At 45.0% G+C, this 121896-nt stretch overlaps 1 protein-coding gene across 3 annotated transcripts; it reads left to right on the plus strand.

Annotated features, from left to right (window-relative positions):
• Positions 1-14144: 14144 nt before the first annotated feature.
• Positions 14145-119312, plus strand: LOC120371825 (H(+)/Cl(-) exchange transporter 5). 3 transcript variants are annotated; one of them, XM_039488121.1, is made up of 13 exons: positions 14145-14272; positions 69567-69719; positions 97520-97671; positions 100016-100115; positions 101626-101813; positions 102860-102982; positions 103544-103750; positions 105782-105862; positions 107381-107923; positions 110669-110855; positions 114294-114692; positions 117135-117351; positions 118090-119312. In XM_039488121.1, the coding sequence occupies exons 1-13, from the start codon at positions 14242-14244 to the stop codon at positions 118178-118180; spliced, it is 2472 nt and encodes an 823-aa protein (XP_039344055.1). In that variant the 5' UTR covers positions 14145-14241; the 3' UTR covers positions 118181-119312. The 3 variants fall into 3 exon arrangements, with proteins under 3 accessions (XP_039344055.1, XP_039344056.1, XP_039344057.1); XM_039488122.1 differs by lacking the exon at positions 14145-14272 and adding an exon at positions 14620-14777; XM_039488123.1 differs by lacking the exons at positions 14145-14272; positions 69567-69719 and adding an exon at positions 87035-87183.
• The last annotated feature ends 2584 nt before the right edge of the window (positions 119313-121896 follow it).

The raw sequence follows: 121896 nt of genomic DNA on the forward strand, positions 1-121896 counted from the left end.
AGGGGAGAGTTAAGGGCCCAGGGCCATATTATATGATTAAGAAGGATCTGCTATATAGAGTAGTCCGCATCCAAGAGCAAGTCATAGAACAATTCTTGGTCCCCCGGAAGCATCAGAGAGCGGTAATGGATCTGGCCCACAGTCATCTGTTCGGGGCCCATCTAGGGGTAGATAAGACCCTCGATCGGATTCTACAGAGGTTTTTTTGGCCTGGCATTTATGCGGCCATCCGGCGATATTGTACCTCCTGTCCGGAATGCCAAATACATGGGCCCCAACCATACTTAAGGGCCCCTCTGGTACCTCTGCTAATTATTGAGGTTCCGTTTGAGCAAATAGCCATGGACATAGTAGGGCCATTGGAGAAGTCAGCCTGGGGCCATCAGTACATCCAGGTAGTACTAGATTATGCCACCCGATACCCCGAGGCCATTCCCCTACGGAATACCATGTCCAAGACCATAGCCAAAGAATTAGTCCAGATTTTTTCCAGAGTAGGAATACCTAAGGAGATCCTGACGGACCAAGGGACCCCCTTTGTGTCTAAACTGATGAAGGACTTATGTACCATGCTACACATACGGACCCTTAGAACATCGGTCTACCATCCCCAGACCGATGGCCTCGTCGAACGTTTTAATAGGACATTGAAAAACATGTTACGGAAGGTGATTAGTCGTGACAGGAAAGACTGGGACGCCCTGCTGCCTTATGTACTGTTTGCCGTACGGGAAGTTCCTCAGGCTTCCACTGGATTCTCCCCCTTCGAGCTGTTATATGGTCGCCACCCCAGGGGTATACTGGACCTGGCTAAAGAAGACTGGGAAGAACAGCCGAACCCGGGGAGAAATGTTGTGGAACATGTGCTGCAGATGAAAGACCGAATAGCCCGAGTCACCCCCCTTGTGCGCGAACACATGGAGAAGGCCCAAGGGGCACAACAGATGTACTACAATCGTCAAGCGATGACCCGGCAGTTCCAGGTAGGGGACCGGGTGATGGTGCTCATACCCACAGCGGAGAGCAAGCTCCTGGCCAGGTGGCAGGGGCCATATGAGGTAATAGAAGCTATAGGAGAAGTCGACTATAAGGTCCGGCAGCCAGGTCGCAGGAAGCTGGAGCAGATCTACCATATAAATCTGCTGAAACCTTGGCAGGATAGAGAAGCTCCGGTGGTTGCGCTGGGGGCACCATCCCCTAAAGGCAATCAGCCCAACCTGATGGGAATATCCCCGGAGTTGACTCCGGAACAACGATCAGAAGTGATCAGCCTGATTAAACGCAACCAGGATGTATTCTCGGAAAAGCCAGGCAGGACTACTGAGGTTCACCATCACATCTTCACAGAGCCTGGAGTGAAGGTGAACGTCAAGCCATACCGGATCCCGGAGGCCAAGAGAGAGGAGATTAGGAAAGAGGTCAGGAAGATGCTGGCCTTAGGAGTCATCAAAGAATCTCATAGTCAATGGTCCAGTCCCGTGGTTTTAGTGCCTAAGCCGGATGGCAGTATGAGGTTCTGCAATGACTTCCACAAGCTGAATGAGGTGTCCCAATTTGATGCATACCCTATACCCAGGATAGACAAACTGATTGACAGACTGGGAAAGGCACGGTTTATGTCTACCTTTGACCTTACTAAGGGCTATTGGCAGATCCCCCTGGCCAAGGCCGACAAGGAGAAGATGGCCTTTGCAACTCCAGAAGGATTATATCAGTACACTGTTCTCCCCTTTGGGTTGCATGGGGCCCCTGCTACTTTCCAACAGCTAATGGACAAACTGTTACGACCCCATGGAAAGTACGTGGCTGCCTATCTCGATGACGTCATCATATATAGCCCCGACTGGGAGATGCACATGGAGAAGGTAGAAACAGTCCTGGACACCTTGAGGAAGGCAGGACTGACTGCAAATCCCTCAAAATGTTCAATTGGGTTAGCTGAGGCCAAGTACCTTGGGTATATAGTGGGGAGGGGCGTGGTGAAGCCCCAGCTCAACAAGTTAGAAGCTATACAGAAGTGGCCCCGACCACTCAGGAAAAAACAGGTCAGAGCATTCCTGGGACTAGTGGGTTACTATAGACGGTTCATTCCCCACTTCGCCACCAGGGCATGCCCATTAATGGACCTAACCAAAGCTCAGGGCCCAGACATAGTAAAATGGTCTGCTGCAGCCGAAGCCACTTTTGCGGATCTGAGGACGGCCCTCTGCACAGACCCCGTACTAGTAGCCCCAGACTGGGGGAAGGAGTTTATCCTACAAACGGACACCTCTGAAGTAGGGCTGGGGGCGGTGCTTTCACAAATGGTCGGAGATGACGAACACCCTGTCCTCTTCCTCAGTAGGAAGCTCCTACGTAGGGAATGGAAATACGCCATAGTGAAGAAGGAATGCCTGGCAGTAAAATGGGCCATAGAAAGCCTCCGCTACTATCTACTTGGACGGAGGTTTACCCTGGTCATGGACCATGCCCCTTTGCAGTGGATGCACCAAAACCAGGACAAAAATGCGAGAGTAACAAGATGGTTTCTGTCGCTTCAACCCTTCCACTTCACAGTACGACATAGGTCTGGAACCCAACATGGCAATGCAGATGGCCTGTCGAGGGTGCACTGCTTTCCGACCCAAGTAGCCCAACCCCGTAGTGTTGAGCGGGGGTGGGGGGGAGGATATGTGGCAAACCCAGGACAAATAGCTACCAAGGGAGGGGTAGTAATTAGTCCCAGAGGGGTTAAAAGGCCTCTCCCTATCCATTGAGGAGAGATAGCCATGGAGAAATTAGGTTCAGCTGGAATAGGGGTTACCAGGGAACTAATTACGATCAGCTGGCCCCAATTGCTGGAGACCTTTTTAAACCCTCCCTGGCAGGGAAGCAGGGGAGGGAGAGAGAGAAGCTGAGAAGCTGCCAGCGAGTAGGTGCAGCAAGACTCTGAACTCTTCCAGTAAGGAAGACTGTACTCTGTCCCCAGAAGGGGAGAAAAAACAGCAAGGGACTGACTGAGAAAAGGATCAGCCAGACCCTGCGTGGCCGGGAAGGTCCTTGCTTTGCCCAAGCCTGTGTCTCCAAGGCAAAAAGGGACTGAGTCAGCTGAGGAGAAGCGGGTACTTTGCCACACCAGCCAGCTGCAGTAATTCCAGCTCCCCCCCACCATGCACACAGACCACAATTGCATGACAAATATTGACACTGATCACTGTCCATTTCCATGCTTTTCCTCTGGGTGCCTATTGTTCCTGAAAAGCAAATGGCGAAGAGCTGCCCCCTGTTTACGGGTGAACAGTATTAATGCTCATGCACACTGCCGGTTGTTTGCTTCAGATGCGCTGACCACTGCCCCAACAGCTTTTGGGAGTGGATGCCTATCACAGTGTGGCCTTGCCCTTTAAGGAAAGTTGGGCTTATCCTCACCTGTGCCTAGGTATCTGCCTCCCAGGTGATGGGTTTGGGTTTGGGATTGGGCTGGGGGTTGGGTCAGGTGACCAGCCATCATGTGATGGTAGCCCCAGGGTGGGGCTTCCTATATGAGGAGAAGAAAAGGGGAGATCCGGCGCTAGGGAAGGTCTAGCTCGAGAGTCTTGTGGTGGAGCTGGTAGAATGCATCTGCTTAGATCTGAGCGTGAGATGGGACCCGATTCAAGGGTAAAGAGGGGAGAGACCTAGAGGAGATGCAAGTTCAGATTATCCCAGGGCAGAAGCTCTTCTTACCACCCAGAGGGAAAGGCTAGGCTGGAGCTGCCTGGAGGGAGGGGTTGGAGGAAACCCCTTGAGAGGACATTAGGAGCCAGCGGAGTGTGTGATAGACTGGTGAGCCTGGAGAAGAAGGCTGAGCATGTCTATTGAGTTAAACTTTTTGCATGTTAGTAAATCAGTCCCCAGAAGGGGAGAATAATGACAAAGTACCAGCTGTGGTGGTTTTGTTTGGCTGTGACAGTGAGGAAACTGAGGCAGCAGCAGGGTGTGGCCTCTGATGAGGTAAAGCCTTGTCACTCTGCCACTTGTGAATGTGTTGTTCAGGGCGTTGGTGAACCAAAGCTAATTTTGTTTGCTATGGAGTTGGGTGGAGGCCAGGACTGACCTCTGACACATTGCCTTTCGCTGGAGATCAGGAATGTTCTGGTGGTGATATGATCTTGAGCTAGGAAACTCTGGCTCCTGTAACATTCTCCACTGGCATGTCCATGCTGGCTGCAATGATGCCTTCAATATTCTAGGAAGATCCTCTCCATGTTCCTGATGAAGACTTCAGAACCATCAAATAGAAATGTCTCCCAAACAATTGCAGGAAACCCAGTGCATGCTGTGCCATTGAGGATGTCTATTCTAGGCAGACTCCAGAGGAGCTGGATGGATTCAGCAGACCTGCCAGATCTCAGAAGTGAATGCTGGGTGTGGGCTGTCAGCAACAGAGCTGTGCAGACAAAGGTATTTCTGGTTCGTGGAGGATTTCAATATTTTGACATTGATTTCAGAACAAATTCAAAGTTTTCCACCAGAGGGACAGCCCACGGGCCCCAGACTCAGTGACAGTCTGCATGGTGGAGCTTCCCTGGGGTCCTCAGCCCATTTCTGGAGGAATGTTGTCAAAATCGAACCCTCCCTGCAGAATCTTTCAATTTCAACAAAACATTTCATTGGAATTTTTCCAACCAATTCTGGGAGGCAGCGTTGCTCACTGCACCCTCCAAGGTAATGGCAACCCTCGCCTCCCCCCTCAGTAGCTGCTGGGGCAAGAGATGAAAGACCTCTCAAAAGGCAACTTTATTTTAGCATTGCATTTTAAGGGTGGGGCCTGATATGAGGGGCATGGGAGACAATGGGAGTTGAGGGTGCTCACCGCATGGCAGGATCAGGCCCTTAGAAGAGAGGGCTGGCATGTTGATACAGGCTGCATGGTTCCATCTTACACCTCATTTCTCCCCAGTGATATCCCTACTCCCTCTTTTACTGCAACAGGACATTACTAGGTCTATTTCCTCCTTCTCCAATGGTGAAGCTGGTGAAAGCTGATTGGCTGACTCACTTGCCAGTGCAATGGATAAAGCTCCCTGCGGAGGCCGAACTTCAATCTCTTTCTTCAGGGATGGGTTTATTTCTCAGACACCACAATGGCTCCTTTCCCCTGACCCAGAGGCTCCTGCAGGCCTCTGTCAATGGGGCTGCTTTTTGGCCTTTCATCTAAGAATCAGGGCCTAGGTCCTCAAAGGTATTTAGGTGCTTCACTCCCATTGAAATCAAAGGCATTGGCTGATCCCTGGCCTCCCAGGTGGAACTAGGCTCTTAAAGGGCCAGTGGCCCTGTGACAAGAAGCTTGTTAAAGTTAGTTTGGGGGAGAGAATGGATCTGAAAAGTAACACCCCTGCTGCCCACTGTCCAGATCCCTCACCCCAGTGACAGCTCGCCAATCATTTCTGTGCAGCAAAAGTGAGTTTTGAAGGGAGGATGTTGACACTGAGTCCCTTAAGCTCGTGGTTCATAAGTGGGCTGGGATCCAAGCTATTATTCAGGCCAGAACTAACCAAGCAGCTTCTGAGGATCACATTGTTATGAAGTAATCCAGTTCTGCCCCCGGTGCCTGGGAGAAGTCACCTGCTTCTCTGTAATGAGTGTCAGTGGCATCAGGGCTGCACTGCGGGAAGTTACAAAACAGGATCTCAGCGGAAGTCTTTGCAGCGTGTCTCACTTCTCTTGCATGTTCCTCCCACAAAGCGCCTGGAATTTCCACTGAGGGGAGACAACAACTAGGGTAAATAAAGAAACTGAATGGGCCTGCGGGTCACTTGGTTACTGAAATAGAAATCAGAGCAGAAGAGACCCACTGCTTCTCACCAGGGCTTGATTGTTTGGGCCAAATTTGTCCTGGGTGTGAATTCCTTGGTGTTCTTTGTCCCCCACAGATCCTGGGATGCCAGTCTCTCCTGCAGCCAAGCTGCATGCACCACATCTTGAGAGGGGCTTTAAGCCATCTTTCTGTGCTCTTGAGCCTTTGGTCCTGCAGGGCAAGACAGAGGGTGACTCTAACTCGTGCCAGCTGCCAACAGCCTGGCGGGACCATGATGGCAGGTGGGAATAGGTAGGGTGGCCCATTTAACCCAGTATCCTGTCTCTGACAGTGGCCAACACTGGAAGTTTTAGTGGAAGGTGTAAGAATACTATAATAGGTAGATATGGGATAATCTGCCTCTGCATTAGGTCTCTTCCTAATCTCTGATTGTCAGAGGTTGGTTGAAGCCCCGCATCATGAGGTTTAGTATCCCTTCCAAAATTGTTGTTGGCAAGAACTATTATAATTTTGGATATTGTATGTGCATAAGTGTTCAATTCCATCTTGAATTTTGCCAGGTGTTTTGCCTCGACAATTTCCTGTGGCCATAATCTCCAGAGTCGAATTAAATGTTGTGTGAAAAAGTAGTGCTCTGCTCACAAGTCCAAGCTCTCAGCAAATTCCAGAAAAGCTGCAGGTTTCTGCTAAAATCAATGGCAGTCAAATAGCTCACAAATATTTAAATAGCCATAATTAGGTTTCAGGGTTAACACTCTACTCCAGTGATTGGGGCAGTTTACATCTCTGAGCTATTGTTTCCGGCAGGGTTGCAGGGAGGTTAGTTGTCAGTCCCTCTAGATCAGGAATTAGCCCTAATGAGTTGAAGACAGGGATTTCCTAGGCAGAAGAATGGCCCTTTTGTGACAGTACAAGGTTACAGGCACAGTCCATGTTAGCCTCCTCACTCAGCATTCCTCATACCCCCCAGGTCCCTAGCTGAGTACCTGTGCAACTTGACAGGAATTCCTGGCTAGCACAAAACTGGGGCTGCTAGGATAGATGGCATGGAAACCAACTGTGCACGGGGCCTGGGAAGGGCTATGGAACCTTTCTAGGGTTGCCACCTTTCTAATTGCTGGTAACTGGACTCCTAAGGCCCTGCCCCTCCTCCGCTTCTTCCCCCGAGGCCCCACCCCTACTCTGCCTCTTCCCCCAAGGTGCCATCCCCTGTCACTCGCTCCTTTCCCCCCTTCCTCCCATCACTTGCTGGATCAACTCAAGGAGCCTGCCTGCAGGTAGGAGGCAGCACTGGCTAGGTAGGGGTGGCGCGGGTTAATGACCTGGTGCCTCCCCCCACCCCGTGGTAACCAGACTTTTGGTTTGGGTGCCATTTAGCATTGCCAGGTCCCCTTTTCAACCGGACTTTCTGGTAAAAAAAAAACAGGCACCTGGCAACCCTATGGCACCTGGACACAGAAGCCAAAAACCAGACTGTCCATGCAACCCTAAATCTTTCACCCTTAGGGCACCAACTCAAACCCAGCTCAGTTTAGTAGGCCCAGTTTTTACCAGCTGACTGCCTGTCAGTCTCTGTGAAATGAGTGGGGTGCGTGTGCATGTCTGTCTATTTCCTGGTGGACAGGTGTCCCCATTACAAACATCACCATTCCAGCTGACTGTCGCTGATAGCAGCACACAGGCCAATGGCTGAATGGGTTATGGTGACTACTGAGTCCTCTCTCCCTCTTAAGCGTGGTCCGTCCAGCTCAGGGCTGAGCATGCCTTGCTGTTGTCTAGGGGGTAGCTGTTGTGGAGATGACTCACCCCCATCAGTCTGCTAGAGCTATCAGTCCAGCATCTCTTGCCCACACAGATTCACTGACAATTAATCAGTTTTGCAGGAATGATTGAGTCAGTACGTAGCAGCTGTCTGGGGGGAATGCACATCAGAAGTAGAACCAGCTCAACAGAGAGAGATCAGAACAGGGGGTTGTACAGTCTGCTACATAATTATATGGCAGCCTGAGATCATGCAGGGGGGAATGCAAGTAATGTTCACTGGAAACCAGCAAGCTGGTATCAGGCTGGCTGTTTCTAAGAGTGTTCTGGGGTGGAAGTGAAGAACAGGTGGTGTTTATTTCCTGACACTCACCATTCACCACTCCTCCCCATTCAGGGGGATCCAGCTAGGGAATGAACTTCCAGAGGAGAGGAGGCAAATCCAGATTGTGACTATATTTAGTAAATGAGGCAAAACTCTCCTCTTTGAAAAGGCCTTTATATCATATAACACTTCCAGCACTGACACCCCCATCTGCCCCTAAATCCCAACCGCCTAAACCCTAGCCTGAGCAGAGTTTTGACCATGAAAAGGGAACAGAGCCAGAGACTCCATGAAATCCACTAGGGACTTACTGCTATTTATCATATGTGAAAGGTGCTCAGATGCTATGGTAATGAGCAGTAGGTTAAGACCCTTACATTCTGAATCTTGGGGCTTTTCAAAGGCACATAGCATTGGAGCAGAAACAGTTGCACCAGCACATCATTCTCTCTCAGGAGCAATTATGCTATTGAGGTGACCTGGGGGAGCAATGAGGGTCTCCAAAAAAAACTGCAGCAAGCTGGGTCTGATTGCACAGAGAGAAAAGAAAGCAGGTGCCCTGACCCAATTCTACCCCTGTCAACACACACAACCACAGCACCATGCACACACAAGTTATCCCTGTAGGGAGCAACACAGCTTTAAGAGAAAAAGACCTGACATTTTTCTGGTTCATGCTAGGGATGTAAATACCGTTTAAAAAGTTAACCGTTCAAACGATTAACAAATATTTTGTTTAAACAGTTAACAGGCTGGGGCTGATCCGGCCAGGTGGCACAGCTGGGGCTGCTCTGACCTGTGTGGGGCTGGCTGGCCAGCCCAGAAGTTAACAGTTAAGGTGGTTTAACTGGTTAACATTTTACATCCCTAGTTCATGCTTCATCAACTGACTGAATTCCAATTGCTGATTTTTATTATGACTGATGCTGTAAGAGGCAGAACCCAGCTGGATTTTCAGTCCCCAGGAAGAGTAAGAAAAAACACTTTGACTTGTAAACAGAGCTGATTTCCTCTGGAATCACTGAGGGGGGAGGATAAAGACAGAGCCCCTTGATGACCTATATACAGAGTCACTTTTTTGACTGTCCTTTACCACTGCTGCTTAGTTATATAACATGCTGCGACCTCTGCAGCTGGTAGGCAGCCAGAGTTTAAAGGTATTTTCCTCTGATCTCTCTCTGGGGACAAGCTGTAAGTTCAGACAAGTGCTTGCTCCAATAAAAGGGAAACTGTCCAAGCCTCAACTGCAGCAAACCAGATCTTGTGTTGAAAGCCATGTTGCTAACGAGACAGGCCCAGAGAGAGGTTTGTATCTGTTTCAGAGTTGTAGCCATGTTAGTCTGTATCAGCAAAAACAATGAAGAGTCCTTGTGGCACCTTAGAGACTAACATTTATTTGGGCATAAGCTTTTGTGGGCTAAAACCCACTTCATCAGATGCATAGAGTGGAAAGTACAGGAGCAGGTATAAATATATGATAAGATGTGATTTGCCTTAGCTGTGTTACAGCTGCCCTCTAGTGTCAGGCAAATATATTTGGGTTAGTGCCGCCTTCTCCTGCCAGGAGATCTGGAGGATGAGCTATGCTGGTTGGGAACTCCTACATATGCGCTTCCCATCATGCCCACAATAAAAGTCTGCTGGAGCCCAAAAAGCTTGGCAGCAAGAAGCATCTGAACTGTATTATGATGGTTATTTACTCTTTGTATTGCTGTTGCGCCTACAGACCTCAGTCAGCTAATGGAGCCCCGTTGCGCTAGGTGCTGTACACACATCATATAACAGACAACAGTTACTGCCCCATGTCTTGAATACATTTGTATTACAGTAGCCGTTAGAGGCCCAATGGTCTGGGTGCTGCATATACACATAGCGAGACAGTGTACAGTCTACATCAATGGCTGTCAACCTTTCCAGACAACTGTACCCCTTTCAAGAGTCTGATTTGTCTTGCGTACCCCCACGTTTCACCTCATTTAAAAATGACTTGCTTTCAAAATCAGACACAAAAATGCAAAAGTGTCACAGCACGCAGTTACTGAGAAATTGCTGACTTTCTTATTTTTACCATATAATTATAAAATAAATTGATTGGAATATTAATGTTGTACTTACATTTCAGTGTATAGTATATAGAGCAGTATAAACAAGTCATTGTATGTATGAAATTTTAGTTTGTGTTGACTTCACTAATGCTTTTTATGTAGCCTGTTGTAAAACTAGATAATATCTAAATGAGTTGATGTACCCCCTGGAAGACCTTTGCATAGCCCCAGGGGTATGTGTACCTCTGGTTGAGAACCACTGGTCTGTACAGAACGAAGGAGGGGAGGGGAAACAGGAGGGATGACTTGCCCAAACAGATTAATGGTAGCAGCCAGCAGGACTAGCACCTAGATCAGTAGGTCTCAGGCGAATGCCCCAGATACTAGACAACAAGTCTGCAGACTGACAGGTTTAAAAGTCAGTGGCTCAGATCCTTGGCTACAGCTGAGTGGCTCATAGCTCAGCTCAGAACAGGTATGTGCTCAGGTGGCCTTTGCCTTCCTCTCTCCAGAATCCATTCTGTACCGCTCTATTTCCTAGTGTAACTTAGTGCAGCCCTCAGGCTGCTCTGTCATGCCAGTTTCCAAAGGCCTCAAGCGGCTGATACAGCCCTTGGAGATCAGCATCCCAGCCATGCCCCTGACACAGACCAAGAGAGGAGTGGCATAGGAAGTGCAGTGCCAGCTCTACATCATAGAAGATCCCTCTACACCGGGGTGATCTCCCATCGGCAGCTCTGCCAGGGGTCTGCCACAGTGGGGAGTGTTAAACAGCTGCTCCCCAGCTGGGAGCTCTGGGTCAACATCATTAACTATTTCATGGCTGACCATTTTAGCAGACCCATCCAAATAATGTGCCAGCCTGATTAATCCCAAGCACCCCTTCCATGCCTTCCTAGGAGCCACAAGCCCCAGCTGCTCCCCACCCAAAATGTGGGGATAATATACAAATACAGGGGGATTTCATAGCAATCAAACTAACACAGGAGCTACCATGCTGCTTATGGTTTCATTGCCCTGTCTATACAAACCTTCACTGGCTTCTGTGAAGCTCCTGTTGGATTTCCAGTCTGTTGTGCTAGAGAAATCACAGGCCTTGCTACAGAATTTAGATCCAGCTTGCCACACAATCCACAAGGCCCTGGATCTATGGGTCCTGCAGAAAGCACCTGGGACGGCTACTACTTCATGGCATTCCAGTCACTGAGACTAACAATAATTATAAGGAAAAGAACACCAGCAACACAGAAGGGAAGAGGATATTTGAGAAAGTCATGGAGGCCGGAGAATGCACTGTGATGCTTGGAAACCCACCTCCCCAGCCACCGACCTGGAGAAGCTGAGGAACTGGAGAGAAATCCACCTGCTTCGGCTGCGTCCAGTATGAAGTCCTATAACTGCAGCTCATTCAACTCATTCAAATGAGGCCCATGTAGAACAGGCAGCTGGGAGCTTCCATTCAGTTCCCGTTGGAAAGAGGAACTGGCCATCACAGTTGATCATGTTTCATCATCACAACCACAAAAAATGTCAAAGCTATTCAACCAAGTGTGGAGTCTCCCTCTAGTGGCTAAATGCTACTATGAAAATTACAGTACAGTCCTGCTCCAGAGTGTGTGTGTGTGTGTGTGTGTGTAAACTTTAATACATGACACCCAAATTTCTGACAGTCTGGTCCTATGAAAGCTGAAGTTAATTACATATTAGACTCTGCATAACCCTCTTTGTTGCCTTTACCTCACTGTACTGGTAACTATCCGTTTCATACAATAGCCTCTGTACTTTCAGTGTCAGTGAGTTAAAGAGAAAATCTGTGTAACTTGTATGTGCTGCAACATTATTGAATAACAAACACATCTATTCAAGTCAGGGTCCTAGTTTTAAAGTCTTCTATTGTCAGACACCCCTATATCTCCTAGCAGCTAGTTACAAGAAGAAACATGCACTAATTTGCAGCACTTAACGGGTTTATTTTATACCCTAGACTTACTATAAAGCATCTGACTGATTGCTCTGAGTTGCCTGCTTATTCTCAGACAGTATAGTAATTCTGGACCAAATTCACATTCAGTGATGTTAGGAGTCCTAAAAACCTGACCCAGAAGATTATTATATTTCCCTCCTCTTTTCTTTACAATATTTTTTTCTTTGATCCTCTCTCCTGCCTCCCAATGTGCTCATAAAACGGAGAAAAAGCATTTGAAAGAAACAGATATGCTACAGGTAGGCTCTTTGCAAGTCACCATGCACAGCTCTGGCAGTTTCCATCCATTCTGTTCTGCAGCCATCCTCTGCTATTCCAGTCTGGGGTTTCCCCCAACACTGTTCTCCTGATACCCCCTCAAACTCAGCCTGTAGTCCATCCTGCTATCCAGCCCTGAGCTTCCCCCTGACCCACAGCTCTGCCAATTCACCTCAATCCTGACCTGATGCACCTCCTGCTATTCCAAGATCATGTTTGGTCTTCCAGAACAAATCTTCAAAAGGCAACACCTGATGCAGAGTGCACAATGGCTGATCACTCTGTGAACAATCCCTGTACTTGAAGTATTTAACATTTGACAAATGCTTTAGGATCTCAGAAATATGAAAGGTAATTCTGTTCTATTCTATGGAACAAACAAGACCATTTGGAACCTTTTAATGTATATAACAGTATTTTGCTCTTCTCTAGCATCTTTCCTACAGGCATTTCAAAACACTTTAAATGCATTAATGAATTTATTCTCCCTCCCTCTTGGGTATTATAATTCCCATTTATCAGACTGGGAAACTGAGGCACAGAGTGGCTACCCACATTCTTATAGTAAGCCAGAGGCAGAGTTAAGCATGGAACCCAGCTCTCATGACTCCTAGGCCTGTGTCTTAAACAAAAGATCATCCTTCCATTTACATTTTCTGGCCCAAACTAAGCAGTGTGATCTAGTGAATAAGGCACTAGACGGGTGGATGCAAGTAGAGCCTGACAAAATTTTTGCACCATAACTTTTCTCCAGTGAAAAAAGCAGATTTGGTGCAAATGTAGCAAATTTGGGTCAGTTTCACCAAATAGTTTAATTTAAAAATTAAAAAAAGCTTCTAACACAAATCAGTGTTTCATTTTGACACTTTCAAAATGAAATGTTTTGATTTTTTGATTTGAGATTACTTTTTGTTGCAAAATTTCCATTACTTTTATTCTTTGTAATATGAAAACACGCTCAAAATGGAAATGAAATGTTTTCTTTGACCCCCCAATTTTTTGGAATTGCTAGTAAACTGAAAAATCTATTTGCCCAGCTGTAGTCAGGGCACCTAAGCATGCAGGCCAGAGCCATAAGTTGCTTCTAGCTGGGCAAAGGAAGCCCAGATAGAGGGTCCACATGGAAGGCATAGGATGGGAACTGTGAGACTATGTGCAAACTTTTATTATTATAGCGATACCTAGAGGCCTCAGCTGAAATCAGGGCCTCATTGTGCTGGGTGCTTTGCACACAGGTAGTACTAGACAGTCCCTGCCCCAAAGAGCTTGCTACCAGGGACAGTACCCTCTGCAGTGGGGCTTAGGTCAGCCTAACTACTGTTGCATGGAGTATGACATTTTTCACAGCCTTGAGTGATGTAGCTAAGTTGATATAAGTTTTAGGTGTAGACCAGGCCTGAGTTATCAGTGCATCATTTTTGTACTACACTGTAGTTGCCTGACAAGTTGTGACAGGTGTTGGTCTGGCACACCTGCTCACTGTGTAATAAGCATGCACAGCAGTGCACCAAGCATGCAAAGGAGGATGAGTGGCAGTGAATCTCAGAGGCCCTGGTGAGTAGTTATTGCAATGCCAGAGCACTCTGAGTGCTGTAAAGAAAATCTGAGAGAGTTCAGGTGTCTGGGAAGAAGCTCTGGAGACAGTGGAATTTCTCTGGAAACTGGGGTGAATGCATAGGTGCTGGAACTAGGGGTGCTGGGGGTACTGCCACACCCTCTGCTTGAAGTAGTTTCCCTTATATACAGGGTTTATAGTTTAGTTCGGTGGCTCTCAGCACCCTCACTATACAAATTGTTACAGCAGTCCTGAGTGTATGATCTCTAACTCTGGCAGAGTGACTGATTTTTAACCATTCCAGGGTAGGGTGAGGCTGGGGCTATGTGGACAGGTGGGACAGCGGGTGAGATGTAGTGTCTCATTTAACCTGGAGATGGACCTATGCTACATCAGCAGAATGCAGATGTTGGGTGTGTGTGGGAGGGTGTGGGTGTGTCTGGATTTAGCTCTTTATAAAGCTAGAATCCAGCTGTGAAACTTGGGTGAGGTCTGGCTTCCACCCCTTCTGCCCTGTGCTAGGCCTGATCCCTGATGAAAGACAGTTGGGGCCCTGGTAGCTCAGGTAAGCTGCTCTCCCACCATTTCACTTTATTTACATGGATGGTATGTTTGGGGGGCACCCTGAGCCCGGGGATCAGTACAATTATTCCCCCTTTGTCTGTGTCCATAACACCCCCAAACCCTTTGCCCCATGCTTGAGGAGAGGATGGGATGGGGATCAGACAGCTGACCTCTCTGCTATACACCGGGCAGGCTGCTCAAGGTGCCTAAGCACGGCGCCGCGCCTGCCAGCACCAAAGATGGCGGCACAGCGGCTTCACGGGGCGCGCTGCTGCTGCGCCAGCGCCCTTCCCTTCCCACCCGGGAGCTGGCGGTAGCGCGCAGGCTTCCTGAGAAGGGAAGGTGGGTGGTAGCGCCCGGGATGGGGGCGGCTGCGACGGTCACTTGAGCCGCTTCCCACCCCCGCCGCGAATGGAGTCTCCCTCCCTCAGGTGCAGCGCTGCGGGGAGCCAGGCGGCCCTCTGAGACGCGCCCACCCGGGAGCGGGGCCGCTGGTCCCCCGAGAGGTGAGCGCCCCGCTGCTCCCGGCCTCCGAGCAGCCCCGGGGGAGACCCCAACCGGCCGCTGGCCCCGGCAGGGTGCTGGGCATTGCAGGGAGGGGCCCGGGGCAGGAGTGAATGTGTGTGTGTGGGGGGAGCCGGAGGGCCCCCCCGGGGCAGGAGTCAGTGGGGGGGGAGCCGGAGGCCCCCCCCGGGGCAGGAGTGTGTGTGGGGGGGGAGCCGGAGGCCCCCCCCGGGGCAGGAGTGTGTGTGTGGGGGGAGCCGGAGGGCCCCCCGGGGCAGGCGTGTGTGTGTGGGGGGGGGGAGCCGGAGGGCCCCCCGGGGCAGGCGTGTGTGTGTGTGTGTGGGGGGAGCCGGAGGGCCCCCCCGGGGCAGGAGTGTGTGTGTGTGGGGGGAAGCCGGAGGGCCCCCCCGCGGCAGGGGAGTGTGTGTGTGGGGGGAGCCGGAGGGCCCCCCCGGGGCAGGAGTCATTTGGGGGGGGAGCCGGAGGGCCCCCCGGGGCAGGAGTGTGTGTGTGTGTGGGGGGAGCCGGAGGGCCCCCCCGGGGCAGGAGTGTGTGTGTGGGGGGGGAGCCGGAGGGCCCCCCCGGGGCAGGAGTGTGTGTGTGTGTGTGGGGGAGCCGGAGGCCCCAGGGCAGGAGTCAGTGGGGAGCCGGAGGCCCCAGGGCAGGAGTCAGTGGGGAGTGTGTGTGTGGGGAGCCGGAGGCCCCAGGGCAGGAGTGTGTGTGTGTGGGGAGCGGAGGCCCCAGGGCAGGAGTGTGTGTGTGGGGGGAGCCGGAGGCCCCAGGGCGGGTGTGTGTGTGTGGGGGGAGCCGGAGGGCCCCCCCGGGGCAGGCGTGTGTGTGTGTGGGGGGGGAGCCGGAGGGCCCCCCCGGGGCAGGCGTGTGTGTGTGTGTGGGGGGAGCCGGAGGGCCCCTCCGGGGCAGGAGTGTGAGTGTGTGTGTGGGGGGAGCCGGAGGGCCCCTCCGGGGCAGGAGTGTGTGTGTGGGGGGAGCCGGAGGCCCCCCCCGGGGCAGGAGTGTGTGTGTGTGGGGGGGAAGCCGGAGGGCCCCCCCGGGGCAGGAGTGTGTGTGTGGGGGGAGCGGAGGCCCCGGGCAGGCGTGTGTGTGTGTGGGGGGGGAGCCGGAGGGCCCCCCCGGGGCAGGAGTGTGTGTGTGTGTGTGGGGGGAGCCGGAGGCCCCCCCCGGGGCAGGAGTGTGTGTGTGGGGAAGCGGAGGCCCCAGGGCAGGAGTGTGTGTGTGTGGGAAGCCGGAGGGCCCCGAGGCAGGAGTGTGTGTGTGGGGAAGCCGGAGGCCCCGGGCAGAGTGTGTGTGTGTGGGGGGGGAAGCCGGAGGGCCCCCCCGGGGCAGGAGTGTGTGTGTGTGTGGGGAAGCCGGAGGGCCCCCCCGGGGCAGGAGTGTGTGTGTGTGTGTGTGGGGAGCCGGAGGGCCCCCCGGGGCAGGAGTGTGTGTGTGTGTGTGGGGGGGGAACCGGAGGGCCCCCCGGGGCAGGAGTGTGTGTGTGGGGGGAGCCGGAGGACCCCCCCGGGGCAGGCGTGTGTGTGTGTGTGGGGGGGGGGGGCAGGGGCGGCTCTACAAATTTGGCCGCCCCAAGCAATCATGCCTGGGAGGCGCCCCCGAGCCGCGGGAGCAGCGGACCTGCCGCGGGCATGACTGCGGAGGGTCCGCTGTGTGGCGGCTCAGCTGGACCTCCCGCAGCTGCGGACGGTGTGCTGGTCCGGCTCGGTTGAGCTGCCGCCGCCACGCCGGGGGGAGGCCCCGCCGAGCCGCGGGACCAGCGGGTGTGTGTCATGCCTGCGGCAGGTCTGGTCGTCCCGGGGCTCCGGTGGACCTCCCGCAGGCATGACTGCGGCAGGTCCACCGCCCAGCCTGCCGCCCCTGGGAAAGGGCCGCCCCAGGCGGGTGCTTGCCCCGCTGGGCTCTAGAGCCACCCCTGGTGGGGGGGAAGCCGGAGGGCCCCCCGGGGCAGGAGTGTGTGTGTGGGTGGGGGACGCCGGAGGGCCCCCCCGGGGCAGGTGTGTGTGTGTGTGGGGGGGAGCCGGAGGGCCCCCCGGGGCAGGAGTGTGTGTGTGGGGGCGGGGGGGGGGAAGCCGGAGGGCCCCCCCGGGCCGGAGTGGGTGTGTGGGGCGGGAGGAAGCGGAGGCCCCCGGCAGGAGTGTGTGTGTGGGGGCAGGGAGCCGGAGGCCCCGGGCAGGGAGGTGTGTGTGTGTGGGGGGGGGAGCCGGAGGGCCCCCCGGGGCAGGAGTGTGTGTGTGTGTGTGGGGGAGCCAGAGGGCCCCAGGGAGTGTGTGTGTGTGGGGCGGGGAAGCGGAGGCCCCCCCGGGCAGGAGTGTGTGTGTGTGTGTGTGGGGGGAAAGCCGGAGGGCCCCCCCGGGCAGGAGTGAGTGTGTGTGTGTGTGTGGGGAAGCCGGAGGGCCCCCCGGGGCAGGAGTGTGTGTGTGTGTGGGGGGGGAAGCCAGAGGGCCCCCCGGGGCAGGAGTGTGTGTGTGTGTGTGGGGGGGAACTTCGGTGCTGCTTTGCACAGGGGCTTGGCTTAGGCTGCTGCAGGTGGGGTGCCTGAGGCAAAACCAGCAGTTCCCATACAGTGGACCATGGACACTGGTGCTCTGCAGAGCCTTTTGTGGTGGCCTGTGGAAAATTGTCTTGTCACATGGTGCTGGCTATTCATTAAAGGGTGTTAACTAAACAGCTATGGATGCATCACTCTCCTAATGTTCTTTTCCAATGTAAGCAGCCATTGTAGTTGCCACAGTGTTGTTATGGGATCACATACGGGCAAGTAGATTGTTTTGCAGACCACCTACCTGTTTGTTCATGATCATATTGGCAACCCCCTTAAAGTCCCTATCACTGAAAAGCTTGGGGACCTGCCTGTCTTATACATACTTCAAAGTCCTCTTAAAAATATAAGACCTGCAGCAGCTTTCTGGTTTGTCTGGATGTAGGAAACATTTTGCATTTACAGTTCAGACTCCATATAGTGTGTCAGACAAGGTGTGGCTCTTGTGTGAATTCTTACAGGAACCGGGTAACTGCTTCTAGGATGGAAAGTTTTAGCTGTAAATGAGACCATGGAGTCTTGTGATAGGTTCCCAAGTTCCTTGGTCAGGTGTTGAGCAAAGCAGCAAAAAGGTCATTTAAGAAACCTTTTTTCATTTGTCTCAAAGTGTAATATAGTATCCTTCATTTAACACATACCTAGACCTATACCTTAGGGTTATTTACTGCCTGCTCCCATCCCTGTAATAACTGTGTGCTTGCCACATGAAACTGATCAGCAGTAGTGAACATCCTTGTGGAATTCATGGAGACTCTGTCTTACAGTCTTCTCAGGACACAGAAAGCTCAGCTTTTGGTGGGCTGTATTTAAAAAAAAATAAATAAAAGGTAGGGCAGGGAGTCAGTTATGAATATCGTTCTGGTGGAGAGCTTTACCAACTAGAAAACACTGCAAAACCTTCCTAAAGGTAGTCACTCATTTAATCTCCCTTGGAAGCTCTTTTCACATCTGAATTCCTTCAGCTGAGTGCTTTGTCCGTAGCTGCCTCAAGATGCCTTCAAGGCTTTGTGGTCTGCAATGGTCTGGCTCATATACAGAGGGTCCCAATACGTTAATTTCTTTGAAGGTTACCACTGAGGCTGTAGAGGCTGGGTGGGAGCCCCATGGAGGCACTGAGGCACAGGCTTGATGTGTTTACAGCCTAAATCGGGGTGGACAAACTATGGCCCGCAGGCTGAATCCGGCCCGCCAGCTGTCTTAATCCAGCCGTTGAGCTCCCACTGGGGAGCAGGGTTTGGGGCTTGCCTTGCTCCAGCATTCTAGCTGGGGAGCAGTGTCGGGGGCTGCTCCACATCGCTCCCGGAAGCAGTGGCATGTCCCCCCTCCAGCTCCTACATGTAGGGGCAGCCATGGGGCTCTGCACGCTGTCCCTGTCCCAAGCGCTGCCCCCGCAGCTCCCACTGGCCAGGAACTATGGCCAATGGGAGCTGCAGGGGCGGCGCCTGCGAACAGGGCAGCGTGCAGCAGAGCAGCCTGGCCATGCCTCCGCGTAGGATCTGGAGTGAGGAACATACTGCTGCTTCCAGGAGCCACTTGAGGTAAGCGCTGCCTGGAGCCTGCACCCCTGAGCCGCACCCTGGTGCCAGGGGTGGCTCTACATATTCAGCCGCCCCAAGCAGTCATGCGCAGGAGACGTCCCAGAGCCCCGGGAGCAGCGGACCTCCCGCGGGCATGACTGAGGAGGGTCCACTGGTCGCGTGGCTCGGCTGGACCTCCCTCAGCTGCGGACGGTTGGCTGGTCCGGCGGCTCCAGTGGAGCTTCCGCAGTCATGCCTGCGGGAGGTCCAGCCGAGCCATGGGACCAGCGAACCGTCCGCAGTCGTGCCTGCGGGAGGTCCACTGGAGCCGCGGGAGGAGCGCCCCCTCCGCAGTCATGCCTGCGGCAGGTCCGGTCGTCCCGGGGTTCCGGTGGACCTCCCGCAGGCATGACTGCGGCAGGTCCACCGGCCCAGCCTGCCGCCCCTGCCGGCAAATGCCGCCCCACGCGATGCGCTGGGGTCTGGAGCCGGCCCTGCCTGGTGCCCAACACCCCTGCCCCAGCCCTGATCCCTCTCCTGCCTTCTGAACCCCTCGGTCCCAGCCCAGAGCACCCTCCTGCACCCTAAGCCCCTCATCCTCAGCCCCACCCCAGAGCCCGCACCCCGAGCTGCAGTCCTCACCACCTCCTAGCTCTCCACCCCCGTGCCCCAGCCTGAATTCCCCTCCCACATCCTGAACTCCTCATTTCTGGCCCCAGCCAGAGCCCTCACCCCTTCCTGCACCTCAACCTCAATTCTGTGAGCATTCATGGCTCGCCATACAATTTCTATACCCAGATGCGGCCCTCGGGCCAAAAAGTTTGCACACTCCTGGCCTAAATCCTGGAGGAGGCTCACAGCTGCAATTTGCACCAGCATGAGCCTTCATGCTGTTTTCATGTTCAGGTTCAGATGTGATGAATTGCAATAATTCAGTTTAGAGAGGACAAATACATACATAGCTGTGACCAGTTCCTCATCTGGAAGGAAAGGGCAGAGTTTGCCAGCAAAATAAAAGACTTTTTAGTCACTTAAGTTGGACAATCTGGCAGCATATGTAAAAGTAGAACTCTAAACCACCAATGTGCTTCAGCAAGTCTTTGGTAATCAATAGCTGCAGCTCTGAAAACTCAGGGGTTCAACATCTAGTAATGATGCTTGCATTTGGAAGTGCTGTGAACTGGTATTTGCAAGTTGTACTACTGATGTTGCATCAAAGCATCGTGGTTTGCTAAATCCAAGTGCAAGCATCACTACTACCAAGTGCAAGCATCACCAAGGGACCGCTCTTATAGCCCCTGGCAAATATTTCATGGAATTTAAGGCGAGTTGTACTTTAAGCACTGTGGTATTGGATCCTGAGTGAGTTTGAAGTACAGTGTGTTGAGATTCAGTTAGCATTTATTGAGAGCTAAATGTGTAGCCACATTTTTTGTTCTTGTTTTGACAAGGTAGATTTGCTTGTATGGTAAGCAGAGGTTACAAGTTTACACTGAATGTAAATTAGTTTATAAATATAATAATATGCAGTGGTGTGGAACAATAGCTTGTTAAACAATGTAATGAATTTGTAACTTAGACACGTTACATTTATCTATGCATCTTTAACTTAAGAAAAATAAAACAACCAGTAACAGAGGCAGTAGTAGAGAAGACTACCATATTCCTGGTGCTTTGAACAATGATAGCAATATAGCAAGAGATCCTTTGTCTTGCAAACATGACCTGGGTTTTGTATGAAACATTGGAAACAGCAAAAAGAACGAGGAGTTCTTGTGGCATCTTAAAGACTAACACATTTATTTGGGCATAAGCTTTCGTGGGCTAAAACCCACTTCATCGGATGAATGCAGTGGAAAATACAGTAGGAAGATATACCGGGCCTCTGATACCAAGGTTTATATCTCAGGGCCTCCTCTTACTACACTAAAAGGTACTGGACACCAGATATCAGAACATTTGCATACTTGTACACTCCACACAGATAACAGGGAACAAGCTGACCCATCCCAATGTCAGGGCCAAAAGGGTAATATGATGGATAGAGTTGTTTTGTTCAAACCAACATGTACAAAGTGAGAGGCGGCCCCTTACTATGTAGAGGGGTTGTACCTCAATACGTCAGGAGTGATGTGTAACTTGTTTGTACCTCTGTATAAGAATGCACCCCTGAGTGGATGTCTTTGCCCAGCCAAGGGTGCAGTGGAAAGTCCTAACACTGACTGAGCTGAGTCCATTGCCAGGGGGCACATATTTGTAGTATGTCCTGTAGAGTAAAGTCTAGAGGGAACTATCATTGTGCTTCGTTTGACAATAAACCTGGCCGAAGTGCCTTCGTACCTTACTAGAGTGTGTGGTCATTGGGGGTTCTCTCAGGGTCTGCTGTGTAAGCTATCTGCATAGAGCTGAGACAGCACACACAGGAAGCACACGCACGCAGCCGATTGATATCAACATTGAACAGAGCACCACACCGGTAGCGTCTGACAACAATATATACACAGAGAACATGGAAAAAATGGGTGTTGCCATACCAGCTATAATGAGACTAATCAATTAAGGTGGGCTATTATCAGCAGGAGGGAAAAAAACTTTTTTGTAGTGATCATCAGGATGGCCCATTTCCAACAGTTAACAGTTTGTTAGTCACACCTTCTTGTCAATTGATTAGTCTAATTATAGCTGGTATGGCAACACCCATTTTTTTTCATGTTCTGTGTATATATATCTTCCTACTGTATTTTCCACTGCATGCATCCGATGAAGTGGGTTTTAGCCCACAAAAGCTTATGCCAGATTAACACGGCTACCACTCTGAAATTGGAAACAGCCTTTCAATTGATGTTTCTTTTTAAAGCAGCCCTGATTTCCTTATTTTTCTGCACCCTGAAGAGTGTGTAAGTCTTCTGTAGAGGTGGCATTAGCAGAGGAAACTGAAGTGACTTAAGTAAGGGATATCATAAAGACTTTTAGGTTTGTGTATGGCTGGCTGCAGAATGTACTCTTATTGCTATGAAAATGCAGTTTGAGCTGCTAAACCCTTCATGGGTTTACAAATGAGTTTCTAGGTCGCGCTTTTCCTTTGCTGTTAAATATTTCACCATTTGCCTCTTCAGGCTGTGGGATGACAGATTGTAGCAAGAAAGGATTTAAAACTTCCTCCTTTTAGCTTCTTGCCTAAGCATTGGCATCACAATAAGTGGTGTGAAAATTGAATACTTCCCTTCCTTCACCCCCAGACAAGTACTTAAAGTTATTGTAGAACTTTAGGTAGTGAAGCTGTTTCTAAGCCAGGCTTTATTCAGGGAACAAGGGCAATTAAAGACTTCAGCCTACATAACAGGGTGAAGACGTAAGGTTAAACTAAACAGTAATATGTTGACTCATCAGTTAAAGTTTTGACAGAGCTTCCCTTTAAAGATTTTTTTAAACACATACACGCCTCTTTGGGACAGGTCACTTTCTTTATACAAGTTCTCACATTCAGTCTTTTCCCAGAGGAAATTTTGTTAAAAGTTGGTCAATCAGATAAGGAGTCTGTTATGGGACTTTGAATAAGTACGTGCTGTGTCCTGAAAGTTTAAAAATCTCTTGTCCTCTGATAATTCAGACTGCTTGATATCAACACTTGCTTTATGCACTTTACCACAATGGGAACTAACAAACAGGATATTTTTTGCCCTGTTGGAATACAAACAGTTTTAATTTATTACAAGTTGACTTTTCTATAGTCTCCACATTTTAAATTTCAATTGGAAGCCTGGCAAATATCACCCTCTCTGCTCCACTTAGGGCTTCTCTACATAGTGGGGGAGTGCATGCTATGGAGTATGATTTCTAAAACACACTAACCTTTTTACATGGACCAATGAATAGACCTTTCTGGTGTGCATTACAGGTTCCCTAGTGCACTTTCACATAGTGCTTTTTGAAACAGTGCTATGTGAAAGTGTGCTCTGGAACCTTTAATGCACACCAGAAAGGTCTATGTGGACCAATTAATAGGTAACACATCAGTATGCTTTAGAAATCACACCCTTGTAGTGCATACCCCCCCCCCCGAGAAATTACCCCATTGTGTAGCTGAACCCTTAATCTCCGCTTTAAGTGTCAGTACCTCTACATGATAAAATAGTTTTCAAAATATAAACTGATCATTAGGTTTGGACTATAACCCTGACAGTGACTTTTTCCCCCCCCATCTCCCAGTGAATATACACTGATTATTCTTGCTTATTTTTCCTAAAATAAAATCAATCACCTCCAGAACTGTGGTTTCAGTGTAAGAATCTTCACTGCCCTACATGGGGGAAAAATGATGGCCAAAGAGCTTAAGGGAAAAACATAGAATTCCCTGAGTACCAGGACAAGCAGTACCACCACTCTCTGTGTTATCTCTCCTGCCCCACATTGTGAATCATGTCTGACTTGGAGGGGCCATATGTGGGGATGACCTTACATTGTTGGTAACAAATTGTGATGTAGAGTCTTGGCCTAAGGCTGATTCCTGAATGTTATCAAGTCATTCACAAAGGCTATCAACCATCCTTTAAAAGGTAATGATTTTCACTTATTGACTTGGGTTGTATTTCATGTAGTGACCTAGAGGTGAAAGACTTTGTGTCCCATAACCAGGGCTTCTGTTTTTCAGGATATATTTAATTTTGTGGGGCAAAGGTGGTTATTTTTACCAATTTTTGAGTTCTAGGTAGATGTCCAAAACTTGGTGGGGGTTTTTTTGGTGTGGTTTTTTTGGGAGCTTTCTCTTTGTATATACAGTAATGAGTAATTGCTTTAATTTGCCTGAGTGCTCTCTAATGTAGTTCTGTTTCACCAGCAGGGTCTGTGTGGAACAGTTAATATGCAAAATGTTGGTGCACTTCAGAAATCACACCCATTAGTGCGCATTACTATCGGTGTAGACAAGCCCTTAGATACAAGTAACCATTTCTGATGTTTTTCCTGGTGTTTACTGGATAAACGTCAATTTCATTTTTTGTATTGTGGGTCTTTTATTGGTGTTTTTGGTTTTAACCAATAAGCAAATGCCTTACCCGAAACCCATCCCGGAAGCCTTTCAGTTCCCCTTGTTCTCTTTTAAGGAAGTTCACTTTTATTTTTATGCTACAGTGATAGCATAAGAGTGAAGGGGAACCTGAAGCAAATGAAGTGTGGTAAATGCCCCTTTTTACACATTAACCTCTCTTCAGTGTAAATGTTCCAGGTGAACACTGGCTGTCAGACTAGAAAACTTGGAGTAACAATTAGATCAAACAGCCCCCTGTGATGTGGACTTTCAGAGTAAACATTTACATCTGATCCTGCATTACAAATCAGTGTCAGAGTGCATCTCAGCAGCAGAGAAGAACATTCTGTTCTCAGTTTCTCTGATCCTGATGGATGTGCAATAATGGTAGTACTGGTGGTCTTGTAAGATCAGCTGTCTGAAGAGAAAATCCCTCTGAAAAGGGCGCATGTAGGTAGTAGCTAGGTTGAAAGATGTTGGTTTACTTAGCAGTATTTGGGGGGTATGAGTGAGTAAGGTTCACCCATCAAGCTTTGGATATTGTGGCTGTCTCGTTAAAGGCTATAAAACTTCTTACATGGCACACTGACTAATCTCAAAGCACATAATTCAAATCTCTGTGCAAGCACTCAGGGACAAAATTCAAATGTCATGGGACCAAGTACCAAAAAATCAGGGATAATCTCTTGAGTGGGGAGTGGGGACGCTCTGAAAGCCCTTAAGTGTGCATATTTGAGGAGGTCGTTTTAAAAGGAAGTGAAACTGATACTGTAAAATCTGACATTTTATGCTGTTGAAGTTCCTATCTTTAAAACTTTCCTTAACGTGATGCTGACCCAAGAATTTTTGTTGCAAGATCGGGGACTTTCCTGACCTCTTTTTAGCGAACAGTAAATTACAATTGTAACTTAATATGTGAAGTAGAAAATCAGATTTCTTGGATTTTATCAGGACTGTTGCTATATCAAATGAATAAAGCATTTCACCTAGTATTCTAATGCAAAATATGATCACCAGGCTGTGCTTCAAAGTTGTAATGTAGGTAGCACTTACAATACAGTTTGTCTACTTTTTTGTATAGCGCCCAATGTCCAAGGAAAAGCGGGGAATAGATATCAACAAAGAATCCTAATGTACCCATGTGGTGATGCACTATTTTGGACCCAGAAAACTCTCTTTTATGAGGGCTACAAAGAAATTGGCCCATCTGTGAATACCAGGCCACGTTTCAAGTTACACAATTTTCCACTGAGTTTTCTCTTTGTAGTTGACTTGTGTTTCTGTATGCAACTTATTGTCTGTAACATCATCATATATCTTCACCTACATATGGAAGAAATATAAACAGAGATTTCAATGTTTTCCTGAGTCTGCGCACAGTGCTGGTACTGCTACTGCTGCTCATAGCTTTGCCAAGTAGAGTGAAATTAACAAAACTCTGATCTATTTTACTGTTACTTCTCAGAACCTTTTTGGCAGCAGTGGAACATCCAGCTGATTCTGGTTCTCCTTGAGAAACCTCTGAGCAACAGCATCAGAAGGAGTGGAAGGAGGACCCAAAAACAGACTGGGATGGGGTAGCGTAGCAGAGACCTCTTTTCCTCCCGCTTTCATCCCTGCAGCAGCCATTCTTTGCAGATGAGATGGCTTTATCTGTAACTGGCCCATGCCTGGAACTTTCACCTGAAAATTATTAGAATCACCACAAATCTCACCACCTTTTGAAATATAAACTGTATTTCTTTGACTGTACCTTCACAAAATAGCAAAATAGACTGACCTGGGAGTAGAGGATGAAGAGTAGACTGATCCTTTTGTTTACTGATGGAATGTGTAAATGCATTTAGATGAGAGTGGTAGCAATTCGTGGCGAGGACCTTCCCTTCAAAGCAGGTAGGGGCTCTTGCTGGGGTGAAAGAGGCAGAAAGCTTTTTCTCATTTTCAGCATTGAAAGAGGGGTGAAGCTTCAGGTTGGTAAAATGTCTACTAGCTAGATTCTACTACTGGTGGAGCTCCCAAGCAGATCTAGGGTTCTCTCCGGTAGAATTCCCAGCAGCTGATGGCAAGGAGCCTGTACCTCGTTGTAGCATGCCCTCTCCCTAGTCTTCTGTATCTGCATTTGGGCTAATAAGTCCTTTCTCTAGGAAGCACCTGGCAAATTTTTCAAGCCCTGGTTATAACGTCCTGCACTACTGCCTGGTAGGTTGGGCATAAGATTACTATGCTTCCTGTGGCCACTTACTTTTAGTGCTCACTTCACTAAGTTAAAATTTACATATCTTTTGTTTGTAAATAAGTGTAATGAATACTCTTATTGCTTGAGCAATAGTTGAGTTACGAAAATAATCACCATATCATAGCCACCACATCACACTCGTGATGAATTGCTTATCCACCATGACCCTAAGTTCACTTCAGAATCTCAGCTTTCCAAAATACTCTCCACTAAGCGTGAACTACGTTCTTGGCTTCTAGCTGTACAGTGTACATCTGGATGTGTTAAAACATGGTGTTAAGAAGAGTCCAGTTTTCCAAGCAATTTTGACTGCTCTGTAGAACTGTATTACTTACAAACTTCACCAGCAATGATTTTGTAGTTTTTTTCCCCCCAGATAATTGATAGAGCTGGAATAGCATTGAACCAAGAACAGTTCTCTGGGCAGTTTTAATTAAAAAAAAAAAAAAAAAAAAAGCTTATTGGATGATGTAATTGTAAACGAGGAATTTTTTCCCCTGTGCCAGTGAGTGGTGTGCTTATTTCCTATAACAAAAAGTAGTGGAATAAAAAAAGTTAGTAAACCACCATTGTCTCTCCATTACCAAACTTAATTTCTATTGTCTCATATTGGAAGTACTACTTGTAGCAAGTTATTGGGAGATTGTACTTCACGGACATTTCAAAGGCATTAACTATCTGGGGAAACTCCTCCATCTCAGCAAATTGATGTGCCTTCACCATCCCTTGTACCCCTCAAGTCTCTTGTCATCTCTTCCCAATCACCCCAACATCCCCTCCTCCCCGTTTCTCTGTTCCCACCCTAGATTTTCCTGCTTTCTATTAGTGAAGGTCTTTCTCTGTCGCAACACTACTCTTGTTTGCCAGGCCTCTCCTGACCCCTGGGTATGTCTCCGTTCCTAACCCCTGATCCAGGTGTTGGGAGGAAACAAGCAATTCCTCTTTTCCTTGTGCGTCCGGAGAGAAGCTGCCGTTCTCTCTTATTCTGACTCTCTTGCTGTCTGAGTCTAGGGGCATGCATAGCAAGACACAGTTCCTCCTTCAAAAAGTTTATAATATACAATGTGTGTGTGACAGGTTTGGGCCCTTTGGGCTGTCACCTGATGTGCTGGGATGCCACTGACTCAGCCTATTCTGCCAGTTTGGATCCCCTTTACCTGGCCTTGCTGGGTTAGGCTCACAAGCCTCTTCCAGCCAAACACAAGGGTAGGGCCACACCCAGCTGCACAGAGAGACAGAGATCCGCTCTGGAAAGATTCAACCGTAGGGGCTTTCCCCAACACTCTCGTGAGGTACAAACCCAAAGGTTTTATGAAATTCGCTGTCTCCCTCAATGTGGAGGGAGATGTGCACAACTTCTTACCTCTCCCCCCTCCCCCCAGTCAGAAATTACATAAACTGGGTTATATTGTAAACAAGAAATAAGTTTATTAACAACAAAGGTGAATTTTAAGTAAATATAAGAAATGACATGACATAAAGCAGATTACTGACCAAATAAAGCAAAATACGCAAGCTAAGCTGAATATATTTAAGAAACAGGTTACAAGATGTAAATTCTCACCCTAAATGTTATTTTTAGGCAGGATGCAAAGTTACTGTGGTTCCGAGTTCCAGTTATATTCCTTTTCAGACTGGACCCCTGTCTCAATCTGGACCCCTTCCCTTCCTCCCGCTCCCTCGCCTTCCCTTTGGGTGCCTCTAGCAGTCTTTCTTCTTGGGTAGACAGGCCATGGAGAGGAGGAGTCCCGTTTGCTTTCCTCCCAACCCTTAAATAGGATTTACATAAAGTGGGAATCCTTTGTTTCCCAAACTTTACCCCCCTTCCCTTCCCGTGGTATTTTACAAGTCCCAGGTAATATTTAGTATCAGGTGACAAGACCACCTGACACTGTAGTATTACAGTGTCCATGAGACAGGGTTTGGCTACACTTGCAGCTGTACAGCGCTGAGAGTTAAAGCTGTCTTTGTACAGCTGTGTAGGGAAAGCGCTGCAGTGTGGCCACATTTGCAGCATTTGCAGTGGTGTTGGGAGTGGTGCATTATGGGCAGCTATCCCACAGAGCACCTCTTCCCATTCTGGTGCTGTTGGTTGTGGGAAGGGGGCGGAGGGTGCGGGTCATTCTGGTTCCTGTCCCAATGCCCTGTGATGTATCGCTTCACATCCCAGCAATCCCTGTGTTTCCGTCCACATTTGGCGCCATCTTTCCACAGTTTCTGTGCAGCGCGATTCTGTGTTCCGTTTCGGTCTGTGGGAAATGGAGCCCGAACTGCTGAGGAGTATGCTGACGAGTCTCGCCAGCACATCACTTTTGGCAGTTGAGCTATTCCTTAAGATCCAAAGTGACAGTGAGGAGTCCAACAATGATAGCGAGTCGCGTAATGCGTACGACACGAAATTGCTTGTGGCATTCACAGACATGTTCAGCACCGTGGAACTCCGCTTTTGGGCTTGGGAAACCAGCACTGAGTGGTGGGATCACATCGTCATGGAAGTCTGGGATGACGAGCAGTGGCTGCAGAACTTTTGGATGAGAAAGGCCACTTTCATGGGACTGTGTGAGGAGCTTGCCCCCACCCTGTGGCGCAAGGACACGAGATTGAGAGCTGCCCTGCCAGTGGAGAAGCGGGTGGCTATTGCAATCTGGAAGCTGGCAAATCCAGACAGCTACTGATCGGTCGCGAACCAGTTTGGAGTGGGAAAGTCAACCGTTGGAATCGTGTTGATGCAAGTTTGCAGGGCCATTAATCGCATCCTGCTAAGAAGAACCATGACTCTGGGGAACGTGCAGGACATTGTAGATGGCTTTGCACAAATGGGTTTTCCTAACTGTGGAGGGGCGATAGATGGGATGCATATTCCTATTCTGGCACCACCCCACCTAACATCGTTAATTGGAAGTACGTTAATCGGAAGGGGTATTTCTCTATGGTTCTCCAGGCGCTTGTGGATCACCGTACGCGTTTCATTGACACTAACACAGGCTGGCCTGGAAAGGTGTATGATGCATGCATCTTTCAGAACACTGGCCTGTTCAGGAAGCTGCAGGCCGGGTCTTTTTTCCCAGAGCAGAAGATCACAGTAGGGGATGTCGAAATGCCCATTGTGATCCTTGGAGACCCCGCTTACCCGTTAATGCCGTGGCTCATGAAACTGTACACAGGTAGCCTTGACAGCAGCAAGAAATGGTTCAACTACAGGCTGAGCCGGTGCCGAATGACCATGGAGTGTGCTTTTGGCCGTTTAAAGGGGCGCTGACTATCTCTGTATGGGAGGCTGGACTTGGGGGAAAGCAGCATCCCCGTGGTTATATCCGCGTGCTGTACCTCCCATAATATTTGTGAAGGGAAGGGTGAAAGATTCAGTCAGGCATGGACCTCTGAGGTTCAACACCTGGAGGCTGAATTTGCACAGCCAGAGAGCAGGGCTGCTAGAGAGGCCCAGCACAGAGCTGCAAGGATTAGGGATTCCTTGAGGGAGGAATTTGAGGCTGAAAACCAATAGTAATGTTTGGTGCCTTGCACGGGAGTGAAGTGCAGTGGTTACAATGTTAATAGGAATCTGTGTTTGCTAAGCTGATTTGCGGTGCCTGTTTCTTTCCTGGGCTAAGGTATCTTTAACTTTATGCAATAATAAAGACTGTTTTCAAAGCCAAAAATTCATTTATTGAAAAGAAAATTACTTTATTGAAAGACACAACTTTTTTGGAATCTGAAAGGGCAAGGGGGTGAGGTGGGGAACTGTACAATCACAGATTTGCATATGTCTTGTCTGGAGTGCTGTGCAATGACTGCTGCACTTCAGGATGGCTATGCTGCATGGTGATGAGGGTTGAGTGCAGAGGGTAAAGGTCGTAGTTCTCAGGACTGGTTGGTGAACATACAGGTGTTGGAGGCAGCTGGTGGCAGTAAGAACCCGGATGTTGGGGAAGAGAGTTTGGAGCTGACATGGGGGCACAAGGGAAAGAGCTTTGGACAAGGGGTGCACTCCAGGATGCTTACCAGCCGCTCCGTGCTTTGCTTCCTGTGCGCTGTGTTTTCCTTGTGGATCCTGCTTTCCCTCTCCCTCCAGTCCTGCACTTTTTGATTCTCTGTGAGAGATTGGTGCATCGCTTCGTGCAGCATGTCGTCTTTGCTTTTTCGCGGTTTCTTCCGGAGGTTTTGTAGTCTCTCAGCCGGTGATAACACGGACAGCCGAGATCTCGAGGTTGCATCTGTAAAGGCAAAATGCAACACTTAACATAGGCAGCATTGTTTATACCAGACAGAGTAATTCCCCCGCACTTAAGGAGGGCACATTAACAGTTTTCACAATAGCATGATTTTCCCATCCCAAAGAGAGCGCACATAATGCACAGGAGCCCTGAAATGGTGAGTAAGGGGGACTGATTGTTTCAGGGCTGTACTGTCCTCTGGGTTTCTGAGCCTTGGGGAGAGCAAAGAGCTGCAGGGGGCACCTATACTGAACACTATCCCAATATTTTCCACAGGAGTATATCTTGCAAGATATCTCACTGCTGCGGGTCACCTGGGAAGCATGGGAAGGTCTTCTACTGCAATGCGGCTTCTGCCCTGGCCCCTATGCAGCTTGCCTGTGTGCAGCAATGGTCCCCCCACCCCTTGCGGCACAGTGATGCGGACACGTTAGCCTGACTGGGACAAGGACCACAGTGGCTCTCCCAGTAAACCTGCGCAAGCGCATTGCCCACACTCTGGATGAGACTTTCGAAGAGATTACAGAGGCTGATTACCGCGACGTGATAGACCACATCAATGCGCTATTCCGCATCTAGGCATGCAGCCCTAACCCTCCCTCCTCTCCCGAAAAATTTCCATCCTGAAAATAAAAGCCCCTTACCGGGAACCCACTCCTCTGTTTGTCCTCCACCAAGTACCGGCTGCTGCGACTGGCTACCTTCCTCCTGGCTTAAGAGCTCCTGGCTGCATGCCTCCAGGGACTCCGGGGTGTCTCCCCCCATCCCAGTGCCCTCACTCTCACTTTCCTCCTCCTCCTCCCCCCCTGCTCTGAAGTGTCCACGGTGGTCCTCGGAGTGGAGGTGGGGTCACCCCCAAGTATCGCGTCCAGCTCTTTGTAGAAACGGCAGGTTGTGGGGCAGCACTGGAGTGGCGGTTTCCCTCGCGGGCTTTGCAGTAGGCACTCCGCAGCTCCTTCACTTTAACCCTGCACTACAGCACGTCTCGGTCATGGCCCCTTTCCAGCATGGCCCTTGATACCTGCCCAAAGGTATCATAATTCCTACGGCTAGAGCGCAACTGGGACTGCACAGCTTCCTCCCCCCCAAACACTAATGAGGTCCAGCAACTCGCCATTGCTCCATGCTGGGGCTCGTTTGCCACGTGGAGGCATGGTCACCTGGAAAGATTCACTGATTGCACTCCACACCTGGCTGAGCAAACAGGAAGGGGATTTTTAAAATTCCCGGGGAATTTAAAGGGCCGGTCTGACGGTTGGTCACCTGAGGCCAGGGCAGTAGAGTTCGAACTGATGAGCAGAGTTGCTAGAACAGGCTGTAGTGAGTCAGTGTGGCTCCCCTCCTGCCCAGCAGAGGGAGTGCCCCGGCAGACACCCATGTGGGCAGAGCCACTGCCGCCTGTTCCCGCACCCCGGAAGTCAAGGGGCGGGACAGGAAGTATAAAAGCCGGCTGCCAGAGCTCAGTCAGGGCCCAGCCGCCGCAGGGAGCAGGCGTGCCGCCGGGAGCTCGCGACCGGGAACCCTCCAGGACTTGAGGCAGTTGCCCTGACTGGCTGGAGCTTCCCTGTGCCCGCTATGAGGAGGAGCCGCTGGAGCCCCCCCCCCCCCGCACCCGTTACTGGGAGGAGCCGTTGGAACTCCCCCGTGCCCGCTACGAGGAGGGAGCCGTCAAAGCCTCCCCGTCCCTGCTGTTATCCGGAGGAGCCGCCCGAGCACGCCTGGCTGGACTTCCCCGAGGAGCTGCTGGACCTGCCGCCAAGCCCGGGTCGAGAGGAGCCCATGCTCGTTGACTGGCCTGGAACCGGTGCCACGGATGAGGTAGGCCCTGAGGGGGAAAGTGGAAGTAGCCCGGGGGTAGCTGACCCCAGTCAGGCTACAGACACATACAAGCCTATGTCAGTGTGTTGCGGTCAGGACCCCACTGACCTGCAGCGGTGATAGCCGCTGTTAGGGCCCCGGGCTGGGACGCAGTGGAGTGGGTGGGCCTGCGTCCCCCCTGCCACCCCACTCACGGGTGGCAGTCTCCCCCTCACCCAATGCTCAGGTGTAAGGACCTGGGCCTATATACTGTGTGCTGCTCAGCCCCTGCACAAAGGGGCCTGAGCTCCCTGTACTGTTTGTTGCTCAGCCCCTGCACTAGAGGGCCTGAGCTTTCCTGAACTCTTTGTGGCTGCTCATCCCCCTGCACCAGAGGGCCTGAGCCTCCTTGAACTGTTGAACTGAGGATGTGTAGTGAGCCGGTGTGGCTCCCCTCCTGCCCAGGAGGGTAGAGCCCCGGCGCGAACCTCTTACACAAGCATTCTGGGATACCTCCGAATACTTCTGGAGGCCAGTAACAGCGCTTTTGGTGGCCACACTGGCGGGGCAGTGCTGCATCAGCAGCGCTATAGTCTTTTTATTCCTCTTGTCAAGGTGGAGCACAACCAGCGCTGTAGCCAGGGAGATACAGCGCTGTATGTGCCTTGCCAGTGTGGACGGTGAGTGAGTTGCAGCGCTGTAAAGCCACCACCAGCGCTGCAACTCTCAAGTGTAGCCAAGCCCACAGTGGCAGTATGGAGGTCTGCAGGAAGGCCAAGCCTTTTCACGGTCCATTGTCCTCACTGATGGGTCATCAGCCCTGTCTAGCTCTTTCATTGTTGTACCTGAAGTGTTAGCAGTGGGGCGTCACCCGAAGTAGCATAGTTGAAATACAGATACATAATTCATATTCCTAACTTCAGATACAGAAATGATACAGGCATACAAATTAATCACATTCAGTAAATTATAACCTTTTCAATGATATTTTACAAGACCTATCTTGCATAAAGTACATCTGTTATGTCATTAATATCATAAGCATATTTTAATAAAGAATATGGAGTGAAACATCACAATGTGCCATATTAAGGCTGTAAGACAGGGATACAATTAATATGCATAGCTTAATATATATATACATCCCATATACCCAGTTGCCCCACTACCTAGCCATTACTATCTGGGCAGCTTCTTGTGGGTGTCTTGGAAGGAGTCTTGAAGGAAATGGGTAAAGTAAATTCTAACTTTTCATTTAAAAATCCATCTTTGCTATGTTCTCTCATTATGCTGTTCTTTGTATGTATTCAGTCTGGAATGCAAGAAAAAGGTTTATAGCAGTTGATGTTACCATCAGGCTGGTTTTAAAACTAATCCAGCTGGTTTCCTTCTCCCTCAAAACACCAATAAACCAGGTGCCAGACTACAGCAGAAGCCAAACTTTTTAGCTCCGGCTAGGAGTCTTGCTTATTCCCATACATCATATGCCAAACCACCGACTCTCCTTAATACCTCTTTGTAATCTCCTATTTTGCATTCAGCAGTGTCCGAGATGTGGGTCAATGTATGGGAGGCCTGGCAGAGACAGCAAGAATTTATATTTGCAAGGTCAGAGTGGCAGTACCTTGGATTAAGTAGTAACAGGCCATTGGTAGAGTAGAAGGTGACACATTTGGGGACAGACTTATCAACTGTTGGTAGTTAGATTTCATTGTCTAATGGCAAGTCTTGGAATGGGATACACAATGTGTATAATTATTTTGCACCATGCTCTTAATTATTCACCTTTGAAATGTTAATTGGCGGGCCTTTCATAGTGCAGAGTGGATTCATAGTTGGGGTGGGAGCAGCATGCGGAGTCCCATTACCCCTGCGTCCCCCCGCGCCCCGGAGCTGGACCTGCTGCTGGCTGCTTCTGAGGAGCAGCGCGGTGTCGGAACACGAAGGAACTAGCCTGTCTTAACCATGCAGCACCACCGATGGCACTTTTAATGACCCAGTCAGCAGTGCTGACCAGAGCCGCTGCAACCCAGTGTCTTCCATTCCGCGACCCAGTACTTCATGGAGTTTTTTCAATTTCTCAAACATAGTTTGGAAGGTGATCAAAGACAAAACAGATGAGGCAGTTTCTAAAAAGACCACTGTGAGCAGGGGAGGCTCTAGCTTTTTTGCTACCTCAAGCATGGCAAAAGCAGGCTGCCTTCGGCAGCTTGCCTGCGGGAGGTCCCCGGTCCCGCGGCCTTCGGTGGCATGCCTGCAGGAGGTCCGCCGGTCCCGCGGCTTCAGCATACCCGCTGCCGAATTGCTGCCGAATCCGTGGGACCAGCGGACCTCCCGCAGGCATGCCGCCGAAGGCAGCCTGACTGCTGCCCTTGCAGGGACCGGCAGAGCGCCCCCCTCAACTTGCCGCCCCAGGCACTCTCTTGGAGCACTGGTGCCTGGAGCTGCCACTGCCTGTGAGTATACTACTTGATACAAACTAATCACAATTAGGTAAACTTGGGCATTTGGCATGTAATGGGGGAGGGAGGGATAGCTCAGTGGTGGCACTGGCCTGCTAAACCCAGGGTTGTGAGTTCAATCCTTGAGGGGGCAATTTAGGGATCTGGGGCAAAATCAGTACTTGGTCCTGCTAGTGAAGGCAGGGGGCTGGACTCGATGACCCTTCGGGGTCCCTTCCAGTTCTAGGAGACGGGTATATCTCCATTATATTAAAAAAAAAAATACAGGGAATTGGAAATCTTGTAATCTGTTTTACTGGAATATATTATGGGCCCATTATTGTCACAGTGTGGAAGTTTGTACAGTTCTTCAACAGTTCTGTAGGCAAACCTCTTACAAGTGTCAAACAGAACTAAAACAAATTAAGATCTTAAGCATTAATACTTCTCAGTGCTTGCTGTAGCGAGGTGGGCAGTACCTAGCCACCATCAGTCATCACAAGTAACGTCAGATTTTCTTTGAAATATATCTGGTTTGATTTTGAACACCTGGTTGTTTGTGACATTGGGGTGCGTGCATAGCTTCTTGCCCCCAAGCCTTAAACCTTCAAGGATCCATATCAGTGGTGGGCAACCTGTGGCCCGTGGGCCGCATGCAGCCCATCGGGGTAATCTGATTGCAGGATGCGAGAGATTTTGCTTACGTTGACTGTCCGCAGGCACGGCCCCCCACAGCTCCCAGTGGCCACGGTTCACCATTCCCGGCCAATGGGAGCAGCGGGAAGCGGCGGTCAGCATGTCCCTGTGGTCAATGTCAGCAAAATGTCTCATGGCCCGCAATCAAATTATCTGTTGGGCCGTATGTGGGCCACAAGTTGCCCACCACTGCTCCATATAGCAGCCTCTGGCCTTCTGACCAAGGACTGGATGCCTCTGTAATTGGCTTTAGGAAGGGAGGTGTGCTAAAGAGCAAGATGAAGCAATGCCTTCCTTTCTTCCCCAAGCACTTCTGCTTTTAATACTTTGTATCCTTGTTCTATAGAGCTTGCTTTGTCTGTGCCAGAAGTCCAGTTTTAAAAGCCAATTGACTGGATTTAATTCACTTGCATAAAAGTGCCTCAGTATTTCCGTTGCAGTCAAAAGAAGGGCGCCACCGATTGCACCAGATACTACAAATGGCTTCCATTGCTGGGGTACATCCCCACTGCAGTGGGGAGCGAGCCTCCCAGCCTGGGTAGCAGACTCATGCTATCTTAGCTTGAGCTAGTGGGCTAAAAATAATCATGTGGATGTCGCCATTCGGGCAGCAGCTGGGGCTCTGAAGTCTACCTGACTCTGAGTCTCCATCAGAGCTGCAATGTCCACACTGCTATTTTTAGCTAGCTAGCTGGAGCCCTGCTTGTGCAGGTCTATGTACCTGGATTGAGACACTCACTCCCTGCTGCAGTGTAGACATACCCATACATACCTATATCTACATCTGGCTGGTTGGAAATAGGCAACTTCCTGTATTGCTATATTTGAAGGGTTTTATTCAATCTGTGTTCCTTGTATCAAGTCCTTACTACAGCCATGTTCTCAGTCCAGTTTTCCCTTTATTGGTTTCTTAAGTTTTAGTAGCAAGCTCTTTAAGAGAAATAAGCATAGTAAATGAACCACATACCGTGCTCAGGACTTACCCATTTTTTTGCACCATAGGACTAAGTCTTTTCTGGATTAATGCAGCGCTTTGGGCAGTTTCAGGCAGCCTAGAACTGCATCCAGAAATTCCTGTTTACAGTAGATTTCAGAAGAGGTGAGAATATTGGTGGGGTCAGTAGATCAATAGGCTTTTCTGTGACAGAAAAGGGTGTGTGTGTGGTGTTGGTGAAGGGAAAATCCTTTGCTATTTTTTATTTTATTTATTTTTATTTTTTAAACAGCATTATGGTCTGTATGGTGCTTCATAGTAAAAAAATGACTGGTTCCCCCCCCCCCCAAAAAAAGCCTGCATTTAAGCTGGATATAATTCAGTAAGGAATAACAGATAAGGATTACCATAGTGCAGCAGTGAAACACTATGAAATGTGATTTATACTGAATATGCATCTTATTGATCCCCTTTTAAGATTTGGAATTACTTTTAATACAATGGAACCACATTTATCCAGTCTAATTGGGACTGAGGTCAAATCAAATGATTAAAAATTTGGATAATCTGGAGAATGGCCACAGCAGTCTAGATTGGTTATGCTTTCTCTGCTGTGCCAAGCTTTAAGCCTGTCTACAGGTACTAGTTGAGAAATCTCATAGGATTTTCTTGTTACCGCTCCTAGACTGTACCAAAGATTTTTTTTGCAAAAATCTTGCATATTGCACATATTTACCACCAGTATCAAATTATTTGTCTTAACCCACATTGTGTGTAGTAAGAGACACAAAGTTACCAGCAAATCCATAACAGAGGGGCACTTCCAAGCATGATTAGACCCACTAAATAGACATCCTCTGCATCGATTGCAGCAGCATCAGTCTCCCAGTAGTGAAGACAAGCCCTTAGTCTCTTGCTGCACTATACCCCTGAACCTTCCTCACTGCTCCCTTCCCATAGCATGCCCTTCCAGTTGTGGTCTGCTGAGCCACTGTCCTCTTCTCATTCAAATTCCTCTTAGAACTCTCTTCTTGTCCTGTAAGTGAGGGGGGCACAGATGAAACAGACATGCTTCCTGAGGGCACCCAGGGTTATGAAGCACCATGCTACTCCCTGCCCTTATCATGAGGCATCCTTGTTTGTGCTTGCTGGGGTCACCTCTCCAACTCCAGTGGCTACGGGCAATGCAAGCCTGCCCCTCCAGACCTCACAGGCCCTGCTGTCATTCTGCGGGTGAACGATAGGCACACTCCAACCCTCAAGCCTTCCTTGCATCTGCCTGGAGTGCCCAACCCCTGTGCCACTTTACAGCTACAGTATACGCGGAGTCTCTGCTTTCAAAGAAGCGGAATACCCCAGTTGACCATTTTCATCTCAGATCACCGCTTTGCCGAACTCATAGTGCTTAGATTGGTTTATTGTGAAATCAGAGATAAGTTTATTTAACAAATCACAGCGATTCAAGTAGCAGCAAGTACATGTATTGGAAACAAATGATTTACATATAAAATAAAATCATAATGTGCATTCTAGAGCCTACACTAATAAACAAGATACTCTCATGACTAATACTCTCAAAATCTCTGCAGCACTTTACAGCCAGGCAGGTTGTGACCCTTCTTTCATGAGACAAGCATGCTGTTACTTTGCCTCCTAGGTGAAGGATTCAGTCTCTTTGCGCTCCAAGATCTGTCAGACCATTTTGCAATTTCTCAATACACACCTGGCTCAGTATCAAATAGACATACAGTGTGAGGTGTACAATACACCATACCCAAATGGACAGACAAGGAGATAGCTATCCATTATCTTCTGCTTGAAAGGAACATCTCTGAGGAATGTCACCTCCTGGTGACCTGTCCTAACTCCAAGATCTTAAGAGCATAATTTTCAGTATAGACACAGAACTCCTTAAATATTGTCTATATAGACATTTCACAATGATTATGGTTACCAGTGGGCTACTGGCTGTTAGCAGAGACCTCATCTGCCATCCTTTGAACTATTATGCAGCTTTCCAACCCAGGGGATTCCTGTACGACCCTATGCATCCCCTGTGCCCTTCAGTGGGTATCAAGGCGTCCCTGGGTCACAGTCTAGACATGTGAAGCCAAGTGAATGACTCAAAAGGCATACAGTGAGCACAGCATGACAGACTGCAGTGCAGGTTTCTATAGACTTATGGAGGTGCATAATTGGATGTGTGTGAAGAAGAGAGCTTGGCAGGCGGATAAAACAGGCACATCAAAGTAACCTGAAAAGTATAATTGGTACAAGTGAATGAAGAGAGGATATCATCTATGTACTAGAATACAGAAAGTCGATCTCAGACACATGGCCTGGGATAACAGGTGGTGGAGACTGTGTGCTTTTAGGGTGTAAGATCTTGCTTAAATGGAAAGATGTGGACTGGTCAGTTTGCAGAATTTAAAACTCTGTTACCCATACAGCACATTTTGTTTCAATCAGTTGTCTCATTATTCTTAATGTCGTTTGCCTACAAAGTGTTCTTTCCCATAAAATATGCTCTGGTGAGGGCTGGGGACCTCTGGTTGCATGGGCAACCCCTAATATCTGTGAGCAAGAACAGCGTTTGTGGTGTGCCCTGGAAGTGTGCAGTGATATGTAACTAACCTATTTGTGAGGAGGCAGTGCAGATCTGAATGTGTTACTTTTCTCCCACAAATTATCTTCTACCATGAAATCTGCTGGTTTGCTGAAGGTGTGACTGATCTGATGCATTTCTGTGTGTCTTTAGCAAATCAAGTAGTCCCAAAGGGATGTCAGAGTGAGGAAAATATTTTAATTAAGGCTGTTGTTTAATTGCAGTTAACTCAAGTGATTAACTAAAAAAAAAAAATCACAATTTTAAAAAGTACCATGATTAATCGCACTGTTAAAGAATAGAATACCAATTGACATTTATTAAATATTTTTGGATGGTTTTTCTACATTTTTCAAATATATCTATTTCAGTTACATCCCAGAATACAAAGTGTACAGTGCTCACTTTATATTTTTAGTACAAATATTTGCACCGTAAAAATAAGAGTATTTTTCAATTCACCTCATACAAGTACTGTCCTGCAATCTCTTTATCATGAAAGTGCAATTTACAAATGTAGATTTTTTTTTTACATAGTTGCACTCAAAACAAAACAATGTAAAACTTCAGAGCCTACAAGTCCACTCAATCCTACTTCTTGTTCAGTCAGTCGCTAAGAGAAACAAGTTTGTTTACATTGATCGGAGATAATGCTGCATGCTTCTTATTTACAATGTCACCTGAAAGTGAGAACAGGTGTTCGCATGACACTGTTGTAGCTGTTGTCGCAAGATATTTACGTGCCAGATGCATTAAAGATTCATATTCTTCATGCTTCAGTCATCGTTCCAGAGGACATGCTTCCATGCTGATGACGCTCATAAAAATAATAATGCGTTAATTAAACTTGTGACTGAATTCCCTGGGGGAGAATTGTATGTCTCCTGCTCTGTTACACCCTCATTCTGCCATATATTTCATGTTATAGCAGTCTTGGAGGATGATCCAGCATATGTTGTTTGTTTTAAGAACACTTTCACTGCAGATTTCACAAAATACAAAGAAGATACCAATGTGAGATTTCTAAAGATAGCTACAGCACTCGACCCAAGATTTCAAAATCTAAAGTGCCTTCTAAAATCTGAGCGGGACAAGGTGTAGAGCATGCTTTCAGAAGTCTTGAAAGAGCAACACTCCGAAGCGGAAACTGCAGAATACTAACCACCACCTTCTGCAGGTAGCATCTGATTCAGATTATGAAAATGAACATGCATTGGTCTGCACTGCTTTGGATGGTTATTGAGTAGAACCATCATCAGCATGGACGCATGTCCTCTGGAATGGTGGTTGAAGCCTCAAGGGACATCATGTAAATATCTTGTGGTTCCAGCTACAATAGTGCTATGCAAATGCCTGTGTCATTTCAGGTGACATTGTAAACAAGAAGCTGGCAACATTATCTTCTGCAACTATAAACAAACCTGTTTGTCTGAGCCATTGGCTGAACAAGAAGTAGGACTGATTTGATTTGTAGGCTCTAAAGTTTGACACTGTAGAAAACATCCAAAAATATTTAAATAAATTGTATTCTATTATTGTTTAAGAGCGCGATTAATCAAAATTAACTTTTTTAATCGCTTGACAGCCCTAATTTTAATGTTTTTTGCAAAGAACACTCCCAAGGCCTGGTTAGTTTAGCAGCATTCAGTAAAAGTCTGTACTTAATTCTCATTTCCACTTGGCAGTTCTCCTTAAAATAGTTAGCCATCCCATCCCTATGAGAGAAATTCTATTAATACTCACTGGTTCTTGCCAACCATCTGGAAATCTCCCCCTACAACCATATTTCTAGTTGCAAAGGAAAACATGGGAATTTGGCACCCAGTTCCCATTGACAATTCCATGAGAATTGGATGCCTAATTTCCCTTTGTGCCTTTGAAAATATCCCTCTTAAATTCTCTCCTAGCCCATATTGCATCAACAAGTGCTTGCTGACTGCCAGCCAAAGGGCATGTTTACAGTCTTCTAAGGGTTAAAAGACCTAATTGAGCCTGCTGTATATGTTGTCTGTGATCATTATGAATTTCAAAATATGCTGGTCATGTGAAGAATCCAGAGAGGATAATCTTAATGGTTATTTTACTGAAGCAGATAGTTCACCGAGAGCCAGATACATGCATAAAATGTTTTGCCTCCAAGCTGATATTTTGTACAAAATTAAGACCAGGTGGTATTTTATGGTACTGACCTAAACTTCTAAGATGTTCATGGAAGTCCTGGCAACTCTCAACTCCAGCATGCCAAGTGTACCTGCCCCTTTCCACTGCCAACAGAATAATTTAATGCAACAAACTTTAAATGTAGCATTTAAGATTTCTAATTATGCAATCTTAAGCCAGGGAATGCAAAAGTTAAGGTTCCTACAGCAGTTAACTCTGCCTCGTTGCACTTCCAGTATATTTTGTGGTATACTTCTTTACTAACAGGAGTACAGTCAGAATCACATCTAAACAGAGAAATATACACGTGCAACACATCCGAGTTATCATGGTTGTAGCAGCTTTGCATTTCTTGACTTTAAAACTATGATTCCATAGTCAAAATTGATTTCCTTGATTTTTGAAGAGGGAAAAATATCATCTCTTAGGCTTGCAATTTATCCTTCCTCTTTGGGGCACAGACCCTATCATATAACTGTTTACAGTGTATGGTACAATGGAGCTCCATCCCAATCCTGATTGCAGTTCATGGAAGATGCTGTAAAACAAATACTTAAGTAGTAATCTTCAACCTTTGCTGTTCCTAGTGGTTGGCTGGAAACAGTTCTCTGCATGATTGAATTTGCAAAGCAGCAGCATGTCATTTTACATTGCAGTGATGTATTTTGGAAATGGGAAACCCTCGATAACTAGAATTCCAAGGTTCTTTAAATTTAACAAGTGTGTGGTTTTTTTAAAAGTTTATTTAAACATACATAGTGAGCCTTGATACTTGAAACTCGAAGCTTAGATTTCAACAGAGCTAATAAAAATACTTAAAGGGCATTTTCATACCGCAGTAATTCTGAAAAAAATAACTTGTATGGAAAGCGTACTTGGCCAGTATTATTGTTTTTTCTTCCTTTTTGCTGCTTGAAGACTGTTCAGTTTTAAGAGCGTCCTCTCCTGCATCCCTAGATTCTTTCTGCTTATAGCAAAGCCATCATCACCTTGTTTATAATCTCAGTATGCTGCATCAGATAGTATTGTGATGAACCCCTGCTGGGACATCAGAGTTGAATGTATCAAGTGAAACTGGGTTGTAGGGGAGGGAGTAAGCTTTGATTTAAAAACGCACATTGCTATGATTAGTGAACCTGGTAATGGTTTTATGGTCAAATTGAATATCTTTGAGCAATTAAATGAAACAGGAACATTTTTATTCTCGTTGATTTATTTCATAGTGACTCATCTGTTTCATGCAATACACAGGAGTGACACGTTAATTTCAGTTCAGGCCAAATTGACTGCAGAGTTGCAAACTCCTGAAATTTAGTTGTCATAGAAACACAGATATAACTACAGTGTCATTGTTGTGGACCTGTGATACTTTCACTACTATGTGCCATTCTAATAAAGGGAGAAAGCAGCCTATGTACTTCCAATAAATATTATCTTGGTCTGTAGGGGTCTCTTGGTTCCTAGGACTCTTCTACTAGGGCATTTAAGTAATGCATCCACTAGTGCAATTTCAGTTGAGAGCTACTTTAATAAACTTTGCCTTCAGAAGTAGAAAGAGGCAATTTGAGACCTTCTTCCAAGACCTTGATGTTGTGAAGATGAATAATTTTGTCTCTGATCTTTTCTTAGTACATTAATGCTGATGCAATTATTTTAATGGAAAATGACTACTTTTTTTCTGGCATGTGAACTGGAGAGGAATAAACAGTCTTCAGAAATTTATTACTCCTTTTGCAATAGGAATTAAATGAACAGCAGGTTAAAGTCAAGGAAGTAAGTTCTCATCTTCCCTGGAAACTTGATAAATAAGAAACTACTAATCTTCATGTAATTGTAGAGTTTTGAGACATCATCGGCAAAGTTGTTAGCTTTCTTCTGCATGTGAATCTTACAAATAGTTGTTGTGACTGTCAGGAGTGACTTCCATGATTGCCATCACTGCCTACATGGGGGAGAGAAGCTATTGGTTGTGTCTTTTTAGAATGGAAACTTCATTACAAACAAGAGGATTTAGCCAGAAAAATATAAAAACTAATCTGAAATACATTTTTACAAGCCTTGATAAAGTGTTTGGCCACCAGATACTCAATTAGAATCATTTTTGGAATTGTCCAGCAAACTGGATTTTTTTTTTTTTTTGCAAGTCGTTAGCAGCTTAGAAAGTGGGTTTGAAGTGGGAGTAAAAGCATTTAGACATGGGAGACAGATATTGTCAGTGTAGCAATGTAGATGCAGGGCCAGGAAAGAGCATAGTGGGATGCTGCCCCAGACTGGTTGCTCTTTTTTTATTTGGCACACTTATTCAGTGTTTCAACCATACACATTTTCTAGCTCCAGCCGCCTACTTCTTGGCATAGTTTAAAATATATAAAACTATCGTTCTCCTAAGTGACCAGAATCTATTATGTGACTTAGCTTTGTGGACAGGGCACAAGGTAATCAATGCCTTCCTTCCAAAAATGCCCACAAAACTAAGTAGCATAAGAGATTCTGGTCTCCCAAAATTGGCTAATTCACTCCAGATCACATGCCAGATCTTTTAAGGTCTTCAGTGTATGTTGCATGTGGGAGAAGTACTTTCAGTTTGGGTGATGGGTGGAACGAAGCTATATGGGAGGGTCTGCCTGTGGTTACCTCTGGACTGTCTTGGGGGACATTGTCTTTCAGTCCCTTCTTTCAGTGTATTTTTCAGCCTGTTGAGGAATGCCAGCCACATCCTATCAGTCTGTGTTGGTGACATTCAGTTCATGGAAAATAATCTGTTTAATTTTTTGCAGTGACGCAGTTTGTGCAGCGTAGGCGCCTGCCCTTCACTAAAGACAAAAAGTTGATGTCTTCAAATGGAGAGTGTGATAATACAAGTAACAGCTCTGAAAAACACTTGAGAAATCTCATTGATTTCTGTTGTGTTTGACTGAAGAGGAGGAGGAGCCAGTTCATCAGTCCACATTGGTAGAACCAGGTCACAAGAATTATATTTTGGTTGCCTGGGGCTATTGGACAAGAGACTCTCCACTAGGTGGTGAGAAATGCTCCAGGTCAGGGGTTCCCAAATGTGGTTCATGGCTTGTTCAGGGTAAGCCCTTGGTGGGCTGTGGGACCCTTTGTTTACCTGAATGTCCACAGGTACAGCTGCTCGCAGCTCCCAGTGGCTGTGGTTCACCGTTCCCAGCCAACGGGAGCCTCGGGAAATGGTGCAGGCCAGGCCACCGCTTCCCGCAGCTCCCATTGGCCAAGAACGGTGAACCGTGGCCACTGTGAGCAGCTGTACCTTTGGACGCTCAGGTAAACAAAGCGTCTCGCGGCCCACCAGAGGCTTATCCTGAACAAGCCGCGAACCAGGTTTGGACCCCCCTGCTCCAGGTGAATGTGTTTGAACCTGGAAGTTCAGTATTAAATCAATACTATTGCGGCCAAATGAATCCCAGGTGTGACTGACAATGTCACCTAGCAACTCTGTTCTACCTTGTTAGGTATGAGGCCTAAAATAAGTTACATTGGATCTTTTTTTATTGTTTAGACTAGTAAAGGCTGGCGTTTTTAAACTCTCATAGGTCCTTGTCACTTGGTCTTTAATGTCAATGATTTACTTGGGTTGGTGTAATAAAACTTAGACACACCAAAAGCACATTGGCAACTTGTCAGGAAACTGATGTTGGATCTAATCTGCATATGCATCTGCTAAATACAAGTGAATCTTGCCAACTGATGTTGGGTATTAATGCAAAGAAAGTGAATCTGCAGGAAAAAAACTTTGTGGTACATTTGAAATTTTAGGTGTAGAAAATATTTAATGTTCAGAGACAAACTTAAACTCACAGTGGACATTTCACAATTAAACTCCCTTTACCTTTTCTCCACCTTTCCCATTGACCTTAGCTATTGCAAGAGGTCTGATTCGTACGTCTACATTATGAGCTGTAATACTTGATCAGACCTGGGTTGCAGTGCCTGTGCTCTCAAACAATCCCATAATGGTTTGCAAACTACTTATGTATGGCAGCCTTGCAACACGCTAGTCTTGTAGCTAACTTTGATGTGTGAGCAAAATATTATTTCTTTCATCATTGTGGTGAGCACATTTTGTGCCTAAACTGGCCAATGTTCATGATTTTAGAAGGCTGTTGACTAGTCTGATAAATATGGAGGGCAGCAGCCAGCTACAACACAGAACAATGCACAGTGTTGCAGGTAGAAGAAATTTTAGCTGGATCACTAGGACAAAATCTTCTAGCACGGGAACTTTGTTGTCTGTGGAGAGCAAACAGGACCTCTCCTTTTAAACTTCATAAAATGGGAGAGGGAAGTATTTAAATTGGTTCTAAGATACAGTCATTTCCAGTTATCCAGGGTTCTCAATTACAGTATTAGCAAAGAATGGTCATTGTTTACACAATACTTGCTAACGAAACAAAAGGTCCATTGATCATAGTTCTGCCTGGAAATAAGGGGAGTTACAAAAGAAAATTAAACATGAAGGGGAAAAAAAGGAATGATGTGTTTTGTAGAGTAGACTCTTGCATAATATTAAATATTTACTTCATCTTAAAACTTCTTAGTATCTAAATATTAAATCCAGCAAACTTTCTGTGACATACTAGAGGAAATGTGGGTCAGGATTCAAATCAGGGGTAGGGAAAGCAGTTGTAATCTACCAAGCGCTGCCCATAAACCAAACGTTAGTGATTTTGAAATGGCCCTCTCTGTAGATTCTGCAGACTGTCGCAATATGGTCATCTCTTTTTTCTTATTTGGTATGTGCTTCAGGCAGTGATATCGGCTAACTGTTGTGCCTCTGTCTTGTGTGTTTTGATCAGCAGTGAAATAGTTAATGACATTTGCAAGTAAATCATTAGGCTTCAGAATTAACAGCCAAATGAGATGATCAGGAGCGTTTTCCATCTTTGTACTCTCTTGTAGGCTGGATGGGTATGGAGTTGAATATCAGTTTGCAATCTGTTCCTAATTTGAAGGTTCTCTTCACAGCCATGGATTTGTCTAGTTCTTGGTTGTATTGTAGCTCCACTTAAAACTCAAATTACAGCATGACCAAAAACTGTAGTCTAGATGAATCCCATAAGAGTTGTGGATTTAACTTTTTTTTTATAGTGACTGCTCAGATTCTAGAGTTCATGATGGTGACACCCCTCCCCCCCCTCCCCCCCCGCAAATACAAACCAAACAGCAACAAAAAACCCTGTTCAGAGCCAGCAGAAACCAGTATAATTTGACCCCTGATCAGGCTAAGTCAGGAAGCAAATACAGTCTTCTGTTTAAGACAGTCTGATGTTGTGTCTGCTGTAGCCAGGACACTTTCTTCTGTGTGGATATAAAGCAAAAAATGATCAACTCTTAGTCCTCAGAGATTCAGTAGAGTAGGTTTTCTGCCTTTCTGAAATAAGAGTTCCAGAACTTGCCGGGCAGGTAGGTGAACCAGAAAGCTTCCTTGATTTTTAATTGGCTAGAAAAGTCTGTTTCCAAGTCCCAGTCAGTGTACAGGAAGCAGCCTAAGAAAATCATCTACAATATCCCATCTTTCTCACAGGTTATTAAACATGAGAGAGAGTGGATATTGAGGAAAAAATGAAAGCATTGTGAAATGTTCCTAAGTACAGTAAAAACGTCAGGCTCTGTCTGAACTAGTACCCTGAATCAATGTTGTCATGGCTATTTCTGCAGTTCATTTTATTAGCCAGACTAGGAATTCATAGTACAAGTTCTGTTGTTTGTTCATCTTCTTGAGTGTGGTGGGTTTTTTTGTTTTTTGTTGTTGTTGTTTTTTTTTTTAGGGGGTACTTAAGTATCTCCCCCTCTAGACAAGGAGGAAAGAGTGATTTGGAGGAGAAAACATAATCTAGAGCCTGTAATTTCTAACTTCAGTTAACAATAGTGCATACACAATCTCTTTCAAACAAAAAGATTAAACTCAAAATATGGGCAGCTAAATCTAGCCATTTGAAAATTGGGCCACTTTTATTTAAAGGGGCTCAGCACTCAGCCTCTCAGGGGTGCTCTGCACCTCTACAAAGTAGAACATTTTTATATGGATGCTTAGCTTTAAGATCCAAAGAGTAAAAACTTTGAATTAAATTTCCAACAGATACACAAATTGGATATGTACACAGATTGTAAGTAAAGTGGGTATAAATGTACAGCGCAGAAAAGGATTGCTATGAATGTTGGTAGTTCACAGCTCTCAATTTGATGTTTTGTGTGTTTGCATTTCAGTATATAGCTGTAAGAACCTTGGCTTTTTAACTTGTAAGAATTGGAACTATTGGCATAGTAGTTAGAAAGATGCCTTCAATTTGAACTCTAGTCAGTGGTGCGGGGGAGGGGGAAGAGTTGGCATTTTAGGGACTGGGGTTTGGCTACACTTGCAGGTGTGCAGCGCTGGGAGTTACAGCTGTCTTCGAACAGCTGTGTAGGGAAAGCGCTGCAGTGTGGCCACACTTGCAGCATTTGCAGCGGTGTTGGGAGTGGTGCATTATGGGCAGCTATCCCAGCATTCAAGTGGCTGCAACATACTTTTCAAAAGAGGGGGGTGGGGTGGAGTGTGACAGGGAGCGTGGGGGGGAGAGAGAGTGGATTTTTGGAGCTGATGCTATGTGTCAGCTCCCTGCCTTGCAAGTTCCGATCCCTTCCTTTCTTTTAAGTTTGCCCAAGACAATATCAGTGCAACCCTCACCTCCTCGTTCATGCTCCCTGCCTTGCAAATTCTGACCACTTCCCCGACCCCTCATTCACTCTTAGGCCTGGTCTACACTACACCAGGAAGCCATTTAATTCGAACTAGAGGCTCTTAGTTCGACTTGGTACCCACCACCCAGGTGGGAGGTAACTAAAATTCGCTGCAGCTGCGAGCTAGGCTTGGTGGGTGGATGCTAAGACAGCAGTCCGAGCTTGGATTCTCTGGCCAGCCACACAGGAAATGACCCGCAAATTTGAATTCATTTTCCTGTCTCGGGCGAGCCCGCAGCACCTGCAACGATGCAGAGCTCTCCAGCAGAGGAGTCCGCAATCCCAGAATAGAAAGAGGTCCCCAGCATGGCAGGATCTGATCGCTGTGTAAGACAAAGGATACAGAAAGTGAAGGACCTAAGACAAGGGTATCAAAAAGTCAGAGCGCAAACGGACGCCCGGAGCCAGCCCCAGACATGCCGCTTCTACGAGGCACTGCATGCCATTCTAGGTGGGTCTGACAGTTCCTCCCCCCCTGTTCGCCGATGGGGAAGATGAGGAAGGGTCTTTCTGACAGCCAGGATCTCTTCATCACCCTCACAGAGATGAATCAGGGAAGGATCAGGCGTAAGTAAACATTTATTTTTTATAACATTGTTATAGAAAAAATAGAAACAGTATTTACAAAATTCTAAATATTAAACTATAATATATATTAAATTATATGAAGAGAAGGTCCACACAAATGGACTTTAAGAAATTCTAAATATTTACAAATTAAAACATTCTAAATATTAAACTATAATATATATTAAACTATATAAAGAGAAGGTCCACACAAATGGGGATAGAAAAATAGTCCTCTAGCGACATTTCTACGAAGGTGTCATTCAGTTGAAGCAGACTCTTCCACGCCAGGACATCCGAGTATAGAGTGGAACCATCGCCTCTACTAGCATTGCTGCATATGGTCCTGGTCTGTGCAGTGCGTCCCGTGACATGCGGTCTTTCTGGGCGTGATCTCGGTCTGCAAATACTGCATCTAAGTAGGGCAATTAGTGTAGTGTTACTATTGTTAATGGTTTACAATTAGGTTGCATAACAATGAACAGCCACGTGCGAGTCCACAGAGAACAAGCATGCATTGATCGAAGGCTTATCCTTTCTGCTTTGCACATTGCCTTTAGCAGGAGAGCACAGCTAACCAGTAACTGATAAGCAGTATGTACTGTAAGGCTTACCAGGACTTTGTGCAAGAGGGATGCAGCTATCTTTCAGTGCAATGGACTAGTTCTGAGATCTCCTGAGACTTGGTTCCTCTTTGGTCTTGTTAACTGAAACTGACTAGACTGTGTTTACTGTTGGCAAACATGTATGTGTTCAAGGAAATCACCTACTTTTTCACATCACACAGCTTCAGAGGCTGGCTCGGATTAGACGCCGAAGAAAAGACAAGGGACGACATGTTCCAGGAACTGATGGCCAGCTGCAGAGCAGAGACCGTCGAGGGAGAGCCTGGGTCAGCAGCATCGCACACACCTGGTGTAGATGTTCTGCAAGACCGCAGTCAGGAGGAGAGGCAGTGCATCTGCAACCGCCTCACCCAAAGTGACAAGACGGAAAATTTGTACAAGCTCTTTCTTTACAGCATCAATGTATTACATTATTAAAAGCGGTTTGGTGTTACTGACTGTTTCACACACGCTCTGGTGTCAGAAGACTTTCTGTTGTTCTGTGGGGAATTGTAATGTCACTGCATAGCCCACAGTGCCATGCTACAGACTTGGCTGCAGGGTCAACTGCAGGGCACACACAGACTGCAGTCACTAGGCACCAGGGACAGTCAGACCTCATCCAGGGGCAGATATTCCTGCAAACCCACCCATCAGTGCACACCTTAACCAGCACAGAATGCAAGATTTATTATTAATTACTAAAACATGTCCTTAGAACTTGGTTTATGATCAGGCTCTCTTAAAATCAAGTGGACAGTCACAGGTTACCCTGCTCTGCGAGGAAACCTCTTCAAAGCCTCCCTGATGCATATCGCTTCCGCTGGGATATTCTAACAGCAGCCAGGCGATTTGCCTCAACCTCCCAAGCGGCCAAAAGGTCTGCCCCCTTGCTCACAGAGATTGTGGGATGTCCGAGCGAGTCAAGTAAGGTCCCATCTCCCCCTGAGACGGAAGCACACTCCACCACCATTCTGCGATCACTGTAGGCATCTGCACATCCCCAACCGTTATTTTGTGGTCCGGGAAGAAAGTGCCTGCCTGGAGCGCCTAAACAGACCAGAGTTCCTGAACACATGGTCCACCACAGCTTGCAGCACCATTGAAAAGTAGCCCTTTCGGTTAATGTACTACTGGCCTGGTGGGCTGGTGCCAGGATAGGGAGTAGCTGTCTGGCGTGGCAAGTTTCCAGGGCTATGGCCACTCGCTTCTGCACAGTCACTGTGTCATCCCAGACCTGCAGCACTATGCGGTCCCACCAGTCTGTGCTTGTTTCCCGGCCCAGAATCGCTGTTCCACACCATGAACTTGACCCATTGCCACCATGATCTCCACTGCCCCAGCATCTGACTGTGGAAGAGGTGGACGATAATGTGCGAGGAGTTGACAACGCCATAAGTGCAGGATGATGATCGCAGCGGGCTCCATGCTGCGCTGTGCTGCGGCGCCACGCCTGTAACCACCAGAGAGAAGCGCGCAAGATTTCCAGCATGCATTGGGGGAATCCACAATCAAATGCACCGCTTCCAAAGTCGGGCTGGCCGTGAATGTGGACAATCCACAAATTCGACTTAAGTAGATTCGAAATAGTCCTGTAGTGTAGACAAGCCCTTAAATGCAAATAGCCTGCAGACCAGATAAGCAGCTGCTCTGACAGACTCCCTTCCCCACCCCCATGCCGTGCTGTTTCTCTCCTCAAGCAAACACTAGGCTGTGGACATTCATCCCCCTGCCTGCCTCATTCACAGCAAACAGGAGCTGTGTTTGTTTTTTAGATAAGGGGCTCCTGGAGCCCCGAGTTCACAACAAAACAAAGAGAGGCATCATAACAAAACAAAGAGTTATTTAGTTAAAAGCATTATGGGAAAATTCCGGAGGTCAGTTACAGCGTAGTAAGATTAATCACTGGGCTTGGCTACACTTGCAAGTTTCAGCGCTGGTGGAGGCTTTCCAGCGCTGCAATTATTCTCCGTCCACACTTGCAAGGCACATCCAGCGCTGCAATTCCCTGGCTGCAGCGCTGGCTGTGCACCTGTTCGGGATGGGGTATAAGGAATGCAGCGCTGGTGATCCACCGCTGCTCATCAGGTGTGGACACACACCAGCGCTTTAATTGGCCTCCAGGGAATAAGGAGATATCCCAGAATTCCTGTTCAGCCACTCTGCTCATCAGTTTGCACTCTACTGCTCTGGCCTCAGGTGACCCGCCCTTTAAATGCCCTGGGAATTTTAAAAATCCCCTTCCTGTTTGCTGCAGCCAGGTGTGGAGTGCAATCAGTTAATCTTTCCAGGTGACCATGCCTCCACGCGGCAAACGAGCCCCAGCATGGAGCAATGGCGAGTTGCTGGACCTCATTAGTGTTTGGGGGGAGGAAGCTGTGCAGTCCCAGCTGCGCTCCAGCCGTAGGAATTATGATACCTTTGGGCAGGTATCAAGGTCCATGCTGGATAGGGGCCATGATCGGGACGCGCTGCAATGCAGGGTTAAAGTAAAGGAGCTGCGGAGTGCCTATTACAAAGCCCGCGAGGGAAACCACCGGTCCGGCGCTGCCCCCCACGACCTGCCATTTTTACAGGGAGATAGACGTGATACTTGGGGGTGACCCCACTGCCAATCCTAGGACCACGATGGACACTTCTGAGCAGGGTGGGGACAGGAGGAGGAGGAGGCGCGGCGGGGGGGCAGGAAACCGCGAGTGAAGCTACTGGGATGGGGGAAGACACCCCAGAGTCCCAGGAGGCATGCAGCCAGGAGCTCTTCTCAAGCCAGGAGGAAGGAAGGCAATCGCAGCACCCAGCAGTTGCTGAAGGACAAGCAGAGGAGCGAGTTACCGGTAAGCGGCTTTTATTTTCAGGGTGGAAATGTTTCGGGAGAGGAGGGGGGGTTAGGGCTGCATGCATGCATGCCTAGATGTGGAATAGCCCATTGATGTGGTCTATCACATCACGGTAATCGTCTGCAGTAATCTCAAAAGTTTCAGCCAGAGCGTGGGCAATGTGCCTGCGCAGGTTTATAGGGAGAGCCACTGTGGTCCTTGTCCCAGTCAGGCTAACGCGTCCGCGCCACTGTGCCGCAAGGGGTGGGGGGACCATTGCTGCACACAGGCAAGCTGCATAGGGGCCAGGACGGAATCCGCATTGCTGTAGAAGACCTTCCCGCTCTTCCCTGGTGACCCACATCAGGGAGATATCTTTCAGGAGTAACTCCTGTGGAAAATGTTGGGAGACTGTTTAGTGCAGATCCCCCATGCAGCTGTTTGCTGTCCCCAACGCACAGAAACCCCTGCACAGCCCTGAAGCACCCAGTACCCCTTACTCACCATTTCGTGGCTGCTGTTGTGTTGTGTGTGCTCTTATTTGTTATGTGAAAAATATGCTAAAGTGAAGACTGTAAACTCCTTCAGTGTGTGGGAATTACTGTTTGGATGAGATAATGAACAATGCTACCCTGTTAACTGTTGCAATTTTTGCCTTCCAAAAGTGACCTTGACTGCTGGACTGCCGATCTCCACCACAGCACAGAGACTACAGAATCTGAGGGAAAAGCCACGAAAAACCAAGGAAGACATGCTGAAAACAGTTATTGATCACTCTGCTAGAGAGAGTAAACACCTGCAGGAGTGGAGAGAAAGGGAAAGCAGGATCCGCCAGAGACATTGGCGGAGAAACGCTGTGGCAAAGAGGAAAAGCACAGACCAGCTGCTAGGCATCCTGGCTCGCCAAGCGGACTCTCTCCAGGCACTCGTAGCCATGCAGGCAGAGCAGTCCCGTGCTGCCCCACAGTCCCCCCGCCATCCCAAATTTTATTCTCTTCTGCCCCAATGTCCGCTCCAAACCCCCTTCCCCAGCATCCAGGTTCTTACCACCACCAGCTGCCTCCAACACCTGTACTTATCCTCTGCACTCAACCCCCATCACCATGCAGTATATGCACCCTGAACTGCAGCAGCCATTGCACAGCACTGCAGACAGGACATATGCAAACTTGTGACTGTACAGTTCACCCACCCACCCCCCTACCCTAAGTTCCTGAAATGTTGTGTGTCTGTCAATGAAGTATTTTTCTTTTCAATAAAATAAATCTTGGCTTTGAAAACAGTCTCTATTATTGCAGATAGTGAAAGATACCTTATCCCAGTAAAGAAACAGTCACTGGAAATCATGTTAGGGATAATAGAATCCTAACACTGTAACCACTGCACTTCACTCCCCTGCAAGGCAGCAAACATTACCGTTGGCTTTCAGCCTCAAATTCTTCCCTCAAGGCATCCTTAATCCTTGTAGCCCTGTGCTGGGCCTCTCTAGTAGCCCTGCTCTCTGGCTGTGCAAATTCAGCCTCCAGGACTTGAACCTCGGTGGTCCATGCCTGACTGAATCTTTCACCCTTCCCTTCACAAATATTATGGAGGGTACAGCATGCGGATATAACCGCGGGGATGCTGCTTTCCCCCAAGTCTAGCTTCCCATACAGAGATCTCCAGCGCCCTTTTTAACGCCCAAAAGCACACTCCACAGTCATTCGGCACCGGCTCAGCCTGTAGTTGAACCGGTCCTTGCTCCTGTCAAGCTTCCCTGTATAGGGTTTCATGAGCCAAGGCAGTAACGGGTAAGCGGGGTCTCCAAGGATCACAATGGGCATTTCAACGTCCCCTACTGTGATCTTCCTGTCTGGGAAAAAAGTCCCTGCCTGCATCTTCCTGAACAGGCCACTGTTCCGAAAGATGCGTGCATCATGCACCTTTCCAGGCCAGCCTGTGTAAATGTCAATGAAACGCCCACGGTGATCCACAAGTGCCTGGAGAACCATAGAGAAATACCCCTTCCGATTAACGTACTTCCAATTAACGATGCTAGGTGGGGGGGTGCCAGAATAGGAATATGCGTCCCATCTATCGCCCCTCCACAGTTAGGGAAAACCATTTGTGCAAAGCCATCCACAATGTCCTGCACGTTCCCCAGAGTCACGGTCCTTCTTAGCAGGATGCGATTAATTGCCCTGCAAACTTGCATCAACATGATTCCAACGGTCGACTTTCCCACTCCAAACTGGTTCCCGACCGACCGGTAGCTGTCTGGATTTGCCAGCTTCCAGATTGCAATAGCCACCTGCTTTTCCACTGTCAGGGCAGCTCTCAATCTTGTGTCCTTGCGCCACAGGGTGGGGGCGAGCTCAGCACACAGTCCCATGAAAGTGGCTTTTCTCATACGAAAGTTCTGCAGCCACTGCTCGTCATCCCAGACTTCCATGACGATGTGATCCCACCACTCAGTGCTTGTTTCCCGAGCCCAAAAGCGGCGTTCAACGGTGCTGAGCATTTCCGTGAATGCCACAAGCACTGTAGTGTCACACGCGGCAGGCGACTCGATATCATCGGACTCCTCGCTGTCACTTTGGAGCTGAAGGAATAGCTCAACTGCCAAACGTGTTGTGCTGACGACACTCATCATCACAGTCCTCAGCAGCTCGGGCTCCATTTCCCACAGAAATCGCGATTCACAGACAGAGAGTAAAAAACAGCAAGCGACTCACAATGGCGCCAAATGTGGTCGGAAAAACTGTGAATGCTGGGATACGAAGCAATGCACCACGGGGCATTGGGACAGGAAGCGGAATGACCCGCACCCTTCCGTCCCCTTCCCACAACCCACAGCGCAAAAATGGGACGAGGTGCTCTGTGGGATAGCTGCCCACAATGCACCTCTCAATACAGTGCTGCAAATGCTGCAAGTGTGGCCACACTGCAGCGCTGGCCCTGCACAGCTGGACGACCAGCGCTGCAAACTACCAGCACTGCAACTTGCAAGTGTAGCCAAGCCCACTGTTTACACTGGCACTCCAGCGCTGCAGCACCAGCGCTGCAGTCGTTATTCCTCAGGCAGACGTGGAGTACAGCCAGCGCTGTAGCCAGGGAGATACAGCGCTGTATGTGCCTTGCAAGTGTGGACGGTGAGTGAGTTGCTGCGCTGTAAAGCCACCACCAGCGCTGCAGCTCTCCAGTATAGCCAAGCCCTATGTCTTTCCTTGAATATCCCTATCGGTTTTTGTGCTTAAAAAAACCAAACCACTACTTGCAGTGTGTTTTCCCCTGTGCATGTATGAAAGGCCCAGCTAGAGCTCACCTCTGCAAGAAAATTCGATCCTGTTAGATTACAACACAGCCATGAGAAATCACCTTAACTAACATGATGTTAAACATGACATTGCAGCCAGTGAAAATTGGGACCATTGTTTAACAATTTGCCAATAGAGTTGACCCATATTCAGGTCACATGTTAAATGATGTAACTGACTAGTTGGCAGCCGGTATCAAGTGGAGTGCCCCAAGGGTCGGTGCTGGGGCCGGTTTTGTTCAATATCTTCATTAACGATCTGGAGGATGGTGTGGACTGCACCCTTAGCAAGGTTGCAGATGATACTAAACTGGGAGGAGTGGTTGATACGCTGGAGGGTAGGGATAGGATACAGAGGGACCTAGACAAATTAGAGGATTGGGCCAAAAGAAATATGATGAGGTTCAACAAGGACAAGTGCAGAGTCCTGCACTTAGGACGGAAGAATCCCATGCACTGCTACAGACTAGGGACCGAATGGCTGGGCAGCAGTTCTGCAGAAAAGGACCTAGGGGTTACGGTGGATGAAAAGCTGAATATGAGTCAACAGTGTGCCCTTGTTGCCAAGAAGGCTAATGGTATTTTAGGTTGTATAAGTAGGGGCATTTCCAGCAGATCGAGGGATGTGATCATTCCCCTCTATTCAGCGCTGGTGAGGCCTCATTTGGAGTACTGTGTCCCGTATTGGGCCCCACACTACAAGAAGGATGTGAATAAATTGGAGAGAGTCCAGCGGAGGGCAACAAAAATGATTAGGGGGCTGGAGCACATGACTTATGAGGAGAGGCTGAGGGAACTGAGATTGTTTAGCCTGCAGAAGAGAAGAATGAGGGGGGATTTGATAGCTGCTTTCAACTACCTGAAAGGGGGTTCCAAAGAAGATGGATCTAGACTGTTCTCAGTGGTAGAAGATGACAGAACAAGGAGTAATGGTCTCAAGTTGCAGAGGGGGAGGTTTAGGTTGGACATTAGGAAAAACTTTTTCACTAGTAGGGTGGTGAAGAACTGGAATGGGTTACCTAGGGAGGTGGTGGAATCTCCTTCCTTAGAGGTTTTTAAGGTCAGGCTTGACAAAGCCCTGGCTGGGATGATTTAGTTGGGTTTGGTTCTGCTTTGAGCAGGGGGTTGGACTAGATGACCTCCTGAGGTCCCTTCCAACCCTGAGATTCTATGACTAGGCACAGCGTAAATAAGATGGATGGCGGTGAGGAGGAAAGATGAGTTTTCTAATCTCCTAATCTCAGGTGTACTAATGGTTTTAATCTGAAGAATAATAGGTACATTTTTGACAAAATGTGACTAAATTGAATGTTCCTTTAAGCCATTCACTTCTAAAGGGGCAGGCTCAGATCCTTAATGAGGTCAGAAGCTCAATGACTTTGGCTTAATTTCTGTGTCTAGAGACTACTGGTAGATATTGCAAAATGTCATTGCTTGTCAGAATTATTACTGTTAGGTTCTAACCACAAGCAAGGCTCTATCCCAGTGTAGAACTCCTCTCCCGTTCCTGGAGGGGGAGTGCAGCTATAGCAAACGAGTTTGGAAAGCACTCTGATTTAACATGGACTACCTGAATTGGTGAAACAATTCATTTTAGTGTGGTCAGGATGATCTCTTTAATACCAGTGCATAGTTTAAGAGCAACTCATCCTTGGCACTTTTGTGTGAAGCAATAAGCGTCATTCCCATTTTACCCATGGAGAAACTGAGATGGAGAAATTACGAATTGCCCAAAGCCACAAAAGGAGTCATTTTCACAGCTAGGAATAGAACTCTAGCGTTCTGGCTCCTAGTCCCAAATTCTCTACGCTCTGCTGACAGTGCTGCCTTAATTTTCCTAATCTCTCTGTTCTACTGTAGATCCTGAATGAGGTAACGGCACATTTCACACAATGGCCAATGTCTTTGCTTTCATTACAACTTTAATGTAGGAGTATGCAAGAGAGAATAGTAACAAGTTTTTTGAAATGCCTCTTTCATAGAAGCAACTCTAGTCCCTGGTGATACATTTTTCTGAAAACTCTGATCCTGCTAAAATCCATAGGGCTCCAGGTGAATCTTGAGTTGCATTTAACTGTGGTCAGTGGGTAAAGGATCTCCATAAGATAACCACCTCTTGATGTATTTGTAGGGGAACCACCAAGCTCTGATATTTATTTGTCCTTTTCCCCTCATTCTTCCATCAGAACAACCCTTTCTGTTCTCTCTGCTGTCATTTGTTTTCTTTAAGCACTTGGAAAATGAATTCCCACTTGATTTTTGTTTAAATGTGCTCATACCTGGGGATTAAAAGCAGCCCATGTCAAGTAGTTGTGGTTGGGAAAACTGCCAGAACTTTTCTTAAAGGCATTGGATAGCTTACTAAACTGATAGTCTTATCATTGAGGCAAAAACTCCAGCTGACTATTCAGATGCATTGTTGGGAAACTGGTTGTGTGTGTGGTCCACATATCATCTATATCTATATATATATATCTATACATATAATCCAGTAATGTGGTGTGTATTGGGTTGGGGATGTCAGTTTTTGAGAGAGGTGCAGTGGAGCAACTCCCGCACTTCTTAGAGTCCTCAGATTTCCTCAACCCACTCTAAGTAATTGTTTTTGGCCTGTGTACAAGACTGCAACTTTTTTTTCCCCATCAGTGTCTGATTGCCTAGAAATGTGAGGCCCTGGTCTAGGCACTATGCTAATAGAAATAATAAGTAAGTGTCTATATAGATGTAAAAATGATCAGTCAGCAGCTTTTGATACTACTGACTTGTAAGGTTTAGTGACATAATTGCATCCTTAATGTGGATGTAGTTGCTGTGGAGTGGCGCTATTCTTTATGAGAAGCAGATTTGGGGCAACTGCACTTCTTCTTTTCTCCTTCTCCCTGTGTCCTCCAGACTAGAGTGCTCTCCTGCAAAGTAGCTTAAGGTCTATTTTGGCCCTTCAATGCATCTTCTAATTACCCTCTTTTAGTCATTGAACAATATGGGCGACATGAGTCGTGGAAATTCCTGGCAGGGCAGTTAGATTTTGGATTCTACCTTACTCTCCGCCCCCCCGTGTGTGTTTATTCTGTACTGCACCTGGAGAATTGGTATGGTGTCTTTTTAAATTAAAATAATAAAAAAGACACCAAGATATGTTGCAGCTAAAGATCCAGTCTTCTGTCATATTTAATGAGTAACAAATACCTAATAAAACAAAGGGGATTTATTGAAAAATATAAATCATAGGCAGAAGCCAAGCATTGTTAAACACGAATGAGGATGAAAACAGCTCTCATGGTGATGGTTGCTTCTGCTCAAGTTTGTTGCTACTGGGGCTGAATGGCACAAGGCTGTGAGAAGCAATGATGAATTATTCAAGAGGAGCTGAAACTAGGATGCAAATAGAGAAATCACTGTCCATCACATGTGCAGTAGAATTTGTCCTACTTATTAATGTCCCTGGGATGGCACACATGCTTAAGTATCCCATTATTATATACTACAAAATTAAAAGGTTGCACATTAGGTTAGCCACATAGAGGTAAAGCTGTCTCAAATGCTGTAGAACCATGGGGCTCAGCAGTTGTGCATACACATGTATCACTTTGTGGCATTGATCAGGAAAGCACAGAGGTGTGTGTTGTCTTGATGGAACAAAGCCACATCTCACAACATGTCCTGGGGTATTCGAGTGTAATTACTCTTAATCTTTGCAGTGTGACCCGTGCATATGTTTTAAAGTGCCACAGTTTGTAATGACTTGCACTGAACCTGTTCAAGTGCAAAACAAAATTGGTTGAACTTTTTACCTTCATTTTGGTTACACAACTGATACTTGCCTTTTTTAACTATGTCTCCACTATCTGTCTGTCCACTCTAGGCAGCCCCAAGGGTTGCTAAATCAGCTGCCTTGTGGAAAGTGCAGGACAATGCTTGAAGCCACTTGGAGATGTAGATTGGTGGCCTCACATTTCAGACTTGACTTACCACCATTTGGAGCACTGTCAGTCAGGTTTTCATAGTATCTGAGCCCAGGCTGAGAGCTTCCTTTTCCCCCATGGACAGAGCTCAATCAGGAGAGGCCACCAAACTCCATTTCGCTCGTCTGAATTTGAAAGTAAGCAACCTTAATTTCCCAATGGAAAGAAGGGATGTGATGGACAGACTTGTTACACTAATAGATGAAGGGGTGGTTCTGCTTTCCAGAACAGGAAAATCTGGGTGGCTAATGGGTGGCAGGTTAAATGCCCTTTGTAGCTATGAACTTAAAATACAATAGAAGAGAAACATGTATGGTGCCAGTGTTGAACAAACCACTAAACCTCCATGGTCAATTGGTTTATTCTTAAAGAAACTGAATCAATTGCAACACATTTTATGTATTAAAGGGACAATTTTGTTTTAAAAATCACTTCAGATTTTTTTGCCCATACTGTACTATAATTAGAAGTAACATTTCTCTTTTCAGTTTCTTTCTGTGGAGCAACCTTCCCTGTTTCCTCTGTATAGTCAATTTCCTCTGTGTGCAGAGTAGTGGTGGGGAGGGGAGAAAAACTCTTTCAGCACGGGATAATGGGATTATAAAACCACGAAGGTCTAAAATTTGAAATGACTTTAACTTGTATTTTGTCAACTTGAAATCTAGCCAGTTTCAGAGTCCCTTTAAGAATGTTTCATACTATGTTGTCCCTCTAGTATACAGTATCTTCATGTTTTTGCTACACCAGAAGATATTTGTAGTACACCACCTCAGTCAAGAGGAGCTGTACTATGTGTGAGGGTGGTAGATAAGCTTCACAAAGAATAGTCTTATTTCTGGGAAATTCTGGGGTCTGTCCTGTCACAAGAATTTGCTGTGTGATCTGTTCTACTTTTCTAATGATCAGAGTAGTAGCAAAAGAGAGCACTTGTCTCAGTCCTAAGGCTAAGAGGCTTTTGTTTGACTTGGCAGTGATACAGTGCATAAAGCCCTTTAGTCTGAATCTTGCTATAAAACTAGTCTGGTAGTGTTTGTGTGCTGCAGGGTGTAACCCACATTATTTTAAGACACTCAACTAGATCAGTATCTTGGAATTATATTTGTACTCTGCTTTAATAATATCAATTAAGTTACAGTGAGGCACTGTTCTCCGGTTACTGCTTGCTGCAACCTGTATGCACAGGGTTTAATTGATTAGTGCTTTGGGAAGAGTTAACTATATATCAAGGAAAGGCATTATGAAGTAGTTTAGGAGCAATTTAGGATGCTCTAAGAATTTTTTTAAAAGCTGTGACTGAATTTGAAGAAATCCATCTTTTTCCTGTTGTCATTCCCCTCGGCACTGTTGCCAATATACATAGAACAGCGTCATCCAATTGAGAACCAGGGAGTGAATCTGACTATAAACAGAAAGGACCTGATCCAGCGCCCACTTATGCCAGCTCCCATTGAGTTATATAGGCTTTGGATTGGCCCCAATACAAGTGACTAGTCTAGTTTTGGAGCATGAGCTTTCGTGGGTGAATACCCACTTCGTCGGATGCATCCAGACTAACACAGCTACCCCTCTGATACTAGTCTAGTTTTGTTTCCCAAACTGAGCCAAGGGCAGAATGCATCATAAACAGTGACAACTATGTAGCGCTACCAGGTTGCTGTGATCACAGGTATGGTTAATTTATTTTAATGTTTTTTATATACCTTTAATTTTGTTGTGGGTCATTGCTGCTTTGTCAAAATTCATTTTTTAAATCAAAGGCAATATCTAAATTAAGGTTGTATATAAGGATCTGTAAAAGCAGCAAAGAATCCTGTGGCACCTTATAGACTAACAGACGTTTTGCAGCATGAGCTTTCGTGGGTGAATGCCCACTTCTTCGGATGCAAGTGGTGGAAATTTCCTGGGGCAGGTATATATAAGCAAGCAAGAAGCAAGCTAGAGATAACGAGGTTAGATCAATCAGGGAGGATGAGGCCCTGTTCTAGCAGTTGAAGTGTGAAAACCAAGGGAGGAGAAACTGGTTCTGTAATTGGCAAGCCATTCACAGTCTTTGTTTAGTCCTGAGCTGATGGTGTCAAATTTGCAGATGAACTGGAGCTCAGCAGTTTCTCTTTGAAGTCTGGTCCTAAAGTTTTTTTGCTGTAGGATGGCCACCTTAAGATCTGCTATTGTGTGGCCAGGGAGGTTGAAGTGTTCTCCTACAGGTTTTTGTATATTGCCATTCCTAATGTCTGATTTGTGTCCATTTATCCTTTTCCTTAGAGACTGTCCAGTTTGGCCGATGTACATAGCAGAGGGGCATTGCTGGCATATGATGGCATATATTACATTGGTGGAAGTGCAGGTGAATGAACCGGTGATGTTGTGGCTGATCTGGTTAGGTCCTGTGATGGTGTCGCTGGTGTAGATATGTGGGCAGAGTTGGCATCGAGGTTTGTTGCATGGATTGGTTCCTGAGCTAGAGTTACTATGGTGCAGTGTGCAGTTGCTGGTGAGAATATGCTTCAGGTTGGCAGGTTGTCTGTGGGCGAGGACTGGCCTGCCACCCAAGGCCTGTGAAAGTGTGGGATCATTGTCCAGGATGGGTTGTAGATCCCTGATGATGCATTGTAGGGGTTTTAGCTGGGGACTGTATGTGATGGCCAGTGGAGTCCTGTTGGTTTCTTTCTTGGGTTTGTCTTCCAGTAGGAGGCTTCTGGGTACACGTCTGGCTCTGTTGATCTGTTTCCTTATTTCCTCGTGTGGGTACTGTAGTCTTGAGAATGCTTGGTGGAGATTTTGTAGGTGTTGGTCTCTGTCTGCGGGGTTAGAGCAGATACGGTTGTACCTCAGTGCTTGGCTGTAGACAATGGATCTTGTGGTGTGTCCGGGATGGAAGCTGGAGGCATGAAGGTAGGCATAGCGGTCGGTAGGATCTGAAACTCTAACGTGTGTGGTTTCCTCCTGTTATACAAGAGAGTCCAAAATAACTTATTTTGATGAACTAGCTTATTCTTTGGGGTCCTTTTGTAAGGAGTAAGTTTTCAGCTCTGAAAATAAAAATTTTATGTTTGAAACCACAGCACAAGTGTAAGTAGCAATGTGAATGTGTTGCTATAAATCTTTGCTCTGTTGGCTTCAGGCCAGGTACTGTAAGTATTGGCACAACAATCCAATGATTGTATTGTAAATTTTTCTAACTATTTGCAGTTAGAACAGATTTCTGTGCTGTTGATATTTTTCCTTCTTAGTGTTTGCATAGGGTTTCAAAGTAATTCTAACTATTTGTGGTGTGAGCTTTGAGATGAGGGAGCAAGAGAAGAATACAGGATTCAGGGATGAGCCAAACTGGGGGGGAATCAAGAATTGCTTCTCAGGTGCTCTGATGGTTGGTTTGGAAACTTGCATTTGAATTGTCTTGGACTGTAAGAAAAGTACTCTCTCTCTAATTATCTGGATTTTCAAGTGAAGAGAACCACGAGTGGTAAACTGTCACTCCTTTCCTCACCAGAAGAATGTCTCATGAAAGCAGCTGATCAGGATTAGAATTGTTCAGTTCTCTTGAAAGACTTATTTCTTCTCTGGTATAATTTCTGTGTACTAGCTCTGGAGCCAAAGCCAAACCTTCTATCAGATGGACAAAATGTGTTTGGGAGCTGCATTTGAAATGTTTGTAGTCAACAGAGCTGTTTCAACATACTCCTTTGTTTAGAGCATTGGCCCTTTAAGATTGGCTTTGCAGAAGTGGATTGACTGGTGTGAGCTTGAATTGGCAGCTACTTCCTTCACTCCTACCAAACAGCTCTGTTGGGATTTGGGTAAAGAAAGAAAAGGAGTAGCAGCCCTCAGAATGAGGTGGCAGTTAGAGTAAAACAGTTGAGTAGGGATGGGAAACAAATTTATTTTAGCACTTGGCACATGACTAAGTATGAAATGGGAAGGAGAAAGAGACTGGGAGCCCTGGGAATTGTTTTCTGACTTAAAAGTACTCAAAGGGGCCTGGTTAACATCATGATGGAGACACAAAAGGACTAGAACATCATTCTGGAAATGCAAATTCCTATTGGGCAGTACTCAGTCTAGCTTTGTTATTAGGGTTCCTATCTTCTGAGTCACTTCCAGCCACCAGAAGGGCGGATCTGCTGGGGTTTTTAATCCAGTGCTTCAGCACTGTGGCTGACTGATATGGAGAAAATGGCATCTTGTGGCTGAAAGAGGTGGAAGAGGCTGATTGGAGAGTCTTTAGGAAGATGGCTTCCCCCTGGCTAGGCCAGCAATCTCTTGGTATGTATGCCCACCATGGGGCATGAGGGAAAGTCAAGTTGTATCTCTTCCAGTGATTTTCTACCTTATGCCATAAAGGAGCTGTGGGGTGTATGGATTTGTGGAGGGGGGAAGGAAGAGCTGCTCTCATTCATGTATGGTCACAAGGTCATTATGTAGGGACGAAGCATGTGGCACACTTCTTTTGTGCACAGGAGGATCCAGGAGTCTTAGTTTAGAAACTTAGGGTATGTCTACACTGCAATTAAAAACGTACAGCTGGCCCCTGCCATCTGACTCAGGCTAAGAGGCTGTTTAATTGTTGTGTAGAAGTTCAGGTTCGGGCTTCAGCCTGAGCTCTAGGGCCCTGTGAGGGGAGAGAGTCCCAGAGCTTGGACTGCAGCGCAAGCCCAAATATCTACACCATAATTAAACAGCCCCTTAGCCCAAGCCTGCGTCAGTTGGCACGGGTCAGCTGCAGGTGTCTCTTGCAGTGTAGACATAGCCTTACTGCTCACCTGCTGAGGGACTAGTCTCTCAAAATAAGGCAAAAAACAAGCATGGTTGTTAGTTTCAACAACCTACTGCTGTATTTTCTGTAACCGGGGACTTCAAGATTCATCCCTGAAAGAAGCATTCAGTTGTATTTTATAGTAAATATTAAGTCAGCCGCTTGCTTCCATACAGCATGCACAGTGGCTGTTGCGCAGCATTTATTATTGGACTATCAGGAAGTTTTCTTATGCAGTGTCAGTGAATGGGAGCAATTCAGCTAGGAGCCACATGTACACATCTAAAGACAGGAAAGTTCATATCCAAGTCTCTTTATAGCATAAGTTCAATACCCATTCAAAAGGTACGAGTAAGTTCTTGTGGATGAAGGGATTGATGTTCGGCAGCTAAAATTCTAAATAACAAGAATGATAGAAAAGAGGAGCAATCCATAGGCTGCAGCCATTGGTTGAAAGATCAGTACCAGTCCACTCAAAGCTATTCTCAGAGCTATCAGAAGAACAAGGAGTGTACTTTTTCTAGTGTAATATTCTGGGAGGTATATTTAATTAGCAGAAATTACCCGGTATGAATTTCAGACAGAATTGTTGAACAATAGCAATTTTGGTTTATGTGGTGGAACATAGAAACATACATGTCTGCTCTTGGAGGCATCTGGCCTTTTGATTTCATCCTGAGACACAGGGCGAGTTGCTTTGTGTTCGGGAAGCACAAGGCTTTCAGTAAACATTGAGATTACATTTGATGGCTAGAAACTTGGGATAGAGTCACAGAAGTATAGGACTAGATGGGACCTCAGTAGGTCTTTTAGTCCAGTCCCCTGCACTCAAGGCAGGACTATGTAATAACTAGACCATTCCTGAAAGGTGTTTGCCTAAACTGTTCTTAAAATCCTCCAGTGACAGAGGGCACAACCTCTCTAGGCAATTTGTTTGAGTGCTTAACCACCTTGAAAGTTAGGACGTTTTTCTTACTGTCCAACTTAAACCTCCCTTGCTTCAGTTTAAGCCCAATGCTTCTTGCCCCATTCTCAAAGGTTAAGGAGAACAATTTTTCACCCTTCTCCTTGTAACAAACAACTCTTTATGTACTTGAAAACTGTTATCATGTCCCCCCCAAGTCTTCTCTTCTCCAGACTAAACAAACCCAGTTTTTTCAAACTCCCCTCATAGGGCATGTTTTCTAGACTGTTAATCATTTCTGTTGCTTCCTCTGGACTTTCTCCACATCTTTTCTAAAATGTGACACCCAGAGTTGGACACGCTACTCCCGTTCAGGCCTTAGCAGTGCATCTCGTGTCTTGCTTACAACACTCCTGCTAATGCATCCCCGAATAATGATTGCTTTTTTTGCAACAATGTGACGCTGTTGATTCATACAGTATTTAGCTTGTGATCTACTATAACCCCCAGATTACTTTCCGCAGTACTTCCTACACAGTCATTTCCCATTTTGTATGTGTGCAATTTATTGTTCTTTCCTAAGTGGAGTACTTTGCATTTGTCCTTATTGAATTTCACCTATTTACATCAGACCGTTTCTCCAGTTTGTCCAGATCATTTTGAATTTTAATCCTATCCTATAAAGCACTTGCAACTCCTTCCAGCTTGGTATTCTCTGCAAACTTAAGTGTATTTTTTTATGCCATTGTCTAAATCATTGATGAAGATATTGAACAGAACTGGACCCAGGGCTGATCCCTGCAGGACCCCTCTCAATATTCCCTTCCAGCTTGATTGTGAACCACTGATAACTACGTTCTGAGAACAGTTTTCCAACCATTTGGGATACTCATTTTTCATACTTATAAGACACTTAATAACAGAAGTTAAAAATAATACTTCTCCAAAAAACATATGTACAAGTAATGAAAATTTCATTAAATGGGGACCTGGATAGTTAGGAGAATGAGTCTTTGACCTCAAGGTTATTAGTCTGTCTCCCAGGGTGGTTGTGACAGTCATTTCTCTAACAGCTGTGAGATGCCTGTTTGAAGCAAGTTGATATTTCGTAGTCCACTTCATGGTGGCTAGATAGCCACATAATACAACCATCATTAGAGTTGTCCCCTTGCCAGCAGGCTTATTGGAGACCTATTCAGACTGCAATGTTCTCCCCCCAGAGGTGGTTCCTGCAGATGAATCTCACTAGCAGAGATTAATGTGTCGGGACATCTACACTCCAGTCTGTGCTGTTCCTTTTCTTTAAATACATTGGACTTCAGCTTTCAGAGGGCTATTAGTCCAGCATGAAATTCATGTATTTTTTTAAAATAAAGTTTGTCGCATTTATATCCTCCTAATTGAGGCTCTTGATGTCTTGTGTCTAAGAGGTAAGGGGCATACATATAGGGATAGCTTTGCTTATCACTTGTATGCAGCCTCTACTGGCTTGAAACATGTCAGCTCTTAAAGAACAACAGTGCGGATCAGTTTCGGTCAGGAAATAGAGTTCCATATCTGGTGGAAATCAGAAATACTTTTTGGATATATTAAGTAAACACTGTGCCACAAGAGGATTCCACTTGATTAACATTAGACTTTATTTTACTGTCTTGTAAATCTTTTGGCCAAAGAGAACACACAACGGGTCACAAATACTCAACAAGTCACTTTCAGTTACATGGATAAAATAAAACTTATAGCCAACCTCCTCTATGCATGTTATATAAAATACTGGAAGTTGTTCCATCTGTGGGCGTTCAGAGGGCTATGAATATAAAGGCACTCTGTGCATTAGGTTAGGGTTAGAGTACAGCTGCTTACTGGCTGTACTGAACATTGTGTTCAACTAAAGCGAATGTACCCATAGCATTTTCTTTTCTCTTGCACTCTGCATCAGTTTAATGTGTTTAAAGTTTAAACACAGTTTAAAGGCTAACCAGTGTACTGTGGTTTTAGGGGTATTTTTCTGAGAGAAGTTGTTTGTCATCTTATTTTGCAATGCCAGGATTGTTTTCCTTAGCAGTAGGAAATGCTTTTGCAGAGCATAATTCATGCTGTTTGGAAGTGCTGTTTTTCCTAAAACAAGGCTGAGCTGCATATCTGGTCATATGGCAGACAGGCCGCCGGGACAGGCGAACTCAGCAAAGGGTGCAGTAGTGCCATTCTGCCAGCATTCGCAAGGGGAATCGCCTTCTAGCATGTACTTCTTTGTGCCATTTCTGCTGGGCTTACAACACCTTTATGCAGTTGGAGCAGCATGAAGGATTCACAGTGGAAGAAAGAATCCAGTGTTGTAAATCCAAACACTTGAGAGAAGAAAAGCCCAACGTCTGTTTTTCGTGTTAGAGCGGCTAATGAGCAACATGTTACATTATTCTTCTTTTGCAAAAAGATTACTATCTAGGGAGGTGAAGACAGGAAAATTACTGGCAAATGAATTTCTTTGCTGTCTTCCCTGTCTGGAAACACCACAGGCTAAGGAACCTGCTATCTTTCACCCGCTGATAACAGTAGTGGTTTAACTCCTCTTTGCTTGGGAATGTTCAGCCACCATGTGCAGCTTCTGAGTTACAGTTCAAATGTTCCTTGTCACCCTAGCCAGAACTTTGAAAATGAAATACACTATGTATTAACTTCTGCTACTGAGCTGTCTGAGTCAGGTGAAGTGAAGGGTTTAGGATTCTGTAAATGATTATGGGCAATACAGAAATTCTAGAGCTAGTTCAAAGACGTTTGGCTGTTTGAAAAAAAAAAAGTTTTTTTTCCGTATACCAGCTCTGTAGCCTGGATTAAAAACCTTTCTGACATGACTGCTTGCCAGGCTTTTAAAAATCCTTCTCTGGTCTGTTGTGTACTTCATGCATTGCCTTTTAAATCCCTCTACATGACTGTATGTGGGTTTTAACCCCACCTACTTCAAGATTTGAACTCATTTTAGGGGAATTTAATATTGAATTTTGATGTTATGTAGCGCACTGGGTGGCTGTAGTTTCTTGAGTTAGGTGCATGTTCATAATACACCTCTATCTTGATATCAGGGGCGGCTCTACGTATTTTGCCGCCCCAAGCACGGCAGGCAGGCAGGCTCCCTTTGGCGGCTTGCCTGCGGGAGGTCCCCGGTCCCGCGGATTTGGCGGCACGCCTGCGGGAGGTCCGCCAAAGCCGTGGGACTAATGGACCCTCCGCAGGCATGCCACCGAAGGCAACCTGCCTGCTGCCCTCGCGGCGACCAGCAGAGCGTCCTCCGTGGCTTGCCGCCCCAGGCACGCGCTTGGCGTGCTGGTGCCTGGAGCTGCCCCTGCTTGATATAATGCTGTCCTTGGGAGCCAAAACATCTTACCGTGTTATAGGTGAAACCATGTTATACTGAACTTGCTTTGATCCACCAGACAGCCCCACCCCCCCGGAGCACTGCTTTACCACGTTATATCCAAATTTGTGTTATATCGGGTGGCGTTATATCCAGGTAGCGGTGTATCTTAATTTCTGTTGTTGAAGCTGGTTCCCTCTGAGTTTGGGGCGGGGGGTGTGGTTTTCAAAATCCATTTTAAAAACATGAGCATTTTAGTATTATACTTTCATGGCATCTCTACAAGTAACCAGGGTGGATTAAAATCAGTTGTTAATTTAAATCAATCTTGTTTTGCATTTGTGCTATGTTCTTGTTTTTCTAAAGAGGCTTAGTCTTTGTTTGGTTAAAACATGTTGACATGTAAGCGAATATAGCCTTTACACTAAATTTGGTTCTTTGCTAACTAGGAGTGTACATTATATCTGTGCACATTTATTTAAAGCTATATAATAGTTTAACATACATTTATTCAGATTCTTAATTTGTTCATTTTTTGGTTATGAAAACGAATGACGTATCACAACATTACTAAATGATTATTTTTTTTTTTACTCATCATTCCTCATGCTATGTTTGGATGGTAACTGAAATTCAATTCAAAATGCGCAGTAACATTTTCAAATTTGTTTTTAATAGCTAAAATAAAACTACTTCAAATGTACTGGGTACATAAACTTATTTCTATCAACATGTTTTGTATATAAAATCGATTTATTAAACAGAAATATTAACGGTTAGTGAATTGAACTGATTGTTTACGGTCACTGAGTCCTTTAAAATTTTAGAATGAGTAGGTCTCATCCACTCACATCTCATTTTTCTTTGTAGAGTGGAAAAGGAAAACAAGCTTTCCTGCTTTTTCAGCTCCCAATCTGTTTCTCAATTTTGAGACCCAGTCATTGAACTGAACTAGTCAAACTAAGATGAAGAAAGTATTGTCTCTGCACCTGCACAAAGGACTATTGTTGTCAAAAGTTGGTTTAGCACTGTACAAAACTCTGGTTCGTAGCCAGTGACTTCCACCAGTTCAATGGTTTGACTTTCTTTTGAACTTTGGCAGCAGACTTGTAGTGCTTGAATATTGCTTTTAATTTAATTTAATAGATGATAGTAAGTTTTAGCTTTAATAGGTGGTTATAATTTCAAATTTAATATTAAATACATTCATTTGTAAAGAGTTTTAAAAACTGGATTTAAATAAATCACTGATTTTTTATGCGCCCTGCAGGTAACTCTTTGAAATGCTGTCGTCTTATTTCATGTAACTAAATCACTGTTTCTGGCCCATGTGATAGCATGAAATATATCACAGGAACAACAGCTTGTAAATGTGGAAAATCCAGTCAGATCCCTGGGCTAGAACAAGCAGCTGTCATACTTCATGTAGGTTTGCCATATTGAAAAAATAAATCCCTTCCGGTATGTAGGATACCAGGTCTACTATTTTATTCCATTCAGCTAGTCAGACTGGATTAGCACATAGCCAGACATCCACTACTGTGGAACGTAGGTGTACACGTTGGTGTCTTCAACCTTATACTATGAAACTATCTTTGTTTTCCCTTCCATTCTAGGTTCAGCGGCTGTAGCCATGAATAATAAAGGCTTTCGACGAGGGAGTTTCCAGAGCAGCACCAGTGATGAAGACATGGTGGAGATAGCAGGAGGAGCTCTGGATTTCTCCATCACAGATGATGATCCCCCGCTGGATAGAGAGATGTTGGGAGGTAATGCTCATGTTGCCATCTCCATTAAATTCCTCATCACTAAAATCTTTATGTAGATTTCAGGTTAATGTGTACTACTTCGTGTGACTGTAGCAAGAGCCAGTTTCTCAATGGAGTGGCCAGGTTGTGGTGTAAGAGCTGTATGCTTTGCTATGTCACTCCTATTGTGACCTCAACACAATTCTCTACACTGCACTATTTTCACCAGGGTGGCTTTCTGTACAGGCTGCTGTAGTACCATATAGCAGCCAAGTGTGCACTCACCTGCTTCCATTGGCTTCTGTCACTATAAGTAAACAGTGATTGAATTAGGACTTGGGTGCAGCACAAAGTAGCTGAGTGTTTCTTTAAAAGAGAAGGTAAGATAGACTACAGAAGGTAGATTAGTGACTATTTGTAGGAGAGAAGCCAGGGCGCCTCCCCATCACAGTAAACTATCTAATCCTGGCTGTACACTTTTAGTGAATTGTCATACAGGGAAAGTATTTTCTCTTCTCAATATATTTTTTCTGTTTGTGTGATCTTTTAGTATATACAACAAATTAGCCTGCACTCTTTTTCTGTGTCTTCAAGGACTTGTTTTTCCTCCCCACAGTCCTTTCTAGGCACTTCACATATCACCGGGGGCAAGCAAGCAAATAATAAGTGTCTTGAGGCAGCCTGGTGTATCAGTAAAAGCAAACATGATCCCTGGGACAGTTATGGCCCAGAAGCTCTCTTACTCATAATTGTTCCTCATCCATCCAAAGATCTTAGCTGCCCTTCTTTATAAGGCAGCTATTATGTGAGGTGCTCTTCAATCTCAGCAAAGCCATCTGCTCTGGTTTACTGTTTTTTAGATGTTGAAAATTGGGAAGTTCCCCTCTGTCTTGTTCAACTGATAAGTACAACGTACCTTTCACCCAGGGTGAAGTGACTCATTGAAACAGTAGTCTGCATTGCTACAGTGCAGCCACTTCAGTAAAGCAAAGAGATAAAGGTGTTTTGAGGTTCATCAATTTATCGAATGCAGAATAAAGAACAGGGAGGAGAGGGACCCTGTCTATAGAGGACTCGTTAGAGAGAGCACTTAGAATACTCTTGGGACCTCATACCAAAAAGATGTGCACAAATTGGTGGGGATTTAGAAAAGAGCCACAAAAATGATAGTGGACAAAGAGACTTGAAAGATCTCATTCTATTTATCTTGGCTGATCAAAAGCTAAAGGAAATGGGGTATAATGGTCTAAAGTATTTAAGGGGCAAAATGGCAGGGAGGGACAGAAATTGTTCAGGATAGTTGACTGGGATGTAAGTAAGAGTAAGGAGACTGAGCCAACGAAAATTTAAGTTCTTCAGAAAATATCTGAACAGGGAAATCTATTAGCTTGTGCCATCCCCGTTGCTGATGTCTTTTAAAACTGGGCTGAAGAAAGGACTCGAATACAACCGTAGGAACCATACTGATACTTACTAGAGGGGTTGTCTAGATCAGTGACTTCCAAACTTTTCCAGCCACATCTTCCTTTTTAGACTATCAATGTTTTCCATTATTCCCTCCCATGGGAACCCAAGAATTGCCATACTAGATTAGATCCAGGGACTGTCAAGCCAATACCTTATCTCCAACATTGGTCAGCATCAGATGTTTCAGAGTGAAGGTTTAAAAATCCCACAGTAGGCAGATGTGGCATAATCTGCCCTATGAAGATTTAAATATCATCCCTAATAGAGTTAAACTCTGAAGCATGAGATGTTACATTCCTTCCAAAACTTGTATTATCTATAACTCTGGATACTCTTGTTTTCCATATAAATATTCAGTCCATCTTTTAATCATAGAATCTCAGGGTTGGAAGGGACCTCAGGAGGTCATCTAGTCCAACCCCCAAAATTCTTTGTCTCTAACATACAGTGGCAATGAGTTCCACAGTCCATGTATCGTGTGAAAAAGTATTCCATTTTGTTTGGAATTTCCCATCTTTAGTTTCATTGAATGCCCCCTTCGTTTTTGTTGCAAGACTGGAAAAATAGAAAGTGTCTGATGCACCACCTCTGTACCATCCATTATTTCATTTACGTTTATCATGGCCCCTCTAATCTCCTTACTAAGGTAAATAATGCCAATTTCTTTCAAGCACTCTTCATATCAATATTTCAGTGTCTCTAATCATTCTTGTCACTTCTCTGAATCTTTCCTAATTCTGCCATATCCTTGGAGTGATCAGAATAGAATTCCAGTAGAAGGTGTAGTATTGATTTATGTGATGGCATTATATTTTCCATATTTTCAATCTTCTGTAATCCTCAATCTCCAATTCCTTACCCCACAAATAATTACTTAGCTCTTATATAGCACTCTTCATCAGTAGATCTCAAAGTGTTTTACAAAGGAGGTCAATATTGTTAAACTCATTTTATAGATGGGGAAACTGAGGCACAAAGGGCAAGTGACTTACCCAAGGTCACTCAGTAGATGCATGGCAGAGTAAGGAATAGAACCCGGGTCTCATGAGACCCAGTCCAGTGCTGTATTCACTATGGCACACTGCTTACAATTACTAGACAAGATTTTTTGTTCTGCATATTGCTAACATACACAAAAATGTTCATTTGTGTACATTTTCATTCAAAAGGTACTTCAGTTTTTATTAAGCGTAATAACTTTTTGTATTCTTGTTAATAAGATGCATGAGTCTGAGGAGTTGCAAATCAGTTGTAAATGCACCATGAATGTTGTCAGACACAAGTAGCTAGTTCTCAACATTCTGCGGTGGTGGTGCTTGGTTTTTAATGGCAGCAATTCTTAAAACACTGAAAACAGGAAGCAAACAGAAGTATTACTCTTTGGGCCTATGAAAAAAGTGATGGAGATTCACATTTCTCTGAGTACCAAAACTGATTAATGTCTTCCCTTTCAAACTGTACCTCCAATGAGTCCTTGCAAGACAAGTCAATCAATACAGCGTGCACATCTGGTGGCGCTGTGGCTCAACAAAGGGGTTTCAAATCAATCTCCCTCCAGTTTGCCTCATCCTCAAGGAAGAATTCTTTTGGTTTTGATCTAAAGTTGGATCATGCAGGGCCTGTATTCAGATGAGTGGAGCAGTTTACAACTCCTGGAGCAGTGGTGTCATGCTATCTACAGATTCAGGCAAGCATTACTACATTGTGTTAACCTTGAAAACATGAGTAGATCGTTATCTCCACAACCCTGTGCGGGGGAGGAAGGAGGGTGTCTGCAACCCTTCTGAAATGTGTTTGCAGTGTCCCAACCCCTCACGAGGGCCACCTCCCCCACTTCGGGAATCGTTGATCTAGGGTCCCCAGCCAGGTCTGGTGCCCACAGTTCAAGAAGGAGATTGATAAATTGGGTGACTTGACCAGTCTATCAGTTTCTACATGGGGAACAAATATTTAATAGTGGGCTCTTCAGTCTAACAGAAAGGTCTAACATGATCCAATGTCTGGAAGTTGAAGCTAGGCAAATTCAGACTGGAAATAAGGCACATTTTTAACAGTGAGAATAATTAACCATCAGAACAGTTCATCAAGGGTCGTGGTGGATTTTTCTACCAGTGGTGATTTTTAAATCGATATTGGATGTTTCTAAAAGATCTGCTCTAGGAATTATTTTGGGGAGGTTTTATGGTGTGTGTAATACAGGAGGTCAGACTAGATAATCACAGTGGTCCCTTCTGGTCTTAGAAACTGTAAATCTGTGAACTAGGCCTCATGTCTTTTGTGCTATTCGTGAATCCATGACTATGTCTATATTATGAGGACTATAATAGCATACTTACGTTGGCATAGCTCCATAGTGTAGACACAACCTACCAACAGAGAGGTTTTTTCTGTTGGTGTTGGAACACCCCCTCCCCAAATGAAGGCTGAGGGCTTCTGTCAACATAGCTGTGTCTACATGGGGGATTTTGTTGGCATAGCTGTGGGTCAGGGATGTGGGGTTTTTTCCCACACCCTTTTTCTGATGTAGCTATGCCAATATAACTTTTTCTATGTAGATCAGGCCTAACTTGTAGTTCAGAACCATCTGTCTAATGTTATTGTCCTTCAAGGTGGACATGCACACTTATCATTCAGCATAGACTTCATCTCACCCACTGGTGTAGAACTATAATATCTCACTATATAGTAACTTTGTCTTTTATTTTTGAGAATCAGACTATCAGACATGTCAGTTTTCAAAAGCATCAAAAATGATGTGGAATAAAAACTCAGGCTATCAAATTTGCTTTAAGGAGTATACTAGATGCACTTTTGGTAACATACAGAATTTTAAAATATAAAATCTTCTACTGAGGTTGGCGGTGGCTTTATAGGTACCTTTAACTGATTACTAACATTTACAAACCAGCATGATTTGCCAATGGACTTGTAAACACTGCTTCTTTCCTATATCTTGGTGCTGTTCCATCTATGTCTATACTTGGATTTCAGCAGATTTGAAAAATGAGTAACTCTTTTTTAACTACCTCTTGCAGAGCTAATTTAGTGTGTCTCAATGGGCTAATTATATTCTGTCCAGTTGGGTCCAATTCAGAAAAAGGAAGGTAGAGGGAATACAAATATTGTAATGCTTGAGATACATTAGTATTCTGAGCAGCTTTTTTCCCCCTTGTTTTCCTGCACGCTGATGGAGATGGTCAGCAGTAACTCTGTTGTTTTTTCCACTTAAAGGAGTTGGCTTGTACACAAACCACGACTGGGTGGAAAACCACACGAGATCCATAGATGGTTAATGGAAACACTTTAAAGAGGGTGTCACTGAGACGTGTATTTGCTTAGAGCTTGGGATTAACTTTAAAATGTCCTTTAATGTTCCCAAAATGTTTTTCTTAGCGAGCCTTTTCTTTTCCTTCCATGTATCCCAGATTGAGCAGTATCTGGTGTTTTCTCTGTGTGCTGGTACTTTCCTCAACTCATTTTGCCCATTGTGCATCTCCCATATAGCAATGTACGGCAACACAGGGGGAAGTGGATAAACGTTGTTTTCTTCTTCGATCTCTTAATTAAAAAAAACAAAAAAACCGCCAGTCCATGGAGCAGCTGTCTGGGTACACAAACAGCAGTATGGCCAAACTTCTTTGGATTTTTCTTGGCTAATGTCCCTTCTAGAGCTGGGCAGGAAACCACATTAAAGTACACGATGGAACTTTTAATGCAAGGAAAAATGGTCCACGTGGACGCTTAGTGCATGGCAGGCTAATGTGAGGTGGATTTAAATCCCGTCCTGTTGCAAACTAAAAGTTGTTTTTGTGTAGACAGGCCCAAAGGGTGTGGTGAGAAATCTTATGATATTTCGATAATGTACATAAAAATAAGCTTTATAGTAGATACAGAAAACCTGTTTAGTAACAGGGCCATCTTCAGGCAGCAGCAGAAATACCTCACCTTGTTCTGCTTTTTGTTACATCTGTCAGATAATCTAGATCTTGATTTCCTCACTCTTCCCACTGAAAGAAACCCACTGTCGGGCACTTCTTCCCTATTAAATAAATGAGCATTTTTTAATTCATGGAATCCAGTCTGCACTGACCCCATGTTTGATGGTAGACAAGTTCTTCAGCATGATAAAATTGTAGTGTTGTGAACTTACCATTTTATTGAGAATCTTATAATAGGAAGAACATGAGAGCTGCCATATTGGACCAGATCACACATTCTTGCCCAGTATCCTGTCTGCATCAGTGGCTGGTACCAGAGCTTCATGGGGAATGTACTGAATAGGGCACCTCTACAACGATCCACCCATGTCTTCCCTTCCCAGCTTCTGATAGAGAGGTTTAGGGTCTCCTCATGTGTGGGGTTGCGACCCTGACCATCTTGGCCAATAGCCATTGCTGGATCTATCCTCCATGAACTTCTGTAGTTCTTTTTTGAACCCAGTTATACTTTTGGCCTTCACAAAATCCCCTGGCAATGAATTCCACAGGTTAGTTGTGCATAGTGTGAAAATTTTCTTCATCTTGTTTGTAATAAATCTGCTGCCTGTTGATTTCATTCATAGACTCATAGAATATCAGGGTTGGAAGGGACCTCAGGAGGTCATCTAGTCCAACCCCCTGCTCAAAGCAGGACCAATTCCCATTGAGTGACCCCTGGTTTTTGTATTGTGTGAAAGGGTAAATAGCACTTTTTTCCGCACCATTCATTGTTCTAGACCTCTCACATCTTCCGTTAATCAACTGTTTTCAGATGAACAGCCCTAATCTTTTTAGTTTCTCCTCCCTTGATAGTCCTTGTTGTCCTTCTCTGAACCTTTTCTATTTCTTCTACATTTTTTTTTTCAAGCTGGAGCGACCAGATCTGGCCACAGTATTCAAGATGTGAGTGTACCATGGATTTATGTAATGGTATTACAATATTTTCTGTCTTAATTTCTCTCCCTTTCCTAATAGTTCCTAACATACTGTTAGTCTTTTTGAATGCTGCGACCCATTGAGCAGTTGTTTTCAAAGAACTATCTGTGGTGACTCCAAGATCTTTCTTGGGTGTTTACTGCTCATTTAACCCCACGGTGTATGTATAGTTGGAATTATCTTTTCCAGTGTGCGTTTCTTTGCACTTATCAGTGTTGAATTTCATATGCCAGTTTTGTTGCTCATTGAGGAGGAGTTGTAGCCATGGCAGTCCCAGGATATTAGAGACAAGGTGAGTGTGAAGTAATATCTTTGATTGAACCACCACCTGTTGGTGAGAGAGACAAGCTTTCGAGCTACTCGGAGCTCTTCTCGAGGTCTGGGAAAGGTACTCAGAGTGTTGCAGCTAAATACAAGAATGAACAGATAGTTTAGCATAAGTAGTTAGAAATTATTCTAAGGGACCATTCAAGGTGAAATGGCCAGTTAACACACCCCTAGTCATAGGACAAAAAAAAGCGGGGGAGAGCTAGTGGGTTACAGATTGTTATAATAACCCATACATCCAGTGTCTTTATTAAGACCATGATTTTAGTGTCTAACAAAGTTATAGCCTTGTCTCATTTTTTTGCCCAGTCACATGGTTCTGTGAGATCCCTTTGTAGCTCCTCGAGTCTGCTTTGGACTTAACTGTCTTTAATTTTGTATTGTCTGCAAACTCTGCCACTTCACTGTTCACGCCTCTCTTTTCCAGATCACTAATAATGAAGTTGAATAGTACAGATCCCTGGGGGGCTTTGCTGTTCATCTCTCTCCATTGTGAAAACTGATAATTTATTCCTACCCTTTGTTTTCTATCTTTCAGTCGGTTACTGATCCATGAGGGGACCTTCCCTCTTATCCCAGGGCTACGTAATTTTCTTAAGAGCTTTTGATGAGGGACCTTGTCAAAGGCTTTCTGAAAATTCAAGTGCACTATATTGACTGGATCACCCTCATCTACATGCTTATTGACTCCCTCAACGAATTGTAATAGATTGATGAGGTATGACTTCCCTTTACAAAAGCTATGTTGACTCTTCCTGGATATACTATGTTTACCTTGGTGTCTGATAATTCTGTTCTTTACTATAGTTTCTACCAGTTTGCCTGGTACTGAAGTTAGGCTTATCGGCCTGTAATTTCCAGGATCAGCTGTGGAGCCCTTTTTAAAAATCGGCATTACATTACTAGATGACTGGAAGGTAGTTACAGAGACTGATTTCAGGGATCGCTTACATGCCACCGTTAGTAGTTATGCAGTTTCGAATTTGAGTTCCTTCAGAAATCTTGGGTGAATAGCATCTGGTCCTGGTGACCTGTTGTTGTTCAGTTCATCAGTTGTTCTAAAACCCTCTTCTTATTGACTCATACATTTGGGACAGTACTTCAAATTTGTCGCCTAAAAATAATAGCTCTGATGTGGGTATCTCCCCCACATCATCTGCACTGAAGATCAATGCAAAGAACTCAGCTAGATTCTATGCAATGACCTTGTCTTCCTTGAGTGCTTCTTTAGCACCTTTGTCAGTCAGTCTGGTCTTTCACCAGCAGAAGTTGGTCCAAAAAAAGATATTACATCACCCACCTTGTTTCTTTAATGTCCTGGGTCCAACACAGGTACGACAACACTACAAACAACAATGAAACAGAACAGAAAGGCAGCTACGGTGCTGTGAAAAGGTGCAACCGAAATGGAATGTTTCTTTCCCACTGATTTTAAAGTGGGGAAACATTCAATATTGAGTTATTCCTGCAGCAAGATTCAGCAAGTATTTAATATTTTTGGAGGAGAAAGTGGGTAAATGCAGTTTTGTTCTCAGTTGATCCTTATAAGGAAGCTTTTGTTAGTCCGGAGCTAATTGAGATGGTAAATGTAATTGTCTAAGTTTATGCAAATACTTGCAACTTGCCTGGAATGGTACTCAATTGTCCTCTTCCTTATTTAATTAATAGGGAAATTTACTTTCCATCCCAGTTTTGTCTTTTTATGGGAACATGGCTGCTTCTATGAGGGAAGCTCAATGGGATCAATCACATCCAGTGAAATGTTGAAGCTTCCATAGGTATATCCTTAATATTAGTTTTGGATGTGAGTATATAACATGAAAATATAGGACATTTAATATGGTATAAATGTGGTGTTAGCACTCATTTGGTATGACCTGACTGGAGCATTGAATGATTTTTAACTACTTATTTTCTAGCATTTTGTAGCTTGTGTAGATGGGATGAGGAGTTTAGCAACTTTAACTCTAGGCCAGGATAGCATATATAATACATATATACATAGAAACTATGTGCATTTATTTTTATATATTCCCCCAATAATATATAGATCGGGGTAGGCAACCTATGGCACGTGTGCCAAAGGCGGCACGCGAGCTGATTTTCAGTGGCACTCTCACTGCCCGGGTCCTGGCCACTGGTCTGGGGAGATCTGCATTTTAATTTCATTTTAAATGAAGCTTCTTAAACATTTGAAAAACCTTATTTATTTTACATACAACAATAGTTTAGTTATATATTATAGACTTATAGAAAGAGACCTTCTAAAAACATTAAAATGTATTACTGGCATGCGAAACCTTAAATTAGAGTGAATAAATGAAGACTCGGCACAGCACTTCTGAAAGGTCGCGGACCCCTGATATAGATATAAATGCACATAGTTGTCACGAAACTACTTAGGTTCTTATATAACCATCGCTTCAGGAAATCAGGTGCTAAGATACTACAAAGAATTCGTAAATCTGGAGTGTGTTGTTAACATGGAAAGAAATAAAGCAGTCACCAAGAGGGGATTTTAAATATTTTGGTGATTGTTAACCTTACTAGCTTGTCCATTGAATTCAGGTTTTTTTTTGTTTAGAAATAGAGTGAGATGTTTGGGCACCAGGTATATAACCTACTCTCTAAAACTGCAACAGCAGCACGTATCTTTGTGAGCTAGGGGTCTTAATTATTGAACCTCTGTCTTAACAAACCACCACTTGCAGATAGTGGAGAATGCAGCAGCATGCTTGCGGGCAGAATTGAGCAGTGGTGATTTATAATATACTTATTCTGCACTCTGTGTGGCTCCCTGTAGTGATGAGCTGTTGTGTTTTTTTAAAGCTTCTTAATTTAGAATCTAACTGGTGTATCTTCTCTGACACCACATGTCTTTTTAGGGATCTACTATTGCAAATTACATTGGCAAGTAATGAGATTTTTGCTATGGCAGTTCCTATGGTGAAGAACTTGTCCCAAACATCTGCTTTAGGTCATCCTTCCCCTTTCTTTTATACATATAAAAACACTGGAAACCACCTTTTTTCCCTCAGAGGTGTTTGTTATATGTAGGACCTACACTAAGTATCTCATTTATTATTTAATTTGCAATATACTGAATTGGAACAAGGCATTTCTAGCAGTTTTTAAAGGCAAGTTTCGCTCTGAGGCCTAAACATTTTGATGGGGGGAAAAACAAAACAACTTAGGTTCAAAATGTTTCAGAAGTAGAATACTGTTATGAGCTGGTTAAAACCTTGTTATGGGTTGCATTAAACCTCTTTAAGCAGGAAGAGACAGGGGCTCTCTAAGCATTGGAAGAGACAGGGGCCACACCTAAAATAAAGTCTAATAATCTGCCCAAAAACTAGCACCAGGTGGACAAACGGTTTCCTGGGTATAGTGACTGGTGAGTAGGTGTGAGAGTGCGCGCACACACACATACACCCTGAGAACAGGCTGAGAGAGAGAGAGCCTGGAGGAACAGCTGAAAGCTTGTGGCTGCCCTGGAAGAAACCAGGAGAGTTTTTGGGGTTGGGATGCAGGCTGAAAAGACTGCTCTTGGTGCTGTGAGCTGAAGAAGGGCTAGTCTACACTACACAGTTTGATTGACATAAGGCTGCTTATGTCAACCTAATTATGTCAGTGTCTACACTACAGCCTTCCTCCTGCCAATGTAAGGGTATGTCTACACTACGGGATTATTCCAATTTTACAGAAACCATTTTTTTAAACAGATTGTATAAAGTCGAGTGCATGCGGCCACACTAAGCACATTAATTCGGCGGTGTGCGTCCATGTACCGAGGCTAGCATCGATTTCCGGAGCGTTGCACTGTGGGTAGCTATCCCATAGTTCCTGCAGTCTCCCCCGCCTATTGGAATTCTGGGTTGAGATCCCAGTGCCTGATGGGGCAAAAAACATTGTTGCTGGTGGTTCTGGGTACAGCCTCACCCCTCCCTCCATGAAAGCAGCAGCCGACAACCGTTTCGTGCCTTTTTTCCTGGGTGAACTGTGCAGACTCCATACCACAGCAAGCATGGAGCCTGCTCAGCTCAAGACAGTAATCATGGACGTTGTAAACACCTCGTGCAGTCTATGCTGAACCAGGACCTGCAAAACCAGGCGAGGAGGCGGCGGCTACAGCAGCTCGACGACAAGAGTGATGAGGACATGGGCACAGAATTGGTAATGAGGCAGGTTCTAGCCATTGAACGCTGATTTTTGGGCCTGGGAAACAAGCACAGACTGGTGGCACCGCATAGTGTTGCAGGTCTGGGATGATTCCTAGTGCTGCGAAACTTTGGCATGCGTAAGGGCACTTCCATGGAACTTGGTGACTTGCTTTCCCCTGCCCTGAAACGCCAGAATACCAAGATGAGAGCAGCCCTCACAGTTGAGAAGCGAGTGGCAATAGCCTTCTGGAAGCTTGCAATGCCAGACAGCTACCGGTCAGTTGGGAATCAATTTGGAGTGGGCAAATCTACTGTAGGGGCTGCTGTGATGCAAGTAGCCAAAGCAATCAGTAAGTTGCTGCTACCAAAGGTAGTGACTCTGGGAAATGTGCAGGTCATAGTGGATGGCTTTGCTGCAATGGGATTTCCTAACTGTGGTGGGGTGATAGATGGAACCCATATTCCTATCTTGGCACCAGGGCAGCCAGTACATAAACCGCAAGGGGTACTTTTCAATGGTGCTGCAAGCACTGGTGGATCACAAGGGATGTTTCACCAACATCCATGTGGGATGGCCGGGAAGGGTTCATGACGCTCGTGTCTTCAGGAACACCACTCTGTTTAAACAGCTGCAGCAAGGGAATTACTTCCCAGACCAGAAAATAACAGTTGGGGATGTTGAAATGCCTGTTGTTATCCTGGGGGACCCAACCTACCCCTTGATGCCATGGCTCATGAAGCCATACACAGGCAGCCTGGACAGTAGTCAGGAGCTGTTCAACTACAGGCTGAGCAAGTGCAGAATGGTGGTAGAATGTGCATTTGGCTGTTTAAAGGCGCGCTGGCGCACATTACTGACTCGCTCAGACCTCAGCCAAACCAATGTCCCCATTGTTATTGCTGCTTGCTGTGTGCTCCATAATCTCAGAGAGAGTAAGGGGGAGACGTTTATGGTGGGGAGGGAGGCTGAGGCAAATCACCTGGCCGCTGATTACGCGCAGCCAGACACCAGGGCAATTAGAAGAGCACACCAAGAAGCAGTGCGCATCAGAGAACCTTTGAAATCCAGTTTAATCACTGGCCAGGGTATAGTGTGACTGTTGTGTTTGTTTCTCCTTGATGAAAACCCGCCCCCTTGATTGACTCATTCCCTGTAAACAACCTACCCTCCCCCTTCGATTACAGTTTGCTTTCTAAGGAAATAAAGTCACTATGATTTAAAAAGCATGTATTCTTTATTAATTGATTATAAAAAGAGGGAGAGCACTGACAAGGTAGCCCGGGTGGGGTTTGGGAGGAGGATAGGAGGGAAGGAAAAGGCCACTGAAAAAGTTCAAAATAATGACAGCCTTTTGGTTGGGCTGTCCACTGGAGTGGAGTGGGTGGGTGTATGGAGCCTCCCCCCACGTGTTCTTACATTTTGCATCTTAATAATATTGAGTGCCTGCGGCTTTGGTGTTAGAGATCACAGATGCAGGTCCGGGCAACACAATTCGGCTTGCATGCGACCATGGAAAGCCATTGTCTTTCGGCTTCTGCAGCCTTCATAGATCCAGCGCCCTCCTTTCCCAAATACGAAGCAAAGCCCGTTGAGTGCTGCGTCTTTCCTGTTAACGTGCAGCAGCAGAAACCAAACTCTCCCCCCACCCCCATCCAATTCTCTGGGATGATCGCTTTACCCCTCCCCCCCACCGCGTGGCTGGTATCAGGGAAGATCCCTGCTAGCCAAATGTGAAAAAGCTCTGCGCCAATCACCCCCCCCTCCCCTTCCACTTGGCTAACTGCAGGGAAGGATTTTTTTTTCCAGCCACAGGCAAACAGCCCAGTAGGAATGGCCACCTCTGTCCCATTAATTGAATTCCCATATTTCAACCAGGTTACCATGAACGATATCACTCTCCTGAGGATAACACAGCGAAATAAAGAATGGATGTTGCTTGAATGCCAGCAAACACCGGGACCGTACGCTGCCAGGCTTTGTCATGCAAGGATACCAGATTACTTGCTACTAGCATGGCGTGGTCAAGTGTCCTACCACAGAGGATGAAATAAGGCTGCGCTGCCCAGAAACCCTCTGCAAAGGCTTTTGGAGTACCTCCAGGAGAGCTTCATGGAGATGTCTCTGGAGGATTTCCGCTCCATCCCCAGACACGTTAACAGACTTTTCCAGTAGCTGTACTGACCGCGAATGCATCCCAAGTCCTCAGGGCAAATTAATCATTAAAAAACACTTGCTTTTAAACCATGTTTTATATTTACAAAGGTACACTCACCAGAGGTCCCTTCCATGGCTTCATTGTCTGGCATACCGCCTTGGGAGGGCTGGGATGGTACTTCTGTCAGGCTGAGAAAAAGGTCCTGGCTGTTGGGGAGAACAGTGTGCTGTGTGCTCTCTGCAAGCTCGTTGTCCTCCTCATCTTCCCCGTCCGCAGAATCCTCAGGCATGGCTGAGATTACCCCCACCTCGGAATCCACGGTCAGGGGTGGGGTAGTGGTGGCGGCCCCCCCTAGAATTGCATGCAGCTCAGCGTAGAAGCGGCATGTTTGTGGCTCTGCCCCGGACCTTCCGTTTGCTTCTTTGATTTTCTAGTAGGCTTGTCTGAGCTCCTTAACTTTCACATGGCTCTGTACTGAGTCCCTAGTGTGGCCTCTCTCCATCATGGCCTTGGAGATTTTTTCAAATGTTTTTTCATTTAGTCTTTTGGAACGAAGTTCTGCTAGTATGCATTCATCTCCCCATATAGCGATCAGATCCAGTACCTCCCATACGGTCCATGCGGGAGCTCTTTTTCGATTCTCAGGCTGCATGCTTACCTGTGCTGATGAGCTCTGCGTGGTCACCTGTGCTGATCAGCGCTCCACTCTGGGCAAACAGGAAATGAAATTCAAAAGTTCACGGGGTTTTTCCTGTCTACCTGGCCAGTGCATCAGAGTTCAGATTGCTGTCCAGAGCGGTTACAATGGTGCACTGTGGAATTGTGCCCGGAGACCAATGCCGTCAAATTGCGGCCACACTAAACCTAATCTGAAATGGCAATACCGATTTCAGTGCTATTCCCCTCGTCGGGGAGGATTACAGATACCGGTATTAAGAGCCCTTTATATCAATATAAAGGTCTTCGTTGTGTGGACGGGTGCAGGGTTAATGCGGTTTATTGCTGCTAAATTTGATATAAACTTGTAGTGTAGACCAGGCCTAGGTGCCTTACTACACTGATGTAATAACTTCTCCTCCATGAGCTTTCTTTTAAATAAAGTTTGGTTCTATCATTTGAAGGGTCATCTGCTAAACTAAATTGTCTGTAAGCTACATAGAGGCTTGACCTTGAGAACTAAGTTTGGTTTATTGCACTCTTAGTTTTAACGATTTAATACTGATTGGGAACATTTAAAAGTCCAGGTTAAAGTGTACAGATACTATGTCAGGAGTTATGTATACTGAAAATATGTTCTTAACTTTTGTATCACAATTGAGGTGGAGAAATGGGTTTCCTGTCAGACAAGATATTTATTCATCTGTCGGCACCGTTCCCGATGCCACCGCTCCTCCCAGTCCAGGGATAGTGGCAGGTCGTACGCCAGCCTGGCTTCCCTTCGTAATCGTGAGTCGATGGGACAGGTTAGTCAGGCTGAACAGCCTGCTCCGCTGGTGCCACAGCAGGTGCAGTGGCACCTGGCTCCTTGGCTGGCACTGTGGTACCAATGGGCCCCATCGCCCCTGACTCAGCCCCCGGTGGGGGCTCGCTTGGTGGCCGGAGCCTCAGAACAACAGTCAGCCTCCCTTTCCCAGCCTCTCAGAATGAAGTTGGTGGGAAGTACATCTTTGGTTCCATGCCTGGAGGGCGACCAAGTAGTGGGACCTCCGGTACCGGTGGATACACAGAGTATTGCGCCTGCATCCTCACCTTCCCCTGATGAGGCGATTATGGCCCCTCCTTCCTCTGTTCTGCAGGAGGACTCTAAAGCCCACCAGGAACTATTGAAAAGGGTGGCATCAAGCCTCAACCTTCAGGCTGAGCTGGTGGAGGCACCCTCAGACTCCCTCTTCAGTGTCCTGTCGGCCTCGGTACCAGGCAGGGTGGCCCTTCCGCTCCACGAAGGGGTGGCAATATTTCAAATGCCTTGTGGCAAACCCCGGCTTCCTTGCCCCTCACCTCTAAGAGGGCAGAACGGAAGTACTTTGTGCCCACCAAGGGGCATGAATACCTGTACACCTACCCTGCCCCCAACTCCCTGGTGGTGGAGTCGGTCACTATGAATATATCTCTCTGCTGTGGTATTAAGCAAGGTGCTGGATTGAATCATACAAGCTGGCGTGTGCACTGTTCCCTTGGAGACAGCAGACCTGGTATTTCTGGGAGTGTTCAGTGGATAAGGGGCTGGATGCTATAGCGGGAGGCTTGAAAGGGACTGGGGTGCACCTACTGTTAACCAGAAGGGCAAAGTAAGGACTGGCACGGTGCAGAGGTGGCTGACAGGTGTCGTCTTCACACTGGAGGCTGGGGTAACAGGATGACTCTCAGTCCTGGGTATCCCAAGAACCATCACAGGCCTCCATTCGTGGATTTTGGTTATCTTGTCAAACACTGCTGTATGCAAAGCTTGGTTTTTAGTTTGGGGTCAATGAGAACAGAGTGCCGCACAGAGCCTGGAACCAGCATGGTATCACAAAGGAGCAAAGTTTACGGTCACCATGGTGTAATGTTTCAGAGCCAAAGAGCAAGGCTGAAATGACACAGGTTATCACTAGCATCTCGGAGCTAGAGAAACGTTATCACTTTCTGTGCATTTCTTATGGCAAGATAAGATCACCCATGAGGCTCTGCAAAGAGGTTGCAAAAAGGATTGAAGCAGTGCTTATAGTCGTGTAGCTTTACTGGACTGGGTACTGTCCCTGTGTGAAATATATCAGGCACCCAAGGAGTGTTGCCTTAACTCTCTTAATGGGCAAAACATCAACTGGTAGACAGGAAAAGAGAGGTCCTGAAAAGCATGTCATTGTGAAATAGATTTTAACCTATGGGAAAACTCCAGTGGCAAACAAATCCCATTCGCGAAGCCAGTGGTTCTCAAACTTTTTTTCCCCGCGGATCACTTGAAAATTGCTGAGGGTCTCGGCGACCACTTGATGATCTTTCCAAATGTTGTTTGTACCATTAGCTAGCTATGGTAAAGCGCTTTGGATGAAAGCGCTATATTAAAAAAAACCCTTAATAATAAACTTTTTTGTTCTACAAATAAGCACACAACTCATATTTTTCGTGTCAGTAGTTTTACCTTTCTAATGCAATAGATGTGCCCTCTTTCCCCCTCTGCGGCAGCCCACGAGCTGTGGCTGGGAAGGAGGGGGGTCTCTTTCCCCATCGCAGCAGCCCTCGAGCTGGGGAAAGTCGCCTTTTTCTCTGGCCGCCACAGCCCTGCACATTCCAATTTCCCCCGCACCCGCTCTTCTCATCCCACTGCGCCCCTCCCCCCCCCAAGGCCACCGCCTCACCTTACTTGTGCGTCTTCTCCAGGATCCAGGCACCTACTTAGTGGAGTCACACCTGCGCGGCTCCACTAATTAGGTGGGTGGCCCTTCATTCTGTTGTGTGCGGTCACTCAGGCACACACCTTAGCAGGACCTATCTGTGGACCACCTGAATGATGCTCGCAGACCACAGTTTGAAAACCTCTGTGCTAAGCCAAAGTTAGCCATGGCACACAAAGCTTAAAAGCAAGATATGTTGGTCAAGTAGAGGATACTTCGTAAGTCAGCATAGCAGGAATGAGATGCAGCTACCCTGCTCTGTCCGACATGTGGAAAGGCCTGTAAATCAGATAATGGACTCCTTAGCAGTCAGTACTTCAGTATAAGCTTTTGTTAAAATGGCCATCTCTGACCCAAAGGATAATGGATGATGACATTAATTGGAAGAGGTGTGTGGATTCCTAGGACTGGAATAACAAGGATGTTGGGAATTGGAATGGAAGGGCACAGAAGTATAGGAAGTTTGCCCTAAGTATGCAGCATGTACTTGGCACTAGCTGCCACAATTTAATCACTTGCTTTCATAAGCACTAGCTTGCTCTCAGTTTAAAACCAATGAGCAGTCTCTTCAGCTGTTTAGGAGATGGGGTTGAAAATGAAATGTGCAGGCAGTGTTTTTTTAATGGAGGATCTAATGTCTATAGGAAAGGAATGAAACCATTCATTCATTCAAACCTCTTCTGTGCCCCCGTTCCTCTCCCCCAAAACAAAGTTTTGTGTCTACTGTAGCTTTAGTTGCAGCTTCCATCTAGAGGAATGACTGGAAGTTAAATTCTCTAGATGCCAGCTTCCTTTTGTCATTCCTAGCTTGTCTGCTGTGAAGGAAGGGATACTGCATCTTTAACCTTCCTCTGTTCAGCTACAATCCTCCCTCTTTCAAAGGAGGTCCAAGAGTCCGCTCATGTGACTGTCAGCTGGTGACGACATGCTCAGTGCAGAGAACCCGGCAGTGCTGGAAAGGGAGGAGAATGCAGCAAGTGCCACTGTAAAGGAAGTTACCCTACAACCCTTTCACCAATCTCCTGGAGCCAAATGGCCATGAGACAGGCTTCAGGTGCTTCTGTGGAGAGGAAAAAATCCAAGTGAGGGTAAGGAGGCTGCTGAAGATAGCGTATGTCTTGGCTAATTGTATCAACACACCGCAGCAGCTGTTAGGGAGCAATGGGTAAACTGCTGATCATCGTGCTAATTGCTGCGGGTCTGATTTCTCCGCTCCTAAGAAAGGGGGGTGGCTGCAAAGGGCTAAGAATGAGTATTGGATTTCTGTCCTCTGATTGTGTCATGCAAATTGCTGTAAACAAGTGATTCCTTTCCTTTATGCAAAGCAGTTCTGTTACCAGATTCCCTCTAACAGAGGAAGGCTGGGGCATCCTGGAGAGAACTGTCCCTCCCAAGTGCAGTAACCTTTTTATTGCCGCATTAGTTGTGCAATGGACACTGAATGATGCACTGAGTAGGTGCATATGCTGCTTTATTTTAGATTAGATTTGTCAGTATTGTTCACAGATTGTCTGAAGGATTTTTAATCAAGGAAAATCTAAATGGAGCATTGACCTTTTTTTTGGCAGATGGGGGAAGAGGGTAAACATGCTAAAATGCCTGTATTAAAATGCCTAACTTCTGGCTATAGGGAGTCTTCCTGTTCTCATATCAGCTCGTGTATTTGGCTGCAGGCTCAAGTACTAATTGATCTAATTGTGCAAATTAGAGAAGGGGAAAACCTGTTTGGTCATCTTGTCCATGACAGGGCAGGACTGTGCTCCTCCAGTCTTATGGCCCCTCCTTCTATTTTGGATCTGTCCATAATTAGCGTAGTGTTTTCATCTGTCACGAACAGGGACAGGAAATGCAGCCCTGGTAAATATTTATTACTACCAGCCATCTTCTAGTTCAGTATTGCTCTTGGAAATGTAAGGATGTTTCTTTTTATATTGTGTTTAAAGATGAACATGTCCATTCTCATGTTCTTGCTGTGCTTTATCAGGACTCTTGGATCCCATTTTCCAATGCAAAAATGAATACATCTCTTAAAGATGTTCAAGTGATGCTCTGATGAATGAAATTTTCTATCCATCAAACAGGTGCTACCTGGAGAGCAGTACTGTGCACACACATCCCTGACCCGGACAGGCTAGTTCTAGGGGTCCAAATGGAATGGACTATGAAGAGTGAATTTCCTACTTGGCCTTTTAACTGAGACTTCCAACACCCATTGTGGTGATAGTGATGGTGCCTGTTCTATGGGCAGGTATCTGCTTGTCTACACAGCAAGTTACTGTGTTGCAAGCTGAGGTGTGAATCTCCAGCACACCAGCTTGCCGTGTAACAACATCCTGTGTGCATGTTGCTACAGCGCATGTGGCTTGGTACGCTAGGCTGTGCTTTGGGACTTTCACTGCAGAGTAGCAGCATCCACGTGGAATGTTACTGTGCAGTGAGCTGCTGAGCTGTAGGTTCCCACCTCGGCTTGCTGCACAGTAACTTGCTCTGTAGGTGAGACCTTTATAACTTACCCATGATGCATAGGTATCACAGGACTCTCCAAAGAGTGAATGACTTAATCATAACTGAAGTTTGTTACCTAAGGTCTCCTGCAATGTGTTCAGGCTGCATAGCATGCTTTGCTATGCGTATTCTTTGTGCTTTTGTACTTTGGCTGCTTTGCGGTGATCCTCAGCTGGGAGAAGGTTCCGTGGCAATTAGGAGCTGGGGGCTATCCCAGGAGAGCAAATCTGATGGTGTCTTAGAGGGATGTAGACTGAATAATAATAGCATTTTATTGATCCTTTTCAGTCACCCTTCAGCACTGGGAAGGGCTTTATGCTAAGTCAAAATACTGTGGTTTAATAGATGAGCTTTCCAAAGGACTATTGCACGGCTTTTGAAACTGTGGGTCACTTTCATTGAGCAAGAATTAATCCTTTACTTGCAGTGTTAAGTTTTAATCAGCAGAGTTTCCATGAGATTTTAATTTATCTGCCTCTCTGGTGTCCCCCAAGGATAGCATAGTTAGTTCTCTGTTCACTATTGCTGAACATAGTGACCCCATAAAACTCATACCAAAGTGTGTACATCAGGGCACTTCCTGGCACATACCTAAATCTGTCTCGTTGCTTTGCTCTTAAAACCGTGATCTGAAGCTGTTTCATTCTTTGAATCATTAATAACAGAGCAAAATAATGCTTATTCCATTCCTTGGGGACATAGCAAGAACAGTTTTCTGATGCTCCACAAATGGTGTCTGGTCACATAGGGTATGTCTACACTGAGATAAAAAGCCCATGGCATCGAGTCTCAGAGCCCAGGTCAGCTGACTCCGGCTGCAGAGCTAAAAACACCAGTGTAGACATTTGGGCTTGGGCTGGAGCCAGGGCTCTGAGACCCTTCCTCCCTCGTCTCAAAGCCCAGGCTCCAGCCTGAGTCTGAACATCTACACTACAATTTTATAGCTCCAGGAGCCTGAGTCAGCTGACTCGGGCCAGCTGCAGCTGGGCTGCAGGTCTTTTATTGCAGTGTAGATGTACCCTTAGTTCAGGTTGTCCTCTAGTCTGGTGGTTAAATAGTATTAAAAGCTAATAATACATTTTTCCTAACATTACTTTTCCAGCTAAGCAACTGGTGTAGTTGCTAGAGGGATATTACGCAGTTGTGTAGGGGGAGACTGTTTCCTTGAGACAGTCTTTCTCTTAAGATTTAGCACATGCTATTAAAAGTAGGGAAACCTTGAACTAGAATATTTAAGAGCATGCGCTAGTCTTACTCCTTGTTGTTTTGAAGCTACTACTGTGACTGGAAGTATAGCCATTTGCATCAGTCACCTAAGTTGCCTTATTTTACCATTTTGTTTCCTCCATCTTTGTGTTAGTGCCCGGAGAGAGGCGAGGGCATACTCCTCTTTGGTGTATATTATAGGTGGTATTTCTTTTTTTGTGGTAGAAGTATACTTGGGTCATACCGACTGCAGGTAGCTGCATACTGATTGAAAGTTATCTGAAGGTTATGGCCTGTACCAGTTGTGTATGAGCTCCAAATGTTAGCAGTTTTTGTCCTTTATTTTCCAGGAGAGGGTAGTGCTTGGGATTTTTGTGGGGTTATTTAAACAGCAAAGGCTATCCAGGCTGAAACCAGCTTACCCACTCTTTATTTTTAAGCTGCTATCCTCAAGTATAAAGACAGTGTCACAGATGACAGACAAAGCTAAATATTTCTTGAATGCTTCCAATGGAAACTGGGTGTGCTCAGCACCCTTGCAAATTAGGCACAGGGGTTTCACATCAGGCTTACAAAATCTGTGAATGTTTTCAGAAAATTTGGCTGTAAACCTAGTCAGTTTTGTACCAAATGAAATGAAGCAAGATAAACAGGCCATTCTGCAGTGCTGGACAGGTATGCTACAAGACTCACCTGGTAGTCTTTTTACTGGGGAGGAGGATATTGATTGTGGGGCTTTCTTGAGAACCTGTGGGAAGTGAGTTTGGGAAGATACTGTAGGTTTGTCTGGTTTGGGGATCATGATTTTTCTTAAAGTATTCTGTATAAACTGCAGTGCAGTCTGATAAGTACAGTAAACACATTTGAATGCTTATTTCAGCTGTTGTAATTCTCTCCTTTTCCTCTCCTTCTCCCTCCCCTAAGTGTTGTTTTTTTTAATTTGATTTATAATTGTCCATGAAAAGTAGCTGAACTGACTTCTGAAACCATGGCTTGGTCTATTGGTACACACAAATTGATGGAAGATTGAGTGAATTCTCTCCTACCGCTACTCTTGCTGAACAAAATTAACCAAGGAAAGGAAGGACATAAAGAGAGAAAATTCTTTAATTGCCTATACTCTAATGCTCAGGGTAACAGACAAGAGGAATTGAAATTGCTCGTTTATGAGCATAAATTCTATCTAGTTGATATTACTGAAACCTGGTGGGATGATTCACATGATTGGAATGCTAAAATCAATGGTTATATAACCCATTTAGGAAGGCTCTAGTGATGGTGGGAAATGGGGAGGGTAGTGGCACTCTGTCAGAAATGGCATTACTTGTTTCCGAGTCACTGATAACTTTGAAGAAAATTATCCCTAATGCTTCTGGATCAATGTCATAACAGATCAAGTACAATGTTTGCTACAGACCCCACTAGGGAATAGGATGACCATCTCCTTATACACCTATCTGTAATGTGTAAGGAAAAAAACCCCTGTGATCGTGGGGGACTTCAATTTGAGTAACATGCTGGAGGCCTCATGCCATCAATACTAAAACATCCTTGGAGTTTCTAAACATTCTAGATGTTTTCTTAACTTAAAAAGTGTTGGCAGCCAACATGGGAGTTCTATATTCTGAATTCTGGAACTGATCACAGAACTAAAAGTAATCGTAGCTTAGGTACAAGTGATCATGACTTGATCAGTTAAAATGTCCAGGAAGAATAAAGTCCAGAATAGTGATATATAGATATAGATATATAATTACACACACACAGAGTGCTTTAATAGGGCCAATTTCACAAATCTGAAAACAATTCTGAGCCAAATTAGCTGGGAGGAAGAATTTAATAAGAAAAATGTGAATGATAATTGGGAATAATTTAAGAACACCTTATTAGGTGCCCCAAAAGCCCCAATCCCACAACTGAGGAAGAAAGCCGTGCTGGTTTTAAAAAAAAAAAAACAACAAAAACTTGCTTTAGGGAAAAAGTCGCTGTAAAAAATAAAATAACAAATGGAAGAAAGGGGAAGATAATAGTAATGAATATTAATCAGAAGTTAAGAATTGTAGAAAATTGATAAGGGAAATGTAGGGACATAAGATGAAATCGATGACCAGCTGAGTTAAGTGCAATAAGGAGTTATTTAAATATTTTAGAAACAAAAAGAATCCTGACAGTGGCACTGATCTATTACTAGATAGAAATGGTAGAATTAGCAATAATGTAGAAAAGGCAGAAGTGTTCAATAAATATTTCTGTTCTGAATTTGGGGGGAAAAAAACAGATTTAGTCTTCTCATATGGTGGTGGTGATTTTTCCATTCCACTACTATCTCTAGAAGATGTTAAACAGAAGCTACTAAAGTTAGACATTTTAAAATCAGCAGGTCTGGATAACTTGCATCCAAGAGTTTTGAAAGAGCTGGCTGAGAAACTTGTTGGAGCATTAATGGTGATTTTCAGTAAGTCTTGGAGCACTGGAGAAATTCCAGAAGACTGGGAGATAGCTAATGTGCCAGTTTTTTAAAAAGGTTAAATGGGATGACTTGGGTAATTATAGGCCAGTCAGCCTAATATTGATTCTGGGCAAGATAATGGAGTGGCTAAAACAGGACTCGATAAATAAAAAATTAAAGGAGAGTAATGTAATTCATAGAAATCAACATGAGTTCATGGAAAATACATTCTGTCAAACTAATTTACCTATTTTTGACAAAGATTACAAGTTTGGTTGGTAAAGGTAATAGTGTTGATGTAATATGCTCTAAACTTCTGTAAGGGGTTTGACTTGGTACCACATGACATTTTGATAAACTTGAATGATATAAAATTCATATAGCACACATTAAATGGATTAAAAACTGGCTGGTCTCAAAATGTAACTAAATGGTGAATCAAGTGGGTATTTCTCCTTTAGGGTCCGTCAGGGATTGGTTCTTGGCCCTACACTATTCAACACTTTTATCAATGACTTGGTTTTGTTTTCTTTCATCACTCATCATTTGTGGATGACACAAACATTGTGGGAGTGGTAAATAATGAAGAGGACAGGTCACTGAATCAGCGCGATATAGTTCACTTAGTAAACTGGGTGCAAGCTAACAATATGCATGTTATAACTGCTAAATGTAAATGTGTACATCTAGGAGCAAAGAAAGTAGGCCATACTTATAGGATGGAGAACTCTGTCCTGGGAAGCAGTGGTGGATAATCTATAGAATACGAACTCCTAATGTGATGCTGCATCCAAAAGAGCTAATGCAATCCTGGGATGCATAAGCAGGGGAATCTCGAGTAGGAGCAGAGAGGTTATTTTACCTCTGTATTTGGCACTGGTGCAACTGCTGCTGGAATCCTGTCTGGTTCTGATGCCCACAGTTCAAGAAGGATGTTGCTAAATTAAAGAGAGGTCAGAGAAGAGCCACGAGAAATTATTAAAGGATTAAAAACATGCCTTAGAATGATGATCAAAGATCTATTTAGCATAACAAATAGATGGTTAAGGGGTGACTTTATTACAGTCTGAGTACCGACATGTGGAACAACTATTTAATAGTGGGCTCTTCAGTCTAGCAGAGCAAGGTATAACACGATACAATGGCTGGAAGTTGAAGCTAGACAAACTCAGACTGGACATGAGGTGTATGTTTTAAATGAGGAGTGTACTTAACCATTGGAATAATTTACCAAGGGCTGTGGTGGGTGTTTCGCTACCAGCTTTTAAATCCAGATTGGATGTTCTTCTAAAAGATCCACTCTAGGAATTATTTTGGGGCAGTTCTCTGTTCTTTGTTTATATAGGAGGTCAGACTAGATCAGAGGTGGGCAAACCACGGCCTGCAAGCGGTCTTGCCCGGCCCCTGAGCTCCTGGCCTGGGAGGCTAGTCCTGGGCCCTTTCCTCGCAATTCCCCCTCCCCTGCAGCCATGGGGCTGGGGGGCTGGCTAAGGGGCAGGTGATCTCGGGGCGGTAGTCAGGGGACAGGGAGCAGGAGGTGGTTGGATGGGGTGGAGGTTCTGGCAGGGGGACGGTCAGGCGATGGGGAACAGGAGGTGGTTGGATAGGGCAGAGGTTCTGCAGGGGGTGCGGGGGGGGAGTGAGATAGCGGGTGGAGTCCCGGGGGGCAGTTAGGGGCAGGAGTCCTGGGACAGGGCAGTCAGGGGCCAAGGAGGGGGGAGGTTGGATGAGTGGGGGGTTCTGAGGGGGCCAGTAGGTGGGAGGGGTTGGATAGTGGGCAGGGGCCAGGCTGTTTGGGGAGGCACAGCCTTCCCTACCCGGCCCTCCATACAGTTTCGCATCTCGATGTGGCCCTCGGGCCAAAAAGTTTGCCCACCCCTGGACTAGATGATGAAAATGGTCCTTTTGGTTTCAGAATCTATGAACTCCTTGTATAATAGAGCAGTACACCCTTTCTGGATAGCTCTTTAAGGGAGCTGTATCACAGTAGTGTACTTGCGCCGGGTGAGCATATAATAGATTTACTAGCTGCTGAGTCTGTGTTCTGAGGACTGCATGGACTAGCACTTGCTTTGTTAAATGCTTCAGAGTTTGGGGGAATCCTGGGTGTTGATGGGCTGCTAAAGAGCAATTTGTATTATATATATTTTTAAGGGATCTCCAGATTCTGTGTTCCAGTGACTGGAAGACTCATTTGTGAAACTTCCTGCTGCTTTATAATACATTTACATGTGCTCTGACTCTCCAAATTTAGAGTGCAGTGAGTGTATCACCAATCTACCCCCTACATCCCCCCCATACCTGGGGCAGAGTTGCAGGTGAGTGTAAAGCTGGAGTGCCATCACTGGCATCCAGTAGAGCTTTCTCTTAATGCCCCTGCCTTGTCCATTCTGTCCAGAGTCAGCATATTGGACATTCCACTGCATGAGATGCCTCCTTTTAGCAAAGGTGTTGGAATGTTCTGCCATACAACCTGTCTGAGAATCTTTGGGTGCTTCTGTAAGTTACAAATGTTGCTGGATGTTCTTGTAAGGACTGTAAAAGAAAATCAAGGGGTCCTAACACCTTAAGGGTACTCTTACAGCCAACAGAATGCTCCAGAATGTGTGGTTCATAAATTAATTTCTGTAAGTCATGGTTCTAAGGTAGTTTCTTCAGAAACATTTTCTCTCCTACAATAAGTGATCTTCAGAGGGCGGAGGAAAATGCTCTATACTCATTTATGAGCTTAATCTAGCAATCAATAAACTAGGTCAGCATGTATGAAGTCATCTTACAGGGCCTCCTGACACCCACCATTCAGCGGCATTTGTTAGCTGGTAACAGTTCTTCAAGCAACCCTTCCAAGAGCACATTTTATTGTGCTTTTTGCCTTTAGCTTGCGATTACATTTTTCATTTCATTAATGATTAAAAGCTAGTACCTGAGGCCTCAGTAAGAATTGGGAAGCCTTGAATTACTTGGTCTGTAGAGAAAACTTATGAGAGGGAATGCCTGTAAAATGAAAGCTTCCTTAAAGGAGGCAAAACTGACTGCAACACCATTATTCATGGGTAAAATCTCCATTAACTAACTTAATTCTCATTGTAACCTGGGGAGTCCTTGCTGCTTGAACATCTGTGGGCTTTAGAAGAAAAAAATACATGGAGTAAGTATTAAAGGAATCCACTGGTATTGACCAGGATCAAAGGTTTGTGCCTGCATACATAAAGGAATGAAGGCTTGGTCTGATTTACACAGGAAGAATTTGTTCCACATATATTAATCTGTCAAAAAAGCCGCTTGATTTCCTTGGATAGGGTTTAAAAGACCTTTGTTTTACTTCCCCCCGCCCTTTGTTCTAGCCCCTTCATATCTTCAAATCATGTGAAAAAGCACTTTAAGAAGCACGTTTCAAAGGGGCAGAGAACAAATGTTAGGTTGATGTGTTTTAAGGCTTTTTTCAGATTAAAAGTGATTTAAGTTTTCTCTAAAACAGAATATTAATGCAGCAATGGATTAATGAATATTTTGCAGGTGGAGAAGTTATATTTTTATCACATAAGAGAGAATGCATTTCAGACTCATCACAAAGGGGCACACTTTTCTTCTCTTGGCTTCATGTTCAGTGGCTTTATTCTTGGGGGAGAACATGGGTAGGCTACTGGACCGAGTGTCAGGAGATCTGGGTTGTGTTCTCATCTTTTCACCTTGGGCAAATAATTTTACTTCCCCTCTGTGCCTGTTTTCCTTCCCACCCTTTGTCTTACCTTGTCTATTTAGGTTGTCAGCTCCTGGAGGCATGAACTCTTAGTATGTGTATATACAGTGGCTATTACAACAAGGTCCCAGTCTCAGTTGAGACCTCTTTGCTGTGCTCTAATACAATTCATACACAGCAGTATCTCTTGTTGGTTTTGTTTTTTCTAGCATTATGTTGCTTGCTGCTATTGTCATCTTCATTATGGAGCTGTTTCTCTTTTCCCTACTTGCCTCCTGTTTTTAGCATGCATTTTCTTAAATGCTACTCTGTATAGGTCAGTGATACTGATGGTTGAAGATGTCTTAACACCAGGACTCGAAAAATCGATCTTTCTCTTCCCCCTCCCCCCCCAATAATTCTAGTCTTTACATTTGGGAGGAGAGAGATTCTCTTCCAAGTGTAAGCGAAGCGTAACCCAGGGCTGCTCCTCAGGGTCAGCTGCTCTAGGTACTGCTTTTAGCAGATGAGTGTTTTGGGAGGAAGAGGGGTGGGTGGGTTTGCAGAGCGCTATGCAGGGATCCATCCACCAGAGCAGAGGGCTCTGAGACTTGCAGGGAGGAGGGAATATCTACGATGAATGGATTTATTGCAAGGACGGGGCTGCACAACGCTGATTTGTGTGCGGAGTTGCTATAAATATATTTATTGTGGGGTGAGAGGCCATTTTCACTTGATTTATTAGGAGCTGCTGCTTTTTGTGATGAGGTGCAGCATTAATGGATTTAGTTGTGTTGGGAGGGATTGCTTTATCTGGGAGATCAGAGTTCAGTTGGTTGCAGACCAGGATCTTCCATTCCAGCCTGCAGGAGACAAAGTGGCTTGGGACACCCCAGTGTATATCAGCCTGTTGAGGAGTCTTGGGTTAGTGGTTTGTAGGGTAAATTTTTGAAGCCTTTTGGTTAATGCTTTTTGCTTCCTATGCCTCCCGCATCTCTCTAATCTGTCGGAGTAGCTACCAAATGAACACCTCACTCAGGACTTGCTCCCAGGGCTGCTCATCCTCTGCTCTGCCAGCTGTAACACTTTGATTTTTTGATATTTTTTGAAAATATTTGCTGTAGTTTTAAATAGGACTAAGTTGCTCTCCACTTTCCCAATACAGCAAGGTATAGTTATGAATCCCTCCAGGGGATATTGTCGGTCGTACTCATGAAAGCCAGGGACTAATATCAGTGGCTACTGCCAGACGTTAATGCCAGCCCACTCCACTCTGTATTGTTCCTTGGTCATCCTTGGACAGACAATTGTGGTTATGTCACGTTACAGGGTGGTTTTATGATGTGAACCATTATTCACTATGGTCTTTGAGAACACGAGCGTATCTAATGCATGAGTACGTTGCGCTACTTAGTCACTGGTAGGCTGACTTGTTCTCTCAACAAATCTGTGTGCTCAAGGAGTGATTGAATAACTACCTGCCTTTACCTAGGACTGCATTCATCAGCTCTATTGGCATCCTAAGAGGTGGAGAATGTTGGAATTAATGCAGATGCTCTTACCTTTCATTCGTTTTGATTTTCAGGGTTCTCCTTATACAATGGAGGAGGGATGAATGGCACAAGCCAGATGATGGATTTTCTGGAGGAACCTCTGCCTGGTGTGGGTACCTATGAAGATTTCAATACTATAGACTGGGTGAGAGAAAAGTCCAGAGACCGGGACAGGCACAGAGAGGTAAGTTTGTTTCTTGTTGCTTTGCTTTTCGCTGGTGGTGCAAAGCAGAATTGTCTGCATATAAACCTCTATCTCCTTGTCTCTGAATACTTTAATCTTGGGACACTTACAGGAGTATCTGAAGGTGGAGGGGTTTCTCCCAGTGAGTGACCCGAGCACTATTCCACAGGTGATCTTTTAGTCCAAGGAAGCGGTACAAAATTTTACCAGACATCAAAATGTACCAGCTGTATGAGCCCTGCATCTCTGTGCAAGGATTGTTAGTCTCTCGGAATGGCACGCGGGATTGAGGAATTGAGCCAACTGAATTTATCCCATCTTTTCCTGAGTTTCTCTGCATCCAGGATGTGGGAGGTTTCTGGGAACTGCATTACTATTATTAGGGGATAATATCTGAACTGAGGAAGATAGCGAACATACTATGTACATGGTTTTGTTTGTAAGGAAGAGAGAGATTTTTTTGATCACATAATGGCTATTATCAAACAATAAAAATGTAGCCATTAATTTTCAGCCTTGAAAACATGTTCTCTGTTGGAGAAGACTAAAGTGAAGTAACTCATGAGTTCCTTCCCCAGCGCTTTCTGGTTGTGTGTGGTGAAGGAATTGGTTTAGAATGGCAGAGAGTGCCTTAAATGGGGAATTAAGCTCACTGACATGCTCCTGTATCATAAGACACTTGTTGGCAAGCTTTTTATAGGGCAGTGAGTGGCCTAAGCATATTAAATGTAACTCTGTTCGCCAAAGTATTCTTTTGAAAGTTACATTGAGCATGACACAGTAGCCTCTGTCTTAACAAGTGAGGAGTTTCCCAAATCTAAGACTGCCAGTCAACACAGGGAAAGGTGACAATCTTGTGTGATGCTCAGACTATCCCAAAGAGGAACAAGTACTCAAAGACTCTGTAAGCAGCTGTGTAGATGCTTCAAGCATGATTCCTCCCACCCCCACAGCTCCTTCATCGCTGTCTATGATGGGAACTAAACCAAAGGGATTGCATAGAAAAGAAAATGAAAAACCGGAGATTGGCATGAATAGCCTCGTTGAGAAATGCCCAGACACGCTGCTAATAGTGCTACCTCCTCTGTACAAACAAATTCAGACCAGGTCAAACCAAAAATTACTAACTGGCCAAAAAGATCAGATTGCAACCATAAAAAGAAACCTACAGCAGATAATTTATCCTTTCCAAAAACTCCCTCCCCCAGCCTCACTGGATCAGTAGTAGCTATGCTCATAAACAATTCGGTTTTTGCTGCTAAAAGGCAAAATCTAAAGAAACAAGTAATTAAAATCCTTCAGCCAGAAAGGTGTCTGCTAACCTTTTTTTATTCCAGGTAATGGGGATTTGTTGTTTGGCCAATGGGTCTTTTACCCAGGAGGAATAATGGACTATGTACTGGGACTTGCATCAGAATTGTTAGTGTGCTCAATACCCCCCATTTGATCCTTTCATACAGCCTTCAAGAGCAGTAAGATGAACAAACTTAAAGTAGTCTCAAATGTTAGGTAAACTTTATAGGGCAGAGCCTTAGAAGAAGTTATCAACCTTGATCTTGAGACTCAGAACTGTGTCTAAGTATTAAGAGACCTCCTCAGGACAGTTGAATACCTCTGAACCAAAATGTCTGGCCTGAAAAGCCATGTTGAAATAACCTTTCCATTAATGGGGATTTATACACACACGCAAGGTCTTGACAATCTCAGGAATTGAGTTTATCACAGATCAGAGTCTACTTGAGTGCTCAAATTAATGCCCATCCTCTGTCATTCCTCCCCGGTCAAGGGACTAGAATGAACACACTAAGCATTTGTACCCTGCTGAAAAATATGTATCTATCTAGGAATTAGTATACTAATTGAGGGTGCATGGTATGATGACAGGTGGACATGGAATGCTCTGAAGTAGTTCTGTTTCCACAAACTGCTCAGGACAACAGTCCTATTAATAGTAAAAATGCTGGGTTTGAGAGAACTAAAGAATAACATGCAAGTTTGTATGTTTAAATGGGAAAAGACATTTAAGGTGAGAGTTTGATTTAATCTTTTCTTTGATTTTCCTGGGTTTGGGAAGCTTAATTGTCCTTGAACCACTCTACATAATGCATTGCTTGCAATACTGGATGTTTTGATTTTGGAAACCCTGCATTTCCTGAGTACAATCATGTGATTAAAGGACAGTGTTTGAACCTTAACTCTGAATTTTTTGTATTGGTGGGAGAGACCCTGATGTTACTATTAGTATTTTTCCAGGATTAATTAAAAACATCTGCTTCTGAAATAGATCTGTCTGTGTGTCTGCTAAAGAATGTTTAATATCTGCCTTTTTAAACCTTTCCTCCAGATTGCTAGTAAAAGTAAAGAGTCAACATGGGCCCTGATTCACAGCGTGAGCGATGCCTTCTCTGGTTGGCTGTTGATGCTCCTCATAGGGCTGTTAGCAGGTGAGAAGACAATACAGTTTAAAATGAATTCCCAGTCCTGCACTATAGTGTCTGCATTGATTCCTCCTAACCCAAACTCTTGTGTGACCAGAGCCTGTGACTTTCTGGTCCAGAGATGAGTGCTGCCATTTCTGCTTACATGGTTTTATAGTGGAATATGAAATTATATTTCAGCACTTACAGCCATAGTGACTGCGTGTCATGATACAAAAATCAAACAAGCTAGAATCCCCCTTACTGGCATACTAAGTTTGCTGTTACCACTGCAAATAGAAGACTCAGCCCAACAAGGAGAAAATCCTAAATCAAAGAGAAACGTGTCATCTTCATCATACCCTGTCAGTCACCAAAGAATGGCTCTGGCCAGCAGCCAAAGGGAGCAAGTTCCAAAGTTTGGGGCCCCGAGCTCGCCTGTCAGCACTGGAGAGGCCAACTCCAGGGACTGACAGCAGGAGATTTTTTGCTCATTTTTAATTGCTGCAATGGGATAAAGGTAAGGAGGAGGGGCTCTCAGGTAGCCTGTTCCCAGACCTTTCAGAGAGACCGATTTGCAGATAGCTTTAAACTACATCAGAAGCAACTGGAGCCAGTGGAACAGTGATAAACCAACAGGCAGCAGCTAAACTCTTACAAGAAATGATGTGGATATATTCATATTTACATAGAAAATTTACCTATTGACACATGGAAATTATACTTCGTTGTGGCCCTTTTTCATTAATGTGCATTGGAAGAGTATTGCTAAACATCTAGCATGACCTCTGGAATATATTGTACCCAGATTTACTGATATAGATCAGGTTGACTCCATTCATGGTCACCACCTTGGTAATTAAACATGTGACGTTTCCTGCAGTGTTGGAAGTGGGGGACAACTCATCTGAAGGCATCTGTTCTAAGGATGTTAGGGATCATGGGAATATCACCCCAAAAACATAGACCATGTTTCCTTACCAACTTTCTCCTACTTCCATTTGGCACGTACCTGTGACTTTCTTGGTTTCTAGTGGCTATTGGAAATGGCTTCTTTCAAGTCCTACATTGCTCGTGCCCCAGAGTCAATGTTGTTAGTATAAGAGTAGATTTAGTGCGTAAGTGCTGTAGAGAGCATGAGACCTTTTTTGTTTAGGTGCTCCATAAATGTGATCTTATCCCTTCTGTACCTCAAAAATTATCTGCCACACCATATTTATGTTAAAAAAACTTACCTGCTAAACAAAATGAATTATGTTCTGATGCCTGGGGTGGGACTTGGTGCAATTTTTGTCTGTCAAATGTTGAAATATTGGGGCACTTTTCTCCAACACACATTTAAAAACATCCATAGGTGAATCTTCTCTTTAGCTCTTCAAAGAACAAACATAAATTGTATGAATGTAAGTAAATACTGCAAGGGTTGTGTTTGGCCCTATGGTAAATGTACCAGAATGCCACAGGAGATGTAACGTACAGGAAATCCCAGCAGTCTCTGAGATCATTCCTAATTTTTTTATCTTCTTTTTCACATTAGGTTCTCTAGCTGGTCTGATAGATATCTCTGCCCACTGGATGACAGATTTGAAAGAAGGGCTGTGTCTGTCAGGCTTCTGGTTTAACCATGAACACTGCTGCTGGAACTCCAATGAGACAACCTTTGAGGATAGGGATAAGTGCCCAGAGTGGGAGAGCTGGTCACAGCTTATAATTGGCCATGGAGAGGTGAGGTGTAAAAAGAATGAATTGTTGGTCTATTTTTTGCACATTTACTTAGTCACAGGGTTTATTGCTGTAAAGCAAGCATACTTCAAGCCTGAAGTGTCCATCAATCTTAGCACCCAATGCTGGCATTTTTCAGTTGTATGAATAAAAATAACTCCACTGCTTTATGTTTAGGCTTGGCAAATTTGTTTTTTTAAATATTTTTTTAATAATTTTGATGGATAACATCAATGTTTATTTGTAAGCATTTTTTTAAATTTTCACAATTGCATAAAACTATGGGGTGTGTCAGACAATTGGATGTCAGACAATTATTTTGTGACAGACAGAGATTCAAAACTTAAAGCTCGCTAATTGTTGAGATGCAAATTTTCAAAATCACATGGCAAAATATATCAAGTAAATATCCTCAGATCAAACTTCTCAAGTAGTATTTCTCTTTGCCTATCTGTAAATTTTGATTATTATTGATAGAAATATTTTGTCAGTTTGGGTGCATATAGTGAAATTGATGTTTACCGACATTTGCCAATAAAAATTAATCCTTCCAAGCCTAGTTATGTTTATGTTCTATCCAGTGAGGGAAGCTGAAAAGTTATTACATTGTGTAAAGGTATCAGTGTGCTAACACACATTTGAGTTCTTGGCCTCGCAAAGGGTTTTTTGCATAGTTTTAAATCTTTTTAGGGCAATGCAGAATTTGCTGTTTGTTTTTTTTAGAACAGGATTAAGAGCTTGTGTTCTGTACCAGTTTGTTTAATAAGTAGGACATTCATATTTGTTTAAATAGTGGTGTATATCTTTATCCTATAAGTTAAGCCTGTCCTTAAAGCCACATGGTCCACTTTATTAGCCAATGTACTCTATGCTCACAAGATATCCCACTGCTTGTGTACTGGCTTGCCGGTATTAAGCGGTCACCCGTATAAAACACACATTCTACATGCTTCCCTTCCTCCCCGTCAATCTCTCTAAATATTTCATAGACAATGTGCTTGTGATTGAGGGTGAAAGTCTAAATCAAGCAATTTTTTTCTCCATTGCAGGGGGCATTTGCATACATTCTCAATTACTTCATGTATGTTCTCTGGGCCCTGGTATTCTCTCTCCTTGCAGTGTTGCTGGTCCGGGGATTTGCACCTTATGCTTGTGGCTCAGGAATCCCAGAGGTGAGTCTGACTGTCACTTTCCTCAAACAAAGCAGTCTGAAATATTTCCCATCGTTTGGCTAAAGGTTGCTTCTGGGATAGAGGAGGGATGTAATTGTTCATCAGAAGACGACAATACCATGGAAAATTGCACTTTTTTTTAAAATGTAAAACTAGAAAAGAACAGAATGGTCCAACTTTTTGTTTCATTTCAAATTGCAGTGTTAAAATATAACTAGTCTCCCATGTCTCCAAGAAATGACTGCAAAAATATTTTTAAAAGCACCTTTCCCATCAGCATGTCATTACAGAACTTAAACACTACTGTTTGTATAGCACTTAGAATGTATACTAGCCAGCAGCTCAGCAGAGATTAGCTGGTGTCAGTGACCAAACAGTTAACTTTGTTTCACTTTCAGTGAAAATATGAAAGAAATAAACTGTTTAGCAACTATAAAGTGTTTAATAAAGGTGTAAAACAAAGTCCTTGAAAGCATAGTGGGCTTCTGATAAAATAGAGATCGTCAGTTTCCACACCAAATGTTTGAATGAAAGGCTGTAAAACTTTGCTTTGACTTTCAGATCAAAACGATCTTGAGTGGTTTCATCATTAGAGGCTATTTGGGCAAGTGGACCCTGATAATCAAAACTGTTACCTTGGTGTTGGCAGTATCGTCTGGCTTGAGTTTGGGGAAAGAGGGCCCCTTGGTGCATGTAGCTTGCTGTTGTGGAAACATCTTGTGTCACCTTTTCACCAAATACAGGAAAAATGAGGCCAAGCGCAGAGAGGTAAAACAAAGATACTGTAATCTTGTTTAAAAACTGCAGGGGAAGATTTGTGGGCTTTGCACTGGGTGCTGAATGGCTTACTATTATTTCTAGGCCAATTTGGAATATAAGTAGCCAATTTTTAAAATTTTTAGAATGGTGGTTCTGCAAATCATTGAGTAAAACAATTATCTTTACATACTAATATGAAGGCTATTCTGTGCATGTGTAATATATTGAGTATAATATTGCTGTTTAAATATATATCTTTCTGATAGGTAAGGAATCTAGCACCAATTTCTTAATATAACGCAACACTTGGGGCAAAAATTATTTGTGTTTGGCTTCTCCTGTGAAAATATTTCTACCAGGAAATGATACTTTTCCACAATGTACATAGGGTAGAGATTTTTCTGGTTTGTGAAATAAGTATTAGCAAGTGATATAAATTTGCTTTGAGCCCAATTCTGCAGCCCTTGAGTTATAATACTTGCACAAGTAGTGCTCTGTGGACTTAGGTTAAGTAGTGTCTACTCCTGTCCAAGTACAGGCTGAGGTATTGGGCCATCTGACACTCAAATACCATGGAGATAAGTGCATTTTAAGAGCCTAACTAGTTCAGGAGAGAATTCTGAGATCTAAATTGATTTAAAATATGACCACAGTAAACTGGTGAACTGACCTAAATAAATTGGAGATATATTCCATAAGTTCCTATGACATTTTATGGCAACTCTTGGAAAGTGATGACTGAGATACCTAGTATCGCCTTGTCTGGATTATCTTTTGGCAACCATAAATACAACACCTTTAGGACACAATTTTAAGTACACCTCTACCCCGATATAACACGACCTCACCTACAACACAGTAAAGCTCTGACACCCTGCTCTGAGCAGCGTGTTAAGGGTGCTGGGCCAGGGCCGAGGGGTTGGATAAGGGGCAGAGGGTCTCGGGGGCGGTCAGGGCGTCTCTTCTCCCCCCCACCCCCCGGGTCTGGGAGGCAGGAGCTGTGGGGGGCGCACTTTTGGGGGCCTGGGGGATTAGTGGGGGGCTGGGAACAGTCCGCTCCACTTCCCTCGCCCCAGCCCCAGCCGTGTCGCTTGCGGGAAGGGATCCCCCCTGCCCTCGGCGGAAGCGGAGCAACCTGGCCCCAGCCTGCTCCACTCCTCCAGTTCCCAACTGCGGTGCTCCGCTTCCTGCTGCAGGTGAGTATGGGGGGTATCCTTCCCCCCAACCTCTCTGCACTCACCTGCAGCGGGAAGCGGAGCGACGCGGCTGGAAGGTGGCGGAGTGGAGCGGGCTGGGGCCATGTCACTCCGCTTCCCGCCACAGCCGGTGAGTGCCTGTCGGGGGTGGGAGGCGTGGATAGGTGTTGGAGCAGTCAGGGAGCAAGGAGGTTGGGTAGGGGGTGGGGTCCTGGGGGTGATTAGGGACGGGGGTCTCTGGAGGGGGCGGTCAGGGAACAAGGAACGGGGGGGCCAAATCAAGTTCGATATAATGCAGTCTCATCTATAACACGGTGAGATTTTTTTTGTCTCCTGAGGACCGCGTTATATCGAGGTAGGGGTGCATCATGAATGACTCCACGCAGTCTCTTGTTTAGAATTCCATGAATTAATTATTTCTAGGAAACTGGATAAAAGGTGTAAGATAAAAGATAGCCATGTGATTGTTGTTTGTAGAATTAACAAGAAAATACCTTTTTGTGTTTGATATTGAGATGTGATTGTGACTTTGTACTGAACCTTTTTCCAAGACACACATAGAACATGAAATTTGAGGAAGGAGGTAATTGTAAACTACACTGATACTACCAAGTTTGAGAATAGAGAGCTGTTTAAATGTTAATGATAACTTTTTTGTAGTAAATTATGGAATAATATCCAGTTTATTTAGGTCATTTCACCTGTTTACTGTGGTCATATTTTAAATCAATTCAGATGTTAGGTGAGCTATACAATAGAAATCTGAGTTGTACAAAATGTACCTACTTGAACAAAGGAGTAATACAACTATTGTCCATGTATGACTTTTAACCTCTTGATTTAGGTTTTGTCAGCTGCTGCAGCCGCTGGCGTGTCCGTAGCTTTTGGTGCACCAATTGGAGGGGTATTGTTTAGTCTGGAAGAGGTAATCTAAACTTTGTATTTACTCCTGGCAAGTTTTGTTGCACTCATACTAACTGTTCCTGCTCTTTAAACATAAAGCATTTCAATCCCCTCCATGGCTGTTTTGAAGCATACACAGTTAAATATCATTTGGAATATTTATATGAGTCAGCTAAGCAACATGAATGCTTGTGAGTGTCAGCTGAATGCTTCGAGTCTTGAAAGGTTACTTCTGAAGGATGTGAATTTGTGTCTTTATTTTTACAGCAATACTGATAATTCCCCCACACAGCTGTGCCATTGCACGCCAGTACTGACCAGTGACCCCCGCAGTTTTCATAGTCTTGTTTCCCAAACTGTCTCGCACTACTCCCCTGCCCACCCCCCATCCCCAAAAAAACCTGATGATGTACCTCAATCTTAATCTATATCCACCCTGATAACCCAGTCTTGGTTCTCTCCAAGGAGACTTTTAATTTAGTTGAGTTTTTTGGAGAGGCCACAAGCCACATAAATGGAATAGATCATTGCTACCCTTTTAAGAATTTAATGTTATGATTAGCAATCCTCTCATTCCTGTTCTGAGTGGTAAGATCATGGTAGCCACTCTAGCAACTATCTTACAGCTCAGCTCTGATGCAGCATGCCAAACTAATCAGTGATATGTAACCAGACATTCAGCTCCAGCCGTCAGCAGTTTGTACCACAACATTCTCAAAGTAATATTCACTTACCCTGATGGGGATGGCTTTCTATGCAGCAAATACCCACAAATGATCAGATTGACCACAAAACTTCTCTTCCATGCGACCAGTCAAGATTGGAACTCCAGATCAGGCCTGGGTACCTGGTATAAGACATAGGTATTAATCAGTGAGGCCATCTAGATGCCCCTTACTAAATAAAAAGCATTGCCACCTTTATATTTTCAAGCCCAGAACCTTATACCATGTTTTGGAAAGAATTCTCCATTCTGCCTAGTATCTCTATCGATTGCACCTCTGAAATAATCTTTCATTAACATGTGTTCGTTGTAAATACAGCTTGAAAATCCTATGACTTAATCCCAAAATGTGGAAGTAGTTTGAAGTCTCCAGTGAATAGTATCAGTAGGGTACACACATGGTGCGCTCAGGGCTACTATGCCATTCATGTGTCACTTTACTATATAAAAGGGTGTTCTTTTTGAATGAAGCAGTAGCTTGACTGTTCCATGGCTTACTACTAGGCCAATTTGGAATTTTAAGTAGCCAATTTTTTTAAGTTTTAGAATGCTTGGTGGTTCATTGAGTAAAACAACAATTTATCTTTAGCGTACAGTATGGAAACACTAGTATAAAGACTACTCTATGCATGTGTGTAATGCGTTGAGTATAATATGGCTGTTTATATATACAGTACTGTGTTATAGGTAAGGAATCTTGCACCAACCTTCTACATTAGAGTCCTTAACCCTACTTTATGCAATGGTAGCTCTTATTGGGCAGTAATTAATGTCAGTTTACAATAAATGACTGAATCTGCTTCCCCCCCTTTTTAGGTGAGTTATTATTTTCCCCTCAAGACGCTGTGGAGATCTTTCTTTGCCGCCCTGGTAGCAGCGTTCACCCTGCGCTCCATCAACCCTTTTGGAAATAGCCGCCTGGTTCTGTTTTACGTGGAGTTTCACACACCTTGGCATCTTCTGGAGCTTGTGCCATTCATCCTTTTGGGAATCTTTGGTGGTCTTTGGGGATCTTTCTTTATTCGCAGCAACATTGCCTGGTGCAGAAGACGTAAGACAACCAAGCTTGGCAAGTATCCTGTGCTGGAGGTGCTTGTTGTGACTGCCATCACGGCTGTTCTGGCTTTCCCCAATGAGTATACCCGTATGAGCACCAGTGAGCTGATTTCTGAGCTGTTCAATGACTGTGGGCTCCTAGATTTCTCCAAGCTCTGCGAGTATGTGAATGACTTCAACAGCACCACAGGGGATGATCTGCCGGACCGAGCCGCTGGCCCAGGAGTCTACACAGCGATGTGGCAGCTGGCTTTGGCCCTTATCCTAAAAGTCTTCATCACCATATTCACTTTTGGCATGAAGGTGAGAATGACGTGTAAAATGGTATGCAGGTAGGAAGATTCAAATCCATGCCTTTTGTAAAGAATTGGGAGAAAGTGAAACTCAGTCTTTCTAAATGTTATTTTCAAATTAGCCTTAATCACTTAATAGCCTACATCCCATGGACTTTCAGTGGGACTGACCTCATGCGAAGTGACTAATATGCTCTTGCAAATTTTACCCCCATTCTAAACTCCTCTAATTGTGCCCAGTTATTGGTAGTTAGCAGGGTTACTCTTAGCAGTGTTTTGTGACACTCCACTGTCACAATTACTGGGCTAAGTGCACCTCTCACCGCTGTTGGTTTCTTTGAGTGCATCCCTCTCAGGCTGTGAGCCATCACCTGTCTTTAAAAGTATCATGTGATTCTCTCAAACCAGGCCTTGCCTGCAGTCCCCTGTGATCATCACAGCAGGCCTGACTTATCAGTGCTTGTGGATCTCTTTCCCCCAGGAGCAAGTGGTATCCAGTAACCGGGCAGCCTTTTCAAAGCAAAGGCATTTCAGAGAAAACAGATCTCAAAAGCAATAAACCAGTGGATATGCATGCCAGCCTTTCCCTGTGACTTACCGTTTCCTTGGATCTGGGGGGAAGGCCTCGATGCCTTCAGACTCCTCTGCAGAGTCTTTCCCTGTGCCAGCCTGTCTTCCTGACAGCTCCTGACAGTTGACTCACCTTCTCCTGAAAAGGCTTTCATTGATTAGTATCTTTTTGACGTGCAGGCTCCCAGCCTGGCAAAATACTTCATGCTAGAAGTATGCCACCATCTTGTAATTGCCCCCAGTGTTTGCTGGGAGGCTGCTCATCTAGATCCAATGGGTTGCTTTCCTACTTGTTTTATCCATAGCCACTATTAAGGGTATAAGTCTTACAACCCAATGTACAACAATCTCACCTCACTGACCAGGCTACATAATATTCACATAGCATCTCCACCTCTGCCACACCCACTTCTTGAGATTACTTAAAATTGGAGTAACAAGCACAGTTCTGAATTGTCTTGGTTTTAGAGGCTTAGACTTGAACCTGAGTGTAGTTGCACGTATAAAACATTAAGTTAATTGTATGCACAATCGCAACTTAAATTCTCACCCTTCCAGCTTCTGCATTTTTTGCAGAATCAAAGTGCACTCTTATAAAAATGTAGTCCCTGGGGGTCGTCTTCAGCTTGAGTTATTTTAAATGGTCATTTCTTAAGATAGTTAATTTGAAATGCCCTCCTTTGGACATGATTGCTTTGACACCGGTTATGAGTGGTTTTAATTATTTTGAAAAAATAAAAAAGCTTTTAGTATCAGATGTGAGAACCTTTCATGCTTATTCATTGGCAACCTTTTGAGCCACTAAAATTATAATGCACTTGGAGGCTTCCTCATAAGAAACTGAAGGGGGCGAATTTGAGATGCTGGACTGCAAACTACGGTTCTTTTTCCCAGTATTTGAAAAGTGACCATCTAATTCCACTAATGGCAAATTTATGAATCACTAAATATATGCAAAACAACTTTCCCTTTAATGTTACAGTGAAATGGTCCTTTGCTACAGTGGACAGTGCTCAAATGTATGAGAAAAAGGATGTGATGCTTTCAGCTAGTCTGACAGTTTGACTGAAAGCACTTTGTACTTCATGTCAGAGTAAATGATGTGAATATGGCTGTGAGAATTACTAATGGTCCCTGTAAGACCTTATTCTGGGGACCACTGTGGCAAGGCTCAGTTAGATGTTTTTTCATGCTGGGAAGAGGGATTTTTCTATTTTTAGTGGTGGAATTTTCACTCTGTTCAGGTGTTTCACATATGACCACATACAGCAGTTGTCCAGCTGGAGAGGCATAGGGGAACACTAATATATATTGTGTGTGTAGCTATTTTGTTATTCTCATTGGACAATGGCTTATTAGAAACTTATTAAACAGAGCAACAGTAACCAGGTATATATGGTAACAAATCCTGGGTGTAGGGGGGTACTTTATGTATGCAGGTATAATCCACCATAGTGTAAGTAAACCCCAACAAAGAAATGAAGACGGGCTCTGGAACAGCCTATCTCACAATAAGATGTCCTTTTCAATCTGCGATTGTGTTTTGGTGCTGTGTCACCACAGAGTTGTTATAAACAATGTACATGGCTTAAGATTTGAGCCTAGCATACACATTTTCATGGGAGTGCAAACTAATGGTGGAAGCGTAAGACAGGAAAGGGGGCAGTGTGTGGTACCTAAACCTTCCTCTGGGATGTTGAATGCTCCCATGTCTTTCCTTTAAATGGGGCGCGGGCCGGGGGTGATATTGTAAAGCATAATGTCCATCTCATTCAGTTCTTCTGCGTTTCCTGAAATGATCAGTTGTCGGCTCCTCAAGCTAAAGCAAGGTTCTTTACAGCAGTGCTCTTGCACGGTTTCAGGTGTGAGTGACAGGTAAGTACAGTTGATTACGTAGGGAGCTGAGAATGAATGCAACAGTAAGGACTGCATTATCCAGTTAGGCACCGTAGACGTATTTTACCTGTTCATTCAGGATGTCCTAGCAGTGTCAGTACAGTATGTATCCTTCCCTCTGCAGGGAGCAGATCAGTACATAGTTTGACGATTATTGCCAACAATCATAGTTGACGATGATTGCCAAATTGATTCTGTGTTCAACTTATGTCTGTTACCCCCGTGTATGTTGACTTACTGTTGCAAACATGCCTTTACCTTACACTGATGTGTTGGATTTTTTTGGTAGGTCCCTTCGGGTCTCTTCATTCCCAGCATGGCGGTTGGTGCCATAGTAGGCAGACTACTAGGTGTAGGAATGGAGCAGCTGGCTTATTATCACCATGACTGGACTATCTTCAGTGGCTGGTGCAGTCAAGGGGCTGATTGCATCACTCCTGGCCTTTATGCAATGGTTGGTGCTGCAGCATGTCTAGGTAAGCAATAAATATTTGCTGCTAGTTTAAAGCCAAAACTTAGTGTGATACTTTGTCAGTTATCTACAGAGCTGCCTTCAGAGTTGCAGAGAAATGATTTTGTGCGAAATGCTACTAATTTTGTTGACTTTGAAACTGCTGTTATCTGGAGAGAGGAAGCTCTTTAAAACTGTACTTTGTAATGCATAATGTATTGATCATATTTCTGCCTGGTCTAATCTGCACCAGGATGTCCTTGGAAATTAGATGAAACACTTCAGTGAGAATTTCCTGAATAAATACTTAAATCCCTGGTCAACCTAATTGATTTTAAGCCTTTCTCTAGGCGTTCAGTCCTTCTGTCAGCCTTTCTGCTTCATGGTACAATTCTTGTTTCATGTACTCTGTTGTGGGTTTTTGGGAGCATTTCATCCATTTAACAAAAATCCCTTTTGTGAAGTAGGAGCATATCTGACTGGGTTCTATCCTGGGACACAATTCCCATCTAATGGGCTGCAATCATAGAATCATAGACTATAAGGTCAGAAGAGACCATTATGATCATCTAGTCTGACCTCCTGCACAATGCAGGCCACAGAATCTCACCTACCCACCCACTCCTGTATCAAACCTGTGTCTGATCCATTGAAGTCCTCAAATCATGGTTTAAAGACTTCAAGGTGCAGAGAATCTTCCAGCAAGTGACCCATACCCCATGCTGCAGAGGAAGGCAAAAAAACCCCAGGGCTTCAGCCAATCTGCCCTGGAGGAAAATTCCTTCCCGACCCCAAATCTGGCAATCAGCTAAACCCTGAGCATGTGGGCAAGACTCACCGGCCAGACACCCAGGAAAGAATTCTCTGTAGTAACTCAGATCCCATCCCATCGCAAGCCATTGGGCATATTTACCGCTAGTAGTCAAAGATGAATTAATTGCCAAAATTAGGCTATCCCATTATACCATCCCCTCCATAAACTCCTCTGATATATTTATAGAGAGCAATCATATCCCCCCTCAGCCTTCTTTTGGTTATGCTTAACAAGCCAAGCTCTTTGAGTCTCCTTTCATGTGACAGGTTTTCCATTCCTCGGATCATCCTAGTAGCCCTTCTCTGTACCTGTTCCAGTTTGAATTCATCCTTCTTAAACATGAGAGAGCAGAACTGCACACAATATTCTAGATGAGCTCTCACCAGTACCTTGTATAACGGTACTAACACCTCCTTATCTCTACTGGAAATATCTCACCTGATGCATCCCAAGACCGCATTAGCTTTTTTTCACGGCCATATCACATTGGCAGTTCATAGTCATCCTGTGATCAACCAATACTCTGAGGTCCTTCTCCTCCTCTGTTACTTCCAACTGATGCCTCCTCAGCTTATAACAATAGCTCTTGTTATTAATCCCTAAATGTATGACCTTGCACTTTTCACTATTAAATTTCATCCTATTACAATGTGCCTTATGCTTTCCAAAGATCTGTTGTGCCTTTGGTTTTCATCACAAGTCACACCAACTTCAGTTAACGCATCCAAGTGGAAGTAGTGGAGCAAACCCTGGAAGTTTAGATTTATCTCGGTCCTGCTGCTGCTGTTTTCAGAGGGGACACGTGTCTAAAAACTCAGAATACTTACTTTTAGCCCAGTGGCCCCCAAACTTTTTATGTTGCACCCTTCCCCCCCCTCCGGGAGCCAGGGCTGAGAGCAGGACCACAGTTGGGGCAATTGGCTGATGCTGGGGCTGGAGCTGCGGCTGGGCTGGGAGCCAGGGGCCAAGGCTGGGGCTGCAGCTGGGGGAAGGTCTAGGGCTGGGAGCAGAACCATGGGCGGTTCTGGGGCTGGAACAGAGCGGAGGGCAGAGTGGGGCTGGGTGGCGCTCCCTTCCCACCCCACTGTGGGGCCTGGCCGGGGCCCTGCCATGCCCCCCAACATTCCTTTGCACCCCCAAGGGGGTACGCCCCACAGTTTGGGGACTGTTCTGGTGTTGGGGTTCTGTCAGGAAAAAGGAGTAATGCATTTGTTGTTGAAATCTAAACTACTTCCCTGACTTTGGAGAAGCTGTGTAAAATAGGAGGTGTGTAAACATGCTATTTTAGAACATTATCAATCTTCTTGGCGGTGGATCAGTCAGTCACTTCCACTGTTGGCAGAGTACTCAATATGTAGTAATAAGCAATAGCATTAAATAAACATGGTTGTTTTTAATGGTCTTTGTCACTGGTGGACAAATGCTGAAGTGGAGATGGCACTTAAAGCAGAAGACCGTTACTGGAGGAAAAACTCCCATATTGTAAAATGTAAAAGTAAAAAAACCAAAGCTTTAGAAGTAGCTATGGGGACTCAGAACTCAAGAAGGTAGCTTCATTGGTTAAAATTTTCAAAGGAGCCTAAGTGCCATTTTCAAAAGTGACTTAGGAGCTTAGGTCACTCAGGCTCTTCTGAATGTTTTTTATCCATTTTGCTTTGAAAACCGGTGTGTGTATTTCCCAGTGTTCATGCCTGTGTGTAGCTAAACCGAAGCAGTTAAAAAGCCATTTGTATCCTCCCATGGCTGTCCAAGGAACTGAAGATGGCAACAGTGACAGAGTCAGAATGCCACCTGGCTTGGCAGAACACCAGCCTGAAAGAAAGTAACGGATCATAAACAGTTATCTGTCCTTGTGGTTATGAGGTGTTTCAGATCTGTACTCTGCATGTGTGTGAACAATTTTTGTACTCTTGTCAAGGAACAATGAACAACTTTCCAGCAAGCTGGGACTAAGAAACACCAGTTGGTATTTTATTTTTATATATAAAAATATTAGTGTGTAGATGCATGTATATTTATTACTAACTAATGGTTCTCAGTTCCCGCTTGCTGGGAAATTTGATAATGTAAATCTAAACTGTCAAAAGAAATAACTTACTAAACCAATGTAAATATCAGACACATTTCAGAGGTTGTTAGTTCCTCATGATAGCAGACCCACTGAATTACATGATTCTGTCCACAAAAACATGAGGCAACAGTCCAGATCAGAAGTATGCCCAACCAGCTGATATGAATGTGTGTGGTTCCTTGGGGCTACTTCTGTGTATTATGGGAGAGTCAGAGGAACAACTCTGGCTCCTGGCTTCATGGAATTTAAGTGACACTGAGAAGCAGATCTATCCAAAACAAACTTAATGACTCCTATAATCCGGACTAAAACGTATAACCAATCTGCTGTAAAGCATGGACATTTTGTAATTAAGTAACATTTACCTATGTTCACATTTGTTTTCCAGTGTAACCTTGAAAATGATGTCCTAGCTGTCTGTAGAATGTGAAGACTGGGGATGTCCATCTGCTATATCCTCATGATAGCAGAGCTGACTTTAGTGTAGTATGCCTACATTGCACATCAGAAACAAGGGAGCTCTTGTTGGGAATCCCTAGGAGTGTGTCAAACTCTGAGACTTGTGTTCTGCTTTGCAGGTGGAGTAACCCGTATGACTGTGTCGCTGGTGGTTATTATGTTTGAGCTTACCGGTGGACTAGAATACATTGTTCCTCTAATGGCTGCCGCCATGACTAGCAAGTGGGTGGCAGATGCAATTGGACGGGAGGGCATCTATGACGCCCATATTCGTCTCAATGGCTACCCCTTCCTAGAAGCCAAGGAGGAGTTCTCGCACAAGACTCTCGCCATGGACGTAATGAAGCCACGCCGGAATGACCCTGTTCTGACTGTCCTCACACAGGACAGCATGACGGTAGAGGATGTAGAGGCCATAATCAATGAAACCACTTACAGCGGCTATCCGGTGGTGGTGTCCCGGGAGTCCCAGAGGCTGGTCGGATTTGTCCTCCGGCGAGATCTCATCATTTCAATTGGTAAGAGAACCAAGGCGGAATGCAATGTGGATAAAAGCATTGCTGTGAGAGACACCTAAATGTCACCAGTTACAACTTGTTAAATAGAGTGCTGTAGATGTAGGCTTCAGTGAACCTTGCCATTATGCAGTGCCTGTGATCAGGGCATGTAACTTCCATCACCCTGAGCCTTGGTGCGCAAAGTGCTACTCAGTGTGTGTGTTTGACTAAATCAACGCAGCAAGAGCACTGCCATGGAGAATAAGGCTTTGGCCCAGCAGCAACTAAAAATATTTTATTTTATTGGCTAACTTATTTTTGAAAGACACTTTCTGCAGCTAAGCTTCAATGTGGTTGGAGTATTGTTGGTTCCGTGCACTTAAAAACAAAACCCAAGATGCATTTGAAAGAGTGGGTCAGTGTTTCATCAAACCCATGGCCGTTTGAGATGGTGCGCAGATGGAGGATCAAAGTCACGAGGTTCCCATCAACCTCCACTCCACCAGGGACAGGTTGAAAGGCTAATGTGCTAGTTGCGTGTCATGCTTCAGTGCTGCTTGGTGGGCAGTGTGAGCAGCTTTGGGTACGTCTACACTACCCGCTGGATCGACGGGTAGCCATCGATCTATCGGGGATCGATTTATTGCATGTAGTGTAGACACGATAAATCGATCCCCAATCGCTCTCCCATCGACTTCTGAACTCCAGCAGTGCGAGAGGCAGAAGTAAAGTCGATGGGGGAGCCGCGGCCATCGATCCCACGCCGCAAGGACACGAAGTAAGTAATTTTAATTCGATCTAAGATGCGTCAACTTCAGCTACGCTATTCTCATAGTTGAAGTTGCGTATCTTAGATGGATTTCCGCTCTTCCCCTCCCCGCAGTGTAGACCAGGCCTTTGTGTTGACCCAGAGCTTGAGAAATAAGGATTATGCCTCCTTCATCACAGCACTGTCTGGGGCATGTTGCAAATTCCCCTTACCCTCCTGCTTATCAGGAACTCCTCACCTACTCTGCCCTCAACTTCATGAACACAGGCACTGTCTCTGGGTGTACTACCTGTTGGTGCCCTCTGTGGGATGGAATCCTTTTGCCTGGCATGGCAGAGGAGTTTGAGCAGGCAGAGCAAACACATTCTCTTGAGCCCCCTAATGTAGCTTGATATGGTGGACCCAGATCTGTGTGAACCAGCCCTGTTCATGCCTGTGTTAGTGAGAGACTCTGTAGTGCACAAAAAACACTTACTGATTTTGGTGGGATTCTGCAGGCTGTATGCAGTACAGACTTCACTCACTGGCTCTCAGTATGGGAATGCTTGCTCTTGATATGTATCTTACTAAATATTTCAGCCATTGACAATGGGAGGGAAGGAAATGCAGGAAAGGTACATTACAGCTTAATGATTTCCTTCCTTGGGCCTGACTGCACAGAGATACAACATGGTCTCATTTAGTCAGGCCTGTGCAGAGATTTTCCAGTGGAGTAGTTCATGCTTTCTGAAGATGCACAAAAAAGAATTCGTTCCCAGCGGTCTGCCTGATCTGATTGGTGAATGTCTAAGCTGGGCACAATTCTGAATTCAGACTTTTAGAAGTCAGGCCAGCTGCTCTCCTTCTTATTGTAGGCAATAATGATAATTAAATGGTATCCAGACACTGTGGTAGGTATGGCTAGTATCAGATTAGCCTGTTATGGTTGGGAGGTGAAGTCTGCTACTCTCATTAAAGTAAACTTTACAAAGGTGGAGAATACCTTACCTGAGCCATGTCTTCAACAACTGGGGGGAATCTTCTTTCTAATCAAGTGTACATAGTGATCCCTATCTACTAAGTTGCTATAAAATATTGTTCTCTACTAAATATGAAAGGGACCCGATTCAGTAGCTGGGTAAGGACATTGAACATGTTGCATACCCCTGTGTGCCTCAGTTTGTCCATCTTAAAAAGTTCTGTCTAGATGGGTAGATTGAAGGTCCTTTTATGCCTAGTGGTACATAAAAGCAAACTATTATCCCTCTCTCACTTCTCCTGAGCAGCAGATCTGTGCCCAGCACTGTCCTCTAGTCATGTCCAGAAATGCTCTTCTATGGGTGGGTTTCTTGGCAGCAACAAGGTGATGCTACTGGTCTGGCAGCACCAAAAAGTTAATCCAAACTCTGTTGTGAATGCCATTCGGTGCTGAGCTGAATGTAATGTGCTGAGCTGAAGTAATGTTCAGGAGTGGGATGATTATGATGCACCAGGGGCTGGGATATCTTCAGGTGAAGAAAAGGGAGTTGGTGTCCAGTGTTGTCACCCCTCCCTCTCAGGCGGCTGGACAGATGGCTCGGGAGAGAGCCTCTGCTATTCCTTTGCTTGAGTAGATGAAGGAATGGTCCTTTAAAGCTCTGTGAATGGGAACAGAGGGAGGAAAAACCTATGCTTTAAATGTCTTCCCTTTATAACCCACAATGTCTCTCATTCAGAAAATGCCCGGAAGAAGCAGGATGGAATTGTGAGCACTTCAATTATTTATTTCACTGACCACTCTCCTCCGCTGCCTCCAAGCTCCCCATCCATGCTCAAACTCAGGAGCATCCTGGACCTCAGTCCATTCACAGTGACAGACCAAACGCCCATGGAAATAGTTGTGGATATATTCCGCAAGCTGGGACTGCGCCAGTGCCTCGTCACTCACAATGGGTGAGAACGCCACACAGAGGAATTTGGGCTGGGAATCTAATAGGGTAGCACTGAATACAAAGCATTAAAAATTGCTTCTTGATCTCAGGGAGCCAAATTCTTCTCTCCTTTTCAACTGGTGTAAATCCAGAGTAACCTCATTGATTTAGTTGGAGTCATTCTAGTTTTACATCCATATAATAGAGAATTCAAAGCATAGAAAAAGTAAAAAGCAGGGGTAGCTCACCAACAAGTTGAGTTAAAACAATAGACCTTGCTGGTAAAGGCAGTAAACAGTTTGGCAGGGGTTAAAGCCATTAGGCACAGCACCATGTCAGATCACTGCACCTGAGACACGCAATCCTCTTCCACCTGAGCTGTGTAGAGGAAGGGCAGAGGGTGGGTGGGTGTGTGTGAGGACATTGGTTCTCTTTAGGACACTTTGGTGAATGCAAAATGGAATTTTTTTTAGAAAAACTTGTGGAAGATGGGTGTGGGGGAGGAATTAAAATAAATTGTTGACTAATATTTGTAGATCTGCTTGTTTAGATAAGGATACCCAAAGCAGATTGACCAGTGGTCTGATCAGAAATGTAAATTTCACACTTTGCATAGAGTCTTAGCATTCTGAGCCATGGAAACATTTGATGATAATCATAGATTAGAATTGCCATCAGAGAAGCCAGGGTCATAGTCATTGTGGGAGGAAAATCAGGGAAAGGAGCTCATATGCTAACAATCTGTTAATTAACTTTTCAGGAAACTACTTGGGATCATTACCAAAAAGGATGTATTAAAGCACATTGCACAGATGGCTAATCAAGACCCAGATTCCATACTCTTCAATTAAAAACAGACTAAGTATTGGGTGTTTAACACAAAAATGAAACTTTATAAAAGACCGTGGATTTTCTCTTCTATTTTTATTAAGAAACTGGAGCTATCTTCAGAGTTTTCCTGTATGGAACTGAAGATAATCATGTTTTTTCTACAAAATAACCAATTGCACTACATAATCTGTGGAAATTAATCTTCTCTTTAGAAGAAAAGACTTTATTATAATGCTTTTGTGAAGTTGCATTGGAAAGATTCCATGAAGGAGTAAAAGCAAAATGCTACAGAATTAAATCTGTTCCCTTATTTTATTTGAACTTTGATAACTAATGTTGGGAGGGGAAGAAAAGACGATCTAGTTTTAAGTCTTCAAAAACCATGGAGGAGAAGGATGACTTTTGCACACAGCACTAAGATGCCTGAGAAAGAGATGATCGTAACTAAGGGCCACAGTTCCCAGACAGCTGCTTGGTGAAAACACACATTTGATCTTTTTTAGGTTTCTAAAAGCAATCAGCAAAATGTTAAGGGTTTTTTTTGAGTTCTATATTTGAACCCAAGGTAAAGCTACATATTCCTACATGCAGGGTCCAGCTAAATGAGGACTTGTTTTGGAAGCTCTGCTTCTAATCAGAACGAAGCTTCATTTTAGTCTTCTCTGAATGTATTAAGTTACCCTCTGATTTGCTCGTTAAAAGTACCCAAGGGAGAGCAGAAGGGCTCACTGGTTATATTCTTGCAATTCTCCCCTTGTTGGCAAAGGCCAAGCATTTCTCCTTCTCTATAATGAGCAATGAAAGGGTTAAGTCAGAGTCCTGAGTTTTGCCCAAGTTTTACTGCACTCCTTCCAAATGATCCCTGATCATGTTACAGATATTGCACAACTGACCTCTTTCTTAATTAGCAGTGTCTATGTTGAAGGGTATGTCCATTTTATTGGAGTTTTCCAGATCCATAATGTTTACATGTATGCATATTCTGTTCCCTTTTTCCATGCCCTTTACTGTGCCGAACTCAGGATGGAATCCTGTCTCTGGGAATGAGTAACACTGCCTTTTTATGCGCATTCTGCAGCTGCTGTCTGTTTTATTACCACCAACTATGCAATAAAAAACCCTTCCTGATCACGCCAGCAGGATAACTTATAACCTGGATGGTCCTTCCCAATTCTGTTTGTCCCAGATTCTAGCAAATTGAATTGGTGTCAATTAATGAGATCACTTGACCATTTACTGATGCTTTCCAAGTACAGAAATACAACCAGAAACCAGCCTGTTCATCTTAGCGCCCACCCCAGGTCGATTTATAGACATGGCTAAGGATTAGCAATGGAATGCGGAGCTGCCATTCACCTCTGACTCACTGATTTGAATTCAGGGAAGTGGCCAAAAGTTGACTGAGCATCAAATACTTGGCCATTGCTTTTGGCAGTTTAACTATCAAGCTGCCTATGAGAAATGAGTTGTGTTCTTAGTCTAACTCCTGATGGGCAATTATTGGGCCATTAAAACAGGCATTACATTTAGAACAAGTTGGCCATTTTTTTGGCAGTCTTGGCTAAGGACCGTGGGGACTGAAGTCCATTCAGCGTAGGAGGCAACGTGGAAAGTTTACGCCATCTAGGTTGCCTTTGATAAACCAGTTTTATGGGTAAATCAGACTTCCATGAGCACTAAAAGTTCACTCCAGTGTAAAACTGGTTTCTGTTGGAAGCACAGAACAAGTGTTTTCAAAGCCTCTCCGGCAGTGGGCAGCTGTCACCACTGCTTCAGCATCCTAACAAACAAGACAACAGCAGCTGTTACTCAACTCATATTGAATAGGAGAAGTCAAGTCAGCCGACCAGAATGTTATCACCACATCAGTATCTTCTGTGTGGAAAATAAAAGGCTTGACTTTGTCTTCAGCATTTCCTGTTCAGCAGGAGACAGCTGTTTGTTCCCTCTTTTACAGGAGGAGTGGAAAATGTTTGCAATTCAGAACAAGTAGGTTTTAAATTCTGTTATCCTCAGCTCTATCAATGGGTTGTACTTGGAGTCTGTTTACCTTGAAACAACTGTTTTGTCCTGTTTTCCAAGTGCTGTCCCTGATTCCTCAACAAACTAATGCTTTACGTGCCCAGTGTTTGTAAAGAACACCATGAAAAGCTATTTTTGGCTAAATTATAATCAAGCCTGCACCAAACAAACAAATCTATCTCAGCCAGAGAACAAATGTCATGTTGTGTACCCCATGCCATATTCCTAACACAACTTTGTTCCCATCTCACACTTCAGTTCCAGGAAGAGACAAATGGCTTTAAGTTCACATTTCTTGTCGTTTCCTTAGGTGTGGAAGATTCAAGCTCTCAAACATACACACCCCATGGTCCTAATTTAGTCTCTTTGAGAACTGTTATCGTTTGGACCACCATATTTAGAGAGGGTTTAAAATGGCTTGTAAGATTGCCCAGTCCTGTCAGTATGTTGCATTCAAATGGATTCACCTGTTGTGTTCCTGTGTCACGTGGGGAAAGGAACTGCTGTTCGAGCACACTGTGGGCCAGGGGAGGAGATGGAAGGAAAAAACCAGCAGCATGGAACATCGCAATGGGCTAGTCCAGTATCAGCCACAACCGTGGCCCATGTTCCAAGGAGAATGGGCATCAGAGTGTCTCTGTTCCCCAATGGCCAGAAGCCATAGGCATATACCCGTTGAGTAATAAAAACAAACCAGGAGAAGTTAAGGAGAGGAAAGGGTTTTGCTGGAATGCTGCTCACTACATGAAATTTATGGCACTAAAAGGCTCTTGGGTTTAACAGCAGGAAATATCTGCCTGGCATCCATACAAGAACGAGGTGTGAGCCGACAGATTGTTAGAATCTTGCAGCATTTCATCCACCTTACGTGAGTTTACTTTGGATTGCAGACTGCACCAGCTGGCATCCAAGGGGCAGTTTGCTTACTGCATTACGCAGTAGATTCCTTTTGGTTTGTAAAGGCTGATGTGGTCACCCAGTGTAGGTGGCACAGCCTGCAGCGGATCCTCAGTTCTGGGAGACCCTGCTTGATAAACATTCTATTGATAGAGCTGGGTGGGGGACAGGCTGTAGCATCACAAAAGGAGTGGAAAAGATCTGGTTGTGTTGGCCTTCGATGAAGTTTGGTATTCCTCCCAAAATTCATGGGTCAGGGTATTTAGAGCCTCAAATTTAAGGAAGGCTAAGGTGGTGGTTTATCATAACGGTACAGAGCAAATGATGTAGGAAGGTGGCGGTAGGAGGGACTTACAGACGACTTTCGAAGAAAAGGACAAGTGTTCCCTTTTTTTTGCTGCTTTCTGATGTAAAAAGACCTGAAAGATTTTTTTCAATAAAGAGGGTGTGTTCGGGTTTCTTATCAATCTCCCTGTTTTGTGGGAGGACTCCGGCAAGGGCTGGAGAACTGGTAAGAGACTAGAAATGAGTGAAGCATTAACAATTGAGAGGAGAAGACCTTTTTAGTCAAGGCTGTTCTTTAAAAATGTTTAACACCTCTGTCACACCCGTTCCTGTCAAGCACTGGGATGAAAAGTTCTTTGTGCAAATGGCAGTCCCTGTGCCCCTGTAATGGAAGGCTGAGAGAGCTCTAGTCTTTCAAAAATCCACTACCAAAAACAGGGAAGGAGGAAGGGACTTTATAGTTCTAAGGTTAAAAAAATAAGCAGGAACGATTTCTTAACTTTCTGGGCCTTCCCTTACAAGGAAGCAAGAA

This window comes from Mauremys reevesii, linkage group 9 (genome assembly GCF_016161935.1).
Source record: "Mauremys reevesii isolate NIE-2019 linkage group 9, ASM1616193v1, whole genome shotgun sequence".
Lineage (NCBI taxonomy): Eukaryota > Metazoa > Chordata > Testudines > Geoemydidae > Mauremys > Mauremys reevesii.

Bases quoted from the DNA above. Each gene is read 5' to 3' on its own strand.
- LOC120371825 (XM_039488121.1), top strand. From the start codon at position 14,242: ATGAAAGACAGTTGGGGCCCTGGTAGCTCAG. The intron at 101,814-102,859 runs GTGAGGTGTAAA...TCTCCATTGCAG, and splicing joins TTATAATTGGCCATGGAGAG to GGGGCATTTGCATACATTCT. The intron at 114,693-117,134 runs GTAAGAGAACCA...TCTCTCATTCAG, and splicing joins AGATCTCATCATTTCAATTG to AAAATGCCCGGAAGAAGCAG.